The 118,186-nt window shown below is 43.8% G+C and overlaps 2 protein-coding genes, 1 long non-coding RNA gene and 1 pseudogene across 3 annotated transcripts; 1 reads left to right on the top strand and 3 right to left on the bottom strand.

Annotated features, from left to right (window-relative positions):
• Window positions 1–4,551: 4,551 nt before the first annotated feature.
• Window positions 4,552–14,521, bottom strand: LOC122742049. Its single transcript, XR_006354896.1, has 4 exons — window positions 14,021–14,521; window positions 11,343–11,416; window positions 7,036–7,187; window positions 4,552–6,931 (listed from the first exon to the last, which is right to left on the bottom strand). It is a non-coding gene; the product is annotated as an uncharacterized LOC122742049 (long non-coding RNA).
• A 10,398-nt stretch (window positions 14,522–24,919) lies between these two features.
• LOC122739454 lies at window positions 24,920–29,803 on the top strand (annotated as a pseudogene).
• On the bottom strand, window positions 28,094–70,770 carry PLA2G15 (phospholipase A2 group XV). Its single transcript, XM_043987800.1, has 6 exons — window positions 70,512–70,770; window positions 48,475–48,631; window positions 37,979–38,097; window positions 34,873–34,971; window positions 34,177–34,401; window positions 28,094–31,769 (listed from the first exon to the last, which is right to left on the bottom strand). Exons 1-6 carry the CDS (start codon window positions 70,663–70,665, stop codon window positions 31,258–31,260), a joined length of 1,266 nt encoding a protein of 421 aa, XP_043843735.1. The 5' UTR covers window positions 70,666–70,770; the 3' UTR covers window positions 28,094–31,257.
• Window positions 70,771–111,690: 40,920 nt separating this feature from the next.
• On the bottom strand, window positions 111,691–112,089 carry LOC122740075 (40S ribosomal protein S12-like). Its single transcript, XM_043981899.1, has one exon. It carries the CDS (start codon window positions 112,087–112,089, stop codon window positions 111,691–111,693), a length of 399 nt encoding a protein of 132 aa, XP_043837834.1.
• Window positions 112,090–118,186: the final 6,097 nt, after the last annotated feature.

The raw sequence follows: 118,186 nt of genomic DNA, 5'->3' as shown, positions 1-118,186 counted from the left end.
TATATATATATATATATATATATATATATATATATATATATATATATATAGCAGAACACAAAAAGAGTATTGTATATAATAATGATGAATTTCCATTTCATACAGTTTGCTTTTTTTTTAGTATATGTTAATTCCATATGTAACTTTCAAAACTATCCTGCTTCTCTGTTTCCTTCAGAACTTCCTTCTATTCTCTTGTACGCGTTAAAAAATATCTCATCCAGTCTCAGACACTTGACACTTACTAGCTGTGTGACCCTGGGCAAGTCACTCAACCCTCATTGCCCTGCCAAAAAAAATCCTCAGTGGTTGTTTGGCATTAATATTGCTAAACTCCTGTCCCCAATCTCTCCCACCTTGTAAAAAAAAAAAATGAGCATAGTTGAACACAACCAACTCACATAATTATCATACCCAAAAATGTGTTCCTCTTTCTGTACCATGAGTCCATCCACTCTCTGTCAGGAGGCAGATAACATGCATCATCATGGACAGTAATTGCATTGACTAGAGTTCTTAGACTTTTAAAGTTGTTTTTCTTTACAATGTTGTTGTCCTTATATACTCTCCTGGTTCTGCTCATTTCACTTTACATCAGTTCATACAAGTCTTCCCAGATTTCAATGGGATTTCATATTTCTTAAGGTTTTAAAGTACCTTATATATACATTGTGAGGGAAAACAATCCTCTTCTCAGTAATTCTTGGAAACTCAGCAGCGATGTGACAAAGGCTCATTTATTTCCTTCTCATGAGGAGGCACCCTAGTGTGCAGCTAGTAGGTGCAAAGAATGGGAGTTCATAGGCCCTGTTTTAAACCCTAATCCCTAACGTGAATGGACCCTTCCCTTTTTCATCATTGGTCTGATTACTCAAGAGTTACAATGTACGAGCAAAAACTAGCTAATCGGAATGCAGTATTCCCATCCCTAATCAGTTCTTCCTTATATGGACACAACTCAGGAGCAGACCTTATTGAGACCAGGTCTCCATGAACCATGTGATTTTTTTTAGCCAGAGGGGGAGGAAGGGATCTGAGACCTTTGTCCTAAAAACGGGTTAGGAGGAGTATGATTGACTGTTAATATCCTCATTGAGAGGAGACAATTACCCATTTTCCCACATACACATAGGTAAGATTGGGGGCAGCTAGGTGGCACAGTGGATAGAGCAGCAGCCCTGGATTCAGGAGGACCTGAGTTCAAATTTGGACTCAGACACAACACTTACCAGCTGTGTGACCCTGGGCAAGTCACTTAACCCCAATTGCCTCACTTAAAAAAGAAGAAGAAGAAGAAGAAGAACTGATGAACTCAGGTCCTCCTGAATTCAAGGCCAGTACTTTATCCACTGCACCACCTAGTTGACCCCCACTTCTTTATTTTTTTTTTAACATTTTATGTAATATTGGAATTGATTATTCTTAGGATGTTTGGTAGAATTAATTTGTAAATCCATCTGGTTTTAGGGTCTTTGGGAGTTAATTTATAACTTGTTTAATTTCTTTGAGATCTGGTATGGCTAGGCCAGTCTTCCTTTGTAGTTTTTTCATTAATTCCCTTGATATTCCTGACCTTTTGTTGTTCCAGATGAATTTTGTTATTTTTTCTAGCTTATAAAGCTTTATAGATAATTTTTGGTAGTTTGATTGGCTTGGCACTGAATAAGTAAATTAATATAGGAAGAATTGTCATTTTTTTATATTTGCTCAGCCTACCCCTGAGCAAGTGATTTTTTTCCAGTTGTTTAGCTCTGACTTTATTTGTGTAAAAAATGTTTTGTGATTGTGTTCATATAGCTGCTAGGTTTGCCTTGGCAGGCAGACTCCCAAGTATTTTATATTGTCTATAGTCATTTTTAATGGAATTTCTCATTCTGTATCTTGCTGCTGGGCTTTTTTGATATCATCTGCAAAAAGCGATCGTTTTATTTTCTCATTGCCTATTCTTATTCCTTCAATTTCTTTTTCTTCTTTTATTGCTATAGCTTCATTTTTTGAAGTCCTTTCCTTCTTTGCCCTTCTGCAGTTTTATGGTTTGGTCTGGGAGCAAACAAGTTTTCTGGGCTCCTAAAGTGGTATAATCCAGGGAGAGATCTGTTCACTGCCCTCCTGGGGCAATGCAAGTTCCTGACCCAGGTTTGGATCTCTTGGTTTGTTCATGGTTGTGTTTCAGTAGACTGCTGCTGGATCGGGTCATTATTGGCCCTCTGAGTTCTACAGGTTCAGAGAAACTAAACTACTGGCTCTCCTTTGATCAAGGACTCTTGCCCAGGTTATTCTACTGCAAGTTTATATGCTGGGCTAAAGACTATAATTTAATCTCCTTTCTGCTCCCAGACTCTGAGTCAAATAATTAGATTTCCAGAACTTGCTCAGAACACAGCTAGGGCCCAGGTGCACTTGCAGCCAGCCACTCCTCTCTGCTCTGTATCTGTGACCCAGAACTTGGTAATGGGTGACAGAGCTACCAGATGGCATCCATTCCTGTAATAACACTAACTCAGTAATCCCTTGGCATCTGTCTGCCCCATTACTTTCTTCCTTGTCTTTTCATCCCTGGGCAATGGAATGCTACCCACCACTGCCACTGCCCCTGCTCTTGACCAGACCCTACCCCCAATGTCCAAAGACCTATTTGTCTGTCTCCCTGTGCCCATCCTTGGGATGGCAAAATGACTTAGTGTAACTTTCTTGGCTTCTCCAACTAGAACTTGGTCTGGTGCATTCTCTAGGTCTTTGTGGAGGAGGTGTGCTGAGTGAGCAAGGCAAAAATGCTGCTTCTCACTTGCCATTCTGACATTCCTCTTTCCTGGGTCTTTCTTGGGGAGGGAGAGGAGGGAAGAAGGGAACTTTCACTCTTTTGGAGTCTCGTTGGAACCTTGACTATAAATGTTTCTGCTGTCCAGTGGGAGATTAAGCTTGTTTGCCTGTGCTGCGCTGGCTTTAACTAGCAACAATAACCTATAGGCCTCTGCCTGACATTTTGCACATATCCATTTTAAAATGGAAAAAGTCACTGTTGTTTTTCATTCATTCTGGTGTGAATTTGAGGTGTGTCAGCTGGAGTGGATGTATGGGAACTGAGTGGCCTGGCTCCATTCAGGCAGCCATCTTGACTGGAAGTTCCATCAATTTGTACTTCACCAAGACTGAAGTCATCCTTGACACCAGTCCTGAGGTCTAATTCCAAGATAGTAAGAGACAAGGCACATTGAGAGAAATGATTAATTCTTTCTTTTTTTGGTGAGGCAATTGGGGTTAAGTGACTTGCCTAGGGTCACACAGCTAGTAAGTGTCAAATGTCTGAGGCCAGATTTGAATTCAGGCCCTCCTGACTCCAGGGCTAGTGCTTTATCCACTGTGCCACCTAGATGCCTCAATTCTTTCTTGTATTAATAACTAATTGTTGTATTGAGACCAAGGTTTTGCCTCTTTTCTACTTCCTCATCCAGAAATCAACTAGTGTGAGAAATATTCCTAAAAGACTTAGCTAGGATAGCTGAGATCTAATCAAAGACAATAAAAGAAATTCTAAATTTAGGTTAATGGGTGCATTCCTGCTCATTGAGTTTGGTCAGACAGGTTTAGGGTAGAAGTGGATTTGCACATACATATTGATAAGTCTCTTTGACCAGTATCTGGGTGATCCAAGTCATGTACCCCAAGACCTCACTGTAATATAGCCCAGTCCTTCATTATAATATTCATTTTCTCATTGATTTCTTTTTTTTTCCGCGGGGCAATGGGGGTTAAGTGACTTGCCCAGGGTCACACAGCTAGTAAGTATCAAGTGTCTGAGGCTGGATTGGAACTCAGGTACTCCTGAATTCAGGGCCGGTGCCTTATCCACTGCGCCACCTAGCTGCCCCTCTCATTAATTATTAACCAATAAGAGTTGGCTGGCATCCTCAGGAACACCTACCTTTCCAAGAGCATATAAACTGTGAGCCCAACTCTGTGAGGGGTCTTAGGTCTAAGAGTGATGGCCAAATGACCATCCTTTTATTAATAGACATGCTGGCATTATTAATAAAATTATTAAATTACCCAGAAATTGTCTCTTGAACTTTGTAAACATCACAAACTAGAGGAGACATGGTGCTGGTGGAGTAATCGATCACTCAGCTCCCAGCTTTTGCATCTCTGGCCTTTGATGCTGTAATTGAGGTCCCTTCAGAGTCGACATCTTGGTTCTGATGCCCTTATCCTTAGGGAGTTGGGAGTAAAGGTTGTTACCTAAACTCAAGGTAACTAGCTAAATTACTAAGAAACATTTTTATTTATAGTTTTGAGTTTCAAATTTTATAGTTCCTTCCCTCCTTTTCCTCCCCACTCCCTGAGGCGGTAAGCAATCAGATGTGGGTTACACATGTGCAGTTCTGGCTAAATTATTGACCCCTCCCCATTTGGTATATCTTTCCCTGCTCTTTGGGACCTCTCACCATCTCAATCACCATTTGATTCCTTTCTATATCCAGATGATTTGGGGATCAAAATCTCCAGGAAAGGGTTTGTTTTGTTTTGTTTTGTTTTTTACTTAATAGCATTTTTTTTCCTAATTACATGTAAAGATAGCTTTCAACATTCATTTTTATAAGATTTTGAATTCCAAATTTCTCTCCCTCCCCCCTCCAAGACAGCAAGCAATCTGGCATATATTATATAGTACTGTCACGTTAAACATATTTCCACATTAGTCATGTTGTGAAAGAAAAATCAGAAGAAAAGGGAAAAATCATAACAGAAAAAACAACCCCCAAAAAGGTGAAAATAATAGTATTCCTCAGTCTTCATCCAGACTCCACAGTTCTTTTTCTGGATGTGAGCATTTTCCATTATGAGTCCTTTGGAGTTGTCTTGGATCATTGTATTGCTGAGAAGAACTAAATCCATCAAAGTTGATCATTACACAATGTTACTGTTACTGTGGACAATGTTCTCCTGGTTCTGCTCACTTCACTCAGCGTCAGCTCATGGAAGCAAGAGGGTTTATTCTGACTCATCTCTGAATTCTGACAATTTAATTCACTTCATGGGTCACTAGGTAAGAGGACACAAAGATTCCCAAATCTGGCAGTCTACCCTCAGAAGCTTACATTCTAGTAGGAGTTTATAGAATCTAGAGCTGTAAGGAACCTGAAAAGTCATATTCTGACTTCTAATAGTTTTCCCCAGGCCCCAGAGAAGGCACGGTATGAGCAAAGCATAGAAGACATTCTGCCCTGTGTGTCCTGTGTAAATACTATTTTCCCCGCAGTGGTTATTGAAATATACCTGTAGTTACTGACATTTCTTTAACATGGAAAGATGTGGGAGACACATGAGCAGGCGTTTCCATTCCCCATATAGCATGCCAAGACCCACTAAGGTTCCCCATCCTTGCCACCTACTTAGAGACTATTTTAATAAATACTAGCGTTTATGTAGTTCTTTATGGCTCTCAAAGTACTTTACAGATGTTATCTCATTTGGTCCTCACAACAGCCCTGTGTGGTGGGTGCCATTATCATCATTGTTTACGGAAGAGGAAAGTGAGGCTTATAGAGATTAAGTGGTCATACAGTTAGTAAGTATCTGAGGCAGAATTTAAACTCAGGTCTTTCTGACTTCAGGCCCACAAAGTTGCCCCTAAGATTGGGTTAGACAGCAAGACTAGTATCCAGAGGGGCAGCTAGGTGGCGCAGTGGATAGAGCATTGGCCCTGGAGTCAGGATGACTTGAGTTCAAATCCGGCCTCAGACACTTGACACTTACTAGCTGTGTGACTCAGGGCAAGTCACTTAACCCCAATTGCCTCACCAAAAAAGGAAAAAGAAAAAAAAAAGACTGGTTTCCAGAGATCCTAGGATCTAAAGTAAGAAAGGACCTCAGAGGCCATGAGTCTAACCCCTTCACAAGAACTGGGCTTTGAATGAGAAAACAGAAAGGGGAAAAACCCTGGATCCTCCTCCCCGCATATTAATAACTGGTTATTAATAGTCATTTGTCTCACACTTCATTTTTCACATAAGGAAACTAACGCTCAGAGATGTACAATAACATGACCAAGATCACACAGTAGAAGGCATCTGAGATCAAATTTAAACCCAGTTCCCTCTGCCTTTGGATTCCATGATCTTTCTGTTGTGCTTTCACTGCCTTAGCAAAGGAGAAGGTCAGTGAGGCAGGAACAGCCAGAAAGGGCTTTTTTTTTTTTTTCGGGGGGGGGGGGGGTAAGCCTTGAAGGATGAATAGAGAGCTTCTGTAGAAACAAGGTAGGTCTCACACCTCCCTTTTCCTACCACTATCCCTTCTCTCCTCTCTGCTGGTTCTGTGCCACTCCTACCCTGCCTGGCAAACTCACTGTCCCTCCCCACTGTCAGTGGCCAAGCATGCCAGTGTTGTGCCCAGAACTCACAGACTCCAAATGGCAAACTCCAAATCTGGAAGGGTTTGTCTAGAGCAACCCCATTTCACAGATGAGGAAACTGAGGCCCCCAGAAGGGTCAACGACTTGCTCAAGTTTGCACAATGGATAAGGAACAAAACAGTGGAAACTTCAGCTTGGGTTTCCCAACTCAAGGTTCGATGCTCTGTCCCCCGCCCCTGATGACTCCATGGACCGTTCCAAGTGCTTAAGGTCCCTGCCTCAGGGGTCTCAAATAGCTTGTTGTAGCCAAGCCCCTGACTCGCTGTCTTGGGGGAGCCAGGAGCACAGCCATAGCCACCTGAGCAGCCTCTTCCCCTAAGGAGAGGCAGGTGTCCAGCAGGGCCCGGATTCGGGCAGTCAGCGTGGGGGCCGAGCAGATCGCCTCGTAGTTGGGCCGAGACAGAGCCTGGCAGGAACGTAGAGCATCCAGGGCTGCATTTAGATGACCCTCAGTGACTCTCCTCAAGATAAACTCCCGATGACTGTTTAGAAGTATCTGGAGAGCTGGGAGGTGGCCAGGCCCTAAGGAAGAGAGGGGAATGGGGTGAACAAAGGATTCTGGGAAGATGGCGCTCAGGCCCAACCCCCGGTGGCTCTTCGGCTTTCCCCTCCCCTGCAATGCTCACCTGTTCCTGTGGACTTGAGGGGCCTTTCAGTGGGAGAGCTGTGTCCAAGAGGTTCCAGGCCTGGGGACCTATGGCCAGGCCCCCTTCTGCTTCCTTGGAAATGGGTCATCTCAGACTGAGAGAGCTAAACAGTGAGGCAGCCTAGGGAAAGCCTAGAGAGACAAGGGAAAAGGAGAGAAAGGTGAGAAAATGCTGTGCAGGGAAGAGTTGGTGGGGAGCCAGGGTAGAACGAATGAGCGAACAAGCATTTATTAAGTTTTTTCTGTGTCGTTGATTATCCTTTGTTCTGGGGGTGATGTCATGACTTGCACTGAACTGGATTGAAGCGAGGGAGGGCTGTGCAAGGTCACCAACCTCACTCTCCTCCAGAGCCAACTGGGTCCAGTGGCAAGATATACATCAGGATGACTAGAGATGGCCCCAGATGTTTAAGGCACTTGGGGTTAAGTGACTTATCCAGAATCGCACAGCTAGTAAGTATCTGAGGTGAAATTTGAACTCAGGCCCTTCTGACTCCAGAGACTGTAAGTCTGATGTCAAAGCCTGTGACCCTGGGAGTAGAGCTCCAAGACAGAAAGGTCCACATCATCAATCATCATCCACCATCTGTCATCATCTTCTCCTTCTTCTTCTTCGCCAATAAGGGTTAAGTGACTCACCCAGGGTCACACAGCTAATGAGTGTCAAGTGTCTGCCCCCCATATCTTCTTTAAAGTTATTCTCACTGATCAAACCACATCTGTTTCTTAAGTTGTACTGAACCATCCAGTGTTCTCAGGGGCTTTGGTGTCAAGAACTTTCTTTTCTGGGGGCAGCTAGGTGACACAGTAGATAAAGTACCAGGCCTGGATTCAGGAGGACCTGAGTTCAAATCCGGCTTCAGACGCTTGACACTTACTAGCTGCGTGACCCTGGGCAAGTCACTTAACCCTCATTGCCCCGCCAAAAAAAAGAGAACAACTTTCTCTTCCAAGTCTTCAGAATCCATGGCTTAAGTTCAGAATAACAACAACATATACATATGTGTGTGTATATATACATATACACACATACACATATAGATATAGATATACAAGTATAGCTATAAAATAGCATATATTATATAAAATATATTTCACAAGATATAAAATATTTATAAAAGATATGATATATATATATATATAATAAATAGTGCTGAACTGAGGAAAGAGGAGAGTTAACTGTTTTCAACCAAATCATAGAGTTAAATGACGTCTTTGTAGTAGATAAACTTCCTCTTCTTTTGTCCACTTCCTTTCTGGATACCCTGATTCCAAGGACTTTGAGTGATTCCAATCCTTACTATGCACCATGGAATAGGAAGTCATGAATATTATGTTTATCACATATTAAAAATTTCCTCTGCCTTTGGCATTACTCTCAACAAACATTTCTTGGGAAATTCCATACAACATTCAGTACCACAAGATATCAGCCAGTTCAGTCTGATTTCTAAAAGATAGCTATCTGTTACACACAATTTTTTCCCTGATGCTTAGTTTTATTTATATGTAACCAGTAGTTGTATCTTACATTTTTATCATTTTAAATAGCTATAAAATTAAATTACATATTATCTTGCAAATAATTTCTACTTTTTCCTTCTTAAACACACACACACACACACACACACACACACACACACACCCCAGAATCTATGGCTTCTCTTTGTGATTTCACAAAGAACGCACTTTGCTGAGGAGACTGGGGATTCAGGATGTGCTATGGCAGAGGCCATGTTTTCTCTCCACAAGGATTTCACCCTTGAGGGATGACTCCAGGTGGAGAAGACTGGAGCAATGGAATCGAGAAGAAAGATGAAACATAGAACCTGCCTTTTCCCAATATATTTGGGGGGAGGGGAAACAGTATTAAGGTTCCCAGACTCATGCAGGACACCCAAGTAGGGTGCCAGAGAATTTCTTTTTTTCTTTTTTTTTGCGGGGCAATGGGGGTTAAGTGACTTGCCCAGGGTCACACAGCTAGTAAGTGTTAAGTGTCTGAGGCCGGATTTGAACTCAGATCCTCCTGAATCCAGGGCCGGTGCTTTAACCACTGAGCCACCTAGCTGCCCCCAGAGAATTTCAGAAACAAGCAGAGTGGAAGATGAGAAAGATCATAGGGAGAGCTCTATACTAGTCTGCCTCTCTCTCGATTTCTCTTCATCTCTGTCTCACATAGCATGTTTCTCATGTTTTGTGTGCTGTAGTAACCTGTGCTGGAGGTTTAACCAGAGCTCTCACCAAGAATTCTGGCATCTGTAGCAAATTCAGTGTTTGGGGTGGGGGAGGAAAGCTCAGTTGGGGATACCTCCAAATATACCTTTGGCCAGTGGGCACCAGAATCTCTGATGATCCCAGATGATCCTTATGAAATTATGAAAGATGGGGCAGCTAGGTGGCGCAGTGGATAGAGCACAGGCCCCAGATTCAGGAGGACCTGAGTTCAAATTCCACCTCAGACACTTGACACTTACTAGAGACCCTGGGCAAGTCACTTAACCCCAATTGCCTCACCAAAAAACAAAAACAAATGAAAATATGACAGAGATGGCATAGGTCTTCAGGCCTGGCGCAACCAATAGCCTTCTTACCTTCAACCTTTAATCCATGGGAGGAGGTGTAAGGGGGGGAGGGCAGATGTAGGTAGGTGAGGTACAAGAAGGGAAAGCAGGCCATGGGAGTGGGTATCCACCTATAACAGCCAAGTGGAAGACTATGAGGCAAGGCATAGGTGGGTGGGCCACAGCTGCTTCCTCTTGGAATATCAGCAACCTGTTACCTTGAGTCAAATCCCCAGCTGCCCTGCCCTGGTTTTAGTTCTAGTTTATACTCTGAAGATAAAAATGAAATGGGAATATATTTGGGAATGGGGATGGCAGAGGAATGAATGAAGGAAAAGAAAGAGCAAAAGATGAAGCTACCATGTGGTGTTTTCAAAGAGAAGTAGTTTCCAGTTGAAATTAGAAAAGTACAGACATATATAAGCCATTAACCCCCGACTCATGAAGAGAGGACATGAGGCATCCCATCTTCAGCTAATGGAGAAATGGAGAGCAAGGAAGTGACCTCATGATACAGATGCATCTTGGCTGCAGAAGAGGGATCATTATGATCCCTCTTGATTCCCCCAGAAGAGAAAGAAAAGAAATATTCGGGGTGGGGGTGGGGGTATGTGAGTAAGGGAGTATTCCCGGGCTACCCTCTGGCTCCAGACTTACTGTAAATGGCTAGGGTGGAGGGAGAAGACAGCATGGTCCATCATCATCCTCAGCCCACACCGATGTCCTATCCTTAAACCCTCTGCCCCTGTTCTCAGTGATTGAACAGCTAAGTTCTCTTCTCCACTCCCAAACAGTCTCCTTGTCAGAGAGGGAGGAGGATAGGGAGATGCGCTCCCATGGGATGGATGTTTTAGGAAGACTGAAGCAAGGGGCAGCTAGGTGGCACAGTGGATAAAGCACTGGCCCTGGATCCAGGAGGACCTGAGTTCAAATCCGGCATCAGACACTTGACACTTACTAGCTGTGTGACCCTGGGCAAGTCACTTAACCCTCATTGCACTGGGGAGAAAAAAAAAAAGACTGAAGGAGCCAATGAGCTTTCTGTGAATCCATACAGAGCCATCCTCAAGTGACCCTTCCGCCACAGTGACCTCCAGTCTCCTCTAATCAGCATCCTGAGCTTCCTTCAGAGTTCTGTTCTCGAGCCCCACCTCCCTATAGAAGTTATTTCCTCCTGTCCCCTGCCTCCATCTCCATCTGCTAATGCTCCTGACTGGGTCTATGAATAAGGATGTCTAAAGTAGCAATTCCAGTAGGCGTGTGTGTGTGTGTGTGTGTGTGTGTGTGTGTGTGTCCTTAAATGTAGCTTTTCATTCCAAGAGCTTAAAAGCAATAGGAATCACCATCCTTTTCTTTTTTCTTTTTCTTTTTCTTTTTTTTTTTTGGCTGGGCAATGAGGCTTAAGTGACTTACCCAGGGCCACACAGCTAGTAAGTGTCAAGTGTCTGCGGCTGAATTTGAACTCAGGTCCTCCTAAATCCAGGGCCGATGCTTTATCCACTGTGCCACCTAGTTGCTGCCCACCATCCTTTTTAAAACAACCTTGCTTAATAAAACCTTGGAAATGCTGAGGAAGGGGTGGAGAATAGTGGGAAAAATACACTGAATTGAGAGCCAGGAGATCTGGGTTCTAATCCAAGCTCTGCCAACTTCCTTACTGTGTGACCTCAGAAAAGTCATCTCTCACTGTGCCTCGGTTTCTTCCTGTCAGATGAGGGGGACTTACCTTTCTTAACCTTCTTTGTGTGTCCTGGACCCTTTTGCCAGTCTGGTGAAGTCTCCGGACCCCTTCTCAGAATCCTATTTTTAAGTGCAAAAATAAAATAAAATATATAGGACTATAAAGGAAAGCAATTACATTGAAAGTGAGTTATTAAAATTTTTTTGGGGGTGGGGGGCAAGGCGATGAGGGTTAAGTAACTTGCCCAGGGTCACACAGCTAGTAAGTGTCAAATGTCTGAGGCTGGATTGGAACTCAGGTCCTCCTGAATCCAGGGCCGGTGCTTTATCCACTGTGCCACCTAGCTGCCCCTATTAAAATATTTTTGAAAAACAAGTTCATGGTTAAGAAGCCCTACACTAGGGGCAGCTAGATGGTGCAGTGGATAGAGCACCGGCCCTGGAGTCAGGAGGACCTGAGTTCAAATCCGGCCTCAGACACTTAGCACTTACTAGCTGTGTGACCCTGGGCAAGTCACTTAACCCCAATTGCCTCACTAAAAAAAAAAAAAAAAAAAAGAAGCCCTACACTAGAAGATGTCTAGGGGACCTTCTTGTCCTAAAGTTTATATATATATATATATATAATAAAATAAAAAATAAAGTTTATATATCACCTCATCAAGAAACCACAGAATAGTCAGCCCCAGGGATGTGCTAGAGCCAACTCATAATGGCTTGGGAGAGCAGATTGTTAAATTTTCAGTGTGAGAATTTAGACCTCAGAAATAGGCAAATACTACAAATTAGGACTTGATTTTCTGTTATGTTTACTGTCTGGACTGAAGAAAGTGATGGAGAAAATATTAATGATGCAGATTTAACTTTAAAATGTGTCATGCATACATTTTTTTCCCAGAGAGCCAGGTGTTAAACATTTGCCAGCACACCCCTGCCCCAGTCACAGGTTACTTTTACCCTATAAAACTTAGAGCCAGACAAAAAGAACCGCCAAGTCCTATCTATCTGTCATAGATTCACAGAGCATTAGTACTGACAGACACTTTCACGCATAGGATGTCAAAGCTGGAGGGGGACTATTTAGTCCAATAACTTCATTTTACAAATTAGATAAATGAGTCTCAGAGAGGGAAAGCGACTTGCCTGACATCACACAGCTAGTTAGTGACAGAGCAGGAATTCATGCACATTCCTAGACTCCAGGTTCAATTGCTCTTTCTGCTATACCACACTGCTAGTTCAACACTCAGAATTAGGAGAAGGGTTTTAATGAGGAGGAATCTGACACCCTGATTGTGGCAGCTGGTGGAACAGTAAATAGAGAGCTGGGCCTGGAGTCAGGGAGTCCTGAGTTCAAATTCTGTCTTATTAGCTGTGTGACCCTGAGCAAGTCATTTAACCTCTGTTTGCCTCAGTTTCCTCAACTATAAAATGGGGATAATAAAAGCACCTACCTCCCAGGATTGTTATAAGGGTCAAATGAGATAATGTTTCCAAAAGTGCACAGTGCCTGGTATATTATAGGCACTATATAAATGCTTATTCCTTTCTCCTTATAGAAGTATTAAGTGACAGCACTCCAAGTCAGTGCTCTCTCCACTACACCTCAACTCAATACAGTATTATCTTCCTTGAAAGGAGGTAGACAGGGGCAGCTAGGTGGCCCAGTGGATAAAGCACTGGCCCTAGATTCAGGAGGACCTGAGTTCAAATTGGGCCTTAGTCACTTGACACTTACTAGCTGTGTGACCCTGGGCAAGTCACTTAACCCTCATTGCCCCCCCCCACACACACACACAAAAGGAGGTAGACCCAGAAAATTGGCATGGATAACAAAAGATGGAAATGGTCAGTGTTGGAGTAGTTGTGGAAAGACAGGCACATTAATACACTCTCGGTAGAGCTATAAATTGATCCCACCATTCCAGAAGGCAATTTAGAATTATGTTAAAGAAATGGACTAAAATATCCATTTCCTCTGACAAGGACAAGGAGATCCTGCTTCCAGACTATGCCCCAAGGTGGTCCAAGATAGAAAGAGAGGCATACCCCTAAAATATTTATGGCCGAACCTTCTGTAGTGGCAAAAACTGAAAACAAAGAGGATGCCCATCCATTGGAGCATGGCTAACCAATCTGTGGTGACATAAATAGAATGGGATATTGCTATGCCCTATTTTCCAATGAATATGAAGAACACAGAGAAGACTTATTTGAATGGAGGCCAAGTGAAGTACAAAAGCTAGGAACACAATAAATACAACACTTACAACACAAATGGCAAGAACAACAACAACAAAAACCAAAATTGTGTAATCGTAATGATAAAGCTTAGACCCAAAGAAGAGAGAAGAAAATGTAGCTGCTCCCCTCTTTTGCAGAGGTGGGGGACTACGGGTGTGGAACATTGCATATGCTGTCAATCTCAGCTGATTTGAGGGTTAGTTTTACATTTGAACTGCTTTCTTCCCTTTCTTTTTTATACATTGTTATAAGAGGGTTCTCTGGGGAGAGAGGGGAAAGGATATTAAAAGCAAGATATCAGTATTTTTTTTAAAGACAGGGATTAGAGTTAGTGATAGAAAAGAAGGGTGGGGAGGGGAGAATGCATCACGAGTGTTTCCTTCAAAGAAAGAACCTAGAGTTCTGAGGATGGGGGACCCAAGAATAAATGATCAATCCCGACCTCACCTCTCTCCCAACCAGAGAAGGCAACAGACTCACCTTCTTGTATGAGTAGAGACAGGGGATCTGATCAGATCAGCACCGGAAGGAGCTGGAGAAGGAGTGGGGAGTTAAGAGTGGGAGTCCAAACCCGCTTTCAGATCCCATGACTGGGGACTATGACTCATTTCCCTTGAAGGGGCCAGTTTCTTCAGGGGTGGAGCCAAAACACAGGAAGGGAAAGTGTGATCCCCGCAGACTGTTATTGGAAGGGTCTGATACTCACCTAAACCCCCGGAGCCCCCCACATCTCAAGGAGCTCTCCCGGATGGGAGCCCTTTGCCCACTCCAAAGCTACAAAGCAAAGGCATTATTGTAGCCTGTGAGGCAGCCAGAGGGAGCTTGCAGCCCTCGCTCCCCCTTCAGCTCATCAGACAGACAAACTCTGCCCAAGGGTGGCATCCCTGATGTGCCCGTGGTTGGTTTCCCATGCCTCTCTCTGTTTGCCCCTTACTAAAACCAACCACTGAGAAAGGACGGGAAAACAGAGGATCCCACAGATTTCACCTGCCCCATTCTGCATGGTCACTGAGGACTCAGCTTCCCACTGAAGCCCCTTTTGTGCCATTGGAGGAGAGGCCCTCACTCTTCCCCAGCAAGAACCTATAGGAGATATCTCCGCCTCCCCCTCCCCACTCCATCTTGCCTGAGAACTCAGTTTCCATTTCCTCCTATGGCTCCCAGTCTTTGAGAGGAAGGAGAAGCACCGGGAAGGGAGATCATTCCAGAACCAATAAACCAAATCCCGTGAATGGGGGTGGACAGGTGGGGTAGAGAATAAATAAACTTGGACTGGGCTGGTCCTCCTCTCCTCCTCCACCCATCCTGCTGGTCCTTTCAGTCAAAGGCCGGAGCCCAGAGGGAGGTAAACACAACTGGGAAATCCCCAAGACAATCGCTGGGCAGCCTAGCTGGGGGAGTGTCAGATTACTGCATAGGGATCTTGACTGTTCCCATTTTAGCCAGGAGCTGGGGGTAGGGGGCCACCAGGGTGAGAATCAAATGAACTGTCCTGACAGTCCATGATCCCACAAGACACCAGCCTAAGGCCACTCACTAAGAGGAAGCAACTCTTTTCTGAGTGTGTCTTTGATTCTCTGAAAATACTTCAGGGGGAATTTCCCAAGGAGGCTCCAGGAAGCAGATGAGGTAGAAGGGTCAACTTAATGATCTTGGCCACAGTGGCTCCGCCTGCTTGGGACTCTGACTTCAGCACTCCTCATCCCATCTCTCATCCAAGGATATAGGAGAAAGGGCAGAGGGAGGGGAACCCACACCCAGCAGCTGATTGTCTGAGATTGCTGTGTCTCAGATTCACTATACGTTCCCCAACACAGAAACAGAAATTGGTTAGGGAAGTGCTTGGTGTTCCAAGAATGATAGTTTCCTCACTCTTCCCCAGCCCTCTGGGTATAATGGAAAGAATGTCTAGTGTAGGAGTTCTTAACCTGGGATCCCTGAACTTCTGGGTTTTAAAAAAAATAAAAATTGTATTTTAAAATAGTTGTTTTTAGTGGATAAAGCACTGGCCCTGAATTCAGGAGGACCTGAGTTCAAATCAGGGCTCAGACATTTGACACTTACTAGCTGTGTGATCCTGGGCAAGTCACTTAATCCCCATTGCCCCGCAAAAAAAAAACAAAAACAAAACACAAAAAAATAGTTACTTTTGCTCTCTTTGTGGTGGCAGAGAATTGGAAATCGATGGAATGTCCATCAACTGGGGAATGGCTGAACAAATTGTGGTATATGAATACAATGGAATACTATTATGCTGTAAGAAATGATGAGCAGGCTGAGTGAAGTGAGCAGGACCAGGAGAACGCTGTACACAGTAACAGCAACATTGTGTGATGATCAACTGTGATAGACTTGACTCTTCTCAGCAGTGAGATGATCCAAGACAATTTCAAAGAACTCATGATAGAAAATGTTCTCCACATACAGAAAAAAGAACTGTGGATTCTGAATGCAGATTGAACCATACTGTTTCTACTTTTTTCTTGGTGTTTTTTTTTCTTTTCTGAGGTTTTCCCCTTTTGTTCTGATTCTTCTTTCACAACATGACTAATGTTTAATGTGATTGTACATATATAACCTATATCAGATTGCCTTTTGTCTTGGGGAGGGAGGAGGGAAGAGAGGGAGGGAGAAAAATTTGGAACTAAAAATCTTATGAAAACAAATGTTCAGGGGCAGCTAAGTGGTGCAGTGGATAAAGCACCGGCCCTAGATTCAGGAGGACCTGAGTTCAAATTCGACCTCAGACACTTGACACTTACTAGCTGTATGACCCTGGGCAAGTCACTTAACCCCAATTGCCTCACACACACACAAAGTAAAAAACGAATGTTGAAAACTATCTTTACATGTAACTGGAAAATAATAAAATACTTTTAAGATTAAAAAAAGAAAAAAATAGTTAAAAGTTGCTTTCCTTTCTAATCCTTTATATTACATGCTAAACATATCTGCATGATCCCGTGGAAATGGCTCTGGGCTTGGATGCAGGAGGGCCTGAGTTCAAATGTTGCCTCAGACCAATTGCATTTCAATTTAACTGATTTCCCGTGTAATCCTCTGTGCATTTGTTAAAAACATTATTCTGAAAAGCGGTTCATGGGCTTCACCTGACTGCCAGAAAATCTGAGATAAAAATTACTGAATCAGTGATGTAGAGATTGTTACCTGATGTGTTTTGTTATGCTCAGGGAACAGCTTCATTAATATAAAAAGAGCTCAGGGCATCTGCTTCAGGAGCCTTCTATAGAATAGGAATTCATAAGTAGCACAGAAAAATAGCATTTTACAGAAGGCAGGAGAAAGAGAGAAAAAGAAATATATGGCTGGAAAAAGTAACAGAAGGGGCAAGATAAGGACACCGGCCAGCCATGGAGAGCTACAGCTTCTTTCCAAACCCTGGTTCTACAGGTGTTATGACCAGGAAGGGGCAACTAGGTGGCGCCACAGTGGATAGAGCTGGACCTGGAATCAGTGAGATTCATCTTCAAATCCCCGGCCTCAGATTCTTATTAGTTGTATGACCCTGGACAAGTCACTTAACCCTATTTGCCTCAGTTTCCTCATCTGAAAAATGAGCAGGAAAAGGAAATGGCAAAACCACTCCAGTATTTCTGCCAAGAAAATCTCAAATGGGACCATGAAGAGGGAGACATGACTGAAATGACTGAACACCAACAACAAAGCTTCCAGGAGCAATGTCTAGAAGGCCCTCTTCTATGATAAACAGTAGTGGCAAGAAGTCCAAGCCAGAGCTTCTTTCCCATCAAAGTCTTTCTCTTTATCACAATGGCAGCAAGAAGCCTGAGCCAGAAATTGTCTGGTCATATAGGTGCATGGCACAGAAAAGGTTAAGAAGAAAGCAAACACTTACTAAGCACCAGGCATGTTACAGATATCTCATTTGATCCGTACAACATCTCCTGGGAGATAGGTGCTGTTATTATCCTCAATTTACAGTTGAAGAAATTGAGGCAAACAGAGATGAAGTGACTTGCCCAGGGTCACACAGACAACAAATATCTAAGGTTGGATTTGAACTTGGGTCCTCCTGACTGTAGGCCAGAAATCCTATCCACTATACCACTGACCTGCCTCTGATCTACAGATTGAATAGGTTCTTTTTGACTTCAGGGGAAAGGAACTTCTTGACACATTTATCACAAGTGGAGTTATGTACCTGGAGAAAGAATATATAGGTATCTGAACACCATCAACCCTGTGCTCACTCAGCATCCCTAATTCTGGAACATCCTACCAGGAAGTCTCAAGTCAAGTCAACAAGCATTAATTAAAAACTTATGGGGCAGCTAGGTGGTGCAGTGGATAGAGCACCGGCCCTGGAGTCAGGAGTACCTGAGTTCAAATCTGGCCTCAGACACTTAACACTTACTAGCTGTGTGACTCTGGGCAAGTCACTTAACCCCAATTGCCTCACTAAAAAACAAAAAAAAACAAAAAAAAACTTATTATGTGCTAGGCACCATGTTAAGCCTGGAGATACAAAGAAAGGCAAAAGATGGTCCCTGCTCTCAAACAGCTCACGATGTCCTTGTCTTTGAGAACTCTAATGGGAGAGACAACATGGAAGCAATTATGTACAAACAAAACAGGTATGGGATGAATTGGGAGTAGTCACAAAGAATGGCTAATAAGAAGATTAAGGAGGATTGGAAAAGGTTGCTCGAAGAAGGATTGGAGCCAAGACTTGAAGGAAACCAGGAAAACTAAGAGGCAGAGATCCAGGTCTGGGGACAGCGGTGAAAATGCCCAGAGCCAGGGCAGCTAGGTGGTGCAGTGCATAGAGCACCGGCCCTAGATTCAGGACCTGAGTTCAAATCCAACCCCAGACACTTGACACTTACTAGCTGTGTGACCCTGAGCAAGTCACTTAATCCTCATTGCCCCACAAAAAAATAGTCTAGGGGTGAAGTGATGAAGGCTTATACCATGATGGCGGTAGCCGTGTCAGAGGAGAGATGTTAAAAACATAGAAAAAAACTCCTTATAGAACAAGTCAATGTAGTAGCTGGAGCTGAGTGACTCAATTCCCCTATGAAGTGTTTCATCATGCTCAGAGAGCATAACAGAGGAAGGAGTTTCAACAGCATTAGTTCAAGGTGCACACCCCTGGCACTATGCAGGACATGCAATGATCACTATGTTCAATAAGGAGGAGAGATGGACTCCTCCTTTTTGCTCTGGATGGCCCAATGAACACGGGTGAATAAGCAAGTCTTACCATTGCCAATTAAAAGGATACAAGAAGTTTGTAGATGTGGGAGCATTATCCAAACCAGGAATGTACTGCCCACATACTAGTACCAGTAAATTTGCTCCCAGCCTAAGCAAGCTCGTATTCCCTCCAAAGAAAGCCTTCAAACTTTAGGTCACATTACACAAATCGCTACATCCAGACTGAGCCTTCTGAAACTTGCTGTATGACCCCAGACAAGTCACTTAACTGCTGCACCTCACTTCCCTTCTTGGTGAGTTCCAATCATGTAATGAATTTGCATTGAGGACTCACATCACACAAAATGTCTAGTGCTCAGTACAGTGCATGCACATAGTAAGCACTTAATAAATGTTTATTGACTGACATTGGGCACCATGGATATATATGACAAATGACACAATATACATGATATAACATATAGTTACCCTCACAGGGTTCTTATGAGGTTCGGTGGAGATTGTGGCTACAAGGGCTTTATAAACCTTAAGGTGAAATAAACCCTCACTCCTTCACTCCTTACTCAGCTCCAATAATGACTCTCTGGTCTTCTCTAGCATTTCCCAGCAGCCTTTTCTTGGAAGATTCCTCTGCTCCACCCCACCTCCACAGACCCCCCTCCTCCAGTTGGTGAGTTCTTCCCAGGATCTCTATTTTGAGAAAGTATCCAGGTCAGCCATACTTCCTTTTTTTTTTTTTTTGGTGAGGCAATTGGGGTTAAGTGACTTGCCCAGGGTCACACAGCTAGTAAGTGTCAAGTGTCTGAGGCTAGATTTGAACTCTGGTCCTCCTGACTCCAGGGCCGGTGCTCTATCCACTGGGCAACCTAGCTGCCCCTCAGCCATACTTCCTTAACTCCCCTCCCAATCTGTTCCTGACTCTCCATATCCCTTTGTGGTCCCCCTCCAGATTTCTGACTCCTTTTAATGGACTGTCTTCCTCCATTAAAATGTAAGCTTCTAAGGGGAAGCTAGGGGTGGCACAGCGGATAAAGCACCAGTCCTGGATTCAGGAGGACCTGAGTTCAAATCCGACTTCAGACACTTGACATTTACTAGTTGTGTGACCCTGGGCAAGTCACTTAACCCTCATTGCCTGCCCCCCCCCCAAAGTAAGTTTCTTGAGGGCAGGAAATGTCTTTTTTTTTTTTTTTTTTTTTTTTTTTTAGTGAGGCAATTGGGGTTAAGTGACTTGCCCAGGGTCACACAGCTAGTAAGTGTATATTAAGTGTCTGAGGCCGGATTTGAACTCAGGTACTCCTGACTCCAGGGCCGGTGCTCCATCCACTGTGCCACCTAGCTGCCCCAGGAAATGTCTTTTTACTTGTATTTTCATTCCCAGGGCTTAGGAAGTATCTGGCTTGCTTAGTGGGGAAGGTCAAACTAGAGGCTTACTAATCCCCATCTACAAACCTATAGGTGCCTTCCTTTAGGACAGGCCTCCGGGATGTGTGTCCATTCTGTACCCTTCCCCTTTTCAGTGGCGATTTGGTAAAAATCGCTCTAGAAGGCCCAGGTTCAAATCCCAACTCTGTGGCCTTCGGCAAGTCAACTTCCCATTTCTAGACTGGTTCCTCATTTGTAAAAGGAAGCCACTGGATTTCTCTTCCCCCTCTAACATTCTGTGTCCCAAGATCCCTTCCATTCACTAGTTAGTATAAGATCCCTGTGACCACCGGCTAGGTGTTACAGGTACAGAGCTAAACACGACACAGGCCTCATCTAAAACGTCTAGTTCAGAGGCCTAGACAAGATCAAATCAGATCACAGAATCACGGAATTTGGGAGCTGGATGGGACCTTCACAGCCAACTAGCCTAACACATACATGAAAGGAATCTCCACTAGAACATACCAGACAAAGGGTCATCTGGCCTCATCTTGAGACCTTCCAAAGGTAAGGACCTCCCACCTCTTGAGGAAGCCCATTTTATATCTCATTCTCAAGAAGCTTTTCCTGACTTCAAGCTTAAATTTGCCTCTTGAGCAACATCCACTAGTTCTACCCTCTGGAACAAGAGAACAAATCAGTGTGGCATAGTGGATCAGTCACTAGACCTGAATTCAGGTAAGCCTGAGTTCAAATCTTGTATAACCCTAGGTAGGGGAGGTAGGTGGCACAGTGGATAGAGTGTCAGACCTGGAGTCAGGAAGACTTATGAGTTTAAATCTGGCCTCAGATACTTACTAGCTACGTCACCCTGGGCAAGTCACTTAAGCCTGTTTGCCTCAGTTTCCTCTTCTATAAAATGAGCTGGAGAAGGAAAGGGCAAACCACTCTCGTATCTTTGCCAAGAAAACCTCAAATCCGGTCACAGAGTTGGACAGGACTGAATAAAAACGAAAATTCCAGGTTAGTCACTCCCTTTCAATTTCCTCATTTGCCATATAGGGAAGGGGACAGGCTAGATGCTCTTAGGCTCCTTCCAGCTCTACATGGATGACCCTATGATAAACCCTGCCTTCACTCAATGATTTTGTTGCTGTTGTGTTGTTTTTCAGTCACATCTACCTCTTCATGACTTAATAATAGCTTTCTTCAAACTTTTTTTTTTTTTAGTGAGGCAGTTGGGGTTAAGTGACTTGCCCAGGGTCACACAGCTAGTAAATGTTAAGTGTCTGAGGCTGGATTTGAACTTAGGTACTCCTAACTCCAGGGTCGGTGCTCTATCCACTGTGCCACCTAGCTGCCCCTCTTCAAACTTTTGAAGAAAGAAAATGACTTTTGAGTCCTCTTTCTCCAGGCTAAATGCGACCATTTCCTTCAGTCAGTCCCCAATCCTGGTTGTTGTCTTCTAGGCATTTTAGCAATTCCTTCAAACATGTCACTCAGCACTAAACACAATTCTGTACTTTTGTCTGACCAAAGCGGAAGTTCAAAAGTTTGATGGGGTTTTCACACCCCCCACACACCCATATTCCTGAAAGCTAAGCCCCTCCCAAAGCTCCCCAGAACCAGATTTGTTCTTTGACTGCTACATCAAGCTGCTCATATTGTTTGTACTCCAATGATCTTTTTCAGACTGCTGTCTCTTCATACCTCCCCCATCTTATATGTGGCAAGTCATTGTTTACACCCAAGTTCAAGACTTTACATTTATGTCTACTGAATTAAATCTTACTAAATTCGGCCCAATGCTCTAGCTTGTCCTTTAAATGATCCATCACATTCTGAGTTCCTTAAGGGGAACTTTTGCTTTTCTTTTATCCCTATGCCTGTCACAGTGCCTGGCATTTAATAAATGCTACTGAGTGACTAATTGGTGATCCTTCTGGATCCTGATTGTCACTTAGTGTACTAGCTATCTCTCTCAGTTCATTTGCAAATTTGATGAGTATACAATCTATTCTTTTATTCAAGTCATGAATAAAAAAGTAAAACCTGAGACTAAGATCCCTAAAGTATTCTACTAAAAATATGGCAACAGACTGAAACATACTATTTTCACTTTTGTTGTTGCTTCTCATTATTGTTCTTGTTTATTTTTTCTTGTGTTTTTTTTTCCTTTTGATAGTAATGTAGAACCTACATCAAACTGCTTGCTAGCCTCAGAAGGGGGGAGGGAAGGGGAGGGGAGAAAAATTTGGAACTCAAAAAATATCTTTATGTGTAATTGAGAAAAATTTTAAATTAAAAATAAAATAAAAATCTGGCAACATTGACATTAAACATTAACTCTGAGTGACTCTATCCAACAGGTTCTAAATCTATCTGACTGTATTGTCACTGTCATTTATACCTCATTTTCTCTATAAGAATATGGGGCAGGGGCAGCACAGTGGATAGAGCACCGGTCCTGGAGTCAGGAGTACCTGAGTTCAAATCTGGCCTCAGACAACTTAACACTTACTAGCTGTGTGACCCTGGGCAAGTCACTTAACCCCAATTGCCTCACTAAAAAAAAAAAAAAGAATATGGGGCAGGGGCAGCTAGGTGGCTCAATGGATAGAGCACCAGCCCTGGATTCAGGAGGACCTGAGTTCAAATCTGACCCCAGACACTTAACACTATCTGTTTGACCCTGGGCAAGTCACTGAACCCCAATTGCCTCACCAAAAAAAAAAGGATATGGGGTGTTTGGGGGGCAGCTAGGTGGCACAGTGGATAAAGCACTGGCCCTGGATTCAGGAAGACCTGAGTTCAAATCCGACCTAAGACTAAGCTGTGTGACTCTGGGCACATCATTTGATTCCCCCCCCACCCCCCCCAAAAAAGAATATGGGACATTTAATCAAATACTTTGCTAAAACTCAGGTGGAAAATTGGGACATTAATGCACTGTTGGTGGAGTTGTGAACTGAGTTAACCATTCTGGAGAACAATTTGGAATTATGTCCAAAGGGCAATCAAACTGTGAATAGCCTTTGATTCATTCAACAATACCACTACTAGGTCTGTATCCCTGAGAGAACTTTTTTTAAAGAGAAGAAAAAGAGAGAGAAGGAAGGAAGGAAGGAAGGAGGGGAACCTACATGTACAAAAATATTTATAGCAGCTCTTTTTGTGGTGCCAAAGAATTGAAAATTGAAGCAATGTTCATCAATTAGGGAATGGTTGAACAAGCTGTGGTATATGAATGTAATGGAATACTATTTTTCTATAAGATTTCAGAAAAACCTGGAAGAATTTATATGAACTAATGCAAAGTGAAGTGAGCAGAATGAGAACATTGTACACAGTAACAGAAATATTATGCAATGATCAACTATGATTGACTTATTTCTTCTCAGCAATATAATGAACCAAGACAATTCCAAGACTTATGATGGAAAATGCTATCCACATCCAGAGAAAGAACTGATGGAGTCTGCATGCAGATCAGAGCATACTATTTTCACTTAATTTTTTGTATAGTTTTCCCATTTTGTTTTGTCTCTTCTTTCACAATGTGACTAATATGGAAATGTTTTATATAATTGCCCACATATATAATCTACATAAAACTGCTTACTATCTTAGGGAGAAGGGAGGTGAGGGAGAGAGAAAATTTGGAACTCAAAGTTTTATTTTAAAAATGAATGTTAAAAATGCCTTTACATGTAACTGGGAAAAAATGAAATACTATTTAAAAAAAATAAAACTCAGGCAAATTATTGCCAACATTTCCTTCATCTTCTGGTTTAATGATCCTTTCAAAAAAGGAAAGGTATGTTTTGCATGACTATATACACACACATATATATGTGTATATATATATATATTTATATATATCATATTGCTTGCATACTCTAGTGCTTGGGGAGGAGGTGGAAAGGATAGAATTTGGAACTTAAAATCAAAATTTTATTTTTTAAAAATCTTTTCTTTTTCCCCAATTACATGTAAAAACTATTTTTAATTCATTTTTTAAAATTGAGTTCCAAGTTCTATTCCTTCCTCTCACCCCACCCCCTCCCTGAGACAGTGAGCAATTTGATATAGGTTAGTAGGCTTCCGCCAGTCTCAAACAACCATGGATCAGCACCTTGAAGAGCCACAGGCCACAGTGTGGCTGTACAGCTGGAGTGTCCTCTCCAGGGCGCTGGCCTGGGCAGATCAATATGGAAAACAAGCTGCTGCCCATGCAGTAGGTCTTCCCTCTCTGCAACACTGGTGGATCCAAAGGAGAGGCAGAGCCAATACAGTTTGGCACCAGTGCCCCCGCAGGAGTTGCCAGAGGGATGTGATGTCCAACATCCAACTGCCTAAGGGACTCCGACTCCTGATTTTTCCTCAGGGTTAACTCCCGAAGCCTTCCCCATATATGGGTATAACCACAAGGCAGTGGAGGTTTAAAATCAGGGTTCCTTCCCCTAGGTGGGTTGCCTGCCAAGGCTGACTAGCCCCACCTGCCCGAAGCGACTGGTTTTAAGGCGCCAGTGACTCGCCTTCGCCCCTTCTCCTGTTACTGGAAACAGTTCCGCCACGAGAAGGCCAGGAGCTGGGCTTCGGTTGTCAGAGGCTATTTGAGATGCACGCCATTGGAGCATTGTATAGAGAGTGGGAGCTTATCCCCACTCCCACCCCGGCATGACAAACCTTTGGAACATGTGAAATCATGAAAAACATATTTCCATACTAGTCATGTTGTGAAAGAAAACAGATCCTTTCTGTCTGACATCTTACCTTGGAGGTGGCAGCAGCAGGAGTTCCTGGAGCCTCACCATGCCACCCAAGGACAAGAAGAAGAAAGATGCCGGCAAGTCGGCCAAGAAGGACAAGGACCCCATGAACAAGTCTGGGGGCAAAGCTAAGAAGAAGAAGTGATCCAAGGGAAAAGTGCGAGACAAGCTCAACAATCTGGTTCTATTTGACAAAGCAACATATGACAAACTCTGCAAGGAGGTCCCCAGCTATAAACTTATTACCCCTGCAGTGGTCTCAGAAAGACTGAAGATTCGGGGTTCTCTAGCCCGGGCAGCCCTCCAAGAACTGCTTAGTAAAGGTCTGATTAAGCTGGTTTCCAAACACAGAGCACAAATGATATATACTAGGAACACCAAGGGTGGAGATGCTCCAGCTGCTGAAGATGCACGAAATGGTTCGAAATTTTTGTGTACATTTTAAAAAATAAACTTATTAGACTTAAAAAAAAAAAAAAAGAAAACAGATCTCCATCCCCCCCCAAAAAATGAAAAAAAAAGTGAAAAATAGAAAAAATCAATCTGCATTCAGACGCCATCAATTCTTTCTCTGGAGGTGGATAGCATTTGTCATCATGAGTCCTTTGGAATTGTCTTGGATCATTGTATTGCTGAGAAGAGTTAAAACATTCAGTTGTAATTGGGGGAAAATAAAATAAGCTTCTCTAATAGCTGTTGTTTATATAGAACTTTTAAGTAGTTTGCAAAGCAAAACATTATCCAGTTTTATCCTTACAACAACCCTGGGAGGGAGAGAGGTGCTATTATTATCCCCATTTTACCAATAAGGAAATAATTGTAGCTTTCATGGAGTCACAGAGCTAATGTCTAAGGGTTGGGTTTTTTTTGTTTGTTTTTTGTTTTTTTGTAGGGCAATGAGGGTTAAGTGACTTGCCCAGGGTCACACAGCTAGTAAGTGTCAAGTGTCTGAGGCCGGATTTGAACTCAGGTACTCCTGAATCCAGGGCCGGTACTTTACCACTGTGCTATCTAGCTGCCCCTAAGGGTTGGTTTTAAATTCAGATCTTTCTAACTGCCAGCCCAGGTCTATCCACTGCACCACCCAGTAGCCTCCAGGTGTTTGTCAACCATCTCTAAATGATCTGTTCTAGAATTTTCCCGGAAATCAAAGTCCAGCTTACTGGTCTATAATTTTCAGGTTCCATCCTCTTTCCTTTTTATGAAATTTGTGCTAATGTGAACTTCTCTAATCTTGTGGTTCACCTCTCCTCTTTTCCATGATCTTTCAAACATCACTGAAGGTGGCCCAGTAGTGACACATGCTCAGGGATGTAGTTCATCTGCTCCAGGCTGTCTTGATTTCATTAAGGGTGGTTAGGAGCTCTCATTATCACATTACTTGGATTAGTCACCAATCTCTTAAATCATTTTGTGGTCATTTACAATGTATAAGGTCATCTGCCTTTGTTGATTATCATCCCTTTGACCTCAAGCAGCAAAGACCCTGTACTTTGATAGTTTTCCCCCATATATAGCTTTTAAAATACAACCTGCTGGCTGCCCTTAGCTTCTTACCAGCAGTCCATTCTGAGCTTTAGTATTCCTTACACTATACTGGCTGGACCATAGGACTCTCATATTTATCTCATTATCAGACCTTGCTTCTATCTTCTGTACAGGAAGTAGACAGAAGTTTATAGTGTACCATTATCAGTTTCAAGGAATTTAATAGGGTGAGTTGTTTGGGCACGACTGATACAGAGTGTGGTAAGAATAATGGAGAGGGGGCAGCTAGATGGCACAGTGGATAAAGCACCGGCCCTGGATTCAGGACCAGAGTTCAAATCCAGCCTCAGACACTTGACACTTACTAGCTGTGTGACCCTGGGCAAGAAACTTAACCATCATTGCCCCGCCAAAAAAAAGAAAAAAGAAACGGAGAGAACCAGGCCAAGTATGGACAGATTTTATTAGGGAAAACTCAGGATTTAGTTGGGGCCTAGGGTGTCTTGCTTCCTGGAAGAAGTGGTACTGGAGTTGGGCCCAAGAGAGGATGTATGTATATATATCACTATAAGTCTCACTATATCACTGATGTTCTCAACAAACTCCAGTGGCTATCACTTCCAGATCAAAGAGAAAATCCTCAAAAGCCCTTCATCACTAAGCCTCCTTCTGCCAGCCCCTACCTTTCAAGTTTTCTGAAACCTAATACCCTCCCGCATACTCTTCCATTCAGCTATGCTGTTCTTCCACCTCCAAACTCCAAGCATTCTCAATGGCTGTGCCCTCCAGGCCTGGATTACTCTCCCTTATCTCCACCTCCTCCTTTCCCTGGCCTAAAAACCCATCCATAGGAATCCTTTCCCAACCCCTCTTAAATTCTAGAGCCTTCCCTCTTGATTAGTTCCTATTAATCCTATATATGACTTGTTTGTAGTTATTTGCATGTTGTCTCTCCCATTGGATTGTGAACAAGGGACTATCTTTTATATATTTTTTCGGGGCAGTGGGGGTTAAGTGACTTGTCCAGGGTCATACAGCTAGTGTCAAGTGTCTGAGGCCGCATTTGAACTCAGGTCTTCCTGAATTCAGGACTGGTGCTTTATCTACTGCACCACCTAGCTTCCTCCTAAGGGACTGTCTTTTACCTTTTTTTCTGTGCCCCCAGGGTTTAGCACAGTACCTGACACATAGTAGGTGTTTAATGTTTATTGACTGACTGCTATGGCATAATGTAATGTGAGCAAAGGTACCAGGAGCAGACAGAGGGGGAAATGTGTTTTGCTTGCCTCCGACTATTTGTTGTTACCAGGGCTGATTCTTTGTACTGCATCATGATGGAGTGGTGATGGAAAGGAAACAAGGTCTGCCAGCAACATACTCCCAAGTTGAGGGACTTTGTTTTCAGCTCGATCCTAATCATTCCCCACCATTCCCCAGCCAGTGTCCTCTCCACTGAAGCCTCCCTGGCCTGCACCCTGGCCTCACAGGGACAGGTTCTTCTTTTCTTTTCCAACAATTAACTCATCAGATTAATCTGTGATGATCATGTGCTAATAGACTATTAGCAGACGGAGTCAGATCCCCTCCACCCCTCCCTGATCTGACATCCCTGTGGTTAATGTGACATACTTCATGATGATCTCTTCGTCTGCCCCCTTGTAAGTGCCCAGCACTGGAACTACATGTAATAAGCACTCAAGGCAGATCTGAATTTGACCAAGAGATGCACTGCATTTTCAGATTTCCTTTTATTATTATACATTAAGTGTCTCGAAGTACACATGTGCAAAATTTCCCAGTGACATCACTCCGACCAAAAGATGTATGCACATTAGCGCGTGCGCACACACACACTCACACACATATAGCATATGATATACAATAAAATCCAATAGATTCCATATAAAATACTGTTAAAATATAGAGCAGCAAAGTCCTGGCAAAACATTCCCTGATTTTTTTTGGAGCAGACCCTGGCTTTACTCCAGGGCATCCTCTGGGTCCTTGTAAGCCCTGGCCCCACTCCATCCGGGGGCCATCACTGACTGCAGTATCTGAGGTCACAGCCAATGGCAGGCACTGTTTCCTACAGGGTCTCTTCCCAGCAGTTGTATTATTAGTCTTCTCAGGATGAGAGTTGGACATTTCTTCTTTAATCTTATTGTCAGAGAATACATTTGGTCCTCAAAAACTGTCTTTTGTAGGGTTGGGGTTTTTTACTTTGTTTTTGTTTTTAAGAAAGTTGCATTTTCTTTCCTTGAGGGGTGGGGAACTCAACCAACAGAAACATAAACCTAATCTGTTTGTGATGGAGCGGGCAGCTTCTTTTTACTTCAACTCTAGCCCAGTGGTCATGATTTCATGTCCTCTTTTTGAAAATGTTGCAACATTTACTTCAAAAACATGATGTGCACTGTGATTCTAGATCGTAGCTTGTAGAAAAACAACTGACTTGTCCAAATGAGCAGAGATCTGAAAAATCCCCTGCACTGCCCACACGGGGATTACAAAGGGTGGCACGCCATCCATTCTCCTGCTGCCCAGGAAGCACTCAGGCTCTTGGTGATGGCCCTTGTGAGTTACCAACCAAACCATGGGTCTTTAGGTTCTTAATGACCCATGGAGTCAGGCAGCACCTAGAGGTCACACCAGGTTAGGAGGGTCTGAAATCATCTGCTCCTGACAAGTCAATCCAAATACTTGGAACAGGCTCTAGGTTGGAAATGCTGGCAATCTGAAGGAGGCCAAAGGTTAGGCTGAAGAGCAAGTTATAGGAGATGCACACCAGGGAAGGGGCTGAGCCACCATGCATTTTTCAGAAGCTAGAAGCTTTAAATTCCTAGCTCTTATCTCCTTGAAGCCCTTGATTCCTTCCAAGGGAGCACAAACAGGGCTATAAGCAGAAGCCTTGACCCTGCCTTCATCTGTCAGCTCCCTCCTGGGCTAATCACATTATATCAATCTGGGGACTGAAAATTATGTTTACAAATGTGCACATAAAGCACATGACAGGTTGTTCATCATAAAACCACCACTGCCCCCGCCCTCTCTTTCAAAAGATCCAGCTTAAAGGAAATTAATGGAAATTAATTACTGTGGAAAAACCTGATGCTGTTTGTAAGCTGAACTGGGAATTCCCTTTTTAGGAAGTAAACATGAGTCCTAGATCACTAAGGAAGGGTGCTTTCTGGGCCCAGCTGGCCCTTGAACCCTTGACCAAACCGGATGACAAGCATCGGTTTCTGCCTTGATCCTATGCCTGGGGTCCAGGGACAGCCCGGAGACTGAGATCCCAACGGGAGTTCTCACCACACAGGCCAAACGATTAAAGTACACAGACAGAGCAGGGTCCTACGGGCGTGGGCGATGGGGGAGAGTCACCAGTGCCCATGGGCAATGCAAGCAGTTTGGTTACTTGGCTCAAGAGTCAGAAACCTGACGGTGAGGCTGAAATCCATACAGTCTGCATAAGACCCATGCAGTGAGGAAGAAGAGGAGGAGGCTCCGGTACAAATGCCACCACAGCCCAGAAATGCAAGGCCCGGAAAGCTCACCTAGCAACTGGAATCCTCTCTTTCCAGCCATGTTGGAAGGACCCCTTATATAGTAAAGAGCAGAGGGAATAAAGCAGGGATCTGACTATGCCCTGCCCAGAAAGACTCAGAGAAATGTACATGGATATTTAACTGCTTTGGTATGAACATAAAACTCTTTCCCTTGATCCCCAATCTATAAAACAATAGCACCAGGGGACGGGATGCTTCCCAGAGAAGTTGTTAAAAACTACACTGTGTGAAGTTGAAGGAGGGCTACGGACCTCTCTTCCATTGTGCTGAGAAAATAGTCTGGCAGTAACACACAGTTAATACAGCCTTTAAAAACAGAAGGAAAGGGGGATTAAAAAAAATCCCACACCAAAGTCTAGGGTGCATAAAATGCCACAGCAGCAAACAGACCTTCCACTTACCCCTCGAGGAAAGGGCAGACTAGAGGGCACAGGGCATCTGTGAAGGCTGGGCCAAAAGCAAAGACGGAAGCCACGTGCACACAGGACTGGAAGAACAGACCAGATGGCTGCTTTATCCAATCCAAAAGTGTGGCAAGAGGGGGCAGGAAAGGAAGGGAGGCTCTGAAGGAGTCAGCATTATTGTAACTAAAGTAAAGAAGCCAGCCTTGAATGGGTAAGAGTCTAGGGCGTCCCGTGTCTTAAGGACTCCTGGCCAAGAGCTGGAGACTAGTTTTGGCAGGATGGGTATCCCTCCCTCCCTCCTTCCCTCTCCCTCTCGATAGAGAGGCCTGGAGTTGTGGCAGCACCAGTAACACAAGGATGATCTGCAAACATTCTGGGAGTGTGGGACTGGATCTCTCTCTTCTCTTGAATTAGGGTCAGCTGAGTCAACAGCTAGACTGTGTCAAACTCAGGCTCTGCCCAACACAAGGTCTTCTTTCGATTTCTGAGAATTCAAAATGAAACTAGAACCCAAAAGGCAAGTCAGAAAAGATGTGTGTGAAACCTTTCTAGTGATCTCCAAGACCAATCTCTTCAGCTCCACTCGACAAACAGCTCACCAGTATAATCAGACTTGTTCCCTTTAGAGAAATCAACAAGCTCTCTGTGGGCATTTGGCCCAAAAGCCGGCCGAATGGGACGGCAAGGCCAGGAAAGAGAATATATCCAATCACTGATACAGAGCTGAGACCTCGTTCACATCAAAATGGTAAAATAAATCATGGCCTGCAGGGGGAGGCCCAGTTCCAAATTTTGATTTGAAAAGTAAAAATTAAATTGAAAACAAACACCTTCAAGATAGTGAAGCAGCATTTTCCCCCCTCATTGGGTTGGAAGGGAAGGCATCCAGGGTGATGGAGTGTGGAGGCTGTTGGGACGCAGCATCACAAACCAAAGAGAACGTTTTTCAAGTAGGCAAGAGCTGTGCTATCTGAGAGCATCTGAATGTGTTCATTTCCCTTAAGCTCCAGCAGGGTCACCTCCTGCTTCTGCTGGCTCACCCACTTCTGGCACTGCAGGGAGCTCTCTAAGTTCACTGTGCCGTCCCCATCGCCATAGAAGATCTTGGGGTCTCGGTCAGGAAAGCTTTCATAATAGAAAGAATCTGGGGTCTGGACGCCAGTCCCATAGAGGCAATGAAGCCGCACTCCGGGAGGTGTCATCAGATAGACCAAGGGCTCTGTGTCTTGTCTTATGAACCAGCCGTCCTCAAAGCCGATGTCCTTATAGAACTTCTCGTAGTCCCGCAGGGTGTAGTTGGCTTTGGGGGTTCTCACAAAGACCTTCTCTGAGGACCAAGTATAATTGTAGGGGAGCAGCCAGCTGGTCGACACAGCAGATCTCTGCTGCTCCCTGATTTTCAGAGGGCTGATGACAGGAATTCTGTTGTTGTCTCCTGTAGTATAGGGTAAAGGCTTTGGTTATTCACTTCTGGCTTGGCCCCTGACTCTTCTTCCCACCCACTGAGCAGCCTTTCTAGCCACAATGAGGCTCACTAAGAAGACCCAGGAATGTGCTGGCGGGTCAGTCAACACCCACTGACTCATCCAGATTGGCCAAGAGGGGAGACAGAGTCTGCGCTAAAGGAGTCCTTCTCCCTTACAGGGAACGGTCAGAGAGGGTTGTTGTCTTTGGCCTTTGACCACTCTGACTTAGCCACCCCTATGAGACCTCTCACTGCAGTGCCAGTTCAGGCACAGGGCAAGATCCCGCACGACTGCACTGAGACCCAAAAAGAGTCTGGCTCAAGGGAGAAAATAACTGAACGCTCTCTGCCTCTCTCCATCCACAAGCCACGTGACATGGAAAGCCACCAGGTGTCACTGCAGATTCAAGGCAGAGGCCAAGGGAGTGCTGAGTTTATGTTTTCATAGCTTCTGGACCTTAGAGGTCTTCTCACTTCTACTTATTTCAATGACAAGGAAGACAGTGCGTGGGGTGGTGAATTGTTGCCAAACCCCATCTAGCTCTGAGACCCAAACAACCCTTCCATCACACTGCTGATGCACAATAGCCCAACAACGTAAGGATTGTCTAACGGAACACAAGTTCAGGAAGAACCGCAAAGAGCATCCTTCCTGAACAAATGCCCAGCAGGAGGAAAGGAAAAGCACCCAAGGGCCCACAGAGCCTTTGGCAACGCCCTCATTTAAAGACCAAGACACTGAGGCGTGTGGACAGCTCTGACAACTATTCCCAGAGGGGCTTCCTGGGAGATGTGGGACATAAACATGGAGGGGAAAAATGCCACCGGTCTGGGAGATTCTTACTTCAGAGGATGCGTTCCCACTCCAGGAACCTGGCAAGACAAACTGTGGCCGTCCGTGCTTTATATTCCCTGCTCTCCCTGAGTACAGGACCAACCAAGGAGCCTCACTGGAGTAGACCCACATGGGCTAGTATTCCTGGAGGAGAAGGCCAGTGGCCAGAGCACCAGACCCAGAATCCCAGTGCGAGCTCTGGCCCACCAGCTCATAAACCTGTGCAAATTACTCCTTTGCCCCAAAACGAAACGAGACGGGGTCAGACCAGAGGACTGGTCTCCACAGGGCCTTTGGTACATTCTTTAATTCTGAAGATGAGCCCTGGGGTCCCTGGAGCAATAAGAGCAAGTGGAAATCACTAACTGGAGGTGTGACTTTCTGTCCAGGGCAGGGCCAACGACAGAAGTGACAGGGACATGGTGCTTTAAAATTTGCCCAGAACCCTACAGGCATCGCAGTAATGGCTGTTTAGAGTGGGAAGGGCCCTTAGGGACCCCTTCATCTAACAGGAGGAACTGAGGCTCACTCAGCTACCAAGTGTCTAAGGCAGGATTTGAATCCAGTCTTCCTGAACTCTACCATGCCAAGCTTTATCTAACTGGAGCCTGGCAGTGTGAGGGAATACTGGTATTATCTCCCCATTATAGATGAGGAAACTAGAGCTTAGACAGGGCAAGTGACCCAACTATAACCCTAAACTACTGGGACCGAATCCAAGCTTTCTACTACGCTTCCTTCCTCTAAAGGACCACAGCTTCGGTGAACCATAAGCTCACTAACACGTCCTTGGCTTGGCCCATGGCGTCATCAACACAAACGCCATTCTAGGCTACAATTAAAAGGATCCAGGGGATCAGGAAAAGTTTCTGTCCTGATCAAGTCACACCCGAACACTGCTGGAGCTAAGAGAGAATGACACTTCACTTTGGAAATGCTGAAAACGCTCTCTCCTTCCCCCCCTCCCCCTCCCCTCGCTTCCTCCTTCCCTCCCTCCTCTCTCTCCCTTCTTCGATCTCTTATCCTCCTTCCCTCCCTCCCTCTCCGTCCCCTCTTTCCTCCCTCCTATCCCTCCCATCATAAACATCATGGCAGCCGTTTCTAGTTGAATCGGTTACCCTGATACGAGGGAGGGAAGGCAAAGAGCCAACCAGGCCGCAGACACCACCTGCGAATGGCCAGCCCCCCAGTCACACGGCACCCTCCTCCCAAGGAAGAAGCCCCTTGCTGGCTGCTGTGGCAGGAAGTCCAGGAGGATCCTGATGGAGGACAAGAGCTCACTTCCAAAAGACAACCAGGAAGTGTCCGTAAAGAAGAGAGCTGATACCTCAACATGGGCCAAGTGTCCTGACAGACTCTCAGGCTTAGTCACTATATACACAGTTTGGAGGAGAAGGCAGCAAGACCCTAGTGCTCTGATGCTACAGAGAAGGGACAAGGGGAACGTGGTTTTCCTCTCACCTCAGCTTTGATTTCCCTTTCACAGCAGGACCCCCAAACCACCTCCATCCCACACTCCACCTCTTCTCAGTAGGAACCTACCCGAAGCTAGGACTCGAAGAGTCTTGGCCACTCCTCCCCAGGGAGCACCCAGCGCCACCAAGGAATGGATATACTTGTCTTTCCAGTCCTGAGACTGCTGGTTGAGGAAGTAAAGCATATACATGTTGCCCATGCTATGGGCGACGAGGACGATGGGGCCTCCGTACTGCTCATACATGCCCTCAATCATCTTGCGGAGGTCACGGAAATAGTCTCTATTTTCATCTGTGAGAGAAAGTGGGGCAGGTGCAGTTAGAGAAACAAGAGGAGAAAAATCTCCACCCCAAAAAAAAGAAGATGAAAACTTGAGGTATCCGCTGGAGATCTGAGGGCCTGGACAAAATGAGAGAGGACAGGGAGGGGACTGTGTTTCAGGGCGGGGGGTGGGAGGGGTGGGGGTGCGTGCGTGCGTGCGTGCGTGTGTGTGTGTGTGTGTGTGTGTGTGTGTGTGTGTGTGTGTGTGTGTGTGTGTAACAGAAGTCAGGAGAAAGACAAATTAAATTTACTGAGGGGACAACTTATAGTTTTCCCTGTGAGAGCCTTGATCCCTTTAACAAACATAAGACAGAGTGTACCAGGGGATTGTAGACCATCTCCTTAGTGACAACACACTGCCCGTATTCTAGGGACACGGTCCTCTTCTGTCACACACAAACCTTGGGCAAATGTCACCCATTCAAAGTCAGTAGCACTTACTTGGGGCTTTTCGCCAGTCATAGGGAGCTCCTCGGACATCTTCTCCTCGGCGGTAACCCCAGCCCACAAGGCTCTCCACCAGAGTGAAGAAATACGCTCCTGTGGATGACAGACATGGCATAGAAATGACCAGCGAGTGGCTCCTGGGACCACCTCAATTCTGCCACACGACTCACAGTCACAGGCCAACTAGGAACTTGAATTGATGCCTGAGAACATGAGAGTGCTGACTACACTCATTTGATAGAACAGCCGTCGCCCTGGGAGGGGAAGCAGGCAACATGGCACTTTCCGCGTCTATGGAATGAGGAGGACGGCCTACACAGATGATGCCAGAGGAACCTTCCAACTCTGGATTTATGATTCTGCAAGACTATAGCACCGAAACCTCACAGAGCTGGCATAAGCACATCAATGTGTGGCCCACCACAATCCCTTCCTGTGCCACGAAAGCATGTCAGAGGAGATTGGCTGCCACATTCTACAAAAGACACCCAATAATTAGAATTAACCACAGAAAGTCCCAAAAGTAACAAGAAAATCACGTTAGAAATCATGATACAGAATTGAGTCAAAGATGGTTCTGTTCCGAATTTCACCTAATCACCCACACACACTGCCTTATCACCCAATCCCAAAGCCAGCTGGAGAGGGGGGGTGGCACAATGGGAAGAGCCCCAGACTAAGGAGTCAGGGAACCTTGGCATGAGACTTAAAGCTTAAAGGTATTCTAACCTAACCACATCCTATTAAAGAGGAAACGATCTGCCCAAGAACCCACAGACAGTTGGTGGGAGAGCGAGGAGATGAGAATCCAGATTCTCAGCTGTTAAGCCCAGTCCTCTTCCCCCCTCTTCTCCACCTAGTTCTCCTAACTAGCTGTGACCCACAACCAGTCCAAGCTTCAGGAGTTGGCCTAGATGACTGGATAAGGACCCACCTAGCTTCTTCGCTCAGGGCACCCTTCTCACACTCTGATTTTCCATTTTTCAAAATAAAGTTTTGTTTTGAGAAGTCACCACTTCCAGTGATCAACACTTAAGAATTACTTTAAAGAAACTGCCTTAAGGCAGGGAAAAAAAAATCTTTCCCTTTCACAACAACACATCATCAGCTCTGAATCTGGTGTGTGGAAATCACATGACACCAGCAAAACATCAATTGACTTTTATTCCAGAGGCAAGGCCCACAGTATTTCTCAAAAAACCACAGCATCTTCTAGGAAACAGGCAGCTCACAGATTGAGGGCAAGGAAGGAGCCAGCTAGTCCAAACCTTCATTTTATAGATGAGACGATCTTAAAGTAATTTGCCCAAGGTCACCCATGAGGCAGCGCCAAGATCTCTGACTCTAGATCTTCCCCCTTCCATCAACAGTTCCCAGGTAACTAGGAAACCTTCCTAGGCCGCAGCCTGTAACAGCACTGGATTGGGAGACAGAGGAATATGCCTGCATCTCGCTTCCATTGCTGATTTCCCTTCTCTGAGTCTCCCCTTCATTTTTCTTTTTCTTTTTGGACTCACCTTCATTTTTTGTTGTTTTGTTTTTGCAGGGCAATGAGGGTTAAGTGACTTGCCCAAGGTCACACAGCTAGTAAGTGTCAAGTGTCTGAGACCAGATTTGAACTCAGGTCCTCCTGACTCCAGGGCCGGTGCTTTATCCACTGTGCCACCTAGCTGCCCCTCCCCTTCATTTTAAAAAAAAGGGGGAAGCTAGGGCAGCTAGGTGGCACAGTGGATAAAGCACCGGCCCTGGAGTCAGGAGGACCTGAGTTCAAATCTGGACTCAGACACTTGACACATACTAGCTGTGTGACCCTGGACCAAGTCACTTAACTCTAATTGCCTCACAAAAAAAAAAAAGGGGGGGTGGGGTGGGGTGATACAGAAGTAAAGAAGAGATAGAAGAAATGTTCTCTTAAGCTTTCTTCCAGCTTGTAATCAATGCTTTGATCCTAAGATCTCAACGCATCCTATTTCAGGAAGGTCAGAGATCCCAGAGTTTATAAGATGACAGGATTCAGCACGCGGATCTCAATTATCTAGTTCAAGCCCCTCCTTTTAAAGATGAAGAAACTACCAAAGGTCAGCCCCCTGAGAGGCATTTTATTAAGCGTTTCCTTTGTATCAGGGAGATACTGAGAGCTGGGGATACAAAGAAAGGCAAAAACAGGGTCACACAACAAGTGAGCCGCCAGGCTGGCATTCAACCCAAGCCTGGGATTCGCAATCCAGTGCCCCTGCCCCTCTGCCAGGAGGCAGGAAGGTCATACTTCTAATCCGAGGCGGGACAGAAAATTGGCTTTATCTTGCTCGCTCCTTAAGGCTTGTCACCTTCGCTTCCCTATCTTCCCAGACTACTCTGAACCATGCCAATCTCTTCCTGGCTCCATTCTTGAGAGAACTCAGGACCTATATCTTAGCAATCCTCACCTATCACCCAAGTTACACCCGTGCTAGCATTCAATCTTTGCAGACATTTATGACTGGCTTCCCTAAAGACTTCAGGGTTGAGACCATATGTCTGCCACAAACTAAAACAATGCCTTATAAAGTCAGGCTTGTTGACTACAGGACAACCAAACCCCCAAACCACAACTCAGCTTTATTTTATAGGTATCTTTGAGTTTTCCCACAGCTACCTTATTCTGGTAGGCAGTGCAATAATAATAATAATAATTATTATTATTACCACCACCATTGTCATATAGGGAAACAGCCTCTGAGAAGTTAAATTCAAATCTACGACTTGAGATTTATTAAGGTACACACTAATATGGTATTATAAAGGGAAAGGCCTTGGCATGGTGCTGGAAGACCAGAGTTCGAATCTAAACTATTGTTACTTATTAACTATGACCTTGGGCAAATCAGCCTCAGTTTTCTCATCTAGAAACCAGGGACAATAATAGTTGGCCCTCCTACCTTGGAGAGCCCATGAGAATGAATGAGTAAATGCTCTGTAAACTACAGAAATGTGGGCTTTAATCCCACCAATCTTGTCCTTATAAGAAAAAGAAAAGAAAAAAAAAAAACCACGAGCAGTTTCTATGTACATACTTGGGAAAATCGGGAGGGAAGTACCAGGGGGACAGGATACTACCTACCAACAGAAGCTTTGTTAGGATCGAGGTATTCCACAGAAAAGGTGTCTCCAAAGCCAGGAACCTTCACATCTACGCCATCTGGGGAATGGGTGGTCTTAGTGGTTCTATTATATATCAACCTGTTGGAAAAGTCAAAACAAGAGATGCATATTTAACTATCAGAAAGGGCCCAACAATACTGCAACAAGCAGGGAACATAATGGGGAGGCTTTCAACATCCATTCCCTAATCCTGTCATAATTGAGATGCTTAGCAACACACAGAGCAGAACTTACATAGTGGGATGTGTCACCTCAAGGTTCTATACTTCAATCCATCAAGAAGCAGTTATTGAACACCACTAGGGATACAGACAAAACCCAATAGGGTCCGGTCCCTACCCTCAAAGAACAAAGAGGGGCAGCTAGGTGGCACAGTGGATAAAGCACTGGCCCTGGATTCAGAAGGACCTAAGTTCAAATCTGGCCTCAGACACTTGACACTTACTAGCTGTGTGACCCTGGGCAAGTCACTTAACCCTCACTGCCCCCCCTCCAAAAAAGAACATAGGAGATAAATACAGGAGGAGAAATACAGTCAGGAACCACTACAGCAAATGATGCTTCTGAAGTGATCTCAAGTATTTGAATCCACACAATCTGAAGCTATGATGATGTCAAAATGTGGTAACTAGGTTCAGCCCAATGTAAATATGCTGTGGCAATTCAAATAATTCCAGGAGAAAATATCAAGAAAGATATCCCAGGGGAAGCTAGATGGCGCAGTGGATAGAGCACTGGTCCTGGAGTCAGGAGTACCTGAGTTCAAATCCAGTCTCAGACAGTTAACACTTACTGGCTGTGTGACCCTAGGCAAGTCACTTAACCCCAATTGCCTCACAAAATTTAAAAAAAAAAAAGAAAGAAAGATGTCCCAGAGACACCCATCTCTGTGCCCTTCCCCCTGGAAGTGGCTAAAGGAGAGGGTGGTCAATAGTATCAAAAAAGTCAAGAAAAATGAGAATTGAGAAAAGGCCACTGGATCTGGCAATTAGGAGATCATCGCTAATTTTGGAGAAAGCAGTTTGGGGTTGGTTGATAAGGCCAGGAGCCATACTGCAAAGAGTTAAAAAGTGAATGAAGCTAAAAAAAAAAAAATGAATGAAGCTAAATGAAGTAGAGGCAACTCTTACTAGTACAGACAAGTATAGACTAGTACTTACTAGTATAGACTACAGTTAAAAAAAAAAAGGGAAGGTAGTGTGGGAATTTATTTTGATTTAGGGACCCTGCCTTTGGGCTGAGATTAAAAAGCCTTAGGCCCTCAGGGGTTTTTTCTGGGTAAGAGGGGCTAGTGCCCCTCTCACTCCGCTTCAGCTGAGCCAAAAAGCCCCATGGGCTTTGTGGGATGCCAGGTCAGATGGCTGGGGAAAAAAGCCCCAGCTCCCTCTGCCCTGGGGGGATCTACCCCAGAGATCTCAGGCTCATGCAAGCCAGCCTCTAGTGCACCTCATGCAGAGGTCCCAGGTGCACAGCAGGGGGCACGGCCCCTTGAGCCCCCCCCCGCCAGGCCACAGCACTAGCTCAGCTGCTGGATTAACTTGGCGTGCAGGGGTGCAGAGAGCAGGAAGTTTGAGGGGAGAGAAGGAACATATATACAGGAGAGAAGACAGTTAAGGAGGCCAGAAGATTAAGAGAACAGAAGGAGACGGTACAAAGAGCGGTAAGAGAAGAAGTGCTTAGGGGTTCATCACAACAGTACAGAAAGGGGGTTCGCCAAGGAGACTGAGGCTATGGTAGTGAGAGAGAAGTTAAAGAGTGAAGCAAGGGGATTGGAGTTAGAAGAAAGGAAGTTAATAAAAAGGGGGAAGGCAGAGACAGACAGGGGCTCTGGAGGATAGAGAAAGGGGGCGGACAAGAGAAGGACTCCAGAGAAAGAGTATGGAGCAGGGGGGCTTTTCAGTGAGGGCAACGCTAGAAGAAGGTCCGTTGGTACACAGGAGGAGGCTAAAAAAGTTCCAGGAGCAGCAGGTGGAAAGAGACGTGCCGGAAAGCAGTCAGGTTGTACATTTTATTTCCCTGTATTCTTAATTTTAAATTGTATCTCATAAATAAACCCTCTGCTGTTAAAATGGAAGAGGCTTCTTAATCTTTTGCTTATCAATTTGGGAGGAGCAAGTGTGGTAGAACTTTATAAACGGCCCGTATTAAATTAATAGCAATCAGATAACCAGCCAGTCAACAGCCTCCATGTTAGTCCCCAAATAGATTAGTCCCCCCATGCCAGTTAAAATATTCTTACATTTGAATGGCAACTCTAGTGGGACTAACGGCCCAATTATAATTTTTCATATAAGTACAGTTATATAATTTTTTCAGACTAGACTATAGTTAATAATTTTTTACAGTAAGAATACAATTATAAAACACTTCCCACAAATAAAGAGAGATCTAAATAATTAGAGAAATATTAATTGCTCATAGGTAGGCTGAACCAATATATAATAAAAATGACAATACTACCTAAGTTGATTTTATAGAGCTAGAAAAAGATAACCAAAAAAAAAATCATCTGTAGGGACACAAGATCAAGGATATCAAAAGAATTGATGGGGAAAGAATGGGAAGAAAATGGGAATAGTAGTACCAGATCTCAAATGACACTACAAAGCTGTAATCATCCAGATTTGGTACCAGGTAAGAAATAGAGAGGTTGGTCAGTAGAAGAGATTATACAGAATTTACAGATATGCAGAACATACAGATGTAAATGAGCATACTGCTCTACTGTTTAATAAACCCAAAGATACCAGCAAGAACTTTGAGAAAACTGGAAAGCAGTCTGGCAGAAACTGGACACAGAATGATATCTCACACCACATACCAAGATAAGCTCAAAATGAGTACATAATTTAGACATAAAGGGTGATATAAGGAAAGATGTGGCTCATTGAAGAAATTGCCCATCAGCTCTATGGAGAGAAAAAGAGTTCATGACAAACAAGAGACAGAGAGGTTTTATGAGAGGTAAAATAGGTCATTTTGATTACACAAAGTTGAAAAGTTTGTTGTTGTTGTTTGTTTTTTTTTTTTACAAACAAAACCAAATCAACAAGTTCCCCATTGCTATACTTGAGATAACACTGAAAAGGAACCAATTGCTCCTAAGTCAGAAGGAGACTGCTCAAAAGGAAGTATTAGCCCAAAAGAAACTGCAGGAACCAAGACTCATGGCAGGGAGAACATGGGACATGAATGTGCAAAGAAGGTACTGGGTGTAAGAACTGGTTTCAGTTCTTATTTCTGCTTCTCACCATCTTCCTCTGGAAGCCTGGACTTTTTAGAGGAGGGGACTACATTCTAAGGCTCCTTCCTTCTGGTTTTAAATTCTATGAGCCTCTAAATGAATATGTGGCCTAGATAGAAAAGGTCAGATTATATATAGAAATCAGAAGAGCTGGATGGCTATGGATGAGGAAGAAAGAGTTCTTGACCAAACCAGGATCAAAAGAGATGACAGGAGATTTTTTTTAAGTGTACAAACAAAATCATTTAAAATTAAAAGGAAAACAGTTAAATGGGGGAGGGGGGATCTTTGCAGCAAAATTTTCTGATTAAAAGAAAGTAAATTATAATATGTTAATATTATATAATATATAAATACATTTCACCTCGTGCCCTTTGCAAATTGGCAACGAGGACAAAAGATGACAATAATCAATGCTAGAAGTTGTGGGAAGACAGGCACACTGATAAATTGTTGGTGGAACTGAAATGGTACAACCATTCCACAAAGCAATTTGGAATTATACAAATAAAGTAACTCAAATGCCCACATCCTTTGACCCAGAGATTCTACTACTAGATTTAAAATCCCAAGGAAGTCACTGATAAGAAGAAAGTTCCCATATACATCAAAATATTTGTAGTAGCACTTTTTAGGGAAAGCAAAAAACTGGAAGCAAAAATAAACACCTGTTAACTGGTGAATAGTAAAGAAATTATGGTACATGAACATAATGGAATATTACTTTGCTATAAGAAATAGTGAATGTAATTAATACAGAGAAGCACAGTTTAGGGGCCAAATTCAATATTGGGAGAGTTAATTGGGTGGCTCACCGTAATACTGGGGTTCAGAAAATAATGAGGGATCTCTAGGTCCCAAGTTTCCTCCCCTCTGAACTGCCTTTTTAAGTTATTTCTCCCAGGCCAATAAGAAAGGGGATCGACAGCCTCTTTTCCACAAACAAATTGGATTTTATTAATGGGAATAAAATACACAGCAAAGGTGAAATTAATTAAGCCAATGGCAAGGGAATAGGGAAAGAGGAAAATGGATAATCTCCCTAACTCTCTATCAGAGGCCTATACAATCCCCAAACTCACTTTCAGCTCAACAGAAAAATATGAACTGACGCAGAACAAAGTAAGCAGAGCCAAAAAAACAATATACATAGCAACCACAAAAATAAATGGAAGAACAACCACAAAACAATCAAAAATGAATGTGGCAAAATTATCAAATACAAGTATGGCTCTTGTATGTGTACACTGTACACATTTTAGGACTTTTTCAATATATTAATTAACTGGTTAGGCTGATTTTTTTTCTTACATTCTTTTGTCTTTAAAAAATACTATTTGTTACATGGGATGGTTCTCTGGGAAGGTAAAGGGAAAGGATACTAAGGGAAACTATGGTAATGTAAAATAAAAACAAAAGGTATCAATAAAAACTGATTTTAAAAAAGGAAACCAAAAAACCCCACAAGCACAAGAGTTAATTCCCAATAGATGAATGGTCAAAGAATATGAACAGACTGTTCTGAAGAAAAAAATCCAAGCTATCAACAACCATGTGAAAAATGTTCCAAATGACTAGTTACTAATTATAATACTAATTACAAATAATTATTAATACTAACAGAAATGCAATTTGAATAACAGATTCCATCTCACACATGTTGGCAAAAATGATACTAAAGGAATGTAGCAATTAGTTGAAGAAGTACACTAATGAACTGCTGAGGAGCAATGAATTGGCCTAATCATTGTGGACACCAATATAGAACTATACTCAAGAGATGAGCAGAACCAGGAGAACATTGTACACAGTATCAACAATATTGTGTGATGATCAACTGTGATAGACTTGACTCTTCTCAGCAATACAATGGTCCAAGATAGTTCCAAAGGACTCATGATGGAAAATGCTCGCCAAATCCAGAAAAAACTGTGGAATCTAGATACAGATTGAACCATACTATTTCTACTTTTTTTTGGTTTTCTTTTTTGAGGTTTTTCCCTTTTGCTCTGATTCTTCTTTCACAGCATGATTAATGCAGAAATATGTTTAATGTGATTGTACATATATAACCTATATCAGATTGCTTGTTGTCTTGGGGAAGGAGGAGGGAGGGGGAAAAACTTGGAACTAGAAATCTTATAAAACAAATGTTGAAAACTATCTCTACATGTAGCTAGAAAATAATAAAATACTTTTATGATTAAAAAAAATAACTATAGTGTGATAAAATAATGGAATTTGGCAGATGCCCAGGGGTCCCACCTGATTTAGTATTGTTTGAGAAACCAACTAAGTACCTATTGGGATGATTAGATATAGGCCACACCTGGCCAGTCCTGAGTGACGTATACTGCTGACTTCAACAGGGGGACCAATCTCAGCCTTGCAGCTTGAAGGACCACCCTTTTGGGGGAGGGAGAGAAAAGGTAGAAAAGAGAACACTAGCTGAGAGGAGTGCTCTTTCCTGTTGGTGAGCTTTCAAGAGCTGACTGGAAAGGGGCTGCACAGCTGAAACTATGGACCCTAGGTGGTGAGTTAATAGAAACGAGGCCAGCTCTTCAAATTAGCTGAGCTGGAAGCAAGTTTTAGCACTGAGTCAGTCTTTGCTAGAGCCAGGGAGCTTATCCATTTTTCTCTTCCCCTATTCCCTTGTCACTGGCTTTATTTACTTCACCTTTGTTATATATTTTATTCCCATTAATAAAACCTGATTTGTTTGTAGAAAAGAGGCTGTTGGGGGCAGCTAGGTAGAGAAGTGGATAAAGCACCGGCCCTGAATTCAGGAGGACCTGAGTTCAAATCCAGCCTCAGACACTTGACACTTACTAACTGTGTGACCCTGGGCCAAGTCACTTAACCCTCATTGCCATGCAGCAAAAAAAAAAAAAAAAAAAAAAAGAGGCTGTTAATCTCCTTTCTTATTGGCCTGGGAGAAATAACTAAAAAAAAGCTGTTTGGAAGGGAGGAAACTTTGGACCTAGAGATCCCTCATTATTTTCTGAACCCCAATAATATGGTGAGCCACCCAATTAACTCTCCCCATATTCAATTTGGCCTCTATAATACTCAAGAAGTCACTAAACTGGACATATCTCTGATCTAACAATGCCATTACTATACTTATACCCCTGATATCATAGAATCCATATATACTAAAATATTTATGACAGTACATTTTGTTACAGCTAAGAAGTGGAAACAATGTAGGCCTGCAACATTTGGAGAATGGCTGAATAACTTATGATAAATTAATTTAGTATAATATTGCTGTTTGTCCTTTGTTGAAGAGGACCAATGACATCATGAGTGACTTATTAACCTGTGCATAAACTGGTTTTAAGTGAGGCCGAATTGCAGCCTCACTTTCTCATCCAGACTGTTTCCTGAGTCACTGAACTCCAGTGCCAGGACAAAAGTCAAGACCACTGGTAATGGCCCAGGATGCATCTTTAACGACGGATGTCTTTCGTGGCCATTGGAACAAACTGTTCTCATCCTCTCATTCCACCAGGGAAAGTCTTCACATGCCTGGGGTAGATATCCCCCTACCCACAAGTCTGAAGCTTGTTGGTTACCCTCAACCTGGTTTAGCCCATTTGCTGAAGCCAGTTGGTTTACTGGGGTGTGGCCACTGTACAAGCTACAGCTTACTGGAGACACAGGTGAGAGCTGGGTGAGAGGAAGACACCAAAGGTAGATGAGCAGCTCTGAAAAGAGCCAGACAAGCCCTCACACCCGAGGTGCTGGTTCTCCTGAACACCCCATACAGCCCAGTATAATATAATGAAATAATTCGAAAGTGAATGGAATGGAATGGATGCAGAGAGTGAAGTGGGCTGCCTGTGCCTCATGATTCTTTTTGCCACAGAAATCCAAGAAAAACCAAAAACAACACAAAATGGGCCTCCGTCTCAAGGCCCTCTTTTTCAGTGACAGTGGCATAAATCCAGGATTTAAGCTGTCTATAAAATTAACTTACCTGTTGGCCATCTCTAAATGTAAACTGATCACTGACTTGTTAGAACAAAGATGAAAACCAATACCAAAGCAGAAAAAATAAAAGTGAAAGGTTATGAGAAGCCACCAAGCATCTACACTGTGCTGAAAAATGGGAAATGGATTAAAAAAAAAAAAAAGCAGCAATCAGCATTTCCTTAAGGAACTGCAACTAGTATAAAAATCAAATGCCACAATGAGGAGACCCACCACCTACAAACCACCTCTGCCATTGAACATGGCTCTCCTGGACAAGTAGAATGCTTCTGAGAAGGCCCTAGGAATGCAACCCACCCTTCCAACTTGACATTCCAGCAAAACTGTTCTCTGTTCCCTGCTGCCACTTCTGTGCATTGGCTCATGCCATGCCCCACAGATTCCCCTTGCCCCTCTTTTCCATCTCCATCTGAAGACCTCCCCTGCAAGGAGCAACTCAGCTGCTGCTGCTGCTCCTGCCAGGACTTGGGTTTCTAACACAATATTCCCTGTCTCTGCCACTAATTTTCTATGACCTAGAGCAAGTTACTTCCATTCCATGGGTCCCAATTTCTCATCTGTAAAATAAATGAACTGAGGTCTATTATTTCCAAAGTCATTTCCAGCTCTGTGAGTTGATGATTCTAATATCTACCATACCTACTTCACAAAGTCAAATGAAGATGTCAGTCATTATTTAAGGTTTTATCAATTCCTAGGACCACAGACCTGGAAGGGCTATACCCTCATTTACAGACAAATTAACTCACCATTCATTCAGGCTTTCTTTTGTCTCGCTATTGTTATTAAGACCTCTCAGGGATGCTTAGGAAATTGCCCTAATCCAACATAGGCTCTTTATCACCTTCCATACAAGGCCACAAGAACCATTTCCACCCCTGGTGGGAAGGGTTCAACCTAGACAAAGGACAATAGTTGTTGGAACTCATCCCGGCAGAGTACTGGGAAAAACTCCAACATTCCAACAAAATATCAGGTCTTGACAAATGCCTTGTGGCCCTGAGTTTTTGCTGAGAATGAGTTGTAACCCAAACCGATGGCCATCAAGGAGAAACCTCATTAGTCTGGGCTGCGGGTGTGTGAGTCCCAGAGGTGAATGCTGCATTTTGGCAGAATTACAGAACTGGAAAATAAGTTAACACCATCCATGCTGGATGTGTAAAGGAGAAAGGAGTAGTTATAGGATGAGGGTGAGGAGAATGCCTCTTGTCCTTAAACTTCATGTTATAGTGAGCTCAGATCCAAAGCTAACTAAGAAGATATTCCTTGTTCCTGATGAAAGACATAAACTCTTATGATCTTGGTCCACTATCATGAAAAGGTTCCATTTGAAAGGCTATAGAGGGCCAGCTAGGTGGCACAGTGGACGGAGCACTGGCCCTGAAGTCAAGAGGACGTAAGTTCAAATGTGGCCTCAGACACTTACTGGCTGTGTGACCCTGGGCAAGCCACTGAACCCCGATTGCCTTTTTTTTTTCTCCTTATTAAAGAAAGGCTACAGAAACTCTGACACTCACAGTTCGAATATTTTTCCCAATTGGGAATCAGATGGGTTACTAAGTGACTTGCCTATTACTATACAGCCAATGTGACTAGAATTTGGTTCTCCACTAAGTTCTAGGCATTCTCCTTCCCTTTGGCTGCAACAGAAGCCATATGGTTGAAGGGCTGGAAAGACCATCCATATAGAACATAGATTGTTGCGGTAGAAGGGACCTTAGAACACAAAATTACCACTGTCTTTTAAAAAGGCCATGAAATAGAAGTATTATTATTCCTGAAAGTGGCTTAGAACTCATTACAATTTAATTCCCATCAGCAAGAACCCAACAATGAGCCAATGGGGCTAAAAGTTTTTTTTAAAGCTGCCCATATGGCAACATAGCGAGGTCAGGTCCACGGCCCCATGGCGATAATCAGTAAGCAAAGCCTGTGCAGAAATGTGTTCTCAGGCCTGTGTTATCCTCTGCAGACACAACGTTTGACAGGAAGGGAAGGAAAAGACTAAGGCAATATTTTTAGTCCTTCAACTAGACCACTAGAATCTAAGTTTATCTGATAAACCCCCAATGGCTCTCTCTAGCATCAGACAGAAAGGCAGCTTTAAGTCCCGAGTATGTGAACCTGTGCACATCTCCTTCTTCCCTATTAATCTAAGCTCCTTACAGGCAAAGCCAGCACCATTTTCTCCCTCACGCACTTGTACTGAATAAAGAGGAGGCTTAGTGTGTAACTTTGCCTCCGGAGACTAAGGATTGCATCAGATAGCACCACCACTTCCAAAATGAGATATTCCACTGGGGACTTCTGTGCAGGAGCTCCCTAGGGAAGTCGACATTCCCACCTCTCAGCATTCGCTAAACAAATTCAGAACTCAACTAAGGAGAGGCACCCCAGTCTGGTGGGATGGCGGGATGGAGCCTGAAGATCGCTTCCCATCTTGATTACTGGCTCTGAGAAAGGGAACCCGTTTCCTGGTTTTCCCAAACTCAAGACGGGAATCAGTCCTGTCCCCCACCTCCCACTGTGAGGTGGGGCCAAAGTGGGGGTGGATGAGCACGTTTACATCCAACAAAACTAAATCCCTTTAGAGGACACTATTCTATAAGAAACTGAGGCCCGTGGGGCGGCTAGGTGGTAGGGGCGGCTAGGTGGCGCAGTGGATAAAGCACCGGCCCTGGATTCAGGAGTACCTGAGTTCAAATCCAACCTCAGACACTTGACACTTACTAGCTGTGTGACCCTGGGCAAGTCACTTAACCCCAATTGCCTCACCAAAAAAAAACAAAAAACAAACAAAAAAAACTGAGGCCCACAGAATGACAATTTGAAAACCAATGTCAATTTATGGATGGTCCAAATTTTTTGCTCTGCTTTGAATATGGAAATGTTCACCTTACTTGGTATTGGTTAAATTCAGGATAGGAAAAAGGAAAAGAGAAAAAAATTCCCAAAGCCAAAATCCAAAAGGGGGGGGGGGGAGGAGGGAGGGCAGGCAAGAAGAGAGGAAAGGAAAGAGGAAGGGAGGGAGCTCAGATCAAGTTGCCCATGGTCCCCATCTGGAGCCACCCTGCCCCCACCTTTGCTTGCTCTAATGAGATTGGCAAAAGTCTAGGAAGAGCCTTGGAAGAGGTTTCCTTCATAGAGTTAGGGGGTTGACTCCTGAAGTAATTGGCCTGTCTGCTGTGCCAGCCATGGATTTGAATGAAGCCCACCTGATGTTATCAATCCAACAGTCGATGATGAGAGGAAGGAGCAGCTCTAAATTCAACCAGAGGGTAAAATAGCTGTCCGTCTTCTTGGAGCAAAGGTAATGGACTACTGTGGGTTTGTCTAGCTTAGCTTCCAGCTGGTTTCCCAAGTCACCAGGTACTGCAAGAAAGAAAAAGGCACAGTGTGAGATGCCCAGTAACAGGAGATTGGTTCCAGGAATCAAGGACCATTAGGACACTGGCCAATGGGATCATAGGCTAGAATTACTGAAATTCCCTCTGTCGTTTGGGGAGGTAGGTCCTGATTGACTAAACTCTCCTCCCAAGTCAAGCTTGTCATGGCCGTGTAATGGCACAAAACCCAAGGCAGCAGTAGACACTGGGATCAAGACTTGGCTGTGATAGATCCTCCTCTCATTTTAAATACAAGGAAAAACTGAGGTTCAGAGAGGAAAAGTGACTTAGGTAAGGACACAGCTCACAGAGGCAAGATGTGAGCCTAGGTCCCTCTGACGCCAAATCTAATGTCCTCACCATGAAAAAATACGGTCTAACAGACCTTCATAAACAAAGATCACAGAACATGAGTACTTACAGGAATACCTTAGATCTTATGTAGCCCAACTCTTGTTTGGTAGATGACGAAAGCAAGGCCTAGCCCAAGATCAGAGATGGGGGGCAGCAGCTGTCAGACTCCATTTAGGATGGATCAGCACGTGCAGTTTGTGAAACCGGCAAAAAGGCCAAGTGCTACTGCGAGTGACTGGCAGGAATCCTCCTGCTAATCCCCTGTTCACCTGTGCTGGTTTCCTGTAGGATCACTGTTTCCACATTTCCTATTCCTGCCAAGAAGGTTGCAGATGCGGAATGATCTGGTTTACTCTAGAAACAGCAGCCACCTCGATCTTTCCTTCCAAGAGATGCTCTCTGCTAAGTGGGACAACGGGTTGGCGAAGACTAGCTAAAACCATGGGCAAGAGGCCAGAATTCCAAATCCAACAGCACCGCCGCTGATGGCCCAGCCTTGCCTAGCACCCACACTGGCTAGATGGTGATCCGGGAAAATATACTTGGCCTCTCAGTGGCTGGGGACTTCCCCTGAAGGTTTCTTTCTATGAACTTGTCTGAAACAACAACTTAAAGGGGCAGATCTGAGATGGACCCCAGGTAGTCTGACTCCTGGCCTGGTGTTCTACTATACCATGCTGAGAATAGAGAGCAAGAAAAAAGCAGTGATCCCCTTCCTAAGCCTTCTTCAACGTCTCCTAGAATCCCAAGAGACAGCAGAGGGAAACAAAAGCCCAACTTAATTATAGTCCAAGCCCAATTTTGACAAATACAACTGGGGTCTCCAGGGTTTTCCCAAGGTTGGCACCCATGCCAAGTTCTTTCCTTCTCTACTAGTGCAGAGCCCAATACCTCTGGGAAGAGTCACTTTTCCTAGAAATAAATTGTTTACTCCCAAGTTGTACCAAAAAAAATCACCTTTCTCCCTATCGCCCAATGTCAGAATAATAACTGTACTCCATATACAGCCAGCTCCGGATTTGATGCTAAGAGACTGTCATGGGGCAGCTAGGTGGTGCGGTGGATAGAGCAGTGGCCCTGGATTCAGGAGGATCTGAGTTCAAATCTGATCTCAGACACTTGACACTTTCTAGCTGTGTGGCCCTGGGCAAGTCATTTAATCCCAATTGCCTCACCAAAAAAAAAAAAAAAAGAGAGAGAGAGAGACTGTCAGGCAAGAGATAGCCTGGATTTGCTTTCTTTGCAGGTGCCAAGCCCTCATCTCCTGCTTCTTCCCCCTGGGCCAGGCAATTTTAAAGGATGAGAATACATTTGAAAGTCCAAACCAAGCAAAGCATTTCACTAATGCAAAATACTCAAGCTCTTAATTTCAAACACTTAAGGCTAAGAGTAATGGAGAAGCTGGTAGATAAAAATCTCTTAGGAAAAGCTCACTTAGAGTATGACGGAAATTAAAACTGGAAGGGAGCTAAGATATCATTCAGGCTGGCAGTTCCATTATTGCACCGCCTCCTCCAACCCACACGCACCAATCACTGCAATTTTAATCTTTATCAAAAACCAACAAAATATACAGGATGACTCAATATGATGAGCAAATATACCTTCTATAGACTGAATAATGATCCCCGCGTGTGTAATGGCCATTTTCAAATGTGTCTAGATTTTGCCAATTAACAAAATGCCAAGTTATTTAAAAGTATTACTGAATTACAGCTTTGTCATGTGTTTTCTCGATGGCTGCTAAGCTACAAATGTCGGGTCCATGAAATTTATGTAAAGAGGGCCTCGATTGACAAATGCAGAGTGGCTCCTGACCTCCCCGGCTTCCTTTAATCCCAGCTAAAATCCCACCTTCTACAGGATGCCAGTGCCTTCTCTGGGTAGCCTCCCCCATTATAGAGGGAGCTCCCTGAGGGCTGGGACTGTCTTTTGCCTTTTTTGTAACCCTGGCCCTTATAGCACACTGCCTGGCACACAGAAGACACAAATCAAGGTTGACTGAAAACAAGATACACAACAATGTTGCTGGAAAGAACAACAAAGGAATACTTAGAGTTCCTTAAAAAGGGTGCCCATGCAGCATACACAATGTACTTGTCAGACCTGTGTCTGTAATGGTTAGTTTGCCTGATGTCTTTACTTCTAAATATGTCTGGAAATGGGCAGCCAGGTATAAACAAGACTGCTTTAAAAATAAAGACTTCAATTAAAAAAAAAAAGATAAAATGCTTAAAAGCCAAAAGATTAAGAACTAATGACTCGGGGCAGCTAGGTGGCGCAGTGGATAGAGCACTGGCCCTGGATTCAGGAGGACCTGAGTTCAAATTTGGCCTCAGACACTTATCACTTACTAGCTCTGTGACCCTAGGCAAGTCACTTAACCCCAATTGCCTCACCAAAAAAAAAAGTAAAAAAATCAATGGGGAAAAGAAACTAAATGAGGAATCAAGAACTAATGACTCCCAGGATCAGTCTAGTTTAGTCATTTTGCAGATAAGAAAGCTAAGGATCTGAGAAGTTAAATAGAGAGGCCCTGGAGTCAGGAAGGCCTGAGTTCAAATTCAGCTTCCTACTTCCTAGCCACATGAACCTGGAAAAGTCACTTATTCTCTGCCTCTCACAAGGATCAAACGAGATGTTTATAGAAAAAGCTTACTCCCTTCACGTCCCCTTAAGTGCTTATTTGGAGTCTGATAGCCAGGGACCTTAATTCTTTTGTTTACTGAAGCCTTTTCACAATCCTTTATTTTATTATTTTTTTTAAGTGAGGCAATTGGGGTTAAATGACTTGCCCAGGGTCACACAGCTAGTAAGTGTTAAGTGTCTGAGGCCGGATTTGAACTCAAGTACTCCTGACTCCAGGGCCGGAGCTCTATCCACTGCGCCACCTAGCTGCCCCAAACTATATGCTTTTTACCATTCAATGTCAGGTACCTAAAAACAACGCTAAGATCACATCATTTCATTTTATTCTCTCAACAGCCCTGCCTGTTCAACTAGGTCTAGTGATCATTCCTACTTTATAGATGAAGTTCAGAGAAGTTACCAGTAGTTAGTGGCAGGACCAGGAATAAAATACAGATTCCTGGGTTCTTCCTGTTCTACTATACTTTGCCTCCCCCTCTCCTTACATACATAGCATTTCTTCTTCTTTCTTCCTTCTTCCCCCTCCTCATCATCAAATAGCTGGCAGTTTCACAGCACTTTAAAGTTTGCAAAGAATGTTCTCATTTGATCCTCACAATAACCCTAGGAGGGAAGTGCTATTATTATCCCCAAATGAAGAAGCTGAGGCTCAGCAAGTTTAAATGATTTCTTTGGGGGTCAAACAACTGCTGGGCAGCTAGGTAGTACAATGGATAGAGTGCCAGACCTGAAGTCAGACTCAACTTCCTGATTTTAAATCTGACCTCCCACACTTACTAGCTATATAATCCTATGCAAGCCACTTAACCCTGTGGGCCTCAGTTCCTTATCTGTTAAATGAGCTGAAGAGACAAACCACTCCAGTATCTTTACCACAAAAACTGCAAATGGGATCATGAAGAGTCAGACACAAATGACAACAAGAACAAGCTACTAAGTATCGGAGGCAGGATTCAAATCCAAGTGTTCTTGACTCAGTCCTCCACTCTTATCCATGCCCCCTAGCTGCTCTACCATACATAAGACTCTGTTGCAATTTCTATTTTCATCTTCTCTTGAAATGCTACCTATTTGAGAAATGAGGTCTCTATCAGATAAACTTGATGTAAACAAAATTGTCCTCAGTTTCCTGCTTTCCTTCTAATTTTGGCTGCATTGGTTTTGTTGTGCAAAACCTTTTTACTTTAATGTAATCAAAATTAACCATTTTAATTCCTGTGATACTATCTCTCTTGTTTAGTCATAAATTCTTTCCTTATCCACACACATATCTGACAGGTTTTCCATGTATCCCTAGAATTTGCTTATGATGTCACCTTTTATGTCTAAATCATGTACCCATTTTGACCTACCTTGGTATACAGTGTGAGATGCTGATCTACTTTCTACCAAATTGCTTTCCAGTTTTCCTAGAAATTTTTGTCAAATGCTGAGTTCTAGTCCCAAAAGCTTGGATCTTTTGAGTTTATCAAACACTAGATCACTATGGCCAATTACTACTGTGTATTGTGTACCTAATCTATTCCATTGCTCCATCACTCTATTTCTTAGCCAGAACCAGATTGTTTTGATGATTACCAACTTTGTAATAGTATTTACAGATTACTGAGTCAGGCCGTCTGGATCATAGGACCATCTATCCTATAAAGGAGGTACACTCAGAAATTGAGCCACTGGAACTCTGTTCTTCCACCAGTGGGATGGACATTCTGAGTTAATGACAGTTGGAGCTGAAATCACTTGGAACTAGACACAAATAGAGCAAGACTCAAACAATTTTTGTGTTCTGTACACCTTTGGGAGTCTCGAAAAGCCTATGAATCTCTTCTAAGAAGCATGTTTTTAAATTCTTATAATTAAAAAAAGGTATGATTACAAAGTAGAATAACTATACTGAAATAGCTATCTAATTTTTAAAAAATCAATCCTCTCATTTTAAGGATGATGGTAGTACTGAGGCACAGAAATTGTTACACTGCCCCCAAGATTACTCAGGTAGTAACAGAGATGTAATGTCCAAGGGAGTGAGGCCAGGTTTACTAATCTCATCCCTCTACTTTCCATGTCCACACACCCTCCCACCCCTTCACCCCCAATCACCCAAAATAACTGCAGAGACCTGGTGAGGCGGTGGCCTTGGTCCAAGACTGTGCTTGGTCAGTGAGAAAGAGCAAAGCTAACTGAACAAACACACTGTTCTCGAAATGAAGTCAACTGAGGTAACTAGTCAGACAGGAAGGAGCTCAGTCACCTGGCCCTGCCCAGGCCAAGCTGGCTGCTTTGCACAATCTGGAGCCATCTACCCCAAAGTAGATGAGCTGTGATCAGCAAAGGTAAGAAACGACAAGCATGCTGGCAGTGGCTCACAACAGCAACCAGCAATTCTTGGTTAGTCTGCCTTAACCTGCCCTAAACTTAATGAAAGAGATCTTAAGTTGCTTTGGAGTATGCTGTCTTCCATACCACATAATGGTCAGTGGTTCCCCATGCTTACCATCCTGCAGAGTAAAAGAAGAAAAAATAGAATCCTCTGTAGACTGTTGCCAAAGGGGTCCATGACACAAACAGGTTAAGAACTCCTGGTGTATCTCAGCAATACAATGATCCAAGACAATTCCAAAAAACTCATGATGGAAAATGCTTCCCACACCCAGAAAAAGAATCTGAATGCAGATTGAACCATACTATTTTCACCTTTTCTTGGTTTTTCTTTCTTTCTTGAGATTTTTCCCTTTTGTTCTGATTCTTCTTTCACAACATGACTAATGTGGAAGTATGTTTAATGTTATTGTACATACATAACTTACATCAGATTGGTTGCTGTCTCGTGAAGAGAAAGAGAAGGAGAAGGAAGGAGAAAAATTTGGAACTCAAAATCTTATAAAAATAAATGTTGAGGGGGCAGCTAGGTGGCATAGTGGATAAAACACCGGCCCTGGATTCAGAAGTACCTGAGTTCAAATCTGGCCTTAGACACTTGACATTTAACTAGCTGTGTGACCCTGGGCAAGTCACTTAACCCTCATTGCCCTACAAAAAACAAAACAAAATGTTGAAAATGATCTTTACATGTAATTGGAAAAAAACAAAAAACTATTAAGATTGGCAGCTGGGTGGTACAGTGGATAGACCACCTGCCCTAGAGTCAGTAAGTTCAAATCCAGCCTCAGACGCTTACTTGTGATCCTGGACAAATCACTTAACCTGGATGGATGGATGGACACACAGACAGAAGGACGGAAGGAAAGAAGGAAGGCAGGAAGGAAGGGAAAGAAAAGGAAGAAAGAACTTCTAATATAGAATAACATTTCCACTCTCCATCCACCTGAATTCCACCTAGCCTTCTAAGTCCATGCAAATCCTACCTCCTCCATAAAGCCTTATAAGAGCACTACAGCCCACTCCATGAGCCAGTCACTTCACCTTTTTTTTTTTGGTGAGGCAATTGGGGTTAAGTGACTTGCCCAGGGTCACACAGCTAGTAAATGTCAAGTGTCTGAGACTGGATTTGAACTCCGGTCCTCCTGAATCCAAGGCCAGTGCTCTATCCACACTTCACCTTTCTTTAACCCTATCTATAAAATGGGCATATCTGTATCATCAAAGGATTATAAAAATCAATTTAAAAACACTTTACAAGCATTAAAGCACATTGCATTTCAACTATCATTTCTACTGGTAAGAGATTATCATCCTCATATTGGATGTAAGGTCATACAATGAGTTGGAAGGCCTTTCGTTTGACAGGAAAGGGTCAGAACGCTGAGGACAGAGAAAGATAGAAATGACTTGCCCAAGGTCACATATTGGTCCTATCATAGGGAGAAAAGGCTAATTCTATTTTGGAGATTTTGAGAGTTTAAGATGTTTATAGCACATCCACTTTGAAATGTCTAATAGGCAACTGGTGATATGAGATTAAAACTCAAGAGAGACTAGTGAAAACATTCTTATCAAATGCTGATGAATGAAGGCTGCTTCCGAGGCTCTCGGAGAAGCCATTCTAGTCCACTCCAGGCATCCTTAGAAGCCCCCAGCCCCTCTCGAGGCACTGGTTGCCCCCCTTCTCCCCTTCCCCACCTATAGGAATCTGACGTCCTGAGACAACTCCAGTCCAACAGCACTGAACCTCCACAGACAACACCCCCTTCCCTGAAATCCTTCTTCAATAGTGAACATACTTCTACCTCATCATACCCTCACCTTCCCAGCAGGCCTGACCTGGGCTTGGGCCTCCACTGCTCCCTTATTCCTACCTCTCTCCAAGTACCCCCTACAACTCCCTGACACATCCCATGTTCTCTGGAATGTCTGCTCCATGGGAAACAAACAGCATTCATCTTAAATCTTCTTTTTTCTGCCTTCTATCTTCCCCATTCACTGAGACCCAGGCTCTTCCTGCCATGTGATGCAGTGGATTGAGTGCTGGCCCAAGTTCAAAGCCAGTCTCAGACATTCAACAGCTGCGTGACCCCAGGCAAGTGACTTATATAACCTGTGGGTTTCAGTTTCCCCAACTGTAAATTGAGGATAATAATAGCACTTATCCTCCAGAGTTGTGAGGATCAAATGAGATATTTGTAAAGCACTTTAGCACAGTGCCTGGCACATAGCAGGTGATTAATAAATGCTTGTTTCCTTTCTTCCTGATAACAGATTTCCTTGACACCCTTTCACTCACACCCCTAGACTCACTAGTTGAGGTGGGGGGAGTTAGAATACTGCTTGCTCCCCACTTTTGCCCCTTCCAGGCTTGCCCCCTACCACACTGCTCAGTCTCCCCTGTCCCTTGAGGTTCATTCATCCCACAATCAAGATTTAGGTGGTTTCTGAAGGTGTGAGAAAATAATTATTAATAGCAAATTTCTAGAGGACCCAGAGACCCAGTTTTAGTTGGCTTTCTTTCCCCCTCACTCCCCCTCCACTTCAAAAAGCTCAGTCCTGGGGCAGCTAGGTGGTGCAGTCAATAGAGCACTGGCCCTGGAGTCAGGAGGACCTCAGTTCAAATCCAGCCTCAGACATTTGACACTTACTAGCTGTGTGACCCTGGGCAAATCACTTAACCCCAATTGCCTCACCCAAAAAAAGATCAGTCCTTGAGAAAGTTCTAATCTCAGGGCAAACCCAAAGGTACAATAGAAATGGAGATAGACTCTTTCGTCATCCTGTAGAGATCATTTTAATATAAACCACCCTCAAGTCACGCCAACCAATGGAATTGAATGATACTACCCAATTAGCTTTGATAGGCATATAGTGACCTGTCTCAAGAGGATAAAAACCAAGAAAGCTGGAGGCTCCTGGTTGTCGCCATCTTGGAACTCACTCTTAGTAGAGGAGTGCTCTCCTCTACCAGGGAAGGCTGGTAGGACATGTGCACACTCTCTTAAAAAATGGCACCAGGGCTTTTCTCAAGCTTGTGCTGAACTGCCATGCAATAAATTCTTTTCTAATATTTAATATTAACTAATAAATGCTTACTGACAAAATGGGCGCAATAGCCATTAGTATATAAATAATCATTAGCATATAGTAGTAATGATCATTTAGAAAACCCAGCCTAGCCCCCCAAATAACTTAAAAAAACACAAGGTCCACCAGCATTCAGAACTCAGCCCTTCTTTCCCCAATGAAATCAGTGGCTACCTCACAGGCTCTCTCTCCTTCCCAACTCCTGCCTTCACACTAGGGAACAAAGAGATTGAAACGAAGTGGGAGAAAATCATAAAACTGTGTTGATGGGGGTCCACTACAAATTTAAGTTACGATCTCAACTGGGTCCTCACTACAGCCTGACAATTCTTTTACACCTCTGTAAATGACTCACATTCTCATTCACAAGGGCTTTTATAAATCTCTTCACCCCTTCTCAAACCTCCCATGGCTCCCCCTTCTTCTACCCTCTCAGTTGAGAACCTGACCTCTCTAACCTAAAAAACAAGAGGCCAGGGGCATCTAGGTGGCGCAGTGGACAGAGCACCGGCCCTGGATTCAGGAGGACCTGAGTTCAAATGCAGCCTCAGGCACTTGATACTTATTAGCTATGTGACCCTGGGCAAGTCACTTAACTCTAACTGCCTCACCAAAACAAAACAAAACAAAAAACAAGAGGCCATCCTGCCTTCCTCCTCATTCATATCACTCAGATGCTTTCTGCCACCATCTCCTTCACCTGGCTCACGTGAGTTAGCACTGCTCCTTGCCAAAGCAATTCTTCTACCTACACAAGCCATCCCATTCCATCCTGTTTCTTCCTTTATCATCCCCAATCATTCTGATTGTGTAATAAATTTACAGTAGATCCCACCTTGACGGGGCTCTCACTCCAACTCTGTTCCCAAACTATCTTTGGTATTGGTCAGTTACTCAATTTCTCTGGGCCAGTCTCTTTCTGTAAATACCCTAGATTAGACCATCTAAGGCCCTCCACACTTCACACACACACACACCCTTCTATGATCACAGGAGATGCTCAATAAATATTACTTTATTCATAAGCTCAGTGTTGGTCTATCTAGTCCAATACCTTAATTGTACATGATGAAACAGAGACCCAGGGTGGCTAAGTGTAGTGACCAGAGGTAGCAGGCATCAGAGGTGAGTCTAAACCCAGATGCTTTGCAATCCCCTTTCCACTGCATCTCGATTCTTGCTCTTAAATATGGTTTTGAAGACATTATGAAATATATGTTGCATTACAGCTATCTGACCAAAGGGGTCTGGGAAGTGATTGAATGAAAAGCAGTTTCCAAACCACTTTATTTCTATACAAGCTAAAGAATAAAAGCCTTTACTCTTACTCCTACCACAATTTATAATAGATTAGAATTTTTTATAGAGCTTGATGGTTTACAAAGTACTTTCCTCACAATAATCCAAGGTTAAAATACAAATATCCCCATTTTACAGATGAAGAGATTGTGGCTTAGCCTTGGGAAAATGACTTGCCTACTGTCCCACAGTTAAGTAAGAGTGAGCCAGGATTCACAGCTAACTCTCATTAAAATATCTCCCTAGGACAGAGAGCCCCATTGTTCTTTTTCCCCTCTCCCAGTTCCTAGCCAACAGGGCTGTTCTAATCCCTGTTCCAGCTGGAAAACAGAAGACCAGGAACTTTTCCTCTAATCTAATTCTCTCTTCATATCTGCAGAGGCCCAGGATACAGATAAGGGCAGGAGAGTTCAAGGAACACAAAGCAGTGGCCGGTAACTGCCCATCAGAGGTCAAAAGCAATCTCAAGAGACAGGTGGGACACCGCCGACGTTTGGGGGAGTGATGCACTTAACTAGAAAAGGGAACTATGGCAACATACGGGGAAAGATACAACTATCTTGGTCATTCAGACTGTTTTAGCCATGAATGATGCCCATCTGTATCCAACAAGCACGGTAAGAGGTGGAAAGATCAGAGGAGCTGGCTCTCATCCCAGTTCTGCCACTGACCATCGGCATTAAAGAAACAAAAATAAATAAGGCACAGTCTTTGCCCCCAGGGACCTCAAGCTCTGGATGGTGAAATAAAGATATTTGTTGTTCAGTCATTTTTCTGTTGTGTCTGACTCTTCGTGATCCCATTTAGGGTTTTCTTGACAGAGAAACAGGAGTGGTTTACCATCTCCTCCAGATCATTTTACAGATGAGGAAACTGACTCAAACAGGGTTATTAAGTGACTTACCTGAGGGTCACATAGCTGGTGTCTCAGGCTAAATTTTCATTCAGATCTTCCTGACTCTGGGCCCGGCACATTATCCACTGCACCCCGTAGCTGCCCCAAAATAAGTTATACACATGAAAATTTAACTAATAGCAGCCTAAAATAGAAATTCCTGAGAGATTCTCTCGCTTCCCCCACACATGCAATTATTTGCCAAATCTTATCGATTCTAAGTGCACAATACATATGGAAACTCCACAGTTCCTCCCAGTATTGCAGCAAAGTCTATGCCATCACAGGGCCTGGAGAGGCAATGTGACCCAGAGAAGAGACAGCTGGACGAGGGCCCTGAGTCTGAATCTTTTCTCTGACAATTACCAGCTGGGTGACCTAGGCCAAGTCCCCTTGGGCCTCTCAGAAGCACCCTCTTTCCCCTTCCTCCCCCTCCTTCAGTTCTGGAACCAAGGTCTATGATCAAACAAACTCTGGCCGGGGTCCCAGCACTGGGTGGGTCAGGTCTAAGGTTTCCCCACCCAAGTGCCCCTCCCTGGCTACCACTCTCCTAGCATATGGTCTCCCCTCTACTAGAAGCCAGGGCAGGGACAAGCTCCTTTTGACAGATACTGGGGCATATCTAGGTGGCACGGTGGATAGAGCACTGAGCCTAGAGCCAGAAAGAACATTTCAAACTATGACCTCAGCCCCTTAGTTGCTGTGTGGCCTTGGGCAAGTCACTTAACCCCTGCCTGCCTGCCTTCCTACATAAAACTGGAGAAGGAAATGGCAAACCACTCCAGTTTCTGTGCTCCATGGAGAGTATTAAAACAACAAAAGACAGGAAGATGAGCCTCTCAGGTCAGAAGGGCCTAGATCACAACTGCCAGACATTGTGCTAAATGCTAGGGAAAGGGAGATAAACACACCCTGTCTCCCAAAAGCCTGCAATCTAATTTTTCCTAGATCATCCAGTCATTACAATCGAATCCCTAGTATTTCATAGTGATGAGCACATAAGGGGGAGCTTACTAAACACCTTCTTTCTTTCATTCGGACTCCCACACTCCCACCTTCATACAGGCCCTCACCCCCTCACCTGATCTATTTCCCAAAAAACCGCCCAGAACTGGCTTTCCCAGACTCTGGTCTCTTCCAATTTATCCTCCACCCAACTCCCTAAATCACAAATCTTGACCACATCACGCCCGCCTCTTCTCCATACACCACAGCTTCCTTACTTTTCTCTAGGATGAAATATCTCCATCCTGTTCAGCATTTGACATGTGGATAGAGCCTGATTCCACCTGCCTTGTGCCCTGTGCACCTCTTGCTGTTCTTCACACCTAACGCTCCATCGTCCATCTCCATGCCTTTGTATAGGCCGTGGCCCATGTCCAGAATGCTCTCGTTCCTGCTCATTCGTCCAGAGCTGAGCCACCTTCTCCAAGAGGCCTTTCGTGCCCTGCCTCCCCCCATCCCTGCCCATTCTCCGGGACAGGTCTTTTCCCCCCAAAGAGAATCGACTTTGCATGCCTTTTGTTCACACCCATGACCGTCTGCACAGAAGAAAGTAAACCCTTTGAGGGCAGTGCCGGTTTCACTTTTCTTTTTCTTCCTCTTCCCCCTTGACCCCCAAAACTCAGGAAATCTTTGAGAATGATATAAACAAACACAATAGGACTTTAGGAAGAGTAAAGCTTTTGACTGAAAAACCTTGGTATCTGAGCTAAAAGAAACTCACAAAATACTACAAAGTGTAGAAGTAGGTTCTGGGTGTAAGCTCCTGACTCAAGATGGTGCTCCCCACTGGCACCTTCATACCCTCATCTGTCACCAAGGAAGTCAGCTCTTGTGGATGGAGAGGATGGGGAAGCCTAGCCCAGGGAGCTGGGTGAGGATGGTCCAGAAAAGGAGGGTGGCAGGTGGCTTTTACAATTAGCATTACAGGAATTGTGGTTCAGAACCGATTTAAGAATCTCTTCAAGGAAGCTAAGGAGGAAGACTATTTAAAGGTAACAAGCATTTCTTCTACCTCCCACCCAACAGCTAGGAACATATCCCCTCTTCCAAGAACTGGAAACCTTTTTGGTTTTGCTTCAGCCTTCATTTCAAGTCTCAGGGAAGGGGTGAAAATAAGAAAAGCATGCAACAGACAAGTGATTTGTCACTGAGACAGGAGTTTCTGGCTATGGTATCCTCACATTCAGGGTGAGGTCAACTCATAGATGAACTTCCAGGCAGAGAAATTAAGAGCTATAATCTAAAGCCCTTCTTGTGGCCAACAGCTTCTGACCTCTTCCCCCACTAGGCCTGAACTGCTGTCAACATGAGACTGCTCATAAATGGTGCCAAAAGTGAAAACGCTCAGGATCTCTAAAAGTCCAGGAGTTCTGGGTTCAATTACAGGTTCTGCTACTGACTCCCTGTGTGACCTTGACACACCACTTCTCCTTTCTGGGCCTGTTTCTTCAACTCTAAAAAGGAAAATTTATAAAGTCCTTTCTGGTTTAGGTTTGGAGGAAAGGTTCACCGGGAATGGGGAGTCAGGACATCCAGAAATAAAGCATCAGTAAAATTTTGACAAAACAAAGGAATCTAGATTTCTCTCTTCCCTAATTCTTCCTCATAAATAGCTGGAAATTCCTCCACAAGGAAATAAGATACAAAGCACCTAGAAAATTCTCAAGCAAGCTGTTCCCTGAACATTAGGTATTAGTAGAAAGTTCAACCCAAACAAAGTTTTGTCTATGTTCAAAGGAATGCCTGCTATCTAGACCAGGTGCTAGCTCATTTCATCAGTATATACTGGGGGATGGATGAACACCACAAAGGGGCAATGAGTTGGGTCCAGAACTGAACAGGAGGTTAGGAGAAGGTTGGGCTGCTTAGAAAATCACCAAGTTCTGGAGTTGTGAACTGATCCAATTTGCTCTGGAGAGCAATTTGGAACTATGCCCAAAGGGCTATGGGACTGTGCATACCCTTTGACCTAGTGGTACCACTAGTAGGCCTGTATCCAAAGAGATCATAGAAGAGGGAAAAAGACCCACATGTACAAAAATATTTATAGCAGCTCTCTTTGTGGTGGCAAAGAATTGGAAATAGAGGGAATGCCCATCAACTAGGGAATGGCTGAACAAGTTGTGGTATATGAATGTAATAAAATACTATTGTGCTGTAAGAAATTATGAGAAAATAATGGGTTTTGAGACATCCAGAGGGGCCACTCAAGGGGATAGCATTAAGATTGATTGGATTGACTTTGCTGATTAACTCACTTAAAGTTAACTTAATTAAAACCACACCTAAGGGGCAGCTAGGTAGCACAATGGATAGAGCACTGGCCCTGGATTCAGGAGGACCTGAGTTCAAATCAGGGCTCAGACACTTGGCATTTACCAGCTGTGTGACCCTGGGCAAGTCACTTAACCCCAATTGCCTCACTTTAAAAAAACAAAACAAAACACTACACCTACCTGAAAGTCTGGCCCTCAGAGGGTGTGTTCTCTGAACTCTGACCTAAGTAAGTTCTGCTCATGGACCGCCCTCAAGTCCAGTAAACCAATAGATTTGAAGGATGCCAGCCAATTAGCCTGGAGTTGGATGGAAGGGCCAGCTCTCCTTGAGAGGTGGAGAGGTAGGTAGGAGGACTTGGAGAAAGAAGGAAGCCAGTCTGAGCTCTACCTCTCCTCTAGGCGAGATAGACCTTCTTAACTTCCTGAGCCGTGTGTTCTCTCTACCAATATTTGGTATGCTTTAATAAACGCTTAATGCCCCAAACTGGTGCTAAAGCTTCTCATTTATAAATAGCAATATATTAGAAACCCTAGCTAATTTTCCCCAAACTCAGGACAGAAATAAGGTGACCACATGTAATTTTACAGGCCACAAAATGATGAGCAGGTGGACTTCGGAGAATACTGGAAGGACTTTACATGAACTGATGGTGAGCGAGAAGAGCAGAACCAGAACATTATACACAGTAACATCAACATTGAGCGATGATCAACTGTGATAGATTTGGCTCTTCTCAGCAGCACAAAACAATTTCAAAGAACTCATGATGGAAAATGTTTTCCACACCCAGAAAAAAGAACTGTGGATTCTGAATGGAGATTGAACCATACTGTCTCTACTTCTTAGCTAGTTTTTTTTCCTCTTTCTTGTGGTTTTCCCCTTTTGTTCTGATTCTTCTTTCACAACGTGACTAATGTAGGAATGTTTAATGTGATTGTACATATATAACCTATATCAGATTGCTTTCCGTTTTGGGGAGGGGGGAGGGAAGAAAGGGGAGAAAAATTTGGAACTAAAAATCCTATAAAAACAAATGGTTGAAAACTATCTTTACATGTAACTAGAAAATAATAAAATACTTTTATGATAAAAAAAAAACAGGGGGCAGCTAGGTGGCACAGTAGATAAAGCACCGTCCCTGGAGTCAGGAGGACCTGAGTTCAAATCCAGTCTCGGACACTTGACACTTACTAGCTGTGTGACCCTGGGCAAGTCACTTATCCCTCATTGCCCCACAAAAAAATAAAAAAAAGAAAAAGAAAGAAAATCACCATGTTCTTTTATGACCCCCCCAGCTTCCCCCAGAAACAAAAATTCATCTTTTAATGGCCTTATTCTTCCACTACCACAGCATAGCTTTGGGTCATGATAAATAATAATCTTAGAATTGAGCCATGGGGAACTCAATGGCAGGTGTGAGCAGGCTGTTGTTCAGTCTGTCCGACTCTTCTGTGACCCCCTTTGAGGTTTTCTTAGTAACGATAATGGAGTGGTTTTTCCAGCTCATTTTACAGATAAGGAAACTGAGGCAATCAGGGTTAAGTGACTTACCCAGGGACACACAACTAGCAAGTAGGTATCTGAAGCTTGATTTGAATTCAAGTCTACCTAACTCCAGGCCTGTGCCACCTAGCTGCCCATGAGCAGGCTGCAAATTGTCCAAAAAAAGGAAAAAAAAAGTGGAATCGAGCTGACACCCATTAAATATGTGAGCAAAGATTGGCTAGTCCTCTCACAAAACCAAAGGTGGGGGGGGGGGGCTTACCAGGATCCCAGCCCCCCTGCCCCCAGGCACTAGGCAGAGGGGTCCACCCAGGATGATCCTTTATAGATGATCTGCAGTGCAGCCACACCCACGAAGTCCCAGATGCATGGGAGTCTCTAAATCCACTGTTTACAAAGGATGCTAATCCCAGTAAATTAGTCAGCACATGACAACCCAGGGCAGAAGCTCCAGGCCATACTGGCTGGTGCTGATGCCTATTTAGTCCCTTACCCCTGCCCCAGCTTCCTGACCCTATCTGGGGTTTTCCTGGCAAAGAGACTGCAGCGGTTTGCCATTTCCTTCTGCAGTTCATTTGACAGATGAGGAAACTGAGGCAAACAGAGCTTGTGAGGTCACTTTTTAAAGGGGGTCTACAAGCCAAATGTCTGACTCTTCACCATGCCCCTCCCCCCACACCACCCACAGAAAGTAGCCTCCTCTTTTAGTAGGTTACAAAACAAAAGAGACCATGTAAGCTTTCCCCAGCAGCCAGCACGAATGAGAGTCTGTCACCGGAGGCAGAAGATGGTGAGAAAGCTGGAATTCTAGTGGCAGAACTAAATCAGCTATGGGCTCAGACAGCAGTGAAGTCCTCAGGAAAGCCAGCAGAAAAAGGCATGCAAGTCAAACTGGCTGTCCCCCAACCTCCTGCCCCTCCTCTGAACAGCCGCTGTCTACCAGGAGACTGTGGCACTTCTTTTGAAGTAGGAAGTAGTAGGAGGTGGTCTGCCAAGTTGTAACTGTGTAGGATTCTTCTCTTTGAGTCCGCAGCGGTTTGCGCAGAGCCTCCCAATCACCTGTGAGGTCACTGGGACATTCACTGGCGTCGACACCCATTGAGTAACCCTGAATCCCAGATGTAGGGCCTTGGAAGAGTCACTTATCTAGCATCTCTTGGTCTCTGGTTTCCTAATCTCTAAAATGGGGAGATGATCTCTAAGGTCCCTTCCAAAGTCCCCTGGCCTCCCATCTCACATGGTAGGTTGTACTACTCAGGCACAGAGGCCTAACCTATCTATGCCTCCTAAAGTGAACCCCAGCCAGTGTCTGAAGAGGTTTCATGTGATGAGAGCCTGTATAGAAGGGCCAAGCGTGCAGCGCAGGAAAACCAATGACAAAAAAAGGCCCTATGTACATGAAAAGATTTATAGCAGCACATTCAGGAGCAGCAAAGAAAATGCCCATCAATAGGGAATGGCTAGAACACTGGTACATGGATGCAATGGAATTATTGTGAATTGTGAGGAATACAGAAAACCACAGGACACCTTATGACAGATCAAGAAAAACTGGGGGTGGGGGGGCAGCTAGGTGGCGCAGTGGATAGAGCACCGGCCCTGGATTCAGGAGGACCTGAGTTCAAATCCAGCCTCAGACACTTAACACTTACTAGCTGTGTGACCCTGGGCAGGTCACTTAACCCCAATTGCCTCACACCACTCCCCCCAAAAAAAAAGAAAAAAGAAAAACTGTGCATAATGACCCCAAGAACAGAAACAGAAAAAGTGACCGCCACAAACCACCCAGTGAGTGAATGCTGAGAAATTACAAAGATTAAGCCTGATGCCAAGGAAGAGGGATGCCGGTTTCTCCCATTTCTTTGCAAAAGTGGGGAACTATGAATGTCAGAGTTTTACAGTGTGTTGATCAGTTTAGTTAGGCAGCTAGGTGTCACAATGGATAGCATCAGGGCTGAAGTCAGGAAGGACCTGAGTTCAAATCCAATTTCAGACACTTCCTGGCGGTGTGACCTTGGACAAGTCACTTTACCCTGTTAGCCTCAGTTCCTCATCTTTAAAATGCACTGGAGAAGAAAACGGCCAACCACTCCAGTATCTGTGCCAAGAAAACTTCAACTGAAAAAAAATATTTAGCTGAACCTTTCCCCGCTCTTTTTCTTGTTCTTTTTTTTTTGGGGGGGGGGGAGCAATGAGGGTTAAGTGACTTGCTCAAGGTCACACAGCTAGTAAGTGTCAAGTGGCTGAGACCAGATTTGAATTCAGATCTTCCTGAATCCAGGGCTGGTGCTTTATCCACTGCGCCACCTGGCTGCCCACCTTTTTCTTGTTATAAGGGATGATGGTTCTCTGGGAGGGGAAAAGAGGGATATATAGGGAAATAAATGTAGGTCATGTTAAAACAAAAGATATCAATGGATTTTTTAAAAAGACTATATGTCACAAGAGTCTGTAAGTTACTAACCAAACCTGTGTTTCACAGTCTAAGCATGCTTCTCACACATAGCTCACTTCTCCCTTCTAGGCTCAGTAGTCTTTTCTCAGTGTCAGATGGAGAAGGGTGAATAACATAGATCACTTCCCTCTGTTTCCCCATCTCTTGGGGCTGAGCCAACATAAGTCCAAGGAAGAAAATGAGTTTGGTTTCTATGGGATATCATCATCATGGAGCCCAGCCCCGTACAGGGGAGGGAGTAGAAAGAATGAGCCTACCTACCTCCATCCCTAAAATGATGGCCACCACCTCAAACTCCAGTGTTCTCCTGCAGTTCCCTTTGCAGATAGCCTCATTTACACTCAAGTGTTAGTGATTGATGAGTAACTGGGCTATTATAGCTGCCTTTTTTTTTTTAAACCACAGGAAAAACTATGCTCAGCATAAAAGGTATAAAGTGCTTCAGGTAATAAAGAGTTGGGGGCCTCTACTGTAACCCCCAAGGCCAAGCAAATAGACTGCACTTCGGCTAATGCCTAGTCCTCAGAGTGGCATTATCAAGGTGGAACAGGAATGGAAAATAAACAGCAGCAGCAATCGGCAAGCTCAAAAGCAAGAACCCAGAATTCCCACTAAGACACAAATAACACTCAACTGCATAGAGAGGCCTATTAAGAGCAAGAAGGGAGATTTCTATCATCAGTCCTTCCTAGAACATCCATGCTCTTCTGACAACTTGTTCCTCCTGCGGCGGGAGCTTTGGCTGCTGCGGAAGGAAGCCTTCATGTTGATGAACAGCTTGATGAAAAGCCCCACAGGATTCAAGATCCTACAGTCTCAGAGACACTTGGGACTTAATAAGGCAGGAGGTGGGTGGGTCAGTGCAGTAGGGAGAGCTCAGGCTTGGTTATTACAGTTTGAATGCTAGGTATGCCAGCCATTTAACAACTCTGGGCCTGTTTCTGTATGTTAGGGCAGCTCGGTGGTGCCTGGAGTCAGGAAGATGACTTCCTGAGTTCAAATCTGGCCTCAGACACTGACTAGCTGTGTGACCCTGGGCAAATCCCTTATCCCTGTTTGCCTCAGTTTCTTCATCTGTCAAAATAAGCTCAAGAAGAAAATGACAAACCACACCAGCCTCTCTGACAAGAAAGCCCCCAATCGGGTCAGGAAGAATCAGGAACCACTGAAAAGACTGTACAATAACAACAAACTTCTGTACGTTAAGGAAATTGGCCTAGATTATCTCTAAGGTCCCTTTATAGTTCCAAACCTTTGGTCCTATGAACATTCAATTCTCTCTCTCCCCTCCCTGGCTACAGACTCACTGACCAGTGTTAGCCATACCCCACAGAGCCACTGGGAGCTTGTCTCAAACAAGTGATCTCAGACAGCAAGCACAGCTGTCAAAGAGCAGGCAAAGAAACCAGATGGGCCAGATTTTGTCCACCAGCCCCTGCAAAGTCATAACACAGAAAGAAAGGTAACCCTCTGAGATGATGAACATCACCCTGCAGGCCCCATGATCTACCAGAATGGAAGAGAGAACTACTGTGACAGATATCATCAATGGGGGGAGGGGAGAGACACTGCCCTCCTCCACACTACAAATGTCATGTGGTCACACAGCAGCTTCTGACCCCATTCCTTCCCCTTCTGACCTCCCAGGCCCCAGCCAGGTCAGAACAGCGAGTCTCAGCAGTCAGCCCATCTAAGAGTTAGCTAAGACCACATGGGACAGGTGACAGGAAGGGGAGAAAAAAGTCTTGGCTTTAGCCCTCTCCTATCCTCACTCTGGTCTCCAAGGGTCAAAGAGCAGGCAGATCATGAGGGCTGTGAAGAAACAAACCCATAAACAACCCTCAGGACCTTGGAGAACTGGTCAGTCTCTCCACCAGCATCTCATTTTTACAGGTGAGAAAAGTGATGCCCAGAATTCCTAAGGTCAAGGAGAAGAGGAATGTGAACCCAGGTCCCCTGACTTTAAATCCACAGCAGTTTCCACCCTATTATGGGGAAGGGAAGGGGCAAGAAAAGGAAAAGGTGAAACTACTAAAGAGTGTGGAGAAGAATCTGATAAAGAAGGAGGTGGAGGGCAAGAGTGAGGGTAAAAAGATGCCACCAGAGGTCCCGGCCTGGTTTAAATTAATGATGGCTCAATAGGGCTCTGGAATGCTGCCCCCTCCCTTCTTCCCTCCAGGGGAGGGAGAGCAGCCTGGAGTGATAAGGGTGGGAAGCAGGCACCTGGAGGGTAGTAGTGACTGGAGAGGACCCAAAGGTGGTAATGAAAGGAGGTGCACCCCCGTAGGGAGAAGGGGAGAGCTGAGAACATAATGAGAATTCAGGCACAGCTTGGGTTATTGTGGGAACATGGCAGTGGGAAAGGGGGTGATATTGAGGAGTGAGGCATCCCAGTGATATGGGAGGTGGGTGGAAACTGAGGCATACACTGTGTCACATCCCTATACCTCCTTTAACCTTAGTTTCCTTATCTGTAAAATGGAATACCCCAAAGAAGTGAAGATCAATGAGCTAAGTGCTGTCAACACAAATGTTAGCTATGATTATGCTTAGGAGAAAAGCAGCCCTGGGGTAAATCGAGGGTAGGTTAGCCAGGGAGGCCAGGGCAGTAAAGACTGGAAATCTTAGCCCGATCAAGAAGACAAAAAGCCTTGGGGAGTATGAGGGAAAGGGAGGGGAGTGTGATATTAAGCATTAAGCACTGGAAGCAAAGTGTGGGATAAGGAAGTGAAAAGGAGGCTTCCTGGAGGTGAGCACAGGATGGGCTATCAAGGTGGGGGGGGGGGACAGAAAGTGGGCGATGACATTAAGTCTGTCTGGGCTTCGTGGGAAGAGGAAAGGAGCCTTGGGTGGAATACACTGGGGAGGGGGAGCTGATATGAATAGTCAGTGTCCCCGGAGCTGTGGGATGGAAGGAGCTTCTGGGCTTGGGTGGGTGTGTGCTAAAGTGGGTGAGATAAAGAGAGAGACCAGAGGGGCTGAGGGGAAAGCTGAAATTACAGAATGGGGAGTCAGGAGTGGAGAATCAGAGGGGGGTCACTGGAAAAGGAGGGGAGGGAAGGGGGCCCTAAGCCCTGAGGGGGCATGCGGGAGGGGGGAGGGGTGTTCACTGGAAGGGAGAGGAGCCCTGAGCTGAAAGGTTAAGGGAATATGGGGGGGGGGGCAAATAGGAAGGAGGGGGCCAGAGAAAATGGGAAGCCCTGAGCTCGGAGGGTTAAGAAGGGATGATGGGGAGGACTCAAGGGTGCATGGGCAGGAGAGAGGGTGCACCTAGGGAAGGTAACCTGAGCTAGGAGTTAAGGAAGGGTCATGTGGTAGATAGAGAGGGAGGACGCATGGGGAGGAGGGGGTGCACTGGGAGGGAGGTCCGGTCCCTGAGGGGAGAAGGTTAAGGAGGGAAAACGGGAAGGAAGGGGGCCTGGGGGGAAAAGGAGGCGGCATAGGGAAGTCTCAAGGGCACATGAGTGGGGGGGAGGGATAGGGAAGGGGCAGAGGGAGGATGGAGGAGATGCTGCACAGGGAGGAAGGGGGAATGGGGGGGGAGGGGGCCTGAAAGGACGCGTGGAGGGGGTGGTGCATGGGGAGGAGAGGGGTCCCTAAGCGAGGCATGTTACGGAGGGGGTATGGGGAGGAGGGGAGGGCAGGGTGAATAGGGAGGAGGGGGTGCGAAGGAAGGGGGTCCTGGAGTGGAAAAGGTTAAGGAGGCGACATCGGGAGAACCAGGGGGGCGCATGGGGAGGACGGCGGAGGGGTGACAAGGGGAGGGAGGTGCACAGGGAGGAGGTCCCTGATGAAGGAAACCGGAGGGGGCATGGGGAGGATGGGGGTACATGGGGAGGATGGGGGTGCACCCAGAGGCGGGGGCCCCAGGGCCCAGAAGACGGCGGGAGGACGGGGGTAGTCCCCGGGCCCAGGGGAGGTCTGGGGGCCTCCCTGGCGCGCCCTCCCCGGCCTTACCGATCACCACCGGGGGTCTCCTCGGGGCCGGGGGCTGCGGAGGGGGCACCTGGGCCGACCCTGACGCCGGCGCCAGCAGCAGCACCAGCAGCAGCAGGACCAGGGGCCGCCCAGGGCCGGGCCGGGTGCCCGGCGGCGGCGTCGGGGGGCTCATAGCTGGCAGGCGCGCTCGGGAGGCTCGGCGAGGTTCCTGAGTCTCGGGCTCGGGGCCCCACAATCGGCTTCGGCCGTTCCAGCGGGACCCCGGCCCCGGCCCCGCGACGCGCTTAACCCCACCGCCCGCCGCCACGCACCCAATCAGCGGCCGTGGGCACGCCCCCAGGCCCGCCCTCGAGCCCGCCCCCGGGAAGCGGGAGGGAGAGAGAGCAGACATGATACGTCGAATGCCGAGGGCATCGATGGATTGGCCCTCCTAAGGTCCCTATCCCCCAGCCCATGGGTCCAAAGGGTGACCCCGGCTTTCCCCGCACCTGGGCTTGCGAAAGGACTCTGGAGCCTCGAGGCCGTGTTGTAATGGAAAGATCACCAGATTTATGGTCATAGGACCTTGCTTCTATTTATCCTTTGGGACATTTTACAGCATGTGCAGTTTTAAGTTTCTTTAGCTTAAAAATGTACTGAAACAGGGGGGCAGCTAGGTGGCGCAGTGGATAAAGCACCGGCCCTGGATTCAGGAGTACCTGAGTTCAAATCCGACCTCAGACACTTGACACTTACTAGCTGTGTGACCCTGGGCAAGTCACTTAACCCCCAATGCCCCGCAAAAAAAAAAATTTACTGAAACTCTGGGGACACACAGTGTATGGAATATTTCAGGGAATTTGTGTGTGCGGCTTGCAACGGCCTTCCCAATTTTCTTCACGTGTTTCACAGTGTCCTTGGCACGGGCAATCCATCAATAAAATAAACATTTATTGAGCGCCTTTTGTGCTTAGGCACGGACCTATGCACTGGGACTGAACACAGTCAAATAGAAGCGGATCCCTGCGGCGTATTGACTTAGAAAACAATAAAGTAACATTATCTATGTCATAATTTATTTTTATTTATTTTATTCAGCATCTCCCAATTTGGGGGGGGGGCAATTGGGGTTAAGTGACTTGCCCAGGGTCACACAGCTGGGAAGTGTCAAGCGTCTGAGGTCGAATTTGAACTCAGGTACTCCTGACTCGAGGGCCAGTGCTCTATCCACTTTGCCACCTAGCTGCCTCTCTCACAATTATATTTTAATCTGGTTCTGAGACACGCTGGAATTCTACGTGTCTTTCAGAGAGTTTGACCCGTCTACACTGAGAATATAAAGAAAAGCAAAAAGACAGACCCTGCCTTCAGAGAGCTTACATTCTAATAGGGACAAATAAACAACTATGTACAAAAAAGCTATATACAGGATAGTTAGGAAATAATCAGCAGAGAGAAGGCACTACAAGTAAGAGAGATTGGGAGAGGCTTCTTGGAAAAGGTAAGATTTCAGCTGGGACTTGAAGGAAGCCAGAAAAGCCAGGAGGAAGAATTGCTGGCCCGAGTTAAGAGTTGTATTCGAGTTCCCCTCTGACCTACATAATACAGATCTTTCTAAACCCGGCCAAGTCATGTAATCGGAGGCAATCCTCCAGAGGGTGCAGAAGAAATTGCCACTAGGCTTTGGTAGAGGAAGTTCCCTGCACAGATGAAATCATAGGTCCTGACAAAATAATAAAAACTGACCTACTCCGGACCTCAGTTTCCTTATCTGTACAATGAAAAATGAGAGGAGTAGCCCACTAAAGGACCTCTGGAATCTGTTCATTTATAAAATCTATAATCTTGTGATCCCTGATGACAGCTAAATGAGAAAAGACCTGAGCCTGGGACCAAAACTCCTGGATCTCTGGTCGCCCCTAGGTCTCAATTTCCCTTTTGTACCATGTAGAAAAATAAGAGCTTTGGGTGTCGAGTCCTATTTGTTTCCAGGAGAAAACTTAGAGAGTCAGCACTGGGATATAGCACATGAAAGGAAGGAAGGGAGGAAGGAAATAATCATTTATTAAGTACCTAATATGTACCTGGTAGTGTGAGAAGTGCTTTACAAATCTTATCTCCTTTGATCCTCACAGACCATGAGAGGTAGGTGATATATCCATTTTACAATAGAGAAAACTGAAACAAGTTAAATGACTTGCCCAGGGTCACACAGCTGATAAGAATCTGAGGCTATATTGAACTCAAGTCTTTCTGACTCCAGGTCAAGCACTCTAACCAACATGCCACCTACCTGCCTCACGGAGGCAAGAAAGAGTCACCCTAGAATACTGTGATTACTAGGAAGTGGGGACACCAACTAAGGTCATTGAGTCAGTCCATGGTAACTGGGAGATTGTTGCAATCCTTTATTTACAATAATCTCATTATCCCAAACTACACATGATTTCCAGCCCACAGATTCCCAACCTGAGCATGTATCCAGAGACAGTGGAGAATCTGGGATCAGAGATCTGTAAAAGAAAGGGATTGGGCAGGATGATCCCTCAAAGTCCTTTCCAGATCTGAAATTCTTTGTTCCAAAGTCCCTTTGTCTATGTTTTACTTTCCACCGCTAAGATTCTCAGGGTTTTATGGCCAGTTTGTGGGAGAGAGAGGAAGAAAGTCATCATGTGTACCTTAGGAAATGAAGGGAAAGGGTCCTGAGTGGGGAACGGGGGAAGGGGGAGGATGGGGATGAAAAATAAAGGTGCTACTCCATAGAATTCCGTTAGCTCTGAGGGTGGCTAGATGGCTCAGTGGATAAAACACCGGCCCTGGATTCAGGAGTACCTGAGTTCAAATACGGCCTCGGACAATTGACACTTACTAGCTGTGTGACCCTGGGCAAGTCACTTAACCCTCATCACCCTGCCCAAACAAATAAAAAAAATAAATAATTATTTAAGTTCGCTCCAGGACCACCACCCTTCATTCCAGTCTCCCCCACCCCTCGGGGAGACGGAATTGGGTGTGGCTGCTGCCTTTGTGGTGTGAAGGGGAGAGAGATGGCTTGAGAGATCCAGAGCCCACCCTCACCCAACTACCCCCAGCCACCACCAGTAGGGAATGGTCCTCCCCCAAGGAGGGAACTTGCCACAGTCAGACAATCACCTCATCGGACCATCACTGGGCCTCTATAAAAGTATCTGCCTGGGGGAAGCTAGGTGGTGCAGTAGATAGAGCACCAGCCCTGGATTCAGGAGTACCTGAGTTCAAATCCGACCTCAGTCACTTGACACTTACTAGCTGTGTGACCCTGGGCAAGTCACTTAACCCCAATTGCCTCACCCAAAAAAAAAAAGTACCTGCCTGTCTTCTACTAGAGGAGATAGGTATCTCAGAGCCATGCCTCTGTGCCATGCCTTCTCCCCAAGAGAAGTCCAAGGATTTCTCTCTTGGTTTCCTTTCCCTAGCCCCTAAATAAACTATTATTTTATTCTAATTGGATTTGTGTGCAAGAGGGTATAATTCTTTAAAAAGGAATTCCTAAGAACCCCTTTCCCAAACTCCCACCTATTTCCCCATAACAAATGAATCTTAAGTTTGAGATTTGAGTTTCAGTTAAAATCAGCAAATACTTTAATCAGCCGTTTTTTTTGAGAACTGGGGCTCTTTGCTGGTCAGGAACTGTCCTTCTCTTTGAGAGAATTCCCTGAAATGTGGGCCAAAGCCCTCTGTGAAAATTTTGTGAATATTACTCACCGATGACAGTGACACACCTATCAGGTGATGAACTCCATCTAGCAACCCTCTACCGAGCTGGTCCTCCTTATCCTGCTCTTTGGAACTCCCAGCCAGTCATTTCTCAACCCTGACACACAGGTCCTCACCCCAAGGCCAAATCCGCCCAAGGAAGTGGCCCAGTCTCCCTCCTACCTCCAAGACAGGTGATTTCCTCAGAGTTGCAACCCATGTTTTCTCCCAGTCAAACTGGGTACTCCTAGAGGGAAGAGAGAGTCGATTAAAAGTCAACAAATATTTATTAAGCACCTAGTATGTGCCAGGTGTCACAGCAAATAGAGTTCTTGGTCTGAAGTCAGGAAAACTCATCTTGCTGAGTTCAAATCTGGCCTCAGATGCTTACTAGCTGTGTAACCCTAGGCTTAACCTTGATTACCTCAGTTTCTTCATCTGTCAAATGAGCTGGAGAAGGAAATGGCAAAGCACTCCAACATCTTTGTTAAGAAAATGTCGGGGGTGGCTAGATAGCACAGTGGATAAAGCACCGGCCCTGGATTCAGGAGGACCTGAGTTCAAATCCAGCCTCAGACACTTAACACTTACTAGCTGTGTGACCCTGGGCAGGTCACTTAACCCCAATTGCCTCGCAAAAAAACCCCACAAAACAAAACCAATATACTAAACACAACCATCCATTGTAACAAAGCAAATCAATCAATAATCAATAAGCATTTATTAAATGCCTACTATGCAACAGCTCTGGGGATATAAAGACAAAACTGAAGTAATCCCTGCCCTTAAGGAGCTTATTGTCTATCATAAGCACAACCAATCAACCAAGTCTGATGATTATGCAACATTCTGAACCTATCTTCCTTCCTTATCTCCCTACCTAGAATCTCAATAACAAAGATTATCAATTGTGATTGATCTGAATTCTGCTGCCTTTTAGAGATATCTATCCACTGCTTTACTTTTTTGTTTTGTTTTGTTTCGTTTTGTGGAGCAATAAGGGTTAAGTGAGTGTCAAGTGTCTGAGGCTGGATTTGAACTCAGGTCCTTCTGAATCCAGGGCTGGTGCCTTCTCCACTGTGCCACCTAGCTGTCCCCTATCCACTGTTTTATTATAGTCATATATATAAACTGTGGCCTACCACAAAGGGGTGATGATGCAGGAGAAACATGAATGGAAATGAATATTATTTTACCTTGAAAAATGACAAACATGACAGAAAGAAATGTGGGAAGATTTATATGGACTAATGCAGACTGAAGTGAGCAGAACCAGAACAATTTATTCAATAAAAATTCAATTAAGACAAACAACTTTGAAAGACTTTCAAACTCTGATGAATATAGTGACCAATCAAGACTTCAAGAAACTGTTGGTGAAGCACACCCCATGCCCCCAACCTCTTGGCAGAAGGATGACAGACCAGAGGTGCAGGATGAGACATATATTTCAGATGTGGCCAATGGGGAAAGTAGGCATTGCAGTGCATACCATGCTGAGCCTGCAGTAGTAAATCTGGTTTAATAATAAAAATAATAAATGTTTATGTAACACTATATGCCATGTACTGTAAGTGTTTTACAATTATAATTTCATCTGAGCCTCACAACAATCCTGGGAGGTAGGTGCTTTTATTATCTCCTTTGACACATGAGGAAACTGAGACATACACAGGGTCCCACAGCCCATAAGCATCTGAGGTCAGATTTGAACTGAGGTCTTCCTGACTCCAAGCCTAGCAGTCTAGTTGCCCCAAGATACCTTAGACACTTACTTGACCTTAGGCAGGTCACTTAACTTCTGTTTATCTCAGTTTCCTCAACTGTAAGTAAGATGAGGATAAGGATAGCACCAGCTTCCCAGGGTTGTCATGAGGATAAAATGAGATAATATGTGTAAAGTTCATGGCATATAGTGGGTGCTATATAAAATTCAAAGTATCATTATTTTCTTGCCTATACCTATTTATCACAAAAGAAGGGGAATGGGGAAGATAGGTGGTACAGTGGATAAAGCACTGGCCCTGGATTCAGAAGAACCTGAGTTCAAATCTGGCCTCAGACACTTGATACTTACTAGCTGTATGACCCTGGGCAAGTCACTTAACCCTTATTGCCCCGAGGGGAAAAAAATAGAGGGGGAGCTAGTGCCTGTGACACAAGAAAAGAAAAAAAAAAGTTGTCAAACATAAAGTACACAGAAGAGAACAGAAGGAAGTCCAGATGAGAACGTGAGTCGGTTTTATTACAACCATGTTCATTTTAATATGCACTAAAAAAACAAACTATATGCAGCCAGAGTTCAAAGTTTTCTATAAAATCCTCTTTACAATTCTCTTGTATTTTGAGATGCATGGTTTTTTTTAAATAATTAAGTATTTTATTTTTTTTCCCGTTACATGTAAAGATAGTTCTCAACTTTTGTTTACACAAACTTTCCAATTTCAGATTTTTCTCCCTCCCTAACCCTTCCACCCCCTCCCCTAGACAGCAGGTAATCTGATATAGGTTATATATAGATATATGTGTGTGTATATGTATATATGTATGTATGTATGTATATTTATATATAATAACATTAAACATATTTTGAGATGCATGTGTTTCTTAAGTATGTAATAAAAAAGAAAATGCATACCTAAAAAAAATAAAAAGAAGTCCAGAAAGACAAACCAATTTATTCCTAGGGGATCAGACTTAATCGCCCATTGAGAAAAAAGGTGAGGATGGAGCTCCAGATGTTACATAAGTGTGCTCACAGCTCCGTACCAGAGGTGCAATCAAGGTTCCCCACAAAGGTGCCCAAAGTGGAGAGAATTCCCCTAAGGGAATCTCTTTCACCCATATGATTTCTTAGTTCTTCTTTCTTTCTTCCGAATCATTTCTCACATGAGCCCCCCCCCTCTTTTTTTAAGGGCCATACCATTCCATTGTAGGTCTCTTCTCTCCGGCACCTGCCCCTTCCCACCCTCTTCTGATGGAGAACTTTACCTCATGCTTGTCTAGGAAAATCAAGGCAATCTATGCACCCTGAATGCCCTCATCTCCCAACTTATCGCAAATTCCCTCTACTTTGTCTCTCATTCTTTTCTTCTCTCTTCTGGTCTCTGAGGAAAATAGGGACCTTCTCCTTACCAACCACCCCTTCCAGTTGTGTCCCATCTCCTTTAGGAAACTCCTCCCATCTCCCTTAGGAAAGTCCCTTCAAATACTTTTTAACTGTGCCTTACTTCTGTTGATTATTTCCAGTTTATCTTGTATGTCACTTGTTTGCATATAGTTATTTGCATCTTATCTCTCTCATTAAACTGTGAAGTCCTTAAGGGATGGGATTGTCTTTTGCCCTTCTTTGTATCCCTAGGGCTTAGCACAGTGCCAGAAATTGGCCACAGTGATTGATAAATGTTGACTGACAGACTGACGACTCCCAGTCCTGTGGCTTCCTTCCTTTGCCCCCACCAACATGTCTAGGTTCCATCAATCCTTAAACAACCTTTACTTGACACTGTAACAGCAATATTGTGTGATGATCAACTGTGAATGACTTAACTTTTCTCAGCAACACAATGATGGAGGACTCATGATGGAAAATTCTATTCACATTCAGGGAAAGAACTGATGAAGTCTGAATGTCAATCAGAGCATACTTTTTTCACATTTTTTTTGGCGGTTTTTTCTTTTGGTTCTATTTCTTCTTTCACAACATGACTAATATTGAAATATGTTTTACATAATTGCTCATACATGACATATCAAATGCTTACTGTCTTCAGGAGGAAAGAAGGGAGGGAGAAAATTTGGAACTCGACATTTTATTTTAAAAATTAATGTTAAAAATTGTTTTTAACCTGACTAATGTGAAAATGTTTTGCATAATTGCACATGTATAACTTATATTGAATTGCTTGAGTTCTTAAGCGGGGTGGGGAGGGAGGGAGGAAGACAATTTGGAACACAAAGTTTTAAAAATCGATGTGAAAATTTGTTTATGCATGTAAATTGGGGAAAATTTTAAATAAATGAATGAATGTAAAATTGTTTTACACATAATTGGGAAAAAATAAATAATATTTTTAAAAAGAAACCTTTACTTGTCATTCCAATTATCATCCTATATTTTTCCTTTCTTTCACAGCAAGCTTTAGAAAAAACCAATATTATCTGTACTCCACTTTCTTACCTCCTACTTTCCACCTCTTCTAATCAGGCTTCTACCTGCCCTGCTGAAACTTATCCATCACTATCTATCTCTAACTCCCTAATCTTGGATATTTCCCAAGGCTCTGTGTCTTGGTCATCTCATAACTTTCCATGGCATCAATTGTGTCAATGACTGCCAAATCTATATATCTCAGCCTATTCTCTCTCCTGAACTGATCTTGGGTCTCCAACTTCTTGCTAGACATCTCAAACTCAATACATCTAAGGGGGAAGATACCGTCTTTCCCCCAAACATACCCCTCCTCTCTCTAAATGTCCCTATTTCTATGAATAACTAACCCATCATTCTAGTCTCTGAGGTTCATGACCTCAGAGTCATCCTGGACTCTTCCATTTCTCTCACCGCCATATATCTACTCCATTGCTAAGTCTGATCAATTTCTACCTCCATAATCTCTCTTGCGTTTCATTCCCTTCTCCCCACTCACTTGGCCATATCTTTGGTTCACTTACTCATCAATTCTCTCCTGTCTAACAATAGCCTAAATGATCTCCTTGCTCCCAGGGGCCCTCGATTTGACAATCTGACCTATCCTTCACAGCTGCCAAATAATCTTCCTAAGGAATAGCTCTGACCATCTTGCTCCTCTAGCTGAAAATCCCCAGCAGCTCTTTTATTGCCCCTGGGGGGAAAAATAATAATTCTTCAACCTAGCATTTGAAGTCCTCCACCACTCGATTCCAAATTTCTTTTACAATATTCCTTTTCGCTGCTGTTGCTAATGTGCAGTCCTTTCAGACTTTTAGGTTTTTTTCAGGTATGCCTGACTTCATGACACCATTTGAGGTTTTCTTAGCAAAGATACTAGAGTAGTTTGCCATTTCCTTCCCTAGCTCATTTTATTGATAAGGAAACTGAGGCAAACAGGGTGAAGTGACTTGCCCAGGGTCACATAGCTAGAAGTGTCTGAGACTGGATTTGAACTCAGAAAGATGAATCTTCCAGATGCCAGGCCTGGCTCTCTATCCACTGCACCACCTACCGAAGTTCCCTACTAGTTGTTCCCTGAGCTCAACAGACTGTCATCCTTTACACAAGCTCTTTATACAGGCTGCCCCCACTCCAGAACGCATCGTTCCTCACTTCTGCCCCTTAAAATTCTCAACTCCCTTCAAGACTCAACTGCAACTAAGGATGCAACAAGATTACTGGTTCCTGCCCCACCCCCAGCTATCCCTACTCTTTCCCTCTCAAATTACTTTGTATTTGTCTATCAGTGTATAAGTTGCATGTACATATACACATGTAAATTTCTTGAGGGCAGGACCCATTTCTTTTTGTTGTTTTGTCTTTATATCTTTGTATCTATCTCCACTATCTGGCACAGTACCCAGCACTGTGACTTATACTTGTTAATTTGAATTGAATGCTTAGACTGTGTGGCAATGAGCAGATTTTATCTCTGCCTTTTAGAATGTAAGTTCCCTGAGGACAGGCTGTTTTTGCTTAGATCAGAGCCTGACATATATTAGGTCCTTTCGAGAAGAAAAATTTAGCACCCCCTACCCACGAATGGTCATACTGATGTAGGAGGCAAAAAGGGGTTAACAGAAAAACCTAAGACCCAAGCTCTAATTCATATATGAACTCTAAGAAGGATTCCGACCCCACTTAATGGATACCTTACAAGTCAGGATGCTAGGTTCTCATACCCACAGTAATCAGTACCCATAACAGGAATATAAAAGGGGCAGGTCATGTAACAATGATAAAATGACAGCCTATAGAAATTCAGACTAGAAATAAATGATAAATGAAGATATTTTGAAACTAGCCATGGGTGGGGCAGCCAGGTGGCACAGTGGATAAAGTGCCAGCCCTGGATTCAGGAGTAGCTGAGTTCAAATCCGGCCTCAGACACTTAACACTTACTAGCTGTGTGACCCTAGGCAAGTCATTTAACCCCAATTGCCTCATTAAAAAAAAAAAAGATAAATAAAAAAAAATAATAAATTGTAAAGAAACTAGCTATGGGAATCAGAAAGAGACATGAGCAGAAAAGGTCAAATTTGTCCCCAGATTCACCTTATGACATGTAAACCCCCAAAACACACCTCCACTGAAAAAGGTACCCACCTTGAGGGTTGGCTTAGGACCCCAGGAACTCCAAATTAGGATAAGCCCTCCCCCGTACCTCCCTAAGGTGAAGATTATTATAATGAGACTGATAATCAATTTATCCATACTATAAATATAACTGTCTTTCCTTTCCCTATTCAAGAGATACCTTTTCACTTTTCTGGTTCTCTCCCTGTGTTCACTCATGGTATTGCAATAAAACTTGGGAGACTGAGTCACTGAGTCTTGTAATTCTTGTGGGACGACTCACAATCAATTTGACCCCAAATTCCAGCCCACATCAATATCTAGGATTTCTGGGCACCCTTTGGTTTTGGAGGACATTGGAAATACTAACCCTAATCCTAACCCCTAAGAGAAGTGATTGTTAAATAACCAATTATTGGGGAGATGCAGATTTTTTTTCCCCTTCCTAGAGCCTCATTCTCTACTAGGCCAAACCAGCATCTGAATGACACTGCTGAGAATGAGATTGGATTAATTTTCTCCTCAGTCTTGTTCAGACCCCACCCAAGTTGGGAAGCCCATTGTGTTCTATTCAGGTTTAGGTGGGGATAAATCTTTTGTCTAGATTCCCCCAAGACTAGGAGTGATTTGGAAGTAAGTGACATAGTCACCTCCCCTAGCCCCTTATTAGAATAGGTCCACCTCATTACATATTTATTCTCTCATTACTTGGTAACCAATCAGTCGATTGCCACCCTCAGGAATATCTACTCTCCCAAGGGTATATAAGCATTGAGTATAAGGACATATAAACATTAGGGGCAATTAGGTGGCACAGTAAGTAGATAGAGTGCTGGCGCTCAAGTTGGGAGGACCTGAGTTCAATTCTCATCTCAGACACTTACTAGCTGTGTGACCCTGGGCAAGTCACAGCCCTAAGTGCCATAAATAATGAGGGAATATTCAAACTGGAAACAGAATAGATACAAGGAAATTCTGGGACACTGCACTAGCAGCAGATGGGGTGAGGAAAGATGTAGAAGTGAGTCTTGAAGGAAAGGAGTTCTTCTAAGAGACAGGAGGAGAGGAGGGAGTTTATTTATGCAAAAATTGAGAGATGAAGTGCTGTATATGAGCAACATGAAGAAGTACAGTGTGAGGGGGCAGCTAGGTGGTACAGTAGATAAAGCACCAGCCCTGGATTCAGGAGGAACTGAGTTCAAATCTGACCTCAGACACTTGACACTAGCTGTGTGACCCTGGGCAAGTCACAACTCTCATTGCCCCACAAAAGAAGAAGAAGAAGAAAAAGAAGAAGAAGAAGAAGAAGAAGAAGAAGAGTGCGGCTAAATCATAGAAGGCGTGAAGGGGAGTAGTATGTAAATAAGGGTGGGAAAGGCAGGTTGGAGCTTTTAAATGCCATTTGATCCTAGAGGTAATGGGAATCTGCTGGCATTTACTGAACAAAGGAGTGACATAGTCAGAGTTACTTTGGCATCTATGTGTAAGACAGGTTGAAGAAAGGAGAGACTTAAGGCAAGAAGACTAATTAGTACACAAATGCAATTCTAGGCAAGAAATGATAAAAGCCTAAAGGGGACAGATGCTAGAGATGTTGGGGAAGTGAAAAACAAGACTCAACCACAGATTGTACACACTGTGAGTCAGAATGAGGGCTTGAGGACAAGACTAAGCTGTGTCACCCTGGAAAAGTCTCTTAACCCTGTTTGCCTCAGTTTCCTCATCTGTAAAATGAACTGGAGAAGGAAATGGCAAACTATTCCAGGATCTTTGCCAAGAAAATCCCAAATGGGGTCACCAAGAGTCAGACACAACTGAAACTACTGAATCAGAAAGATAGTGTTACCCAAGTAGTAACAGGCAAATTCAGAAGAGAATTGGTCTTTTTGTGGGGGAGGGGGAAGGAATATAATGAATTCAGTTTGGGGACATGTAGAGTTTGATGTACTTTTGGGATATCTGGTTTACCATAACAATAAGCAGTCAGTGATGTAGACTTGCAATTCAGGAGAGAGACTAGGGCTGAATCCATAGATCTTGGATTCATCAGTATAGGGATAACAAAATCCAACCTAACTCACAGAGTCATTGAGAAGGAACATATGGGGCAGCTAGGTGACGCAGTGGATAGAGCACTGGCCCTAGATTCAGGAGGACCTGAGTTCAAATCCGGCCTCAGGCACTTAACACTCACTAGCTGTGTGACCCTGGGCAAGTCACTTAACCCCAATTGCCTCACCAAAAAAAAAAAAAATATATATATATATATATGGGTATGTGTGTCTATGTATATATATATGCATATACAGACACACACACATACACCATGGTCTTTGTCCTGAAAGAGCTTACAATACGCATGAACTATTCCTGAATAATATGCCCATCTATAACTCAGTTCTTAATGATGTCATATATGCTATATGCTGTAGAAGGATGAAGAGATAAGCAAAAACTTTATAGAGGAGTTAGGACAAGGGTTTCATTCAATATTCATTAAATCAGTCATTTGGTCATTCAACAGTTATTAATAATCAATCAATAAATAAACATTTATTAAACATTTACTATATGCCGGGCATTGTGCTAAGTGCCAGGGATACAAAAAAAAAAAAGAGCAAAAGACAATCCCTACCCTCAAGAAGCTTATATTCGAAGGAGACAAACAAATATATGCAAGCAATTACTACTTACTGAATAAAAGTTCTATCACACCCTGGCATGGACTCAGACTAGGAAATTTTCTGGAGGATAAGAGATACCATTGATGGAAGAAGCTAAAACAGATAACAGATAACCTATCAATAGTAGCTAAAAAGGGTTAAGAGATAACCTAAGACTTGAGTTATCAATAGTACCTAAAAATGTTAACAGAGAAACTAAGGTTTGTGTTCTTATAATAACCAAGAGGCTTTGTCCCTATTAACCCTCACCATCAACAGGGACCATCAGCCATTAATAGCAATTAATATTCCTAGATGACAGGACACCTAGAAACCATATGGTAAGTAGATATAAAAAACACAGAGACCCTCTGGCTTTGACAAATTTAAGCATGTCTATGAACACGCACAGAAAAGGCCAAATGTGTCCTTAGGTTCACCTCATGACATGTAAACCCCAAAAACACACCTCCAGGGAAAAAGGTACCTGCATTGAGGGTTGTCTTAGGACCCCAGGAAGTCCAAATTAGGATAAGACCTCCCATGAACCTCCCAAAAGGAGATTAAGATAATGAGATAACCTACTTTTTCTTGCCATAAATATAACCATTTTTCTTCCCCCCTTTTTTCTTTCCTCCTATGGTATTCTCCCTGTTGGTCATCACAGTATTTCTTTTTTTGTTTGTCTGTTTTGTTTTGGGCAGAGAAATGAGGGTTATGTGACTTGCCCTGGGTTACAGAGCTAGTAAGTGTCAAGTGTCTGAGGCTGGATTTGAACTCAGGTCGTCCTGAATCCACGGCCAGTGCTTTATCTACTGCACCATCCAGCTGCCCCTGTCATCACAATATTTCAATAAAACTTGGGAAAATGAGTCACTGAGTCTTGTAATTCTTTGGGATGCTTCACAATCAATTTGATCAATTAAATCCACCCCTACTATACCATCACCACAAAATCCTCCTCTGGTGCTTCCTTGGGGTATGGAGCTGACTGGCTACTCAAAAACCATACCAGTAGAGTGAATCCATTGTTTGACAGTTCTCTGTTTATTAATAGCCTAAAGTAAGGCACAGGTGTTTGCCACTATTTTGTGGGATGAGCTCAGAGTTCAGGTTGAAGAGGAATTCCCTATAGATGGTAAGATCTATCAGGTGTTTCTGTTAGCAGAAGATATTGTGTTGGTTGCGTTGAGATCTGGAACATTGTAGAACTTCCGAAACAAGCCCTAGAATCAATAAGAGCTTGGTCAAAGTATACACATAGGGAAAACAGTGGAGGAAGAATCCCTATTGTCTAGAGCAGGGTTTCTTAAACTTTTTTCACTCACGACCCTTTTTCACCCAAGAAATTTTTATGGACCCTGGGTGTATAGGTAAATAAAATAGATATACATAAGCTTTTACTGTTGCCAAGTTTTTCATGACCCCCACATTCAGTTATGTGACCCTGTATGGGGTCACAACCCACAGTTTAAGAAGCTTTGGTCTAGACTATGGTATAGAAAAGGCATTGTCCAGGTTATATGATCAAGAAAGGCACTGTGGTTTGGTGAATTGAGAACAGGCCTCAGAGCTAGGAAGACAGGTTCAAATCTTGCCTCAGAAACATACTGGATGAATGAGTCCAAGGCCAATTATGTGACTTCTCAGTGCCTTAGGCAACTCCCCAAGACTATAAGTTGCAAAAAAAGAATTTCCTTCACCTGGGAGTTCTCCATGTAATTGAAACCATAGATTACAACCAAGAATCACACATCCAGCAAAATTGTGTATAATCTTTCAGAGGAAAAAATGGGACTTCAATGAAAAAGAGGACTTTCAGGTATTTGTGATGAAAAGACCCGAACTGAATGGAAAATTTGACTTTCAAATACAAGACCCTAGAGAAATATAAAAAGTTGGAATTAGGTGACAATTCTGGGGTTGTGAAGTGAGTGGGTGTATTGTGTCTGAGGCCAGATTGGGGCTGGGGTCCTCCTGGGTCCAGGGTGGATGCTTTTCCACTGTGTCACCTAGCTGCCCCATGATGACATCTTTAGGGTAAAATTGAGGGTTGAGAGGAATGCACTGGGGGAGGGGGAAGGGGAGAGGTAGCATGGGGTATGTGATGATTAAATGTCTGTGTCCTTACCTGCCCCCCAGTATGGGGGGGGAGAACTAGCTAAGTTTACTTATAAATTCAGCAACAGTTTAGGCTTTTAAGCATTTATTAAAGTATATTAGGGGTTAGCAAAGAGAGAGAGAGAGAGAAAGAGAGAGAAAGCCGCCTTCATCTAGCTATCCAAGGGAGTGAATTTCCCTCAGTCCACTGGAAGCCCCCTGTTGAACCAGAAGAGGGATGGTCCCTACAGACAACACCAAGCTAATTTTCTGGTAACATTCAAGTCCATTGATTGACATGACTTACAGGCAGTCCATGAAAAGAAGTAACTTCTGGATGCCAATCTGACCTTCGAAATCTCAGAAAGGTCACCTCACGCTTTCTTGTCAGGGGGTGGCACCCTGGTTCCCACAGGTGAAATCCCACATGAAAGAAACAGGAAAGGGAAACCATAGGTATTGTCCCTATCCCTATGATACACGGAGGGATGACGCTTAAAACTGGTTTATCATTGCATATACTTTGACCAGTGGCTACAGATGGCTAATTAATTGGGCTCTTATGAAAAAGAAAAAAAGAATGGGATACTGACTAAATTGCTTTGGGGAAAACTGCATGATGCTTTTAATGATCCCAAGTTTCACCCTGAAGCAAAACCCTATACTAACATCAATATTTTCTTAATGATGAAATATGGCTGAGTCATGGGATATGACAGAATTAAAGCTGAAGGTCGTTCCAAGGGTATTGGAGAGGAACGTGTTGAAGAGCATATTATTAACAAAGGATTGTCCAGAAGAAGCAGCATTAAGGATATCACCAAAGAGGCATTTCGCCAGAAAAGGAGAGGGACCAATCAGTGTGAAAGTGAAGCATATGATAGGTGGGCTCCCTGAACTGATGAGAGAATAGAGGAAAACACTCAGCATGTCTGAGGAATTTATGAAGGCCCCTCCACTGATGGAGGATTTCCGGGAGGACCTAGATGAGAGTCTCACCTAGCATGAAGGCAGAGAGAGGCCACTATCTGCTTATTGTTGGAGGAAGTAGCCACACCTGTGAGATCAGAGCTCCAGCAAAGAATCAGACTATGGGAGATGTGCTGTGCTGTGCTATAGGGAAGATGAAGATTAAATAAGACATGTCCCTACCATCACGGAGCTTACAGACTAATAAAGGGAGAGAAGAGATGTACACCAATAGAACACAAATTAGAATATGGGTATGATAGGAATTGAAGTGCTAAGAGACAAAATATTGGAGGAATAGGGGGCAGAGATAGAAAGGGGGATAAGAGAACTGTAAGGGAGCTAGGATGAGGAAGGCTGGTTCATTGTTTGTCCTTCATTCGCGAAGAGAAGAGGACTGTGACATCAGGGTGATTTAAAGGAGTACAGAAGGAAAGGGAATAATCATTTACTAAGCACTTTACAAATATTTGATTCTCACAACAATCTTGGGAGGTAGGTGCTTTTGAGATCCCCACTTTATCGTTGAAAAAATTGAGGCAAATGGAGGTTCAATGATTTGCCCAAGGTCAAGTAGCTAATAACTTACTGAGGCCAAATTTGAACTTGTGGTTTCTTGATTCCAGGCCTGGGACCCTATCTATTTTGCCTCCCAGGTACTGTAGTGCCTTGAGACTTGCATGGGGGGCAGCTAGGTGGCGCAGTGGATAGAGCACTGGCCCTGGAGTCAGGAGTACCTGAGTTCAAATCCGACCTCAGACACTTAACATTTACTAGCTGTGTGACCCTGGGCAAGTCACTTAACCCCAATTGTCTCACTTAAACCCCCCCCCCCCAAAAAAAGAGACTTGCATGGGATGTTCAGGGAGAACTAGCATGTTTGGTGTGAGGGCTTGCTGAGGCCTTTTTAGGGCTGCTCATCCACTTTTGGTGTCCATTTGTCACCCAACCCTTACCTGTGGCTCCAAGAAGCTGTAACATGTGCATCGGCCACAACCCGATAAAACCATTTTGGCAGACGGGCCAAAGCAGATTGATGGTAGCTAATGGACCTCAAACCAATCAATGAGTTAGAAGGATGTCTAATCCGAGCATGTGGTGGAACGAGCAGATGAAAGCAATTTGTTCCAACAGGCCATAAAGGTGACTGAAGCAGGCACTGTGGAGCACATAGAGCTTCATCAGATATTTTGTTTGTTTGTTTGTTTTTGCGGGGCAATTGGGGTTAAGTGACTTGTCCACGGTCATACAGCTAGTAAGTGTTAAGTGTCTGAGGCTGGATTTGAACTCAGGTCCTCCTGAATCCAGGGCCGGTGCTCTATCCACGGCGCCACCTAGCTGCCCCGCTTCATCAGATATTGAAGGCACCAAAGTCATCCACTGCATCTGGTCCCATCACCAATCATCTTGACTTTTGCCTCGCCATTGGGCTTCAATGACTCTAGAAGAAAGAATGAGGCTGATGACTTTGTGTAACTGTGCCTCACTTAAATCCAATTCACACGCAAGTCCAGGCGTCACCCATCACCCACTATTACTATTTTACTATCTCCATTATAAACATTCAAATGGGCTATTTGTGCCTGACTTGTGGTAAAACCTTCTGAGCTCATATTGGACTGATCGATCACAGTCAAATACCCTGTACCTTGACCCCAACATCATGATGTTATTTGTCCTCTTTGAGTAAGAAAGACAAATAAACACTTGGGTTGGAAGGGAATATTAAGAGATATCTAGCCTAGTGAAACTTTTTGGTTTCAGGACCCCTTTATACTCTTTTTTTTTTTTTTTTGCAGGGCAATGGGGTTTAAGTGACTTGCCCAGGGTCACACAGCTAGTAAGTGTCAAGTGTCTGAGGCCGGATTTGAACTTGGGTCCTCCTGAATCCAGGGCCAGTGCTTTATCCACTGTGCCACCTAGCCGCCCCCCCCCCTTATACTCTTAAAAATTATTGAGGTTGGGGGCAGCTAGGTGGTGCAGTAGATAAAGCACTGGCCTTGGATTCAGGAGGACCTGAGTTCAAATCCGGCCTCAGACACTTGACACTTACTAGCTGTGTGACCCTGGGCAAGTCACTTAAACCCCATTGCCCCACCCAAAAATAAATAAATAAATAAATAAATAATAAAAACATATTAGTATTATGAAAATAGTTTAGACCACATGGACCCCCTCCTGAAAAGGTCTTGGGGCACCCAGAGGTCCTCAGATCACATTTTGAGAATCACTGATCTAGTCCAATATAATTTTATAGATAATGAAAAGAGATGGTGAAAGAAAAAATGACCTTCCTAGTAAGAAGCAGAACTGAAAACTGTACCCAGGTCTCCTGACTCCGACCCTGGCATTCCATCCATTACATCATGTATGCTTTCTCCTCTGTTACATTATCTGGAAATGATATTTTATAATCCCTGCTGGTCTACAATTCCAGGCTACATTGCATGATAGAGACTATATGCTGTATAATTCAGGAAGAAAAAGGGTGTCAATGGAGACTGAAATTGCCAGTGAAGACTTCATGGAAGAAGTGGGCTTTAAAAACCTACTATGTGAAATACTTCCTCACTGGGCTTTACATATAGTAAAGTAGGAGAACTTTTGTTTCATTTAGTTTTTTGATGAATGAATAGTAGCAGATAAGGTTGAATAGGTTGGTTTGAGCCTTGAAAGCCAGGCAGAAGAGAGCAAACCTAATGCTGAAATATATAGTAGGAAAACATGGTAGACTCTTCCAGTGAGATATTTCACATTTTCTTCTATTTTTTCATTCTTTTAATTTTGCATTATTGCTTCTTGATGTCTCTCAGAGTCATTAGTTTCTACTTGCCCAATTCTAATTTTAAGGAATTATTTTCTTCAGTGAGCTTTTGTACCTCATTTTTCATTTGGCCCATTCTACTTTTTTTTTTTTTTTTTTTAGTGAGGCAATTGGGGTTAAGTGACTTGCCCAGGGTCACACAGCTAGTAAGTGTTAAGTGTCTGAGGCCAGATTTGAACTCAGGTACTCCTGACTCCAGGGCTGGTGCTCTATCCACTGCGCCACCTAGCTGCCCCCTCCATTCTACTTTTTAAGGAATTTTTTTCTTCAGTGAATTTTTGTACATCTTTTCCCATTTTTTTATACTTCCTTTACAAAGCTGTTGAATCTTTTTTCATGATTCTCTTGCATTATTCTTATTTCTTTTCCCAATTTTTCCCCTACCCCTCTTCTTTGATTTTTTAAATCTTTTTTGGAGATCTTCTAAGCCTAAAATTCTAGCTGTGATGTCTAAAATCTAATGAGTGGTTGCCTTAAATTAGAAAACATATAGCACCAATTTTGGGGCATTAAGTATTTATTAAAGTATGTTAGGGGTTAGTAAAGAGAAACACATGGATAAAGCTCAATTGGGGATACCTCCGAATATACCTTTGGCCAGTGGGCACCAGAATCTCTGATGATCCCAGATGACCCTTATGAAAATATGAAAGATGGGGCAGCTAGGTGGCGCAGTGGATAGAGCACCAGCCCTGGATTCAGGAGGACCTGAGTTCAAATCCAGTCTCAGACACTTGACACTTACCAGCTGTGTGACTCTGGGCAAGTCACTTAACCCTAATTGCCCCACAAAAGGAACAAAAAAAGATTAACTCAAAGAGCTCTAGACAGGAGGTAAAGGCTGGAAACAGGAAGACCATCTAGGATCCAGTTGCATCAATATAACCATAGACTACGTCAATAGAGCCAGGACTTGGGAAAGGGGGAGTGGTGGGGAAAGAAGAATTACCCTGGAATGAAAAGTATGAATTTAAGAAACACTTTGAAGGAAACACTGACAGAAAATTTGTTTATTTGTTTTTTTACCAGATAGGAGAGATGAGTCAAAGATGACTCTTAGATTATCAGCCTGGGAGACTGGAATAACAGTGATGTCACTAACAGAGAGAAAAACTAGTGGTGTGTGAGAGATGGAGGAAGAATGAGATGAGCTGACAGCTGAGGCCAGAAAATGGGTGAGTTATCTGGGAGCAGAAAGCTGCTGAGAACACTCATATTCAGGGGTAAGAGGAAGAAGATCAGTCATTGAAAGAAAGAGAGAAGTGAAGAATGTGTCCATAGTATCATGGAAGCTAATAAAGCAGAGAGTTTCCGGAAATGAGCAAATGATCTATCTATCCTCCCACTGACTGTCCTTTCAACCTTGAGAGGGGAGGGCTTGAAACAAACATTCAGAGAGGACTCAAAGATGTTTTGGAAAATGTCTGGAGATCTGATGTGAGCTGGATCCCTTGGAGCCCCAGGCCAGGTGAAAAAACTCCAGATGAGGCATCAGAAGACCCAGATTCTAATCTCACTTTTGCTACTGACTAGCTGTATGACTCAGGGCAATTCAGTCCAATTCACAAAGTATTTATTACATATCTATTATGTGAAAATCACTATGCTGGGTGCTAGGGATAGGAAGAAAAGCATGAAATAATACCTGCCCTGAGGGAGCTTATTTCTGGTAAGGGAGGTTCCAGACTTTGACATATGCATAGTGTTTCCCTTTGTCAGGAATACACACCCTCCTCAGCCTCTTGTAACCCCTGGCTGTCTTCGAAGCTATATCCTGAGCCCCCCATTCTCCACACTCCCAGTTGCTTGGGATCAACCCCATCCCATATTTCTCTTATATGTGTACATATTTCACATATATTTTATATTTGATGTTTATGAAATATATTTACATATATTTTATATATGTATACACACACACACACACACATATATACATATACATGTTTCTTCCCAATAGAAATATAAACCCCTTGAGGGCAGGGACTGCTTTATTTTTGTCTCTGAATCTCTACCACTTGCAATGGTGCCTTTCAACTAGAGAATATTTAGTAAATGCTTGATGAATGAATGAAGTCACTTCACTTCTTGGGGGACTTGTTAGGGGCAGCTTGGAGTTAGGACCACCCAAAGTCGAATCCTGCTTCAGATACTTACTAGTTGTAATTCAGTCAAACTTCCCAGATTCAGTTTCCTCATCTGTAAAATGGGGGTAATAATAGCACCTATGTTATGGGGGAAATTGGTAGGGAGTTTGGGACAGGGGTAGGGGTTTGGGTTTAGGGTCCTTAGGAATTCCTCTTTAAAGAATTACACCCTTTTGCACACAAATCCAATAGAATAAGACAATAGTTTATTTAGGGGCTGGGGAAAAGGAAACCTAGAAAGAAATCCTTGGACTTCTCATGGGGAGAAGGTATGGCACAGAGCGTGGCTCTGAGATACCAATCTCCTCAAGCAGGAGACAGGCAGATACTTTTATAGAGGACTGATGGGGGTGATCATCTGACTGTGGAAAGTTCCCTTATTGAGGGAGGACCATCCCCCACTAGCGGTGGCTCGGGGAGTTGGTGACGGGTGGCAGCTGATCTCTCAAGCCATCTCTCCTCAGGCCACAAAGGCAGCAGCCACACATAATCTTATCTTCCCAGTGGTGGGGAAGACTGCAATGAAGGGTGATGGTCCCTGAGCTAGCTCAGTCCTGATCAGGTTCCACTTATCTCTTTAGGTGTGTTTGTCCTTTGGTTTAGTTTCTCAAGAAGAAAGTTCTTTGATGTACCCCAGAAAACTTCTGGGGTGCTAGGCCCTTAGCATTTCCCCACTTCTCTATATATAAGGAGAAGGGGCGAAGATTCTTCTGTAACTGCTTCATGCTGAGCAGGGTCGAAGAAATCATAGCACAGGGGAAGTGGGGGGAGTGGCGAAAAGTGGAGAAGGCCTGGTCCGGAGTATGAGATGTGAGGTCCAGAGAGTGGGAGGAGACACATAGGCACAATGGGTAGCTGCCATGAGGTTGAATCCTTGAGCCTAGATAGAACAGACTTAAACAAAAATTTAAAATGAAAATGGAAAAGTGCTTATCAGATAAGGAGTAAAGTGTAGCTGCTTTTCTTCTGCAGAAGCTGGCAAGGCTGAATGCAAGACAGGGCGTGGCCTACCTTACAAGAGTTAAGTAATCAGATCAAAGCTTAATTCTGTGCAGTTCAAGGGTTAGACTAAAATAAAATATTTACCCATTACAAATAATTCCCAATTTTAAACTATTTTACCAGAAAATATTTTAAAAGTAGCAATAAACAGATAAATAAACTGTGAGATGGCTACAGGTTATTTCTTCTGGTTTATGCAGTGAACTAAGAGCCCATAAGTTAGGAACTTCTCTCTGAGCTCACTTTTTCTTGACATCACACCCTAATAAGGGCCAAGGTGAAGAGGGTAGAATCAGGGAGGGATGAAGGAATTTGTGATCCTTATGCATACACATTAAAGGCAATGTTGGTCTACGTTTAAGGGGTGTTCCCCTACTCCCCACAACCTGCTCCTTTGATGGAATAGTAGGACCTGAATGAGAGAGCAAGACAGGGGTCGCCCCTGTGTCATCCATAGACTTACCTCCTATGTCCAGCTTGACCCTGGGCTTGGCCATAGAAATGTCAGTAACAAGGGGCTGGCCAGGAGACTGAACTTCAGGGAGCTGGGGTTTTGCTCGGTCAGTCTCTTGGGGGCTACACTGGGGACAAAGAGGTCAGGGAGGTGGCCTCACCTTCGTGGGGCATCCCCCACTCCTGTGTCCCAGTTTACTGCAGCTGCTAGAATCGCAACCACCTGGAGATCTGCTGGTAGCAGACGTGATGGCTGCTGCTATTAATGAGGCTTGTTCTATGGAACAGGCACGAGCCATCTTTTCTCTCTCTTTGGCTACCACAAGGTCCCTGTTATAAAAAATCTTAAAAGCAATATCAAGGAGTTGGGGGGGGGTAGAGTTTGGGAACCCCAGTCTAATTTCTGGAGTTTTCTCCTAATGTCAGGAGCAGATTGGCTAATAAAATGTATATTGAGGACTGTTATTCCTACATCCCTTTCTGGATCTAAATTAGTATATTTTTTCAGAGAGTCCATGAAGCAACTCATGAAAAGAGCTGGGTATTCCTCTCCCCTGTGTGATCTCCTTCACCTTCTCATAATTGACTTGTTTCTTAACCCCCCCACCAAGTTCTCATTCCCTCAACAAGGCAACTTATCATGTGGTTTCTATGAGCCCTGTCTTGTCTATCATGATAGTCCCATCTTGGTTATACAGCTGTAGTTCCAGGAACCCCAGCCCAATTTCCAACCTGCTTGTACCCACTTGTACAGCCAGTTCCCAAATCTGTTTTTTCTCATCAGGGGTATAACAGCTGGAAAGAATAATTTGCAAGTCGTTCCAGGAAAGTTCAAACTGCATCGTCACAGACTTAAAGCCATCTATGAACATTGTGGAGTTCTCTGAGTAACACCCCAATTTCTCTTTAATGTGAGGCAGACTGCTCATGGAAAAAGGAACATGTATTAGCATTGTACCATTCCCAATGGGAAATTCCCTTAATGGAAGCAGGGGAGCAGTGGAAGACACTGGTAGGGTCCAGGGTGAAACAGGTTGGGGAGGGGATGAGGAGGCTAAAGGAATAGGTGTAGTCACACTCAGAGGCTCAGGTGGAAGCAGAGCCAGAGGATTGGGTGGAGGAGCCAGGTTAGTGTGTGAAGTAGGTGGGGGAGGGGTAGCAGTCTTTGGCTGTGGAGTGGGTGGGTGAGGGGTAAAGGGGAGTGGGGGAATGGGCATAGGCAACTGCAGATTAGGTAAAGAACATGGGAGTGGCTGCTGAATGGAAAAAATAGAACAAGAAACATATTGGAGCTCCCCCAGATTGTGACAGGGGTACAGCTGTGAGGGGTATAGCTGGATGGGTTGTGGAGACTGATGTTGGATGGGGCAAATAGGAGAGGACTGATGTCCACTCCAAGTGTGGCCAGAGCTCGGCAGCAGAGGGCACAGGAGATTGGTTCAGAGATCAGCCAGTGGGCAAAGAGGAGTTTCAGTCATAGAGTGATATGACAATGGTTGACCCATAGGGATGGAAGCAGGCAGGGAAGAAGGGGTGAATTGAGGAACAGGTAGGGAATGAGGATGAGGAGCAGGAGGGGATGGGGTCCTAAAGGAGGAGGGTGTGCCAGAAAGGTTATCTAAATGCTTGGACTTGTGGTGATTTTCTACCAGCAGGAGGCAGTCATCTAAGAAATCATTGAATTCCTGTGAGGAAGGAGGCATTTTAGGGTTATGGGAAGCTTTATGTGAGGAAGGTGTTTTAGGGTTATCCAAAGCATCCTTAGATTCCGTTGGTTTTGTTGGGCATATTCTGTTCTGTTCCTTTCCTTTTGAGTTCTGGCTTTAAGCCATAAAGGCCGAAATGTATGGAATCTCTGTCCATTTCCCTTCACGCCTGCAAAACTTCTCCAATTGCAAAATGGTGTTATACTTAAGAGTTCCAAGTAAAGGCCAGTTCTCTTGGGGTCCTAACTGATACTTTGGCCTTGTAAATTCTAATTTAGTCCAATCTCTTAGGATGCACCCCATTGGTGAGCCTTTTGGAACATGCCCCATGGCTGTACCCAGATATCATGTGTGTGTGTGTGTGTGTGTGTGTGTGTGTGTGTGTGTGTGTGTGTAGGAGGAGATCTCTGAGTCCCCAAAACACCCCATTCTTTTTTTTTTCCTTTTTCTTTTTTTTGTTTTGTGCAGGGCAGTGGGGATTAAGTGACTTGCCCAGGGTCACACAGCTAGTAAGTGTCAAGTGTCTGAGGCCAGATTTGAACTCAGGTCCTCTTGAATCCAGGGCCAGTACTTTATCCACTGTGCCACCTAGCTGCCCCCAAGACTATTTTATTCCTTTTTTTTTTTTTTTGGTGGGGCAATGGGGGTTAAGTGACTTGCTCAGGGTCACACAGCTAGTAAGTGTCAAGTGTCTGAGGCCAGATTTGAACTCAGGTACTCCTGAATCCAGGGCTGATGCCTTATCCACTGCGTCAAGGACTATTTTATTCTAATTGAATTGTGTGCAAGAGGGTGTAATTCTTAGAGGCAGGTGTTTTGGTTTTGGGTTTTTGGTTTTTTAGTGAGGCAATTGGGTTTAAGTGACTTGCCCAGGGTCACACAGCTAGTAAGTGTTAAGTGTCTGAGGCTGGATTTGAACTCAGGTACTCCTGACTCCAGGACCGGTGCTCTATCCACTTCGCCACCTAGCTGCCCCGGTGTAATTCTTTAAAGAGGTATACTTAAGGACCACCACTACCTATTTCCCCTGTGAAACATGAAAGCATGGTCTTCTCTGAGCCTAGACTCTTCTCCCTCATCTTTCTCTGTCTCTCTCTGTTTCTCTGTCTCTGTTTTTATGATCTCTGTCTCCTTGAAAGATGTAACAGCAAAAATAACTTTGCTCAAAGACCCTCTGTTAATATAATTTCAGTAGTGTTTGACTCTTGGTGACCCCATTTGGGGTTTTCTTGGCAAAGATACTGGAGTGGTTTGCCATTTCTTTCTCCAGCTCATTATACAGATGAGGAAACTGACACAAACAGGATGAAGTGACTTGTTCAGGGTCACACAGCTAGTAAGTATCTGACGCTGTTTTTTTGTGTGTGTGTTTTTTTTTTTTTTTTTAGTGAGGCAGTTGGGATTAAGTGACTTGCCCAGGGTCACACAGCTAGTAAGTGTTAAGTGTCTGAGGCTGGATCTGAACTCAGATACTCCTGACTCCAGGGCCAGTGCTCTATCCACTGCGCCACCTAGCTGCCCCTGACGCTATTTTTGAACTCAAGAAGATAAATCTTCTTGACTCCAGGTCTGGGCTGCCCTATCTACTGTGCCACCTGGCTGCCCAATTGATATTAATATCAAATGAGGATTAAAACAAAGAGATGTAAGCTTGCTGGTGGTGTTTGCCACTCTCCTAGAGGATCTTCAGCATGGATCCCAAATGGAAGGGTGATTCCTTATGAGAACATCCTCTACATGTTCTTGATTCTGTATGTATGCTATTTTGTTTATTTCACCAAGTTTCTTCAACAATACAGAGCTTCCAAAAAGAAAGCCATCCCCTCTAAAAAAATAAATAAATAAAAAGCTAAGCACACACGGGAAAAATCAAGTTGGATTAAAATTGACTGTTGGCATTGTTAGTCTTAACACAGAGTGTGACACACTTCTTTTCTTTTCCTTTTTTTTTTTTGTGGGGCAGTGGGGGTTAAGTGGCTTGCCCAGGGTCACACAGCTAGTAAGTGTCAAGTGTCTGAGGTCAGATTTGAACTCAGGTCCTCCTGAATCCAGGGCTGGTGCTTTATCCACTGCACCACCTAGCTGCCCCTGACACACTTCATAAATGCTCTATCATCTATCTATCTATCTATCTATCTATCTATCTATCTATCTATCTATCTATCTATCTGTCTGTCTGTCTATCTACCTATCATCTATTTTTCCTTCCCTCTCTCTACCTGTCTCTCTCTCTCTTTCTCTCCCTATCTCTCTACATCTCTCTCCCTCCCTTCTCCTTCCTTCTTCTGTCTCTCTCTCTCTGTTTCTCTCTGTCTGTCTCTGTCTCTCTCTCCCAGGCTCTGATATACCGTGGGATGTAGAATGTGTAGAGTTGGTCAGTCAGCACACATATCTTGCACAGAGGGTACCCAAGGACAATGATCTGGGCCCAGAAAAGACAAGAGTGATCTGGGTTATCTTTGGGAAAACTGCACAATGCTCTGAATGATTTCAGGCTTTCTCCTGAGGTGGGGGGGGGGGGAAGACCCATCTTTTTAGTCACACTCTTCTTCCTAGACAGCCAGGCTTCATTCCCCTTGTGGTCAGCTGATTCTCTGGACATCACCACTATGAATCAGCTGTTTCTCATCCTGACACTTGCCTCCTTTTCCTGCACCATCTATCTCTCTGCCATGCTGCCCCTTTTCCCATTGGCGAGTTCTGTACAGGGTCATCCATTTTGGGTCATACCCAGGCCAACTATGCTTCATTCTCCTCCTGGCCCTGCTTCTGACACTCCTGACTTCCTAGTGGGTACCTCCGCCCCTACCCTGACCCCTTTCAGCTCCATTTTTTTTTTTTTTTTGGTGAGGCAATTGGGGTTAAGTGACTTGCCCACGGTCACACAGCTAGTAAGTGTCAAGTGTCCGAGGCCAGCTTTGAACTCAGGTCCTCCTTACTCCAGGGCTGGTGCTCTATCCACTGTGCCACCTAGCTGCCCCTCAGCTCCATTTTAGACATTGTCTCTCCCCACCCCCCATAGTAGAATGTAAGCTTCTCAAGGGCAGGGGCTGTCTTTCATCTTGATTGCCTTTGTATTTCCAATGCCTGGCATACAACAAGTGCTTAATAAATGCTCGTGCTCTGTTGCCTGCTTGCCTTGCAGTGATGCTATATGGAGAGTCAGGAAATTCCACAGTCCAAAGAAGCCAAGGGAAGGATTACCCAAAGCTCAGCAGAAGATGCACATGGTAGATGTGAGCAGGCTGTAACATGCTACCGACAAGGAATTGTATAAATGAAGCAAGGTGAAGGATGTCATCAGATAAACACTTGGATGGGAAGAGAAGGTGGGCCAGTCATGTGCCAACAGTGAGGAACGACTGATGGGAACTCCAAATACCCAATGTCAGGAAGACAAGAGGAACGCTCCCAGTACTCTGGGTAGACCCTCTGTGAAGGAGTCATGGACAAGAGTCACATGGCCAGTCAGTCAGTCAGTCAGTCAGTCAACTAGCATTTGGTCAAGAAGAGCTTTCAAGGTACACCATTTAGGAGGAGTATCCCAGCAGGTGAGACCACAGATCTATGAGGGACCAAAGTATTTAAGCTTTGCAAAGCACTCTCCTCATAACAAGCTGGGAAACAAAGTAGTGGAAAAATGATTATCCCCATTTTTGCAGAAGGGAAAACTGAGGTTTGAAGAGATTCACCGACTCTTGAATTCACCCAGACTCCTAGCTCCTAGTCCATTGCATTACACCACCTTAAGGCTCACTTAATGACTGAATGACTGAATGAACCATGAGACTGTGAGTAAGAGGTCAGGGAAGGGGAAAATTGTTGTGGGCTAAAAAGGTTTCAGAAGCTTCCTGCCTTTAATGGTGCTCCAGGTTTTGGTTTTTGTTTTCTTTTGTTTGTTTGTTTGTTTGGCCGGGCAATGAGTGTTGTTTTTGTTTTCTTATAGAATATTAGACCTGGAACAGATCAGCTAGTCCAGCCTTCTCTCCCCACCCATTTTACAGGTGAGGAAACGGAGGTTCAAAGGGTAGAAATGACATAGCCTGTTAGTGTCTCCACTAGTCTTTTTGAGGGGAGATCCCAAGTGTCTTGACCCCTTCTACCATTCTTTGGCACTTAGGGCACCCCCCCTTAGTTTCCAGTTCTTTGAACCAGAAGCTTCCTCAGGCTAAAAGACTCAGGTTCAGAGGCAGCCCATTTTATTTGGTGATACATCCGCTTTAGGAAGTTTTTCCTTATATGGAGCTAAAATTTCTCTCTTTCTGCAGAAGTAAAACCTATCGATTGGTCCGAATTCTATCTTACATTAGAGCAAGAAGCCTAAATATTTTCCCACATGTTGGAGATCTGTGATGTTTTTTGGGTGAGTAATCCTTCCACCTAATGTCAGGTATGCATTCTTTTTCTTCTAGTATAATTCAATTTTTTTTTCAGTTAACAACAATCTATTTTCCCCCTCCCATCTTCTTCCCTGCTTGTAACAGATGTGTACAATCAAGAAAACAAATGTCCTGCACCGGCTGTAAACAAAAACTTTGTATCATTTGATGCCCTAATTTCATCCCCTCTGTCAGGAACTGGATAGGGGATTTCACCATTCCTCATTTTATCTATCAGAATTCTCAAGTCTTTCAGTTTGTTTTAACAAAGTGGTTGTTTTTGTTTAAATTGTTCTCCTGGGGGGCAGCTAGGTGGCACGGGGGATAAAGCACCGGCCCTGGATTCAGGAGTACCTGAGTTCAAATCGACCTCAGACACTTACTAGCTGTGTGACCCTGGGCAAGTCACTTAACCCCCATTGCCCCGCAAAAATAAATAGATAGATAGATAGATAGATAAATAAATAAATAAAATTGTTCTCCTGGTTCTGTTCACTTAACTCTGCATCAGTTTATATAAGTCTTCCCAAGTTTCTCTGAAACCATCCCCTTGCTCTTATAGCACAATAGCATTCTATTATATTATCTGTCATCATTTATTCAGTCATTCCCCAATTCATGGATATTCCATAACTTCTGGTTCTTTACCATTATAAAAAAGAGCCGCTATTAATACTTTTTTCTAATATGGGTCTTTTTCTTTGGTATAGGTTCTTTTTTTTTTTTTTTTTTTGCTGGGCAATGAGGGTTAAGTTGACTTGCCCAGGGTCACACAGCTAGTAAGTGTCAAGTGTCCGAGACCAGATTTGAACTCAGGTACTTCTGAATCCAGGGCCGGCACTTTATCTACTGCGCCACCTAGCTGCCCCTGGTATAGGTTTTTAAGTTTAAGAGAGCTAGCAGAAGGTCAGAGGCTTTAATTCCCTTACCCAATGGTCTTTATGTCATTTGAACCCAAGATTTCCCAATCTACTCAACTGCCTATCTTTTCCACTGGACAGCCCTTTAGATATTTAAAGGCAGTCAACTTGTCTCCTCCCTCCCAACTAAATATTTCTCTTCCATTAAGGGATGTTGTAGGCCTGCCCACACTAATGAGATGGACTAAAGATGCAGGGCTGGGCAAAAGGATATAATTAAGGAAACACCGGGGAAGGAGTTTATTTTAAGGGCTGCAGGGACTTTAAAGCTTTCTATAGCTCACATTTCTTTTCAAATAGCTTCTCAATCCCATTGCCCAGGGCCACATTGGGGGAGGGGCACATTTTAGGACTCACCACAGGAAAGTCAGAAATAGCTCTCTGCTTTGGGAGGGAACTAGAGAGTAATCAGATGTATTTGAAGATTAAATTGGGTTTAATTGGGGCCATTCAGGTTCTTCTCTCTAATCCCATTCTTCATCCCTCATAAAAGCACCTACAGAAAAGGCCCTGCTCTTTTTGACACCCCCATGCCAATTTTAGCATGAATTCTGAACCTGGAGTAAGTAACCTGGAATCAACAGCCTTGAGAAAGTTACTTACATTCTCTGGGCTTCAGTTTCCTTATGATCTATAAAGTGGGCAATCACAGAATCTCAGTCGATTATCTGATTCCAAATCCCTGACTCTTTCCACTGTACCCTTCTATTAGGTAGTTCTTCTTCATATGAATCTAATATTTATTTCTTCACAACTTACCTATTTGTTCTCCCTCTCTCTCTAGAATATTCTCTGCACTTGAATTCTTAAATTTGGTCCCCAGTCCTTGGATTGGCTGCTGCTCCCAGTTTCCAAGGTATCCCTTGTGGGTCTGTATTCCTAAAGCTATATAGCTCGGGAGCCCCAGTCAATGTTTCCTCATAGTCAACCATTAGGCACAATTTGCTCAAAGCAAAGGTGTTTCCTAAAATGGCATAAGAATAAGGGTAGCTAGGTGGCGCAGTGAATAAAGCACTGGCCCTGGATTCAAGAGGATCTGAGTTCAAATCCGGCTCCAGACACTTGACACTTACTAGCTGTGTGACTCTGGGCAAGTCACTTAAACCTCATTGCCCTGAAAAAACAAACAAACAAAAAAGATTAAGAGTAGCTACAAACAATTTATCTTGTTTTCCTAGAGTTCACTCTTATGCAAACACCAAGAGTCCATGGGAGGGGTGGAAACAAAGTTAGAGTACAGTGGTAGTGAGGCACATGCTTGCAGCCAAGACAAGTCATGCCTCTGCTACTACAAGAACCTGATGTCCTCTCTCTTCTTGAAGGGTCTTCATGTATCACCTCCTTGGGTGCAGTATCTTTGTTTGGAGGGTCCCTAGGTCACTGCCACTCCACAGCTTGACTCTTGGTTAGCAAGCATCCTTGAATCCATAATCAACTCTTCCTCTTTCTTCAGAGATCAGGCTCCTAAAAGCAGTGCCCTACCTCTCTCTGAGTCTATTTCTGTCTGGAAAATGTTTCTCTCGTCCCTGTTGGATGCATTGATCTCCTACTGGGCTCAGAAGTTACACTCCACCAAAACCACACCTGACCTACCCTGGCTGCATAACTTAGTAAGCTGGCTTTCTAAAAGGGACAGGGGGCATGGCCAGTGACTGCCATGGCAACCATGCCTGCTCTTCTAATTCCATCATGGAGAAATTTACACTTCATCCTTCCTTCAAGGGGTACGAGGATGATAATGCCTTTTTTTTTTTTTTTGATGAGGCATTTGGGGTTAAGTGACTTGCCTAGGGTCACACAGCTAGTAAGTGTTAAGTGTCTGAGGCTGGATCTAAACTCAGGTCCTCCTGAATCCAGGGCCAGTGCTCTATCCACTGCGCCATCTAGCTGCCCCCTGATAATGCCTTTTTAACATAAACACTTTATCATCTTTATTATCTGTTCCTTCACTTTCTATAATTACATCCCTCTCATCTTTTTTTTTTTTTTTGCAGGGCAATGAGGGTTAAGTGACTTGCCCAGGGTCACACAGCTAGTAAGTGTCAAGTGTCTGAACCCTGATTTGAACTCAGGTCCTCCTGAATCCAGGGTCGGTGCTTTATCCACTGAGCCACCTAGCTGCACCCCATCCCTCTCATCTTTGCACTTAATTTAACACCTTTTTTACCTATGGTTTTATCCTAGGTTAAATGGGGATCTGGTTAGTCAGAGATCCACTTAGACACTCAGTCCTCTCCTGGTTTTGCCTCCAAGGGCAGAAGGGTAAATACAAGTATGATTCCTCATGAAAACTGCTCTTTCAAAACACTTTCAAATACAAGCCAGCTATTAAGACTCAACACTACCCAGGAGCGGTGCTCATGTGACATTCCCTAGAGGCCATTTTCCAAGCATCCATCCATCTGGATATTTTCCACTATTTCAATATCCTTCCTAAACTGTGGTGCCTAGAATGGAATGCAATATTCCAAATGAGGCTAATCAGGGAAGAGTTTAATATAACTACTACTTCTAGTCCATACACTTTGCTCCAGATTTTTTCAGATAAACTGCTCTCCAGTTAAATCTTTTATAGCTTGTTCTTATGGAACTGATTTTTAAAAAATCAACCCAAGAGTTTAACAGTACATTTATTTCTATTAAACCTCTTCTTATTAGATGATCTCAACATTCTACCACAATCTTTTTGAGAGATCCTGACTCTGTCATCCAAAATATTAACAATTCATCTGGGCAGCTAGGTGGCGCAGTGGTAAAGCACCGGCCCTGGAGTCAGGAGGACCTGAGTTCAAATCCGGCCTCGGACACTTGACACTTACTAGCTGTGTGACCCTGGGCAAGTCACTTAAACCTCATTGCCCTGCAAAAAAACAAAAACAAAAAAACAATTCATCTGACTTTTGCATCATCTTCAAATTTGATGAGGATGCCATCTGTGCTTTTATCTAAGTCACTCATAAAAAATGTTAAATAGGGGGCAGCAAGGCGGTGCAGTGGATAAAGCATTAGCCTTGGATTCAGGAGGACCTGAGTTCAAATCCGGCCTCAGACACTTAACACTTACTACCTGTGTGACCCTGGGCAAGTCACTTAACCCCAATTGCCTCACTAAAAAAAAAAAGAGAGATAAGGAGATTTATATGAAATGTTGAGAAAGGAATGACAAGATTTGGCAATTGATTGGATTTGTTTTGGGGGAAATGGTGGGGGGTTTGGGACAGGGGTAGGGGTTTGGGTTTGGGGTCCTTAGGAATTCCTCTTTAAAGAATTACACCCTTTTGCACACAAATCCTATAGAATAATAGTTTATTTAGGGGCTGGGGAAAGGGAAACCAAGAAAGAAATCCTTGGGTTTCTTCTCATGGGGAGAAGGCATGGCACAGAGCATAACTCTGAGATACCAATCTCCTCAAGCAGTAGACAGGCAGATACTTTTTGTTTTTTTTGTTTTTTAAGTGAGGCAATTGGGATTAAGTGACTTGCAGGGTCACACAGCTAGTACACCACCTAGCTGCCCCAGGCAGATACTTTTATAGAGGACTGATGGGGTGATCAACTGACTGCGGAAAGTTCCCTTATTGGGGGAGGACCATCCACCACTGGTGGTGGCTCAGGAAGTTGGGTGAGGGGTGACTGCGGATCTCTCAAGCCATCTCTCGGCTCCTCAGGCCACAAAGGCAGCAGCCACGCCTAATCTTATCTCCCCAGGGGTGAGGGAGACTGGAATGAAGGGAAGGAAGTTGGGACAACTAGGTGGTGCTGCAGGGGATAGAGCCCCAGCACTGAAGTCAGGAGGACCTTAGTTCAAATTTGACCTTAGACACTTACTAGCTGTTTGACCCTGGGCAAGTCACTTAACCCTTTAATTATCTCCCCCCAAAAATGTAATAGAGAAGTTAAGAAGAGGGAAAGGTTTTGGAGGGAAATGTAAAAAATTCTGCTTTGTACATGTAGAGTTTGAGATGCCTGTGGAACATCTATCTGAAGTGTTGATGTTATTATGCAGTCTGTGTGGGGACACTTCACGAACCCATGGACCACAGCATGCCAGGCCTTTCTATCTTCCATTATCTCCCAAAGTCACATGATAAGACCAACCCTTCTAGACACCCTGGATTTTTATAGTTTAATGATGTTTTTCTCCTCACAAGATGTTGACAAAATATTAGGAGACCCTCCTTTTTTTCAGAGCTACAGTCCAGCAAGCAAGCTGTACTATTGAGCATGGCAAAACAACAATCCTTTGTGCCCACCCTCTGGCAAAATCAAATAATTATTGTATTGCTTTGGCCAGCACCAAAGCTTGGACAAGCACTGGACATGAAGTCCTGCAGTTACCCCTTATTGTCAGGGCTACAGTTCACTTCGTATGAGTATTGAGATCTCCCCACACTTCCCCCCCCTCCCCACTGGTGGGTGTGTGTGTGTGTGTGTGTGTGTGTGTGTGTGTGTGTGCCATTTCCCTCATTCTGAAAATAGAACTACTATTTAATTCCTGACTCACCCATCCCTAGCCTGCTGTGTTCATCTCTGGCCATACACAGGTTAGAGGTTGGTTCTGGTTCCACTGACAATGTCTTATGACTATTCCTATTTAATCCTCATTAGATGCACTGCTTACTGATCTTGTTGAGAACTTTTATTTTAAAGTTATTAAATTTTTTTCCCAATCTTAATAGTATTTTTTTCCAGTTACATGTAAATATAGTTTTCAGCATTGGGGGTTATTTTTTTTTGTTTGGTTGGTTTTTTTTGGGGGGGGGGGGCTGGGCAATGAGGGTTAAGTGACTTGCCCAGGATCACATAGTAAGTGTCAAGTGTCTGAGGTCAGATTTGAACTCAAGTCCTCCTGAATCCAGGGCTGGTGCTCTATCCACTGCGCCATCTTAGCTGCCCCCTTCAGCATTGTGGTTTTTTTTTTTTAATTTTTGCAGGCAATGGGGGTTAAGTGACTTGCCCAGGGTCACACAGCTAGTAAGTGTCAAGTGTCTAAGGCTGGATTTGAACTCAGGTACTCCTGAATCCAGGGCCGGTGCTTAACCACTGTGCCATCTAGCTGCCCCTAGCATTGGTTTTTTGTTTTGTTTTTTTTTTTTAATTTTTGCAGGGCAATAGGGGCTAAGTGACTTGCCCAGGGTCACACAGCTAGTAAGTGTCTGAGGCCGGATTTGAACTCAGGTACTACTGAATCCAGGGCTGGTGCTTTATCCACTGCGCCACCTAGCTGCCCCCAGCATTGGTTTTTATAAGATTTCTAGTTCCAAATTTTTCTCTCTCCCTCCCCTCCCCCCTCCCCCAGATGGCAAGTAATCTGATACAGGTTATATATGTACAATCACATTAAACATATTTCCACATTAGTCATGTTGTGAAAGAAGAATCAAAACAAAAGGGGGAAACCTCAAAGAAGAAAAAAACAACAACAAAAAGTAAAAACAGTACAGTTCAATCTGTATTCAGATTCCACAGTTCTTTTTCTGGATGTGGAGAGCATTTTCCATCATGAGTCCAAGACTTTTCTGACTGATACTACAGTGTGCCCTTTTGCTCTTGGACAGTTTATGACCAGAAGAGATGGGGATGTGGGGGAAGTTGTGGGTGGAGATGTAGGCAAGTGAAACTCATTGTTTGGGTAAAACTTTGAGTCATTTCCCTAAAATGATCCCGAAAGGTTTTTGAAACCTAAGACATTTTCAGTGTAGCAAAAGCTCTGGAGAAGTAAAAAAATGTTTGAAGTAAGATGCTTTTGCACTTAGTCTAATGGAAAATTGTACAACTTAAACTAAAGAGATTTTCTGTTTATGGCTTCCCATTTTTTGTGACCAATTTGCTCTTTTTTTGTGTGTGTGTGAGGCAATTGGGGTTAAGTGACTTGCCCAGGGTCACATAGCTAGTAAGTGTTAAATGTCTGAGGCTGGATTTGAACTCAGGTCCTCCTGACTCCAGGGCCGGTGCTCTATCCACTGTGCCACCTAGCTGCCCCCAACCAATTTGCTCTTAACCAAAGCTGTGAATTACTGGATTTTTTGATAAGTTTTTATATAGAGAAAATGGTATCTTTGTCTTTGGTGTATAAAATTAAATATGTTGTTATTAGTTTAGTCTTGTCCCACTCTTTGTGACCACTCCCCATCCTCCCAATAGACCATAGCATGCCAGGCCCTTCTATCCTCCACTATTTACTGTAAAGTTGCTATCTAGCTATACTGTCTAAAATATCTAATGAGTGATTACCAATAAATTAGAAGCTTTAGCAAGAGTATTTAAGTATTTATTAAAGAGCATTAGGATCTAATGATCAGAGAGAAAGGTAAAAATCTAACTATTTCTAAGAGACCCCATATATCAGACCTGCCACGGTGAGGTCAGGAACAAAAAAGGACCCAATGCTTCCTCCAAGAAGCCTCCTGTGAAACTGGGAACATCCCATCCACATGCGCACACACACACCTCCAAGCTAATTGGCTGGTAGCTTTGATAGTACTCACAAGCAAATGTCACTTCCTGACGCCAAGGAACTGACCTTCCAAACCACATGGCTTGCCCTCAGACGCCTTCTCCTCATGGCGGAGCTTTCCTACAGTAACTCTCCAGGAGTGGCATCACTCCGATTGTTACATTACCAAAGTCTGTCTAAGCTCCTGTTCATTGTTTCCATAACACGATCTATCCATCTCATCCTCTGCCCTCCCCTTCTCCTTTTGCCTCCAATCTTTCCCAACATCAGGGTGTTTTCCAATGAATCCTGTCTTCTCAATATGTGTCTAAAATATTTAAGCTTCAGCTTCAGAATTTGTCCTTCCAATGAGTAGTCTCAGTTAATTTCCTTAAGGATTGCTTGTTCTGATCCAAAGATTCTCAAAAGTCTTCTCCAGCACCATAATTCAAAAGGATCGATTCTGTGGCATTCAGCTTTCCTCATAGTCCAACTCTCACAGACATACTGAAAAAGAAACCCATAGTTTTGACTATACAGACCTTGGTCAGCAAGGTGATGCCTCTGCTTTTTGAGTCTGCTGTCCAGATTTGCCATAGCTTTCCTTCCAAGGAGTTGGGGCAGCTAGGTGGCACAGTGGATAAAAGCACCAGCCCTGGATTCAGGAGGACCTGAGTTCAAATTCAGCCTCAAACACTTGACACTAGCTGTGTGACCCTGGGCAAGTCACTTAACCCTCATTGCCCTGCCCCCAAACAAACAAACAAACAAACAAACCAAGGAGTAAGTGTTTTCATTTCAGGGCTGCAGTTGTCATCTGCAGTGATTTTTGAGCCCGAGAATACAAAATCTGACACTGCTTCCATTTCTTCTCCCTCTATTTGTCAGGAAGGGATGGGATCAGTTGCCACGATCTTAATTTGGTGTTTTTGTTTTTGTTTTTAATTGTTAAGCTTCAAGGCAGCTTTTACACTCTCCTCTTCTACTCTCATCAAGAGGCTTCTTGATTACTATTCACTTTCTGCCATCTTATCTGAGATCCTTGATCTTTCTCCAGGCAACCTTAATTCCATCTTTTGATTCATCCAGCCTGGCATTTCACATGATGTACTCTGCATATAAGTTAATTAAATAAGGTGACAACATACAGCCTTGTCTTACTTTTCCAATCTTAAACCAATCAGTTGTTCCATGTTAGGTTCTAAATGTTACATCTTGACCTGCACACAGGTTCCTCAAGAGAAAAGTAAGATGGGGGCAGCTAAGCGGCACAGTAGATAGAGCACTGGCCCTGGATTCAGGAGGACCTGAGTTTAAATCCGACCTCAGACACTTAACACTTACTAGCTGTGTGACTCTGGGCAATTCACTTAACCCCAGTTGCCTCACCAAAAAAAAAAAAAATCAATTCACAGGGAAATGAGCAGTAACAAGAAAAGTATAGGTAACAATGATTACAACAACATAAATGAAAAGAGCACTAAAAGGAAGTTGAACTCTGAGTAATGGAAAAACCAGTGAAGGTCCAAAGAAGAAATGATGAAGAAGAAACATCCTCACAAAACAAGAGCAAAATAGTCTATATTTTGTGACAAGGTTTCTGTAACTAAACTTTCCATTTAATTCTTTTTCTTTGTCACAAAGAAGGGTTCAATCTGGGTAGTGGGCTGGGGAATGACCAATGTAAAGACAAAAGGACATAGATAAAAATAAATAAAGAGTATGTATATATGCATATTTGTGTGTGTACACATGCACCAAGTTCTATCCAAAAACAGAAGGTATTTTCTGAATTTTAAAATTATTCCTTACTTTTCCCTTGTAGTTGTCCTTCACTCTGCCTCCCTGAGGGGCTCATCTTTTTTTTTTTTTTGCAACAAACATTTATTTTATTTTTTCCAGTTACATATAAGGGTAGTTTTCATAAGATTTAGAGTTCCAAATTTTTCTCCCTCCCTCCCTCCCTTTCCTCCCCCTCAAGACTGCAACCAGGTTGTATATGTACAATCCAAAAGTGCTCTTATCTGTTCTTTCTATGGGGGTGGATAGTAAGCTTCTTCATTAGTCTCTTGGGATTGTCTTGGATCATTGCATTGCTGAGAGTAGTTAAGTCATTCACAATTGCTCATTGAACAATACTGATGTCACTATGCACGATGTCCTCCCAGCTCTGCTCACTTCACTATAAATCAATGTTCATTAGTCTTTCCAGGTTTTTCTGGGATCATCCTGTTTGTCATTTCCTATAGCACAAGACCATTCCACCACAATCATATACCACAGCTTCTTCAGTCATTCCTCAATTGATGAACATTCCCTTGATTCTCAATTCTTAGCCACCATAAAGAATTGCTATAAATATTTTTTTGTACAATCTTTCCCCCTTTTCTCTTTTTCATGATTCCTATTGTTAACTGTTTCCCTTCCATCCTATTCCCTTCCCCATGATATTTATTCTGTTATCCATCTTCTTTCATTCTATCCCTCTTCAAAAGGGATTTGCTTCTGTCTGTCCCCTCTCCCAATCTGCCCTCCCTTCTTTTGCCCCTCTCTCTTTATCCTCTTCCCCTCCTATTTTCCTGCAGGGTTGGAGAGATTACTCCACCCAATTGAGTGTGTATATTATTCCCTCCTTGAGCCAATTCTGATGAGATTGAGGTCTTTTAGACAATTCTGATGAGTGTTAGGCTCATTTACTGCCCAACTTAGATAGATTATTCCAGCCAATTGGGTGTGTATTGTAAGGGGCTAAAATTCTAGCTAGTCTATCTAAAACATCTAATGAGTGGTTGCCAATAAATTATAAGCTTTAGCAAGAGTTAAACTTTTGTTTTTGTTTGTTTGTTTGTTTGTTTGCAGGGCTATGGGGGTTAAGTGACTTGCCCAGGGTCACACAGCTAGTAAGTGTTAAGTGTCTGAGGCCGGATCTGAACTCAGGTACTCCTGACTCCAGGGCCGGTGCTCTATCCACTGCACCACCTAGCTGCCCCAAGAGTTAAACTTTTAAGCATTTATTAAGGAGAATAAGAATTTGGTGAAGAGAAAGAGAAAGGCCTAGATTCATCTATCTATCAAAGGGAGAGCGCATCTTTTGCTCCGCTCTCCACCAGAGTCCTCACAAAAGAGATTGAGAGTGCCAGCCTTGCCCCCTCTTCCTCCCACAAGCAAACATCACTTCCTGAGGCCAAAGCCGCATGTCTTGCCCTCGGGCGCCTTCTCCTCATGGCGGAGCTTTCCTACAGTAAATCTCCAGCAGGTGGCGTCATTCCAATGTTACAGTATGTTAATCCCTCCTTGAGGCAACTCTGATGAGTTTAAGGGGTACTCATCTTCTAATGTCATCTCTTTTTACCGTTTTAGTACTGTCCGTGGTTTTGCTTTTTGGCACAGGTACTAGAGTGGTTTGCCATTTCCTTCTCCAGTGGATCACCTTTTGTCAGAATTCCCCACTATGACCACCTGTCTGTCTTGGATAACCCTGCACGTTGAGCCATGCAAGCCCGCCACCTAGCCCCAGCCCACAGCACCACCACCACAACAGGATGGTGTGGTACAGGGGTCCAACAACTACTTGGCGATCAATCAGGACTGTAACTCAGGAAAGAGACTAGAGATGTATAAGTAGATCTCCATAGAGGACATAATTGAATCGATCAAAGCCAATGAAATCACAAAGTTAGATAGCATACAGATTAGTGGCAGTAACATGAATGAAGATCCAGTAAAAGAAATTGAGGAGGACTAGTCAGTGAGGTAGGAGGAAAAGCACGAGAGAACAGAGTCACAAAAACCCCTCGAAGAGAGAGAATTCACGAAAAGAAGGTAGTTAAGGAGAAATGTAGGGGGAGGCGGCTAGGTGGCGCAGTGGATAAAGCAACTGGCCCTGGATTCAGGAGTACCTGAGTTCAAATCCGGCCTCAGACCCTTGACACTTACTAGCTGTGTGACCCTGGGCAAGTCACTTAACCCCAATTGCCTCACTAAAAAAACAAACAAACCAAAAAAAAAAAAAAAGGATAAATGTAAAGGTATTGTCTTCATGAGGATCCAGGCATCAAACAAACTCTGTTTTCCTTGGGAAACTTCAGGAACCTTCAGGTCCTACAGAGATGAAATGATAACACAGAAACACCCGGGACAATTATGGATGAAATCTAGGCAAACTGATCCACAGCATTCCTTTGTTCCACCACTGTAGTAATTCTATCCAAAAAGAAAATAAGATTAGTTCAGCATGACTTGTTCTGGATGAAACCACGCTGGCCCTTGACCACCACTTCCTTTTCAAGATACTTATTAACCATCTCTTTAGAATGATTTTCTAGAACTTTGACATAGTCAAGTTCGCTGACCAATAGTTTGCACATTCAAATGCCTTTCCCTCCCCTACTTTTCCCCCCAAATTAGGACATTTGCCCCTCTCAGGTCTTATGGAATTTGATCTTTCAAAGGTTACTGACAATGGCTCAGCAATGGCCACTGGCACTTCTTTTGCTACCCTGGAGAGTAGCTCAATGGGCCAGGTGACTTGAATTAATCAAAGGCAGATAAGTGTTCTTTTACCATCTTCCTACTTATCATGGGTACAATCTCTATCAGACCATTTTTTTTTTCTCTCCTTTGTCAGGCTGAAGATCATTATCCTTGGCTGAGAGAAAAAAAGCAATAAAAGAATTAAGCAGTTCAATCTTCTTTCCATCATTTGTTATCATTGTCCCATCTACCCCCAGCAGTTTTATCCCTTCTTTGATCCTCCTCTTTCCAATCAATATGGCTTTTTAAAAAAAGTAATAAAGATTTTTATTTATAGTTTTGCGTTCCAATTTTTATCTCTTCCTCCCCTCCCCACTTCCTGAGGCAGTAAGCGATCAGATATAGGTTATACATGTACAATTCAATATAGCTTTTAAAAGTCTACACATACTCTTTTTGGTTATGAAATGAATGCAAAGCCCTAGAAATAGTTTCTGGGCAATTCATAACCAATTTATTAATTAGAATAGCAAATAATAAATTGAGGTCAGTGGTTTCTCTCAGTAATTAAACACACCTAATGAAGATACTGAAGGCCTTAAATATTTTTAGAAAAGGGAATGCCCCTGACAGGAGAAATCAACCCTAACTGGTGAATAATTAATGAAGGGGTAGATATATGAATGAGGATGTGGGCTAAACTGTCATCAGCTCCTCCTGCTAAGAACTTGACTCTGCCTCCAGCTGAGGATCCTTCTCCATCCAGACCACTTAAGTTGAACAATGGGCCAGAATTCACCTAAATTATATTCTCTTTACCGTTTAATCAGAAATAAACTCTCGGAGGTGGATACGGTCCAGCCTGCCCAAGACAGAGGAGGATGTTCCTGCTGGGTTAGGTCAATTTCATCAGCCCTATCCTTCAGAGACTGATTGACCTCAAAGGACTAGTCTTTAAATGAGGAAGGAAAAAGAGAAAAAAAAAATCTGGACCCTGATATTAATAATTCGTTATTCATAGAAAAGCAATAATTTCTCTTAGTTGTATTTAGCTTACTTCACAAACCTCAGTTCATTCTGAACTTTAGCAGACCTGACACAATTGTTTGTTTTTCCCCAAATCAGACCAAGGCTTTTATTTACTCATTTCTTGCATTTAAAATATTCTTCCATGACATCTTTGGCCTGAGATTCCTTGCCATAGTCTTTAACCACAACGCAATTGCAGCCAACCACTTTGCAGGGCTTTCCCTCTCTGTCAATTTTACAGAGGCCTACCCACTCACCCAGATTCTTGTTGTCATCAACCTTGATCAAGTTAATTTGGTGCTCAGCACACAGGGCTTCAGCCAATTTTACATACATAGGTTCATCACAGTGGGAAGCAAGAACACAAAGATGGGCTTGGCGTTTGCCCAAGGCTTTGGCGGCTTCACGAATTCCCTGAGCTAGGCCATTGTGGATGAGTGCGGTCTTCAGCACTTCTTGTAGAGCGATGTGAACGTCCATTACACCTCCAGCAGCAATGCCTTCCTCAGTCATGGCAGCGGTTCATGGGTGATGCTAAATCTTTTTATTTATTTTTTTTAATTTTTTTTTTGGGGGGCAATGAGGGTTAAGTAACTTGCCCAGGGTCACACAGCTATTAAGTGTCTGAGACCAGATTTGAACTGAGATCCTCCTGAATCCAGGGCCGGTGCTTTATCCACTGCATCACCTAGCTGCCCCATGGGTGATGCTAAATCTTGAAAACACCCAGGAGCCTCCACCTCCCGCTCAATTCAGCGGTGACAGGGAAAGAGATACCATTTTTTTTTTAAATAATATTTTCATTCAAAGTTTTGAATTCCAAATTCTATCCCTCCTTTCCTCCCTCCCCTACCCCTTCCCTGATTCAGGAAGCAATAAGATATAGGTTATACATGTGCAATTATGTAAAACATTACCATACTAGTCATTTTGTATAAGAAAACTTGAACAAAAGAAAAAAACGAAAGTTTTAAAATAGCATGCTTCAGTCTGTGTTCAATCAATATCATTCTTTCTTTGGGGGTGGCTAGTATGTTTCTCATTAGTTCTTTGGGATTGTCTTGGATCCTTGTATTGCTAAGAATAGTTGTCATTCACAATTCTTCATCAAACAATATTGCTGTGGTTTTGCTCACTTCACTTGACATCAGTTCATACAAGTCTTTCCAGGCCTTTCTGAAATCATCCTGTTTGTCATTTCTTATAGCACAATAATATTCCAACACCCTCATATTCCACAGCTTGTTTAGCCATTCTCCAATGGATGGGCATTCCTTTGATTTCCAATTCCTAGCCACCACAAAAAGAGCTGCTAGAAATATCTTTGTACAAATAGGTCTTTTTCATGGACCCCTACTCATATGCTCCCCTTTATCAGTCAGAATCAATTGAATTCCATTTGCTTTTAGAACAAGGATTTCCTGAGATGACACAGCAAGAAGTTTGTGTATCACATTCCCTCCAAACTGGGGGTATAACCACAAGGTCCTTGGAAAGGGTGGGCTTAAACTTGAAGCCTAATGGTAGTGAGGTAGAGAGCACATGTCAGAGGGGGAGCTCCCCACTGCCACCCTTTAGCAGAATCCTCATGAGATTTGCTGCTGGCATGGCAGTGGGCATGGGTGAGTGAGTCCCTCCTCTGTCCAATGCACAGCTGGACTGAATCTTTACAGGGTATGGGATCTCCTCTGGATAGGAAAGTCAGCTGGGATTGTTCCTTATAGGATGTGAAGTCTTCAGCAGCATTGATCCATCCATCCATCCACTGTTGGACTCAGTCTCTTACTCTCATATTTAATTGTGTGTGTGTGTGTGTGTGTGTGTGTGTGTGTGTGTGTGTGTGTGTGTGAGGCAATTAGGGTTAAGTGACTTGCCCAGGGTCACACAGCTAGTAAGTGTTAAGTGTCTGAGGCTGGATTTGAACTCAGTTCCTACTGAATCCAGGGCCGGTGCTCTATCGACTGCGCCACCTAGCTGCCCCCTCAGTCTCTTACTCTCAAGGAGCTCACAGTCTAATGGAGGGGACAAGATGAAATGACAATATCTGTAAAGCACTTAGCACAGTACTTGGAATAGAGGAGGCACTTCAGAAATGCCTTTCCCTTCTTTCTCCCCCCATTTACAAACAAGATGTAGATAGGATAAAATGGAGATACTCAATGGAGGGAAGTCACCGGCAATGGAGGGGCCCAGGAAAGACTTCTCATAGAAGACTGGATTTTCACTGGGACTTGAAGGAACCAGGGAATGGGGGGGGGGGGGCGGGGCAGGGCAATGAAGGTTAAGTGACTTGCCCAGGGTCACACAGCTAGTAAGTGTCAAGTGTCTGAGGCCAGATTTGAATGCAGGTTCTCCTGAATCCAAGGCTGGTGCTTTATCCACTGTGCCACCTAGCTGCCCCTTACTGGAGTTTATTGAACAGGGAGGTGAGTGACATGGTCAGATTGGCTAGTAAGGAAGATTAATTTGACAGCTAAGTGGAGGATGGACTCTACTGGGGAGTGGTAGAGAAACAGAGTGACCAATCAGTAGGTCATTGTAATTGTTGTTGTTGTTTGTCCTTCATTTTTTCCAATCTTTTTTTGGGGGGGCGGGGGCAGGGCAATGAGGGTTAAGTGACTTGCCTAGGGTCACACAGCTAGTAAGTGTCAAGTGTCTGAGGCTGGCTTTGAACTCAGGTCCTCCTGAATCCGGGGCCAGTGCTTTATCCACTGCGCCACCTAGCTGCCCCGTGTCCTTCATCCTTGAAGAGGACCATGACATCAAGGTGATATCATGACTTGCAGTGAATTGGATTTAAGTGAAGGAGGGCTGTGCAAGATCACCAACCTCACTCTCTCCTGCAGAGCCATCTGGGTCCAGTGGCAAGATATATATCAGGAGGACTGGAGGTGACCTTGTATGTTTAAGGCAGTTGGGGTTAAGTGACTTGCCCAGGTCACAAACAAGTTAGTGTCTGAGGTGAGGTTTGAACTCAGGTCCTCTTGACTCCACTGTGCCACCTAGCTGCCCCAGGCTATTGTAATAGTCCAGATATGAAGGGATGAGGGTCATGCATCATGGTGATGGTGATGTTAGGGGAGAGAAAGGGGAACATATAAGAGATAGTGTGAAGATAAAATTGACAGGCCTGGACAACAGACTGAATATGGGGGATGAGAGTGAGGAGTTGAGGATAACACCTCAGTTGTGAGCCTGGGTGACTGGGAGAATAATGGGAACCTCAACAGTAATAATAGAGAAGTTTGGAAGAAGGAAAGGTTTTCAGAGAAAGATAATGAGTTTCATTTTGGACATGGTGAGTTTAAGATGTCTATGGGGGGAGCAGCTAGATGGCGTAGTGGATAGAGCACCGGCCCTGAATTCAGGAGTACCTGAGTTCAAATCTGGCCTCAGACACTTAACACTTACTAGCTGTGTGACCCTGGGCAAGTCACTTAACCCCAATTGCCTCACTAAAAAAAAAAAAAAAGATGTCTATGGGATGTCCACTTTGAGATATTTCATAGGAAGATGGAGATATAATTCTGGAGGTTAGGAGAGAGGTCAGGGCTGAATAATCAGACCTCAAAATCATCAGCACAGAGATGATAATTATTTATTTGGTGAGGCAACTGGGGTTAAGTGACTTGCCCAGGGTCACGTAGCCAGTAAGTGTTAAGTGTCTGAGGTCAGATTTGAACTCCTGACTCCACTGTGCTACCTTGCTGCCCTGAGAGATGATAATTAAATGCAGAGAGGCTGATAAGATTACAAAGTGAAATCATTTCGAAGGGGAAGAGAAGAGGGCTCAGGACAGAGTCCTGCATGACACCCAGTCAGCAGGCATGACCTGGATGATGGTTCAACAAAGGAAAGTCAGAAGGACTGGTATGGGAGGTAGGAAAACAACCAGGAGAGAGTAGTGTCCTGAAAACCTAGAAAGAAGAGAGGGATTAACCACATCAAAGGCTGTAGAGCTGTCAAGAAGAATGAAGGTGCAGAAAAGGCCATGGGATTTGGCTAACTTTGGAGAGAAAATCTGTCCAACGATCAAGTCAGAAGCCTTAGTTTTGTCTTCTGAAAAACGGGGTAGCACCAACCTACTAGGATCGTTGTGAGGCTCACAGCCCTTTGCCAACCTTAAAGGGGCTATAGAAATGCCAGAAATTATTATCATCCCCATTTTACAGATGAGGAAACAGTTTACAAGAGGTTGAGAGGCTTGCCTGGATCACAACAATTTGGTTGTTTTTTTGTTTTTGTTTTTGTTTTGCAAGGCAATGAGGGTTAAGTGACTTGCCCAGGGTCACACAGCTAGTTAAGTGTCAAGTGTCTGAGGCTGGATTTGAACTCAGGTCCTCCTGAATCCAAGGCCAGTGCTTTATCCACGGCTCCACCTAGCTGCCCCAGATCACAAAACAATTAACGAGTTAAGGCTCAGGAGCTGAAGTCAGAGGTATCCTGAATCCAAGGGTTGCATCTGCCTCTGATCTTTATGAGCCTCTGGCCGTGTTTGTTATGACTCTGTAAACTGGACTTTAGTCCCAGCTCAGGGAGCTTATTTGGTTCCCCAGCCTTTTAGGGGAAATTAGGCATCACCCCGCTCTCTATCAAATAAGGGCAGTGAGGTAAGCGGGCTGGAGTGGAGTCCCTGCTCACGACTGTTTACCAGTTTTGTATTCCAGGGTCCTGTCAGGCCTGCCAAGTTGGCAGGAAGTCGGGGCATTGGCTGGGTTCCTGTTTCCCTAGAGGAGTCTCTCATCTCTGCCCGATCGCCTCTGAGGGGAGGTAGCCCAGGTGCTGCCTGGTTAGCGGGAAGAGCTCTAGTCTGCAGAGAGAGGCCTCCAAGATCTCATTCTGACCCTCCTAACAAACGTTTAACCACCTGCACAAGACAGACTGAGCCTGATGCTTGTCTCTGTTCTCAAGGAGAGAAAACGCCCTCTGGTCTTCCAGCCTCCAGATTGAAACAAGCTGTGAATGCAAGTCCTGTCCTCCCCCCTTCACACTTGGAAAACCCAAGGCTCAGAAACACTAAGTGACTTGCTGAAGGTTAGTAAGTGTTAGTAACTTAGTGTTAGTAAGTGTTAGTGACTTGCTGAAGGTTAGTAAGTTAGGCGACCCAGGTCTTCCCGATGCCCAATCCAGGGCTCTTTCTGTCAGCAGGGGAGAAGGTCTGAACCTGTGATTTCAGTGACCCTGGGAACTGTCCAGGTGAAGAAACTCCCTTTACCAACCCAAGGCCATCCTTGATCTTTCAGTTTTTAGTCTTAGAGACTTATAGAGTGACTTGTGCAGGGTCACACCTCAATAGTGTCAGAAGAAGGGCCTGAACCAATATCCAACATTTACATATTTATATGTAATATGTATATATATTTATGTACATAAATATATGTTATATGTGTATATTATACATTATATTTATATACCTCATATATAAATATATATTCATAACATTTATATATTTATTTTTATTTTAATACATCAACACATTCATCAGATTGGACCTACATTTTCATCTGGCTCTGGCACTCATGTTGCAGTCTGCCTGTGGCCCTAGGGAGGGGTGTTTGACACTCTGATCTCCATGACTCTGAGCTCCTTTGCATCTCTTAAATCAAAGAGACATCTCCAATTCTCTTGGTTGATCCCCATATGGGGTCAAGCACTCATGCCCTTCATCATACTGGGAATGAGATATGGAAGAGCTTTGTAAACCAAAAACTTGGGTAGTTAGAGGCTGGTGGGGATAGTGTGTTGAATGGAAGTGAGGAAGACTTCAGTCCAGAATCCTCAGACACTTTCTTAGTTGTGTGACTCTGAGAAAATCATCTGACCTCCCCCAGCCTCGGTTTCCATTTGTAAAAGGGGGACATTAATAGCCCCTACCTTAGAGTTGTCATGGGGATAAAATGTATGTAAACAGCCTTAAAACCCTTAAAGCGTATGGGGGCAGCTAGGTGGCTCAGTGGATAAAGCACCAGACCTGGATTCAGGAGGACCTGAGTTCAAATCCTGCCTCAGACACTTGACATTTACTAGCTTCATGACCCTGGGCAAGTCACTTAAAACTCAATGCCTTGCAACAAAAAAACAAAACAAAACACCTTAAAGTGCTACATAAATGCTAGTTATCATCATGATTATATAAATGATGGTTATTGTCGTTGCTGCTGTGGATGACATTATTCACAAGTTCCAGGGGTTCTCCTCTAGGAGCAGGCCTTAACTGGGGGCAATAGCTACCCATCCATCCTGCCTCCTCCCAAGCTAGACCCTCTGAGCAGGGAGCTGCTTGGAGCTTCTTGGACTTTAAACACAGAGCTAAGATAGACAGATGTGCAGTCTAATAAAATAAGCACAAGGCATGGACTCTGTTTGGTTTCTGTCCCGAGTCTATTATTTACCACTTGTGTGAGCTCAGCAGTGACTTCCTCTCTGGGGCTCAGGATTTTTCCCCCTATAAAATGAGGACAGATGGACTGGATCATCTCCAAGTCCCTTTCAGATCTGATAGGCTCTGTTCTAAAGTCCCTTCGGCAATGCTATTCTGTGTTCAAAGGGCCATTCTAGCGTTACCTTCTGTGATCAATGCTGACTTTCTTCCAGTTTAGGAGAGAGGAAG

The sequence above is a fragment of the Dromiciops gliroides genome, chromosome 2 (genome assembly GCF_019393635.1).
Source record: "Dromiciops gliroides isolate mDroGli1 chromosome 2, mDroGli1.pri, whole genome shotgun sequence".
Lineage (NCBI taxonomy): Eukaryota > Metazoa > Chordata > Mammalia > Microbiotheria > Microbiotheriidae > Dromiciops > Dromiciops gliroides.
This window is presented reverse-complemented; position numbering and strand designations above follow the sequence as displayed.

Excerpts from the sequence above, each read along its gene's own strand:
- PLA2G15 (XM_043987800.1), bottom strand. The coding sequence starts at position 70,665 with ATGAGCCCCCCGACGCCGCCGCCGGGCACCCGGCCCGGCCCTGGGCGG. Across the intron at positions 48,632-70,511 it reads GAGACCCCCGGTGGTGATCG|TACCTGGTGACTTGGGAAAC; the intron begins GTAAGGCCGGGG and ends TCTTTCTTGCAG. Across the intron at positions 31,770-34,176 it reads TCTTCGAGTCCTAGCTTCGG|GAGACAACAACAGAATTCCT; the intron begins GTAGGTTCCTAC and ends CCTATACTACAG.
- LOC122740075 (XM_043981899.1), bottom strand. The coding sequence starts at position 112,089 with ATGACTGAGGAAGGCATTGCTGCTGGAGGTGTAATGGACGTTCACATC.